Here is a 142,177-nt window from a genome sequence, read left to right on the forward strand (position 1 = left end):
CAGTGGGTGCTCAACAGTGGCTCCCCTTAGCCCTGGAAGAAGACGTGGATAGATGTCACCCCTGCCTTGGCCTCGCCCGCCATCCAGCTTGGGAGAAAAGCCCATTGCTCATTCCCCTTGAGTCTCCGTAGCTCTGCTTGGGCAATCAATTGGTCACCATGGAAACCAGCCCTCCAATCAGAGGCAGGCACTTCTTGGCTCAGCCAGGGCCACCGACCCACCCACTCAGGCCAGACTCTGTGGATCCCTGACCCAGGATAGCTCTGGAGGGAAAGAGAAGGGTGGATCTGGCATAATCTTGGGACACCTGCTGTATCTTCAAGACCCTGGAGTCCCCCAATAGGGAGCATTTTCTCTGGGAGGGGTGGCCACCCCAGCTGGCCCCTAATTTTTACAATGCCATCCCAGTAGTCAGGACAAAACCTGGGTGGTGCGGGTCTTTAACCCATTGCACAGAAGGGAAAGCTGACACCCAGCAGTGAGCAGTGCCTGCCCAAGTCCACCAGGGGAGTCAGTGTCAAAGCTGGGCAGAGGATTCCCTCTCTGAGCACCCACCTTGAACTCCTCCTCCTGGTCAGAGGAGGGGGAGGGGCAGATGAGCTCTTGGCCTGCTGCAGCCAGCACCTGCCTTCCCATTAAATCTGGCCTGACACTTCCAGTGCCCATTATCGCCAGACCCACCAGGAGTCATTAGTCAGGATCTATGCGCCTGCCCACCCACCTTCCCACCCACACTTGGCTGCAGCCTCTAGCCCTGGCCCCCGTCTTCCCAAAGTGCCCACCAGGTTGGAGCACGCCCAGGCTCTGAGTCAGAGAGCCCCAGCTTCTACAACTGGCTCCTCGCTGGTCAGCTGGCGAGCCTGGGCAAACCAGGGAACCTCTCTGAGCCTCAGTTTCTCTGTTTAGAAAAGGGGATAATCATCCCCGCCTTATGGCAGAGTGGGGAGGGGTCACAGACAAAAGGGCATAGAGCACACTGGCCTGATAGGTGCTCAGTAATATAAGACCCCTTTCTTCACGCCCTCCCCCAGTAGCACCCAAAACTGCCCCTAGGATCTGAGTCAGGAGACAGAAGGAACGTGCTACTGTTATTAATAACCCACCTGGGGAAATTAAATTACAAATGAACCCTAGAGGAGTATGGTCACTCACCCCAAGCTAGGAAGCAGCAGAATTCAAACCCAGGCCTGTCTGATTGCGACCTGAGCTCTCCCTACCCAGCAGTCCCAGCCTCTCCCTACCCAGCCCTGCTCAGCCACAGCCTGCCCCTGTGCTGCTGCTGCCAACTCTCACGGTGCACAACATGACCTGGGTTGTACACCACCACGTACAGCTCCACCGAGCTCAGTGCTACTGCAGGGGAAGTCGAGGGAATGTTGAGGTGTACAGAAGGACCTGGGCTGGTATAGGGTGATGGGGAGCCTTCTGGGAGGAAGGAGATGAGACCTAAACGATTGGGACAAAGGGGGAGGTAGGGGTGGGAAAGGAAGAGTCCAGATTTGTCTGTTCCTGGGTTCCTGGCGCCATGCAGAGTGTCTGCTGCCCACTAGTTGGGCGATTTCACCCTTTGCCTAGAAGTTCTCCAATTTTGCACCCTGTCGGCTGGTACCCAAAGGACACTGCCCAGAGAACCGTATGGCCAGGCATTCCAAGTCCAGCTAAGCAGGGGTCCATTTCCTCTGCCCCACCCTACCTGGCCTCAGCTCTCTCCACCTCCCTGCCAGCCAGACTCCAAAACCAGTGTTCTTTCCCCTGTCAGCTTTATTGAACACCTACTATATGCCAGATGCCACAGGACACACATTTACAAATGTTAGCCCAACCATCCTGCTGGGCTGTTCCCTTTCAGACAAAAGGAAATGGAGGCACAGAATAGTTAAGTGGATTTCCCAAGGTCACATAGCTGGCAGATGGCAGAATCAGGATTTGAACTCAGGACTGCGAGGTTCCAAAGGCCCCTAGATCTCAGTGTAATACCTAAAGGAAGAAACGGGGCCTCCTCTCTTGGGTCTGCTCCTCCCCTGTCCCCTCCTGGGGCCTCCTCTGTTGTGTCTGCTTCTTCCCCCTGTCTCCATCCCTGATATCTCCTGTAGGTCAGGACAGACCAACTTGATTGCAGTTATTATCATATTTCAGCTTCCCTCTTCTCTCCTCCAGAAAACAAATTGATTCATCAAATTACACCTTTAATCTGTCCTGGGGAAGGGGAGGGGGTGAGCCTCAGCCCCTCAGCAGGAAGCAGGGCCGATAATCAGCCCACTCCCCCAGGCTCCGGTAGGGTGGCCTCCCCAGCCAGGAGTGTCCCCCCATGCTCTATCTTCCCAAGATTAAACACTAATTGCCGCCACGCTCTCAAATTGAGAACTTTAATTTCCCGAAACGAAAAGTACATTTCAATCAGATCTTCTCCCAAATCATCCCTCATCAGTGGAGCCAGGGCCAGAACAGAAGCCCCTCGGGGCCACAGGGAGGCAGCCCCCTTCCTGCAGGCCCTTGTGCCTCCTCCACCCTTTCTGAGGTTGGAAGGGGGGTGGATGTGGACACTTGAAAGTGGGAAAGGACCGTCTAAGAGATTCCTACAATTGCCAAGTTCAGAAAAGTGAGGCAGGCCACCTTCCCCAAACTGCCCTGGGGTCAGAACCAGATGAGGGGGCAGGGCTGCAGAGAGGATCAACCAGAGGCAGGGAGCCACCACCCCTCCCTCCTCCCCCCCCTCCCAGGTCACAGTCTGTCCTTACTAGCTGTCCTCTCAACCAAGGAAGTGAATGCAAGACTGGGCAGGTGCCAATGAGGGCAGAGACTGGGAGGCTAAACACCTGGGCTTTAGTTCCCCGCTCTGCTGGGAAATTCCTGTGTGGCCTGGGGCAGGTAACCTCCCCTCTCTGGGTCTCAGGGTTTTCATGTGTCCCAGGAGGAGACTGGAGTGGGGGGACTCAGAGTTGGATACTAGAAGTTCCCTTGGTCTATGCTGCCTAGGCACAGGTCTGGGACTGGGCTGGGCTGACTGCAGATTCCCAGGCCCCAGTCCTGGAAGTTCTGGATGACCAGGACTGAAGAGCCACCCAGGAAATGGCATTTTCTAAAAAGATTTCCAAGTGACTCTAATTTGCTGCTGGGGGTTAGGAGCTGCCGGGCTATGGCAGCCCCTCAGTTGACAGGTGTGAATGTGGGCCCAGAGAGGGTGACTATCTAGCCCAGAGTCACACAGCATGCCAGATGACAGCTTAGAGGCCTTCCAGTTTGCACATTTCAAAGAAGGAGTTGAAGACAGAAGAGTGAAGGGGCTCAGGTGTGGCACCCACTGCTGGGGAGAGGAAGGGCTGCTGAGAGAGGGGTCAAGAGCTGAGAATTCTAGAATTCCCACTCGGGAGCCACAGTTCCTCGTCAGTGTTAGATGTAGGCTTTGAGCAAGTTACCCCTCCAACCCCGCATGTCAAGAGGGGGCTGGGGATTTGCATGACATCTCTGCTAGGTCTATTCTGGCTCCAGAGCCCCCCAGCCAGGCCAGCTGGACGCGTAATAATTAATAATAACACTGGCGGTCATTTATTGAGCATTTACGTCCAGGCCCTGAGCTAAACCAACACGACTGATTACTTTTATCCTCACAACCATGCTATGAAGGTTTTCTTATTCTCTCCCCGTTTACAGATGGGCCAAGTGAGGCTCAGGGATCTCGCAGGGAGAACTGGCTCCACGGGAACTCGAACTCTGCTCTCTCGGTGGCGCCAGCGCTCTAGGACTCCGGCCGAGCATGGAGACCCGGCGGGCGGGCGGGCGCGCACGCGGGGCCCGGAGCTCACTAGCCGGGCGCCGCGGGGGCCTTCGTTAAAGCTCAGCGACGCGGAAGCTGCCCGCGGTGGCCTCACCTGGGCGCTCGCTGCAGGGACCTGCGTAGTAGCCGAGGAACAGCTGGGGAAGCGGGCGCGCGGCGGGGGTCTGCCGGCCCCCCTACGCTCGGGAACGCCCCTTCTCCCCGTGGAGGGAACTGGAAGGAGGGGGCGCGAGTGCAGTGTGTGGGGTGTGTGTGTGTGTGTGTGATAGAGAGAGACATGGGGAGGTGGGAAGGGGGAGGATGCGTCACAAAGAGCGACCTCAAATCTCCGAGGGCGAAAGACCCTTCGTTCCCTCGCCCGCTTCCCAGCTCATCCCCTTACTCCTCTCCGCCGACGCACACACCGCACACCCATTTTACAGACGGTTTGTCCCAGGTCGCACCGCCGGGGCAGGACTAGAATCAAGTCATCTTCCGGCGCCCATATCCAAACCTGATTGAGTCTGGAAAGGGAGGGGGGCGAGGACCTGGCCAGCGCCTGCCGGAGAATTGGGGTGGGCGTGCGTCCAGGAGGGCGTCCCTCCTCTAGCCTGAGATGTGAGAAGAAATGGGAAGGCCAAGGGGGCCCTCGGGGCCGTGGGCTCGGGACGGCCGGGCGCCACTTGGCCCCTCCCCCGGCATCCGCCGCAGAGAGGGCGACAGGAGCTGGAGCCCGCCCTCCCGGCTTCGCTCCCCATCCTGGCTCGCGCCTCCGCGCTCGGTCGCCCCTCCGGGCGCCTCCTCTAGGCCGGCGCGCCTCTCCTCCCCCTGCTTGGTCCTCCAGCTTCTCTTTCTGGAATTTGACCCTCTGCCTACCACCCCACCTCACTGGTTTACCTCGGTCTCCGCCCCGACTCTGCTCTGTGGCCCTAGACCAATGCCTTAACCTCTCCGAGCCGAAATGGCCTCGGTTATAAAACAGATTTAAACGGGAAGGAAAATCAGGTCAAACCCTAGTGACTGAATGCCGCCCTTTAGTGGGTTAAAAAGGGGAAATGGACCCGTTGGTATTTGCTCATCTCTGCGCACACACCCTGGAAGGGCTGCGGAGACGCGGCAAAGCCAGCCTCCTCCAGGGCGGGAACCTGTCCCTAGAGGAAAGGAGGGAGGGACAGAGACCCGCTATTGCACACACTTATCTGTTATCGGGGGGGACCAATCCCTGGAGAAGGACATCATGCTTGGTGGAAGGTCAGCGAAAAAGAGGAAGACCCTCAGGCAGATGGACCGACTCAGTGGCTGCAACATTGGGCTCAAACATAGCAGCCGATTGTGAGGCTGGCAAAGGACCCTTCTGTTGTACATAGTAGGGTCGCTGAGTCTGGACCGACTCGATGACACCTAACAACATCTGTGAAATATTGAAATTTGTAAGTGCATTAGCAATTCCACTGAATAGATAAAAATAAAACACAAACATTAATAAAACTAAACTTTAATAATAATACAGGTACCTGGAGGTGTTATGAGGGTTAAGTGAGGTGCTGTGTGTAAAGCAGGCAGACACAGGAAGTTTCCACAAACCCTCCCTATTGTGATTGCCAGCCTTCCTTTCATGTGCTCTCTCCTCCTCCTCCCTTCTCCCAGCATCTCCCAGCCTCTCCCAGCCTCCCTGTCTTCCTCCCTTGCCGCCCACAGCCAGCCCGTCTCCTGGGCGGATGGCGGGAAGATGCCGGAGATGGAGCAGGGCTGTAGGGGAGCACGGGGAGGGGACGGGGCTGCTGCGACTCCTTCAGGCCCCCAAATTTCACTTGGCAGGAGATGCCCAGCCCTCCTTCAGGGTCTCCCCCCTTCTGGAGCTTGCAGGGTCCCAATTTAACCTCTGGTGAGGAGAGGAGGTGACAGCAGAAAGCCCCCAGCCTACCACTAGCATCCTCCCTATACCGCCCCCTCCTCCAGGAACACTCCCTCAGGGCACAGGCGTACACATACAGTCTATCACAGTGAGCACTCTGCAGAGGCCCCCCCCCCCCGCCCCGCCACCCCTTCTCTCATTAGCACACCCCCATTCCCCCAGCTGCCAGTCCTTGGCTATAGTATGCCCAGAAGAAGGGGACAAGTAAGGTGCCTGAGGGCAGGCTGAGGGTGTGGTGGGTGTGGCCAGCCCAATCAGCCTCAATACTGAAGGCAGGAACATTTTCAGAGTCCAGACAGGGCTCCAGGGCAGGGAGGGGTGTGCGGTGGCTGGGGTAAGGGAGGGGTCCCATCCAACCCATTGCCTGTCCGACTCAGGACAACCTACCTTATAGGACAGAGCAGAACTGCCCCATAGGGTTTCCAAGGCTTTTTAAGGAAGCAGACTGCCACATCTTTCTCTGGCTGAGTAGCTGATGGGTTCGAACCACTGACCTTTTGGTTAGCAGCCAAGCACTTAGCCGTTGCGCTACCAGGGCTGCTTGTGAGGGAGGTAGTAGCCATAGAATGCGTGTCCAGGAATGAAGCTGGCTGGGAACCCAGATGACTCCGGTCTGACCTTTGTTCTAGGCAGAACCCCTAGACAGACCCCCTCACTAGTGTCTCTGCCTCCAGCCTCACCCTCCAGGCCACCATCCATGATGCAGGTCTCAAAGGGGCCTGATTCTGGGCTGGAACTCAGCAGGTCTTTCCCCACGCACTTTTGCCAGTATTTCCCTCTCTCAAGAATTATCAGTGGCTCTCATAGCCTTCAGGATCAAGTCAAACTGCTCACCTTGGCATTAGAGGCCCTTTAGACCTGGCCAGGCTGAACTCCCTAGCATCATCTGTAGATTCCTACCCCTCACACAAACCAACTTATTCCTGATCCCTGGAATGTGCTGTGCGCTTCCCCTGCTTGGAGCGTCCTCCTTGGAGGTCCAGCCCCCATGCTCTCCTCTCTCCTCTACCTGCCCACCTTCCCTGAGAGCACTGTGCAGCCTGTGACTGGAGTCCAACCCCACGCTGCAAGCTCCTGTTGGATGGAGGCCTGGGTTGGACCCATCTCTGAGTTCTCAGGTCCAACTGGGGGACAAAGTGACCCCTGGAGGGGCAGAGGAATAACATCAGGTTCTACAGGTCAAGCCTCAGGCAGAAGGGGGCCAAGCAGGACCCAGGCCACGCTCAGAAGGGCTGCCAGTGCCCAGAGGAGAATCAGACCCTGTGCCTGTACCCTCAGGCTTTCCCACAGGCCTACAAGGTCAGCATAATCGACCAGCTGAAAAGATGAAGAAACTGATGCTCAGAAAGACAAAGTGACTTGTCCAAGGCCATGCAGGTTATGTTTCCCCTGGCTCCTTTATCAGTTGGCCTCTGACTGGATTTGGCCAATGGAAGACCCTGGTAGGAACCTAGAGGGTGGGAAGAAGGGAGAGGCCCGGGTATTTCTCCCTTTCTCTGCCTTGGGCATGTCTCTGGCCAACTCTGTGTCTCCTCCAAGGCTCTAGCTCCCACCAGAAATGCTTGCCCTGACTCTCTGATCCTTTGACTCAGTGATACCATCCCCGCGCTCTGTCCCCCTGACCTAGGAGACGAAGCCACTTCCTGTTGTTGTTGTTGTTAGGTGCCGTCGTCTTGGAGCCGGTTCTGACTCATAGTGACCCTATCTACAACAGAACAAAACACTGCCAGTCCTGCGCCATCCTCATTCGCTGTTAGGCTTGAGCTCATTGTTGCAGCCACTGTGTCAGTCCATTTCCTTGAGGGTCTTCCTCTTTTTCGCTGACCCTCTACTTTACCAAGCATGTCTTTCTCCAGGGACCTGTCCTCCTGACAATACGTCCAAAGTACGTGTGATGAAGTCTTGCCATCTTTGCTTCCAAGGAGCACTCTGGCTGCACTTTTTCCAAAAAAGACTGGTTTGTTCTTCTGGCAGCCCACGGTACATTCAATATTCTTTGCCAACACCATAATTGAAATGAATCAGTGCTTCTTCGGTCTTCCTTACTCATCGTCCAGCTTTTGCCTGCATACTGCATGCCGGTGCTAATCGCTGGGTACCTCATTGTCCCCTTCTAGCTCTTCTAATCACACTGTGTGACAAGTTCCCTGCTTTAGGACCCTCAGTTTCAAATACTCTTATGACTTGTTTTTTAGTTTAACCCTGAGCAATACCCCTGCTCAGGCCCTAGGCTCATTGCCCACCCCCCTCACTCACTATGGCACCCACTGACCTAACCTTTTCTTGGTTCCTCTATCTCACCACTCTCTTTTGTACCTCTGAGCCATCTCACATGCTGTTCCCTCTGCCGGGAAGAGTCTTCCAGCAGCAATCTGTATAGCTGACTTCATCCATCTCTCTGCACAACAGCCTCTTTCTCAGAGAAGCCCTTCTTCACTCCAAATCTTAATCCAGCTTGCTTGTTAATCCCCCACAAAGCCCTGGCTTCTCCCCCAAAGCCCTGGGCGCTGCCTGTGCTTCTTGACATCTAACGATCTGTTTAATATTGGGTTTTGCCACTGGGCCATGAGCTCAGGAACTCCAGAAGGGCAGGGCCCCGTTTGTCTTCCTCACAACTGTGTCTGAAACTGCCAGTGTGCACAGCCAGCCTCTGTCAATTCTTGTTGAATGAATGAATCAGGGATGTATCAACGGATGGCAGGATTTGCAGATAGACACATGGGCTGGACCAGATCACAAAAGGTCTTAAGAGTGGGACTAGGAAGGTGAATGGGGTCCTGGGAAAATCTTTCCCCTTTCCCTCCCCTCACCAAATGCCTAACTGGCATATGTCCCCAAGCCCACACTGAGAGAACAATATATGTGTTTCCTAATTCCTACAAGCTTTCAGCCACTCTGTCTGGCCTTCCCCTGTCACCTCACTCCAAGCACACACAGTGAGCCTGTGTGGCCCACAGAGAGGGGAGGCTGTCAGGCAGTGTGGGTCATCTGTAGGTCAAGAGTTCTGTATCAGACTCTTCTTTGCCCCAGGCGGCCCCTCAGGCCATGTTGCTAGCTGCAGGCCAGACCCCACTCTTACCCAGAGATCCCCAGGAGTTGTGGATGTCAGCATAGCCCGAGGCAGCCTGCAGGGCCTGGTCACCGGGTCAGCCTTGGAAAAGAGACACTGAGGCCTGCAAACAGGCATGGCGGTCCCTGGCGTGTTCCCCATCAAAACAAAATCCGCACTGGGCCTCCTAAGCAGAGCTGAGTGGTTCGTCTAAATGATGTAAGCACCAGACTTGAAGACTCTCAACCTAGAGGCTCAGAGCCCCTCAGGGCCTCTGTGTCTTCCTCGGTGAAATGGAGACATGGCAGGCATACCGTGACCCTTTAGGGATGCAGAGGAGTGGGAAGAGAAGAGCGTGGAAAGTCTGTAAGAAAGGCTGAGGTAAGTTCCCTGGTCTCTTGTGCCTCTGTTTACTCACTTGTGAAAAGAGGTTGTCCACTCCTACCCCACAGGCTGGCTGGGGATCCTACCAGGGAGTAGTGTGAGGCATGAGCACTGAGGGGCTGCGGTGTTAAGCCAGGGGCGGTGAAGCACTGCAAGGAGTATTTGCCTTCCTTCATGGGCCCGGAGCGCTGTGAGCTCAAGGCCAGGGGCAAGAGCAAGAGGAGCTGGCTGTGCTGGGCCAGGGACCCAGTGCTGAGCTAGAGGGATGCTGAGAGCCCCAGCAGCCTCCCCATCTCCCCAGCTGTCACCTCGCCTGCACCTCTGTCTGTAGCTCGGCAAAGCTCTTGCCTTCCTCAGGAAGCAAGTAATGGATCATCTGCCCAACTTCCAGGAAAGGAGACTGAGGCCCCAACAGGCTCTGAGAGTCCCCAACAGTCAAGTGGCCTGGCCCGTGGGAAGTGGAGCCTGTGACCTCTCCCCCCACCCCACGCCCACCCCAGCCCTGAGCCTCTTCCCTGCATTTCAACCTGGCCTGCACTTGGGAGCTGTTTGCCCAGTCCTGCCCAACCCATCCACCCCCTATGCATCCTTTAAGTGCCCCCCCTAGTTGGCAACCACCTCAAGAGTCTCTCCTTTTTCCCTTCCTCTTGCAGCCACCCTGAGAATACACTTGCAGAGAAAAAAGAGCCAGAGGAGACTCCTAAAAAAGCCACATATCCTGGTGAGAAGCCGCTATTAACCTCCCGGGAAGCTCAAGAGGAGAAATAGCAGGGAGTGGGGCGGTTGCCAGCTCCAAGCTCTGAGCACCTCCGCAGTGGTGAGAGCAGGAAGGCGGGGTCAGGTGCGGGTGGGTGGAGAGGCCACGGGGAGTCCAGTGATTTCTGCTACAATGCCTGTCATCCTCCTGTCCCCCATCACCCCCAATCATCATCGGGCAGCTGCTACCAAGTGAGCACCTGCTGCTGGCTTAGGGGCCTCTGCAGGCACGGTAACCTCTAGAGGCTGGTGCCACCGGTATTAACCCCATTGTACAGATGAGAAAAATGAGGCCTGGCTGAGGCATTGGACATGGCCAAGATCACACAGCAGAGAAATGCCTGGGACTTTGAAACCATACCTGTCTGACATTAAAGGCCGAGAGAGAGAAATGAACAGATGGAGAGGGGATGAACAGAAAAAGAGCAAGATGGATGCATGAGAGTGAGATGGAGAGAGAGAGAGACCATCGGGAGGGAGAGAAACCCATTGTCTTCACTAACCGCCATGGAAATGGAAATTGGGTGCAGGGTAGATCATGTGGCTTTAAGGTGAGAATGGAGGTAGGGGTCAGAGCCTTGAGTAGGCCAGGCCTGTGCTCTGGGGGCCCTGGCTGGAGCTCGGTTCCCCACACCCCACTGCAGTCCACTTGCAGCCTCTCCTGCCCAGGCTGCTGTGGCTGCTTGCCATGGCACTTGCCCTCCTCGCCACCCTGCACCCGTCCTGGGCCTTCCTGTCCAGCTACAGAGCCACAGAGGATTCAGCACAGCTGGGCAGCACTGGCCCTTCCTGCCCACTGCACCCACCTGGCCCGGACCTAGGGTGGGAGGAAAGTCTGAAGACCTAGGTCTTGGTTACTGCTCTGCCTGTCACTGGTGCACTGTGCAGCCTCAGGCAAGTTACTTTCCCTCTCTGGGCAGTGTTTCCAAGGTGGTTGAACATTCCCCAGATGTTTCTGTTGCTGGGTTCTGCAGGGGTCCAGGTCCAGGTGTGTGTGTGTTGGGAGTGGAACAGGGGGCTTGGGGCTCGTGAGGATGCTGTGATCTCCTAAGAATCTAGGAGGCCTGTATCATGGTGTCTAACAATAGCCTTAGCTCAGAGAAAGAGCTTTGGTGCCATTTTGGAGAGCACGGATTCTGAAGTCCAAAGATGGAGATTCAAACCCTGACTTCCCTCCATTCTTAAAGCACCTACTGTGTGCCATGCACCACTTTAGAAACCAGGAGCACTGGTTTCCTTGGTGACCTCTGCCAAGTACTTGACAATTCTGAATTTCAGTTTCCTCATCTGTAAAATGGGTCAGTGAGGACAGATTCCATCTCCTAGAATGAGGAAGAAGGACAAATGAGGCCATTCAGGGGATTCCACCACAGGCCTATGACTGCCGGGATCCTCCTCCTGCTGGGCCCTGAGTCAGACAGACCTGGGCTCAAAGCCAGGCTTGGCCACTTAGCTCCCGAGTGACCCTGTGGGGCGTCCCCAAGATAACCTGGCATGTGGGTATCCATCTGTCCTTGTTAGCTAAGGCCCTGCCCACAGCCTCCCTCCCTCCACCGCACCTCCTCCATGTACTACCCACTTTCCCCAAGGACAGGATGAGGACTTGGCTCCCTGGGGCCGGCTGGGCCTTCCCCTGGAGGCCTCATCCCGAAGGTGCACAAAGATTTTCTGGGCTCCCTGTTGTCCTCCGGATGATCCAAACTCCTCCTGGGTATTCCAGGCCCTTCTAATGGGGCTTCCACCCCTCTGTCCTTCTCTCCTGTTACTCTCCTTCTCTGCTCTCCCCTCTAGCCAGACCTAAGTCCCCAACATCCTCGGAGCATGCCCCTCGAGTTCCTACCACGGGTGCCTCCAGGTTCCCTCTGCCTTGAGTCCCCTCCCCACCCTACCCTCTTATGGGGGGTGGGGAGAAGAAGGGGCATCCCAGGGAGAGAGGGACTAGCCTGTGCAAGTGCTAGGAGGTGTGGTGAGAAGGGTGGGGTGGGGGTGCGATGCCAGCCCAGTCCACACACTGTTGAGTGTGGCGGTCCCTCCCCGTCTCCCTCAACCCCGGGACTACAGCTGCCCCTGGGTTTTTCCACCCTGGTCTTCCCACTCCTCCGGAAATCCACTCAGATCTCCCTGAGGGGCTAGGAGCCGCTGGGCTTCACTGTTGATTTTTCACAAGTGATTATTGGCGACAGAATTTATTACCTGCACAATGGAAGGAAAATGAACCTTTGTCAGAGCCAACCAGCTGACCCCTGTGGAGGCTGCTAGAGCTGGAGGAGCAAGGCATGGGGAGAGCAGGGAGGGGCCGGGGGAGGCGTGGGAGGGGGAGGGAAAGGGCAGGAGGGAGGGAGGAGAGGAGTGGAAGGGGAGGGGCTACTCTGTGCCCTGCCCAGCCAGGCAGGTGCTTTTCAAGCCCCATTTTAGGAGGGGGAAACTGAGGCACAGAGAGCTTGAGAGAGCTGTCCAAGGTGGCATAGCCACTGAGGAACATTCCTGGTGACTGAGCTTGGCCATGCTTGCTTGGCGCCCAATTAGTGCTGGCAGGTGGGTCTCGTGGGGTTCAGGTCACACACTGCTGAGAGGTATATGGCAGATGGCTTGCTCCAAGATCCCCTCTTGCCCCTCCATTTCAAGGACAGGAAGACCGAGGCCTACAGGGGACAGGGACTTGCCAAGGACACACAGTGAGACCGGCAGGACAGGGACTAGAGATGAGGGCTGCTGCTCCTCAGCCCAGGCTGCTTCCTCTGCCCCAGGAATCCCAGAACTGAGGACACAGTACAGTGAGCAGGGGTCCCCAGCTCGAGGTCTAGATCACACCCTTCTCCCCAAACCACGTGCTCTGTAACCCCAGCTCCTCCACTGACTGCTGGCTGCATGATAACCTGCCCTCTCCGAGCCTCAGTTTCCCCATCTGTAAAATGGGCACCTCACAAGCCCATTTCGGGGTGTGATGTGAGGATTAGCTGACCCTGTGCCTGGCACAGAGGAGGTGCCCAGTCGATGTACCCCCGCCCCAGCCCTCAGCCCCACCCTGAGGCCATCTCCAGGTCTGAGATTTCTGTCTCTCAGGCCCCATCCTGGGTTCCACTGTCTGAGTTTCACGCCTCCTCCTCCTCCTCTGCCTCCACCTCCGCCTTGGCGAGCTTCCCTCATGGCTGCAAACCCGTCTTTCTCCCTCCCCAGTGCTTCCCGCTGCTCAGCGGCTGTGAAGATGATCAAAACCCACTGTGCTGCCAGCTAGAGAGCGAGAGCCAGAGAGAGAGAGAGAAAGAGCGAGCGCGAGCAGGTCTTGCTGGCACTTTCCATCTTGGCTCAGAAATCCCCACAGCCCCACTGGTCCCACAGGCCACCTCCAGCCTTCCCCATCAGCTTCTAGCCCCACCCTCTTCAACACCCCCAGCCCTATCCAGCACTCTCTAAACCCGAAACCCAGCGCTCTCTAGCTCCCTCCAAAAACCAAACCAAACCCTCTGCCTTCTAGCCTATTCTGACTCATAGCCACCTTATAGGACAGAGTAGAAGTGCCCCTCAGGGTTTCCAAAGAGTGGCTGGTGGATTCCATCGGCCGACCTTTTGGTTAGCAGCTCAGCTATTAACCACTGTGCCACCAGCTCCCTAGCCCCTTCCAAAATCCCAGCTTTCTCCAGCCCCCAGCCATAGCAGCTTCCAAAATCCCAGCCCCTCTAGCCCTCTTTGGCTCTCCCCAGCAGCCCCTCGCCCTAGCCTTCCCCAGGCTCCTGTAGCCCTACCTCCTCCTTATCTCTGTATCGCCCAAGCCAGGGCCTGCTTCCTTAAAGTGAGGGTGACAAGCCACTATGAGAAGACGACGGCACTCACTGCCTGCCTGACAGACAGGACAGGCTCTGACATAGACACTCAGCTCCCACATTCCAGTGGCAGGGGCCACCACTCTTCCACTGTCCAGTCACCCTGGCCCACAATGCCCTCTGAGTAACATTGAGTGACGCCTTCCTGCACTGGACTGGCTGCACCCAGATCCACACCCACCACGTACTCATATACGCACGCCCCATGGATGCTGCAAACACACACAGACTCACAAAAATCTACACACACAGACACTGCAAACACACTCACACAGATGCATACAAACCTACACACACACCCCACAGACACCACAAGCGTGCTCACACAGATTCACATAAATTTACACACTCACATTTACACACACCCCACAGACACTGCAAACGCTTATATAAGCAACAATACACAAACACACTCACAACACACACCCCACTGATACCTCAAACATGCTTACACAGACTCTCATAAATCTATACATACACTTACCGCAAACATGCTCACACATAGACATCTACGCACATTCACACACATGCCCCACGGACACTGCAACACACTGTCACACTGAATACACAAACACACTCACAACACACACCCCGTAGATATTTTAAACATGCTCACAGACTCACACAAATCTCACACACACACAGACACACACCACAGACACCACAAACACACTCACACATCTACACACACATGCCAGATACCACAAACACACTCACACAAATCACACACATACCACACAGACAGTGCAAACACACTCGTCTACACACACACACACACACGCACACACACACGCACACACACACCCCACTCACTCAGGAGCCCTAACCAATCACAAAAGCCACCGGACATTTCAGCCTGGTGGACAGAGTGCTGGGAGAGACAGGGTAGGAAGGAAAGCCTCCTTGGGGGCGCCTGGTGTCGAAGCCCAGGTCTGGGCATTTCTGCCACCCCTGAAATAGGCTGCCTTCTGGGCCCTGACTGAAGTACACTATCCCTCTTGCTCTTTGTGTTGTACCTCTGCCGGTGGCAGAGAGGGGACATTGTGGCCCTGGTCACACCCATGCCTGCCTTTTCCCCCAGAAGGCTCCCCACGCCCTCCTGCCTTCAGGGGAAGCCCAAACTCCTTAGCATGGCCTTCAAGGCCCCTCATAAGCTGACTTCCATTGAACTCTTGCTTCTCTCCCAGACCCCACTATCCAGCCAGCCCCCTCAGCCAGCAGGCACCACCCTCCCACCCACCCGGCTCTCCCTCTGCTTTCTCAGGCAGTACAGCAGCAGTTAAGGGCAAGCCTGTGGGGAAGTCCCAGCTCCACCATGTCTCAGCTCTGTGTCCTAGGGCAAGCGGTTTAACCTCTTTGAGCCTCAGTTTCCTCATCTGCAAAACGGGATAACGTGTTATGGATTAAATTGTGTTCCTCAAGAATATGTGTTGTAAATCCTAACCTCTATGCCTATGGTAGAAACCCTAGTGGTGTAGTGGTTAAGTGCTACAGCTGCTAACCAAAAGGTTGGCAGTTCAAATCCACCAGGCCCTCCTTGGAAACACTATGGGGGCAGTTCTATTCTGTCCTACGGAGTGGCTGAGTGGATTTTTTGAGTGCCTATGTTTTTTTTTTATGGTTAGGAGCCCTGGTGGCACCAAAACTGGGTTATGGTTAGGAGCCCTGGTGGCACCAAAACTGGGTTATGGTTAGGAGCCCTGGTGGCACCAAAACTGGGTTACTGGGTTATGGTTAGGAGCCCTGGTGGCGCAGTAGTTAAAGCACTCAGCTGCTAACCAAAAGAAAGATGTGGCAGTCTGCGTCCATAAATATTTACAGCCTTGGAAACACTGTGGGGCAGTTCTACTCTGTCCTATAGAGTCGCTATGAGTCAGAATCAACTGGACTCAACAGCAGTGGGTTTGAGTTTTTGGTGTATGCCTGTGGTTATAATCCTGTTTTAAAATAGGTTGTCTTTGTTATGTTAACGAGACAGGATTAGTGTAGGGAGTGTTTTGAGTCAACCCTTTTGAGGTATAAAAGAGATTAAAACAAGCAAGGGAGATCTGGGGAAAGATTCACGTGGAAATCTCCAAGAAACCAGGAAACAGAAGCTGAAGAACCTTCCCCCAGAGCTGACACAGAGATAGAGCCTTCCCCGCAACCCTGCAAAACACCTTTCCTGATTTAAACCACTCAGTCTCCCCTTGTTCTGTCCGAACAACTGCCTCTTGGTCTATGCACAGGTTCCACATGAGCACAATTAAGTGTTCCGAAATGCCCATTCTTCACAATGTTATCCATAATTTATTATGATCCACACAGTCTACTGCCTTTGCATAGTCAATAAAACACAAGTAAACATCTTTCTGGTATTCTCTGCTGTCAGCCAAGATCCATATGACATCAGCGATGATATCCCTTATTCCCTGTGGATATACTGCTGGAACCATTTTTTAATTATCTTCAGCATAATTTTACTTGCATGTGATATTAACGATGTTGTTCAATAATTTCTGCATTCCATTGGATCGTCTTTCTTTGGAACGGGTATGAATATTAATCTCTTCCCATCAGTTGCCCGGGTAGCTGTCTTCCAAATTGCTTGGCATAGACAAGCGAGCACTTCTAGTGTTGCATCTGTTTGCTGAAAAATCTCAATTGGTATTCCGTCAATCCCTGGAGCCTTGATTTTCTCCAGTGCCTTCAGGGTAGCTTAGATTTCTTTCATTACCATTGGTTCCTGATCATATGCTACCTCCTGAAATGGTTGAACATCAACCAATTCTTTTTGGTACAGTGACTCTGTATTTCTTTCTTTTTTGACGCTTCCTGTGTCATTCATTTTTTGCCTGTAGAATCCTTCAATATTGCCACTCGAGGCTTGAATTTTTTTCTTCAGTTCTTTCAGCTTGAGAAATGCTGAGCATGTTCTTCGCTTTTGGTTTTCTAACTCCAGGTCTTTGCACATGTCATTATAATACTTTACTTTGTCTTCTCGAGCTACTGTTTGAAATTTTCTTTTCAGCTATTTCATTCACTTCCTCATTTCTTCTGTTCCCTTTAGCTACTCTTCTGACGTCCATTTTGGTCTTTTCTTTCTTTCCTGTCTTTTTAATGACCTTTTGCTTTCTTCATGTATGATGCCCTCGATGTCATCCTACAACTGGTCTGATCTTCAGTCATTAGTGCTCAATGGGTCAAATCTATTCTTGAGATGGTCTCCAAATCCAGGTGGGCTATATTCAAGGTCGTACTTTGGCTCTCACTGACAGTGTTTTACTTCAGGGTAGATCTTGAAAATGTTCTTTTTGATGACGAATGGGACGCCGCTCCTCTTCAGTTTCATTCCTTGCATAGTAGACCTTGTCTGATTCTAAACGGCCAGTACCAGCCCATTTCAGCTCACTAATGCCTAGGATGTCGATTTTGAAGCATTCCATCTCATTTTTGACAACTTCCAACTTTCTTAGATTCTTCGTACATTCAGCATTACGGTTATTCAGAGTTGGAACATAGTTTTTACTGCCTCTTTTTTAGGAATCTGACCTGTGCCCTTCAGAGCCATTGCTACCACTGTCCAGTGGGGTGCGACAGAGAGACAAAGAAGCGTCCTTCCCTATAGACTTCAGAGGAAGCCTGCCCCTGCCAACAGCTTGATTTCGGACTTTTGGCCTCCCAAACTGTGAGAGGATACATTTCCGTTGTTGTAAACTACTCAACTTGTGGTACTTTGATACCATCGCCCTGAGACACTTAAATGCACCCTCTCCACCATCTCCTTTTCATTACCTTCAGAAACCCCCTCCATCAGGAAGCCCTCCTGAAATTCTCTGCGCTCAGGGTCGGACCCAGGATAACTTGGGTTCTCTTGCTGTCTGTGTGACGTCAGCCAAGTTGCTTGGCCTCTCTGAGCTTTGGTTCCTTGTGCATAAAATGGGTTAATAAGTGTCAAAGTTCTTGGCATACAGTAGGTGCTCAATAAACCCTGAAACACTGCTCCCCCCTTGAAGAGCCATAGTGTCCTTTTTATCCTGGAAGACTTGGCTGTGGCTCTCCTGTCATAATCGTTCAGATCCATGTGTCCCCCTCCTTTTGCTGTAGCCTGGTGTCGTTGACACTGTGCTGTAAGGCGCTGAGCATTTCACACCCGTCTTCACCCTGAATCCTCTCCACAATCTCCTCAAGCAATGCATTAACATCTCTGGGCCGCCATTTCTTTGTCACTAAAGTGGGGCTGATAATAGCTACCCAGGGTTGATTTGGAATTAAATGAGATGGGAGCAATGTGTTTGGCCGGATGCCCAGCCCATAGGGAGGGTTCAAAAATGGCGGCTCCCATTAGTCCCCTTGTTCCCATTTCCACCCTGCAGGAGCTTGGGCCCGTGAGGGAAATGGAGGCCTCCCCAGGTCTCCCAGACCAGGCCCCAGGCGAAGGGCAGTAACTGAGGTAAAGAGAGAATCCCAGCTACGGGCAGGGGTTGGGATGAGATGGAGGTGAGGCCCCGCTGGCTGATGCTGCGGGTGAGGAACCAGTCCAGCCAGGGGTCCAGGGTTCCCGCTGGCTGCCACCTCCTGCCACCCTCCTCCTGCGACCACCCCAGGCCCCTGAGTCCCTGGCAGCTGCTCTGCCCTCCCCCCACACCCCCCTCCTACCTTCCTCCTATTTCTCTTTGGAATCGCCTCTCTGAAAGTTCATTTTGAAAGAAATCAATTTCCAAGCTGCTTGGAGATGCAATTTGGTTTTTCATTTTGAAGAAGTGATGGTTAAGGAAAAGTTTGGAGACGTAATCACTGTGGAAGGCCATGGAAATAAAGGATTCCTCTGCCCTTGGCCTGAGATGATGGGGCCTATGTTCATTCTCTTGTCGTGACAGCAGAGGAGTGCACAGAGAGGCACAGGTGAACAGCACACACATGTGCACACCACAGGCACACACACACCACACACAGAACACATGGTTGTACATGACACGCATAGGCGCAAGTACCACACACATGCACACCGTCACATGCATACACATATTAATACGTGTGCACAAATGCACATGCACACAGCCCCCACTCAGTGGGACACCCCGTACCCACCCCATGGATGCCCCTTGCTGCCTCCCTCCAACCCCCTCGGCAGTGCAGGGAAGGATGCAGCCGGACAATCTCTATCCTTGGCACTCTATGCCTTCACCCTCGAGCCCCCAACACTTCCTGCCCTTGGACCAACCTTCCCCAAGTCCACCTTCATTATTACCAAGAGAAGTTGGCCTCCATGCATATTCCAAAGGTGTGAAGCTGGAGGTGTTCATGATTGAACACCACTGCCCCGATCGAGAACCTTCGCAGGCTCCCTACTGCCCAGCGGGACAATGATTAAAGTCAAAGCCATGGACGTCATGGCCCTCACCTCCTGCTGCTGAAACACATCTGCACTTGGATCACATCTGCCCCAGCAGCCCCTGAGAGTCAGGGCAGTTTTTGAGGCTGTGCCTGGGCCTGTAGCCCCCATGTCGTTGAAGAACACACTGAGCTCAGAGAGGCTGAGGGACATACCCAAGGTTGCACATATTCACACACACACCTCACACACATGCCACACACACACACACACACCCGGTCTCTGGGTCTCTAATCCTACCATTATCAACCCATTCTTTTGCACCTGGGAGACTTCCCTCCCTAAGGGTTCCCATGAAGATGCTGACTGACTCCCCAGGGAAAAGCATAATGTCTAATACCCTAACGCAAGGAACTGCAACTTCATTGGCCCCAGTCCAACCCTCTGGTATTTGAATCCCTTTTACCACATCCCAGCCTGTGCCCACTCAGCCTGGACTTACACACCTCCAGGCTGGGGAGCTCACTCCCACCTGCCCATCTCTGACTAAAAGTTAGTCTCTTACTCTGAGCTGAACTCTGCCCCCTGGGGCTTCTTCCACCTGCATCTGGGATCTCCTTCCTGGTAGTCAGGAGACAGGGCTCAAGGTCTCCAAGCCCCTCCCTCTCTCCTGGCTCCCACCAGCCTCAGAGGATTGAGTCAATGTACCCCGTCTTAGTCATCTAGTGCTGCTATAACAGAAATACCACAAGTGGACGGCTTTAACAAAGATAAGGTTTATTCTCTCACAGACTAGTATGAGTTAAAATTCAGGAAATCAGCTCCAGGGGAAGTCTTTCTCTTCTCTGTTGCCTCTGGAGGGAGGTCCTTGTCATCAGTCTTCCCCAGTCAAGGAGCTTCTCAGCACAGGGACCCTGAGTTCAAAGGATGCGCTATGCTCCCAGGGCTTCTTCTTGGTGGTAAGGGTTCCCCATGTCTTTCTGCTCACTTCTTTTATATCTCAGAAATTGGCTTAAGACACAACCTAATCTTGTAGTTTGAGTCCTGCCTCATTAACATCACATTGTTGTTGTTGTTAGGTGTTGTTGAGTAGATTCCGACTCATAGCAACCCTATGTACAACAGAATATGAAACACTGCCCGGTCCTGCGCCATCCTCACAGTCCTTGTTATGCTTGAGCCCATTTTTGCAGCCACTGTGTCAGTCTATCTCTTTGAGCGTCTTCCTCTTTTTCTCTGATCCTCCACTTTACCAAGCATGATGTCCTTCTCCAGGGACTGATCCCTCCTGATAACATGTCCAAAGTATGTGAGACATAGTCTCGCCATCCTTGCTTCTAAGGAGTATTCTGGTTGTATTTCTTCCAAGACAGATTCGTTCGTTCTTTAGGCAGTCCATGGTATATTCAATATTTTTCTCCAACACCGCAATTCAAAGACATCAATTCTTCTTCAGTGTTCCTTATTCATTGTCCAGCTTTCCCATGCATAGAAGGCGATTGAAAACACCCTGGTTTGGGTCAGCCATGCCTTAGTCTTCAAGGTGACATCTTTGCTTTTCAACACTTTAAAGAGGTATTTTGCAGCAGATTTGCCCAATGCAATGCATCTTTTGATTTCTTGACCGCTGCTTCCATGGCCATTGATTGTGGATCCAAGTAAAATGAAATGCTTCACAACTTCAACCTTTTCTCCGTTTGTCATGATGTTGCTTACTGGTCTAGTTGTGAGGATTTTTGTTTTCTCTATGTTGAGGTGTAATCCATACAGAAGGCTGTGATCTTTGATCTTCATCAATAAGTGCTTCAAGTCCTCTTCACTTTGAGCAAGCAAGGTTGTGTCATCTTCATAACGCAGGTTGTTTGTGAGTCTTCCTTCAATCCTGGTGTGGTGTTCTCCTTCATATAGTCCAGCTTCTCAGATTATTTGCTCAGCATACAGATTGAATAGGTACGGTGGAAAGATACAACCCTGATGCACACCTTTCCTGACTTTAAACCACCCAGTGTGCCCTTGTTCTTTTCAAATGGCTGCCTCTTGCTCTATGTACAGGTTCCTCATGAGCACAATTAAGTGTTCTGAAATTCCCATTCTTTGCAATGTTATCTATAATTTATTATGATCCACACAGTCGAATGCCTTTGCATAGTCAATAAAACACAGGTAAGCATCGTTCTGGTATTCTCTGCTTTCAGCCGGGATCCATGTGACATCAGCAATGATAGCCCTGGTTCCAGGTCCTCTTCCGAACCTGGCTAGAACTTCTGGCAGCTCCCTGTTGGTGCACTGCTGCAGCTGCTTTTGAATGATCTTCAGCAAAATTTCACTTGTATGTGATATCAGTGATAGTGTTCGATAATTTCTGCAATCCATTGAATCACCTTTCTTGGGAATAGGCATAACTATGGATCTCTTCCAGTCGATTGGCCAGGTAGGTGTCTTCCAAAGTTCCTAGCATAGACGGATGAGCACTTCCAGAGCTGCGTCCACTTGTTGAAACATCTCACTTGGTATTCCGTCAATTCCTGGAGCCTTGTGTTTCACCAGTGCTTCCAGTGCAGCTGGACTTCTTCCCTCAGTACCATCAGTTCCTGATCATATGCTACCTCCTGAAATGGCTGAACTTCGACCAATTCTTTTTGGTGTAGTGACTATGTATTCTTTCCATCTTCTTTTGATGCTTCCTGCTTCGTTTAATATTTTTCTTGTAGAATCCTTCAGCATTGCAACTGGAGGCTTGAATTTTTTCTTCGGTTCTTTCAGCTTGAGAAATGCCGAGGGTGTTCTTCCCTTTTGGTTTTTTATCTCCAGGTCTTTGAGCATGTCATCATGATATTTCACTTCATCTTCTCGAGCTTCCCTTTGAAATCTTCTGCTCATCTCTTCTACTTCGTCTTTTCTTCCTTTTGCTTTAGCTACTTAGTTTCAGAGTCTCTTCAGATATCCATTTTGTCTTTTCTGTCTTTTAAATCTGTTACTTTCTTCATGTATGATGTCCTTGATGTCATTCCACAAGTCACCTGGTCTTCGGTCATTAGTGTGCAACGCATCAAATCTATTCCTGAGATGGTCTCCAAATTCAGGTGGGATATACTCAAGGTCATTTTTTGGCTCTCGTGGACTTGCTCTGATTTTCTTCAGCTTCGACTTGAACTTGCATATGAGCAGTTGATGATCTGTTCTGCAGTCGGCCCCTGGCTTTGTTCTGACCGATGATATTGAGCTTTTCCATCGTCTCTTTCCACAGATGTAGTCGATTTGATTCCTATCCGTTCCATCTGGTGAGGTCCGTGTGCATAGTCGCAGTTTATGTTGGTGAAAAAAGGTATTCGCAATGGAGAAGTCATCGGTCTTGCGAAATTCTATCACGCGGTCTCCGGCATGGTTTCCACCACCAAGGCCACATTTTCCAACTACCAATCCTCCTTGTTTCCAACTTCCCCGTTCCAATCACCAGTAATTATCAGTGCATCTTGATTGCATGTTCGATCAATTTCAGGCTGCAGAAGTCGGTAAAAATCTTTAATTTCTTCATCTTTGGCCTTAGTGGTTGGTGCGTAAATATGAATAAAAGTCATAGTAACGGGTCTTCCTAGTAGGCGTATGGATATTTTCCTATCGCTGACAGTGTTGTACTTCAGGATAGATCTTGAAATGTTCTTTTTGACAATAAATACAACACCATTCCTCTTCAAGTTGTCATCCCCAGCAGAGTAGACCATATGGTTGTCTGATTCAAAATGGCCAATACCAGTCCATTTCGGCTCACTCATGCCTAGGATATTGATGTTGGAGTGCTGTGGGAGGGACAGCTGGTGTCAGAATTGCTAAAAAGTTCGGAGAGAGGAGGTATGTCTGACTTCTGCCTCATAGGAATCAGCCTCAGGATGAGGCTGATGGTGATTCTCCTCCTCCTGTGTGCAGTTAGAGGTCTGTTGCCACCGCCATGCCATTTTTACAGCAGCCCGTGGGGGCTGGAGTGCCAGGGAAGGGGGCACTGTGCAGACACAAAGAACACAGCCTCCTTCTCTGTCCTAACTAGGGCCTTCCAAGCTCAGCTGAGACAGGTGCCTGCAAGAGAGACTGAGGCTACCCTGGGGAACATAAGGAGTGCTGAGACTGGGGGAGGGAGGTCCGATGGAAGCTTCTTGAGACAGGAGCCCTGGAAGGGCGGAGATGGGCATACGGTCCTGGATCGAGGAGGCGGCAGCCTTCTAAGCTGGCAATGCAGGGGCAAGTCCAGAGGGTTAGGCCTGGCCCTGAGCCTCGAGGCGGATGGCTGTGGGACTCAGGTTTCCCTTCCTCTGTGATCTGGGCAAGTGGGGATACTCACAGGGTTTCTCTGGGTGTTCAGCTCCCAGGGCCCACCAGCCTTTTCTGTGTGAGGATTGAGCAGCCCTCCCACCCAGGGGGCACCTGTAGGGGGAGGGGAGGATTCTCAAGTAAATTAGTCTCTCCAGGGAGGGGGCTGAGTGCAAATCCAGGTGGAACAGGGGAGGCAGAGCCTGGGGGCTCAGGAAGATTGAACTTGCTTGGTGGTAGTGGCTGGGGACAGTGAATCCAGAGAGACTTCATGGAGGAGGTGTGGTGTGAGGTGGCCTTGGTGGTCAGAGAAGAGCTCTTAAGCAGACTTCCCCGCATCTGGGAGCCACCCCGTTGCATGTCTTGTATACTTACCCACTGGTTTATTTCCATTTATTGAGCATTTACGAAATGCTGGGAGCTTTTTGCTATGAGTTGGAATCGACTTGATGACGTGTTTGCTTCTTTTTTTTTTTTGGCTTACATCATTCAGTCAGTCTACAAATATCTGTTGGGCACCTACTATGTGCCACACACTGGCCCAGGCTGAAGTCTGGCATCAGGAGACCTGGGTACAGATGCCACCCTGCCATTTGCCTGCCGTGTGGCCAGGGGTGGAATTCCCCTTACTGGGCCTCAGATCCCTCAGGATGGAGCAAGGGGCAGCGAAGGGCTGTGGGCTTCTGAGGAGCTGACAGGGGGTGGGCAGATGGCCCTGCCCTGCACAAGAGGGGCCTACGACCCCAGCTGGGCTATCTACGCCGAGTCTTGGCCTCCTGCAGCAGGCGGTAGCGAGATGCCAGCACAAGAGGCGCAGGCCCTGGGGATCAGCCAGGCCTCGGCCCAGATTCCCCACACCTGTCCCAGTTTGGGGCAGCTCCATTGACTGACCTGCCCACAGCCCGGCCTACTTCTGCTCAAGGACACTTGGAGGACCTGAGAGCCCCCCAGAGCCTTGCCTGCCCGTATCTGTAGCCTCATCTCCATCCTAGACACATATGGTGTAGGCCCTGGCATGGGGACCCCCTCCCTGCCCCCCCCCACCATGGACCCTGCCAGATGCACTTCCCCTCCCCTTTCTAGCCTGTCAGAGAATCTGCCCACATTTGGGGAGCAAGGTGTGAGGGGCTCTGCAGGGGCACACACGTCAACCCTTACTGCGTTTTTTTTTTTTTTACACCCAAGCCTCCTCTAGCCCAGAACATTCTAGAAGTTAAGGCTCAGCCTTGGAGTTTCAGAAGGAAAAGTTGAGACCTGTGGCAGAGAAAGCTCTGAGAGAAAGGAGATTCCGGCCCATCAGTGGGTGCAGAAGGACAGAGTGGCGCCAGCTTTTCCTGGCAAGAGACCCAAGCTGAGGGGAATCTTTCTGTGGCGGCGGGGGGGGACAGCTGAGAGTTAGAAGTGGGCACAGGGCTCCTTTGGTGCCTCCAAGGGTGAGGAGGAGTGCCCTCAGACCGTATCCACTGTGACTAGAACAAGCAGTCCTGGGTGTCCCTCACTCTCAGCTCCGACAGGACCAGGGGTGTGGGTGTGCCTGGGCTATCCCAGGAAGGACGCAGGCCCAGAGGGCCCACGCTGGGGAAGTGAACACAGCCCCAGCCCTGTGACATCTTCATGGCCACCTGGATGGCCCCCCACCAAAGACCAGGAGACATTGTCCAGCTGATGTCTCACAGACATAGAGCCCAACGGGAGCAGACGGCCCCTCCTTGGAAGCCCAGACAGGGCGCTGAGCCCAGGAGAGAGCAGAGCAAAGGAGACCCCAATAGGAGGAACTCCCATTCAGCGAGTTTGTCCAGAGGAGGCCAGGTGACACAAATACCGGGAAAGGGGAACAGGGGCCGGGAAAAAGGTGAAGTGTAGATTAGGATTTACTGTGGTAAGTTACAGTAAGTTACAATTCTGTCATTTGAGTCTTCAGCCTGGAGAGCGCCCTCCAGCCTCACACGAGGGACCAGGACCCAGGCATCTCCTCCTGTGCCTTGCCCTCAGTGAGGCCCTTGAGACCTAGGGGTGGGCGTGAGGGTGGACACACTGAGCGACACCCAGGGCTCCAAGGTGAGGAGGATTTCAAGACAGACCCAGGCCCTCTGAGGGGCTCCTCTCCCTGGATGGGCAGGTGGCTGAAGGGGGCTAGGCCACCCCGCGCTCTGGGCCTCCCTCCCTTCCCACTTCGGCCCCTCCCTCAGCCTGTCTGTCAGCCCCCTCCGCCGCTCAGCCCCACTGCTCAGCCCCCAGTGGGGCTGAGTGTGTGTGCTAACAGAGCCCCCAATCCTGTCATTAGCAGTAATTCCTCCCATCACCACCACAGTGGGGGTGGGGGTGGGGGAGACTCTGGTGCTCACCCCAGCCATCAACCAGCATTGTCAGAAATGCTAATTATCACCCCTGCTTGATGTGGGGGTAGGGGAGTAGAACCAGCGTTTTCTCACAACCCCAGTAGCGAAGCAGACAAACGGAGCAGGAGTGGCTTCCACCATCCCTGGGGCCTTCCCACCCTAGGGGGCTGACCCGGGAGATACATTTTTGAGAAACAAGAAGAGACAGAAGACAAAGGAACTGTAGGTCACAGCTGAGCTGGGACACCCAGGTGTGGGGATATGAGGGCCAGGGTTCAGGTCTCTGGGCAGGAGGAACCTGAGCTGACCTGGGGGCTGGGCCCTGCACCCCCCAAGACAATCTCCTCTCACCCCCACCCCCTATCCCCCCTACCCTCGCCCATTGTTCCCCGAAGCCCCTTCCCTCCCCTCTCAGGATTCTCTCTGCTCTGGTTCTCAGGATGGCTTCCCTGCTTGGGGGTCAGAACCCCCAAGTGCAGACCCTGCCTCTGCCTCCTGTCAGCTGTGTGGAGCAAGCCGCTCTTCTCTGGGCTTCAGTTTCCTCCTCTCTTACACCAGGGGTTGACGTTTCTGGAGTCCCTCCCAGCAGCATTCTCCTACAAACCCTCCTCCTTTGCAGCCACCAGAGCCCAGCCTCGGCCTGCCTGCCCCAGAGCCCACCATCAGCCCCAGCACCCACCTTTAGCCTGCCCATCCCAAGGCCTTGGCTGCTTCCTCTACCCCCTCCTCCCCACTCTCCTCCCCATTCCTCTTCCCTCCTCCTTGCTCCTCTTCCCTCTTCCTCTCCCCCTTCCCCGCCCTTACATCCTCCTCCTCTCACTCCCTGCTTCTTCCCCCTCCCATCTCCTTCCTCTCTTTTTCCCCTCCCACTGCCTCCTCTCTCCCTCTCTCCCTGTCAATTAGACAGGCTCTTGCTGCAGAAGACTCAGAGTGCAGGCCAGGGCACCCAGCTGGAAAATTGGGTGTCGGGAGCTGCCTGGAATCCTAATGGCCTGCCCTGGCCTCCTCTTCCTCCTCCTCACTCACCTCTCCTTTGTTGGCGGGGCTGGGTGTCAGAGGTGACTCCACTCAGCCTGGCCTGGGGCTCCCCTCCTCCCGTCCTCTAGTCTAGGAGAAACTGCCTCCCCCCAACGCAGACCATCCAGTCTCGTAGCTCTGGCTATCACCAGAATTCAAGGTTTGGCAGAAAGAGCACCGGGCTGGGAGTCTAGATACCTGAGTCCCCCTCTTTGCCTCAGTTTCCCCATCTGTAAAATGAGGTTCCACCTCAGACCCCTTCTGGGCCAGGGGGTCTCAGACCTTGCAGTTTGTCACCCACGGGGGTGGTCTGTCATGCATTCACTCCTTACCTTCTCTGCTGGCTGGCCCCACTTTTTGGACTGGTTTGGTTTGGTTTTCCTATGAATGGCTTGGGGCCTGTCATGGGGCTCCAGGTCCTCACAGACTCCCCTTACTTCCTTCTGTCTTTCGCTGGGGCCACCTGCACATCAGAGCTCCTGCCTGGCTCTGAGTAGGCTGAGCATTCCTGCTCCTGAGGAGGCCCCCGGGCACCCCGTCTGGGAGCTGGTAGCTGCCCAGAGTTGGCCAGACACAATGACAGGCCCAGGGAATTCTTGCGTGTTGGAGTGAAGCCCCCCAGGTTCCCAAGCCTAGGTGTCCCATCTAGAATGGGAGTATGGCTGGCAGGGGAGGACGCCAGTCCCTCTTGGCTTCTTCCCAGGCAGCCCCTGAGGGTTCCTCCTATGGAGACGGAAACATGCTCTCAGGCTGTCCTCCTCACTGCCTCTGTCAAAATCCAGCCTGTCTCAGGGATCCTGCTCGGTTTCTGTTCCTCAGGGTAGAATACATATTACGGATGTCATAAGTTGGCAAGGCTCAGGGACACTGATGGCTCACCCAGGTCAACAGTTTTCTTTGGTAATTATTATTTTGTTAGTTGTCTGCCTTCTGAGGCACAAAAAGTTCTTAGCAAGACTCAAAGTCCACTGTGATCTGGCCCCTGCCTGTCACTCCAGCATCATTTCTTGCCACACTGCCATGCACAAACTGTTTTAGCTACGCTGATGTATTTTCGGGTTCCCTGACCTCACCATGGTCTTCCTTACTTTCAAGATTTTACTTCCACCTTTTCAATCTGGGTGGAGTAGTCTCCCCAAGTCAACCTGGATAACTCCTGGTCATCTCTGCATGGCGCAGACAGTTAAGGACTGGGCTACTAACCAAAAGGCTGGTGGTTCAAGTTCACCCAGAGTTGCCTCAGAAGAAAGGCCTGGCGACCTACTACCAGAAGATCGCAGCCATTGAAAACCCTGTGGAGGGGAGTTTTACTCTGAAACACACAGGGTCGCCCTGAGTCGGAATCAGCTGGATGGCAGCTGGGCTGCTCTGTTTTTTACTGTGTGCCAGGCACGTGCCGGGGCTCTGGGGCCACAACCTGGAACCCAGTAGGCAAGCCCTCTTGCCCCACATTCTACAAACAAGTAAACAGAAAACCAAATCATTTCAGCGTGATCGGGGTTATGGAGGAAATAGGACAGAGTGAGGAGATAACGGCTCAGGTCAGGGTCAGATCAGAGAACTCAGGGAGGTGACACTGAGCTGGGCCCCGAATGACAAGAAGCCAACATGTAAAGGTTTGGGGCTGAGCATTCTAGACAGAGGAAATAGCAAGCGCAAAGGCCCTGAGGCTGGACCGTGTGTGGTTGTTTGAGGAACCGGTGGAAAGGGTGGCGGGAGCGGGCGAGTGGGAGGAGATGAGGTGGGAGCCGGATCACGTTGGCCTTGTGGATCCGGGGAGGAATCCAGTATGCTCTAAGCACAAGGCACAAGGCACAGCCACCAGAGGTTTTAAGCAAGGGAGAGCTTGCTGTCACGTGCATTTTCAATGATCTGGCTACTCTGCCTGCTGGGCTCTCCAGGGCTTGTGAAGCATGGGGAGGGGCCAGAATGGAAGCAGGGAGGCCAGTTAAAAGGAGGTTGCGGTGACGCAGGTGAGAGACGGGCAAGGGTGGCAGTGTGGAGATGGAGATGAAGTGGTTCCCCTAATCCAGAGCCCATAAGGAGGGATCTAGTCACTGTGTTCCAACCCGGAGGGCAGGAAGCAGCTTCCTGGGGCCCTTCCCCTGTTATCACTCTGCCTGCCCTCACACTCTTTTTTTTCTTTTCTCTCCACCACAATCCTGCCTCCTCTCGCCTGCAGCCTTCAGCAGGGGCTGACAGTCCTTCCTGGCTTTACCCAGTCATGTGTGTGGGATGCCAGACCCAGTGGGGGACAGGTGGGGGCTCAGGTCCTCAGGGGAGGGAAGGGCTGGAACAGAAGCCCTAAAGGGTCAAGTCCACGAGTGGAACCTATAAATGACAACAAACCTTTCACGCTGCAAAGACTAGCCTCCAAATGTTTTTTATTCTGTACCTTTCTGTGCTAAGAGTGTCAGGTTCCCTTCCCATTCTCCAGTCGCTTTTCAAGAACTCCTGTTGTGTTCCCTGGTCCTGGGCCTGACACCAGCATCCAGAATAGGGTGGAGCCTGGGCAAAGGCATGCCCCAGGGTGGAGAAAGTGATTTGCAGATAGGACTCTGAATTACAAATCAGTAAGAGAAAGAAAGATAACCTAACAAAAAAACGGACCAACGACTTGAACAGGCATTTCATAAAACAGGCTATCCAAATGGTCAATAAGCGTAAAGTGTTCAATTGCATTGTTAGATTTTAACGCAAATTAAAGTCACAGGGATTATCAATTCACACACCCAACCGCATGGCTAAAAGGTTAGCTGGGAACGGCCGCTACACACTATACCCTATTGTTCAAACGGCAGGGAGTACAGGAGCTTCATCTTAGGGCTTGCACAGGTCTTTGGCCCTAGGAGGTGGAGTTCAGGGGGCCTCTGCTCTACCTGTAAGAAAGGGTCACTTGCTGGCATTGCTTATTCTGTATTCTCCAGAAGCCCAGGGGAGATACACTGTGCTGACGCTGTGTGTCACCGTGGTGTGCGGAGTGTGCCCAGCTTTGAGGACACTGTTCACTAAGCTTCCATCTCATCCTTTACATATTCAGGGACAACCTATTGCATGTATGCCTCACCTTTACGGAACCCCGCAATGCCAGGTTGCAGAAATCCCTGGTGACCTGCCTCACCGATTGATTAGAGCTGTACCATGCTGCACCAAATTTCCTGATGAGCTTATATAAAGACCCTCGAGAGAACAACCATATTTGCCCCTCGGAGAACCTCTTCAATGCATTTAAAGCTACCATCGGTCGATCTGTTGTACATGCCTTTGGTGCTTTCATTGCAACACAACCCTAGTGCCACAGGGTCCTGCTGGACATTCTTGAGCACCAGCTTCACAGGTCCAGCTAATCAAATGGTGGTCCAGGTGGGCATGGTACCACAAGAATCCCAGATGCCAACAGTGAATGCCATTGACTCACCTTGGTCCTTATTCCCAGAGTGAGTGATGAGACTGCAAAATTGAGGAAGGCTTATGATCGACTGGTGAGAAGGCTGGGGAGTGGTCTCCGAATGCCAAGGCCATGAGGCGTCCTGAAGCTCTGAGAGTTGCTCCTACCACGCTTCCAAGCCTCAAGGCTGCTGCCCTCTCCCCGGGATAGCCACAGCCCCAGTGAGGAGGAACCACTGGGCTGGCAAGCCAATTCCAGGTGGCTTGCCAGAGACCACATCATGAAACGCACACTGGAGTCAGTTCCAAAGAGGAAGTGGGCGTGCCTTTACTCCTGAGCACATTAACTACAGCTGGCATCGCTGACAATACGTTTGATGAGGCATCAAGAAGACCGACTTGGAAGAAGAGGCACGTGGTAGAGGAATTGTATGTTGAAGAAGACTTGTCAGTCTGTTAAAAACCAAACACACCTCACCGTCCAATACATCTTAGCTCTCATTGAGGAGCCACAGCAGCCCCCGGGAGAACGCTGGGGTTATACCTACAACACGCAAAGCTGTAGTGCCCCTTTCGCCCCCAGCCTCTAAGCCACCTGGTAAATCTTCTGCATCTGCACAAGAAACACGTGGGGGGAGGGACACGCATGTGGCATATGTGCCACATCACTTTCCTAAAATCTGAAACACATCTGGCCCCACAGGAGTCAAATTCCTAGAGACAGAAACTGCTGGAGTAGAGAGACACATTGGAAAAGGTCTCAGGTATAGTTTTACAATCTTGACAGAGCTCTCTAAAATGGTCGTCAACATCATATACTTTCCCTAAGTGCATGGGAACACATCCCATCCACACCTAGGCACCTCGTAGTTCCTCCTGGCTAGGGTTGTCTCCACCACAGGGGAGAGGGCAGCAGGCACGAGCTTTGGAAAGGCAGCAGCAGCAACTCTCAGAACCGCAGGACGCCTTACGACTTACTGCATCCAAACAGTAATACTAATGGCAGCCACTTCCAGGCATGTTCCATACCAGGCACTGTTCTAAGCATTCACCCCTCACAATGACTCTGCAGGGTGGTGGTACTACTTTTTTACCCTCATTTTTTAGGTTGAGGATACCTAGGACAGAGGTCATTTTGTCCAACTTTCCACAACTGGTAAGCTCAGGGCAGGAGTCTGACCCAGATGGAACTTTAGCCCCCATGTTAATGTGCTTATGATGTTTCTAGTGATATGGTCATCTTTTTTTTATTTTTTTCCACTCTCATGGATGAAAAGTGAGAGGCCACTGTCTTATTTTGCATTTCTCTATTGTCATTTTATTAGTACTATAATAATATAATAAAGACCCAAGGCAAAAGTTTTTTTTTTCAAGTAAAATCTGGAGGTTGGCAGTCCAGAGCTGACATGGCAGCTTTCCTCCAGTGCATCATCACTCAGGATCCTTCTCTTGTTACTTTGCTGTGTATGATCTGTGTTCCCAAAGTCTCCTCATGGCCCAAAATGGATGCTGAAGCCCCAACCATCACATCTTATATTCTAGCCACAAGAAGAAGGCAGGCATTTAAAAAAAAAAAAAGGAGACAAAGTGCACCTAAAGAAAGTTCGTCTCATAAAGTAAGTTTCCGGAATCTGCTACTTCTCATTGGTCAGAACTTGGGCCTATCACCTTACCTAGATGGGAAGCCGGGGAATATCTATTCAAAGTGCCCAGCCAAAAATCAGTTCTGCTCCTACAGAAGAGTGGATGGGTGGGTATTGGAGAATAGCTTGTGATCTCTGCTACACTGAAGGTTCATCTGTGCATGTTTCCTGGCCATTTTTATTTCTTCACCTAAGAATTACCTTCTCACACTTTCCCATTTTTCTGTGGTGTTGATTATCTTTTTCTTATTTTTAGGCATGCGTCTTATGGGGAACTCACTACTTCTCCAAGCAATCTGTTCCAACAGTGCTTGACTCTAAGGATTTGCGTCACAATTAAATGGGTGACTCAGTGCTGGGCCCAGCTCAGCACCTGGCTCACCTTAGGTGACTGGCAAATGTTGGCTTCCTTCCCCAAGGTCAGGGGTTGCCAGTGTGGGCGTGCATCATAATCCCCTAGAGTGCTAAGAAAAAATTCAGAGGTCCAGGCTCGTTGAAGGATGGGGCCTGCGTCTTGGTGTTTTTATCAAGTTCCCCAGGTGAGAACACTACCCGTGTAAGCTTTGAGTTTGCCTAAGTTGTTAGCGAGCCCTTCCTCATATGGCCATCCACCTTCTCTTGGTTCTCCAGAGAAGAACAAACATGGCCAGTCTCTCCTCCATCCAGCAGCCCCACACACACTTGAAGAGACAAATTAATTTCATCCCGCCCCCCACCCCTGCCACCACGGAGCCTTCTCTTTGCCAAGCTAAAAATTCCCATTTTCCCACCTATCCCTTCTGCGACAGGGTCTCCAAATCCTTCCAAATTGTATTGTTCTCAGCAGATGGATCCTGGCGGGTCAACTTTCCTTCTGGAATAGTCACTCTGAATTGACCACAGCCCCTCCAGGAGGAGTCTGTGCAACACAGGAGAGAATCCTCATAGAATCCTCCCCTCCCCTGGCCTGGACCCTGTGGCCCACGGCTGAATCAGTCCTAGTGGCAGCCTGTGGACCTACACTGAGCCCAAATTGAGCAAAATCCCCAGGAGTAGGGATTACATGTTGATGGTGTATATCTGCATATGGCTGCAAGTAACACAAAACCCCTAAGTCAAGTGAGTCCAAGAAAAAGAGACATCATCTCACAGGAGAAGGCGTGCGTGCAGGCCCAGAGGCTCTGCAGTCCTCAGCTCCACCGTTTCTTCAACTACAGTGTGTTTTTTGTCTTTCTACTAGGCCATTCCAGCACATCCACTTTGCTCACGGAGAGGCCCCTCATGGCCACAACAAGGCTGCCGTGGTTCCAGATCTCCCACATCCAAGTTAGACACAACAATGGCATCCAGTGGAAAGCTGGAGAGTTCACCAACAGGTTTCCTCTCCTTATTCAGAACTGGGTCACATGGCCATTCCTAAACCAATCACTGGCAAGGGGGCTGGAACCACCAGGATTGGCTCAGCTCAACCCAAATGTATCCCAGAGATGGGGGTGGAGTCACATGCCCCTTGAGGTGCGTGGGTGAGGAGGGCTGTTAGGAGAGATGAAGGGAAGAAGTGGACATTCGGTGGAGACAGAACAGCAGGTAAAAAGGTGAGAGTTGTGAGAGGGCCAAAGCCCACTCAGCTGGGGGATAGATGCAGTGGGATTCTTCAAAGCGGTGTGCCCATCCAGGTCCCAGTGGCCAATGTGAGCCCAGTGACTGGGGCCCAGAAAGGAGGCAGGGAGGCCAGTTAGGAGGTTGCTGCAGTCTTCCAAGTGAAGACTGTTGGGGCTGGGACCACAGGGGGATGGCAGGAAGGGTGCACTCGTGTGCGATTCGGAACGTGTTTTCAAGGTCTGGTCACTACAAAACTAGGACGTGCTAAAAAATGGAATGTAGGGGATGTGAGAGACAGCTCAGTCAAGGACCAGCTGCAGTGCTGGCTTGGGCACCTGGCGAGTGCCATTCAGGTAGGAAGCAGGAGGTCGGGGTGAGGGGGAGTCTGGGGAGTGTCTGGGCCAGATATATAGCTGAGAGTCATCAACATATGGATGGTATTTGACGCCATGGGACTTAGGAGATAGCACTAAGTAAAAGATCAGTGAGGGGATATTTTGTTTTACGAATGTGCCTTTCTCTAGCTTATTTCAGAAGCCCAAAAGGGAGACAGAGACCTGGATGGAGGCTGGAGAGGATGGACTTCAGAAGCACTCAAGAGCCAAGTGTAGGACTCTGCAGTCTAATCAAATGTAGAGGGGAAGGAGCCAGGTAACTCCCGGGTTTGGGTCTTGGGAGAGGACTGCCTAGTGTGAGCCCCAACACTCACCCTCAGTACCCCTGGGCCGTGCCGACCCTGGGCCTGTCCTTCCTGGGATCCTCTGGCCTTCCTGGTCAGGCAGCTGCCAGCTCCCACCTCACCACATGCCTGCCGCTCCCTCTTTCCTTTTATCCCACTCAGAGGTTCACTGTGCCTCCCCTCACCCTGTTCCTAGCTGCTCCCGCCCACCCTCTACGGGGTCTCTTTCTTTTGGACAAAGCCTGTGCCTCCATTGCCATGTCGGCCGCTCTGGCACACCCTCCTCCATTCCACCAACATTCTTGGATCAGCCTCGTGGGCCAGGCCCCAGTGTGCGTGCTTCTCTGCTTTTAGGTCTTCACCACCCCGCTCTGCTTGGCAAGGTAGGTGTAGCTAGCTCCATTTCACAGAGGTGGAAACTGAGGCTCAGGGTTTCAGATGAGTCCTCCAAGGCTCAGCGACTAGCCACCACATTTCTTCCCTTTTCAAGGTCACTCTCGGTGGTCAGCCCAGCCCTTGGTTCACAATCTGACCTGAACCCCACCTTGGCCTTGGACATCTCATTTATTCAAGGGTATAGGGGGGCAGCCAGGCCTGGGGTACAGGCATGAGCTGTGGAGTCAGGGAGACCTGGGTTTGAAATCTGGCTTCACCACATGCCGGCGGTCTGGCCTTGCTTATTTGTGGAGGCTCATTTGTTGCGCCTCGGTTTCCTAGTCTGTACGCTGAGGAGAATAACTATATTTATCCCACTGGCTTACTACAAAGATTAGATCATCTAATGTCCAACTCTGGTGCTATTATGAGGATTTAGAGTGATGGGACTGTGTACAAGTTCAGTGCTGGTGCATAGTAGATGCTTGGTCCCTAAGTGAGATCCTCCAGGGCAAGGCCCTGGACCCTCACCTCTGCCTCCCCCTTAGCCCACACGGGGCCAGACACCATGACAACTCAGTGATTGAGGGGAGCCAATAGCTCCTACCAATGAGGCCTTTCTGGGGAGACTTCTACCTTCCGGTTCTAAAGCCTCTAAGACCCCTAGACCAGAAGGAGCTGGGTCACGGAGCCCAAATGGTAGGCGCAGGGATCGGGGCTGACAGCAGCAACACCAGAGAAGCAAAGGTGTGTTTGTGTGTGCCAGAACGTGGGACAAATGTCTGGGCACGAGACAAATGAGCAGCATAAAGAGGTTATGGGAAGGAATGCCTTGATTAATGAATGCAATCCACAGAGGAAAGCAGGGCTTCGAACTGGTTTGAACCGGTTCAGTCATGGTCTACAAGGAACAGTGAAGCAGGAACAGACCCGAAGGTTTACAATTTAATAAATTTGACATGGCATCTAGAACAGGAAAATTTACAGTTGGAGCCCTGGAACGGGAGACTCAGAAAAGGCGTAGTGAGCCCTTTCAGGACGCTGATGAGTGAGATTGGCTTATTGGCAGGACCGTGGGAGAGTGACACACATTCAAAGGGGCGAGGTTCACCACCATCTTTGAGTGGGACACCGTCGTCTTTGAGTGGGGCACCACCAACTTTGAGCGGAGCAGCGTTGCTTCGAACTGTGCTCAAAATCTGAGGGCAAGAGATTTGGTTGCTCTGCAATCTGTACACTGCCCTTGTTCTCTAAGAGGGAGCTTAAGTTTCCAGCAAGGCTTTGACCTGCCATTTTCCCGCTCCAGCTATCTTTCCAGTTCACTGTAACTTCAAAAATTTGGGTCTGTTCTCATGAGGCTTCCTCAGCCATGACTGAACCAAGCACAACAGGTTTGATGCAGGGAACTGAGGAGGGGCCTTCCTCTTTAATTGCTATTTGATGGCTGCACTGTACGTTTTTGAACGGTATTCCCTGCAGAGACTGAGCCACATAAAGCCCCATTACCTACTAAGGTTACATTCAGGCATTTCACCTTCATCTGAAGAATGTGAAATAAACTTTATAAATAGCTCAGGAGTGGCCAAGTCCTGGCATCTGTCCACCCAGACCCTCTACAGAGTGCTGCCTCCAAGGGGCCCTGTCTTGCCTCAGCACTGCTTGACTCCCAAGAGACTGAGGCTGTGTCCCCTTTAGGCTTCTCCAATGCAGACGTCAGCCAGAGCTGGTGTCCCAGGTAGCACACAGAGCAAGGCTTGTGGGATGACCCACAGAGTAATAAACTAGAAAAAGCAACTGATCTGGACGATTCTACTAAGCAGAAGAAGGAAGAAAGAAGAAAACGTTTTTCATTTAGTTGGGAAAAGCCAAGAGGAGATAAGCCCCAAATGCAAACGGACTTTCTGACCTCCCCTTATCCTCACTGCCTCTCTCTCCCTCAGAAACCTGTCCTGTCATTCCCTTCATCCCCTCTCCCAGGCATAAGTGCCCAAGCAATGCCCCAGGCCCAAGCAATGCCATCTCCCCTGCCCAACTCCCCCACTCCGCCTTTGCAGGACCCATGAGTATCACTCTCTCCTCTGTGACCAGCCTTCCAATCCCACCCTGCTCCTGCCCAGACACGGAAAAGCAAAACCATTTCTTCTTCCAGCATCATGCCTAGGGCCTTTTCCTCCAAACAATGAGCCCACCCCACCCCATCTGACTCCCCATTAACCCTGAACCTAGGCCCACACCCCCACCCCCACCCCCACCCCCCAGTGTTTGCAATGCTCAGGCAAGAGTACAAAGGGAAGTTCAAATACAATAGGTCTAAATATTCGCAACTTGTCAATCAAGCTAATAAACTGCTACGTAGAACACCCTCCTGCCTTGACAAATAGACCTTCATAATGACATAGGGAGGTACGAATTTCAAGTTCTTGGGCTCCTTGGATGTGGTGGCTCAGTGAAAGTAAGCCCCATTAGCCGGCCCACAGCACTCTCTTCTCTCACCCCTAGGTCTGTCCCTTGACTTAAGGGGTCTCATGCATGCTCATAGCTTCCAACCCACATGTCCAAGCTCCCCACAAGCAGCAACCTTTGGCCATTCCTCGGGCTTCAGGGTGCTCACATGGGAGGCATAGCCTACTTTGGGAGGACAGTCCCCAGAATCAGGCCTAAGGCCACCTAGGCAGAGGACCCTGGGGTCCCAGGTATCCAGAGTATAGCCTAGAAGCAGGGAGGCTTGAGTGTGTACATCCTCTTGGTCCTAAGGCTCATGGCCCCGTGCGGAGGAGCTGGGGCTACAAGAGGCTCGGAACAGGGCCTTCTAAACCACTTGGCCCAGGGCAGGTCTGAGGGCGGGGCCCTGACGCTGGTCCCCTCTGCCTCCTCCCCTTGCACCTCAGGGGCATAGTCAAATATCCCAAGGCCTGAACGCCATCCTCCCTGGGACATGCTTCTTTTCATTTCAGGAAGGCGCTCCCCACCCACCCCCATTTTCTGGGTCTTCTCATCTTTCAGTGGAGGATTTGAAGCAGATAGCTTAAAGGTAACAAGGATTTTAACTGCAAGAATCAAGACACAGGCTCTGACAGGGCTTGAGACTCTTCATGTAAGACCAAGGCCCGTGGCCTGTGACTGCCCTAGGCCTGTTTCCAGGCCGCCACCCCTAAGTCTCTGCTGACCTACAGGTTGAGATGTCCTGCGATGCCTACCTGGGAGTGAGACTTTGGACACCATCTTAAGAATGCCTGCACGCAAGAAGCTATCTAGAGGAACAAGCAAACGCGGGAGCGAAATGGGATGGGGCTCCATCCCAGTCCTAGTCTCAGTTTTGTAGACTGGAAGTTCGAATTCAGGGCATCGGCAGGGCTATGCTTAGTCTGCGCTAGGAGGAGGTCCTTCCTCATCTTAGGTTCTGGCAGCCCCAGGTGTTTCTTAGTGTTCCTTGGCTTGTAGACAGATCCTCCCATGGCGTCTTCACCTGTGTGACTCTCCTCGTCTGTCTTTAAGACGCCAAACTCAGAACAGAAGTGATTAGGTGATTAGGTTTAGGACCCACCCTACTCCAGTATGCCCCCAGTAACATAACAAAAGAAAAACCGTAACATTCAGGAGATGACCTCTTGATGAGCTGTGCCAGCTCGGGGAAACAACTGCCTGTGACCTGTTCCCAAAAACGTAAAACAGAATGAAAGCACCTACTTCATGGGGGTGCTAGTCTGTGTGATGGATGTGCGGGGTGGGCCTGCCCTCCCAAAGGGTGCTTTCTGGCACCTCGGAGGCCAGAGGGCTCGCATGACCCTGCCAAAGCCCTCTTGAAGCTGAGGTTCAGATGTGGTTTTGGTTCTGCAGGTCAGATACTCTTGCAAGAGGTTTGGAAGGACACAGTGAGGCAAAGGTGCTTCCCAAGACACCCACCTTGCCTCTGGGATCGGGCGGGCATGCTGCACGTCCCAGAGCTAGCAGCCCCAGGGCCTCCTTCGGGTCCCAGGGGCAGCAGCTTCCTTGGCTGCCCAGCTCTGCACCGAGACTTTTTACAAAAACACCACCTTGAGCTGGGTCTCCAGCTCTCCCAGCACCTCTGGGCACTGTTTAGTTCCTCTCCCGAATCTTTCCTGCTCCAACAGATGAGGGAGAATTGTTCTCTGCACCAGAACTGTAGCCCAGAGTTTATAAATTCACAGCCATCATGCCTAGCAAACAGGGCAGCCATAAACCTTGGTTGTAAAAAGAAGTGAGAAGAGGAAGGGGCAGAAGGGTGAGTTTTATCTCCAGGGCAATTACAGACCTGGGGAGATACCTAAACCATGAGGAGGGGTTTGCTGCAGGGGTAGGGCAGGACAAGTGAAGGCCAGGAAATGGAGGACAAGGCCTTAGAGAGGCTACAAACTTCCTGTGTCCCCACCTTGGCACTGTCTGTAAAGGCCCCCACGCGTGATCTCGCTTCATTTGCCTAGAACCATGAGCACCCTAAGACGTGTCAGGGTTGTGGGTGGGGCTGCATTACAGACCGCCCACAAAGGGAGGTGGGGCCGGGCTTAAAGGCTGCTACAGCTGGGTGGGAATGGTGCTGAGAGCCAGGAGCACTCCAGGAGCACACAGCAGACTGGGGCTGGGGCCTGAGAAAGCACTGAAGGACCCACCAGTGGGCAAGGCAGCCCCGGATCTCACCTGAAGGTTGGACCCTAGGATTCAAGCCACCAACCTTCCAGGCAGGAGGGGAGAGGGAGGCAGAAAAGCCACGTAAACGCTGCCAAGGGAAAAGAGAGTATAGTCTACACTCCTATAGCAATCCAGCCTAAACCCCAGGGGCCTTTCTGGAGAAGGGGTCCTGGAGGATCACACACCAGGACGGCCTGGATTCCAAGAAAGGGCTGAATGGATGGGCTTTTCTGAGCAGGTGAGGCACAAGGGATGAGACAACTTAAGAGTTCCCGGAGCGGTGAGGCAGGAGAGTAGGGCCGGGAGTCAGGGACCAGAGGGTGACCCACAGGGCTAGAGGTGGGGTAACAATGAATGTGAGACCCCAGAGCTCTCACTTCTGCCTGACACCTGGCACCAGGTCTCCTTTCTTGCAGGTAAAGGGCCTAGGAAAGGTGGCTCGTGGGGTCTAAACTATTGCCCATTTGGAGGCTGGGAAGCTACAGATTTGGACCTGTAATCCAGGGCATGGGAATAAAGTAGAGGTCAATAGAGAGTCCACACTCAGAACTGGGTCCTGCGGACCCTACCGTCTAGGTGAATGCCTGAGGAAAACACCCGAGCCACCATGAATCCGCCCTAAACACACCTTTGCCAAAGGAGAAAGGCTGAGGACAATCATGGGGGAATGGGGTTTCAGGCCCCCCACCCTCACCACGACAGCAGGGTGGAGGCGGCAGGGAGGGCAGGAGGAAGGCAGCGGGGCAGGGATGCCCTGGAGCTCTGTGTAAGGCTTGGGGACCCTGAGGGAGCCCTAGCTGTAGGGCCTCAGAAGACAGAGCTTATAAGAGTCCAGCAAGGTCTCCTCCGACTCCTCCAAAAACTCCATGTCCCCCTGTCCTCCTCCTCCCTGTGGACACTGGTTGTGAAAACCTCAGAGAACGATGACTGGGCTGCTTGGGGAAGAGCCAGTAAACAGAGGGAGTGACTGCCACCTGGGCAGCAGCCATCTTGGGAGGCAGCTCTGAGGCTATGTGAGGGCCGCTAGGAGGGACAGGAGGCCGGCAGGGCCCAGGCAGGGTAAGGGGCTAGCCTTGGGCCTTCCCAGAGGTGTGCCCGCAGTACCCACCAACCCCCAGGAGAAGAGAGCAGGAGAGCCTAATGAATCATCAGTGCCACCAGGGCTACCGAGATGGCTGACCCAGGGTGGTCACTCACAGGGACCAGCTCAGTCACAGGGATTCCACTCAAAATGCCCCTAATAGCAATCCAGGCTGAACCCAGGGGCCTTCCCAGAGCAGGGGGTTGTAGTAGTTAGAGGAAAGCAGAGGTCTAAGAAAAGGGCAGGTGGGCTGTGTTGCCTGGGCGTTCAAGGAGGCTGGGGCTGGCAGTGGTCTCCGAGACCACCTGAGCAAGTGTTCAGGCACTTCAGCCTGAGGTCACTGGGTGAAGACCTGAGCTCCATGTCCTGACCTGGAACAAGTTGCATCTCTTGTTCCTGAAAAGAAGTTGGGGTGTTCGTATCTGTGGAAAAAAGACCAGCAGACAGTGTGGGGGTATCCGCTGGGGAGAGGCAGGCAAGTGGGCCTAGTCAGGCCTGGAGGAGGCCCAGGGGGTCCCACATGCACACCTGACTCACCAAAGGCAGAGAGCAGGAGGGGGCAGGCCCATCAGACTCTGGGGAAGGGGGCCAAAGACCAGGACAATGGGGTGCCCAGGACCACGCCCTGGAGGACTTGTCCCTGAGAACCAGCTGAGATTCAGGGATGCCTCTAAATGTCCCTCAAACACAAGGGTTCATTTGAGGGTCTTCCTGGAGGAAGTGGTTTTGCTGTCACTGAAGTATGGTGGGAGGTCGACTAAGCTACTGCCTAGAAAAGATATTTCCTGGCCAAGACCACGCAGAGTCATCATAAAAAATTTAGAGCTGTGAACACCTTCAAAGCAGGCTCAGGAGAGCCCAGGCAAAAGCTTCGATGCTTGCACAAGTCAGGGCATTTATGGGAGGAATAGTCAAGAATCCGGCGAGAAGGGAGAAGATCTGTGGGCTGCAGAGTCATAGGTCGCAGGGCGCGGGTGGGGCCTGCAGGCTTCCTGCAGCAGACAGAGGACCAGGTCCGGTGTAGCTTGCCTCCACGGGGTTTGGTGTGAGAGAGCACCCCACTTAGGGGGCACTACACAGAAAAGGTAGAAATGGGTCCCCCCAGCAATTTCATTCCTATTTACAGCCCCCCGTCCTCCCTGCCCCAGAGGAAATCTCTGGGCTATGGGAGTCCCAGCCAGCAGGAAGCTTTACCCCAAAGGTGCCCACAGGAAGGCCCACATTGAGTGACGTTTCTATTGTGGCCGCATTAACACCTCTTTAGCCCAGAACTAACTGGAGGCAGGTTTAAAGTAAATCTATCAAGGTAGTGATTCATGTTTTGTGTCAAGGTATATGGGCGTATTTGGTTGTTAGTAATTTGAGATATTTGATCCATGAGACCACCGGAGCCTCCCTGAGACCCCAACTAAAGGTCTGTAATCAAAGAACTAATTCACAATTGTGATTTTCCTTAAATTCCGCTCATGTGACAAGACGATCAGGATGACAAGAACCCACCATCCCCATGGGAGTGAGTAGAGCATTGGGGTCCCAAGGTTTTGTTTGTTCATCAAATAATGGAAGTACTTAAGAAGCAAATCAGCTATATGAAACTTAGGAATAAAGTTCAGCGTAGTTAAGGCACTTAATTAGCTAATGGCTTAAACAAGACCAAAATTAACAAAAAAAAAAAACACCCTTAAGTGTGAATGCTAAATTTTGCTAGATTATAAATAGAATAGTAAGTTTGTGTGTGAAAATTAGAGCTAATATTCTTGTTTGTAAGTTTAGGGAACAAAAATTAATTTTAAAAATCTGCGTAAAAGTGGAATAAGCACTTCTCTACACGAAGGCAAAACTGTTCTTGTGGAAGCTTTCAAACCCCCACATGCCCTGGGTCCAGGCAGAATCAAGGAGGGCAGGGGCCTCAGGGCACCTTGTAGGGAAGACTTAGACACTCAGGCCACCCAGGCTTCATGTACGCCTTGGTCACATCTTTGTTTCCTTGGAAACAAATAGGAAAGCTCCAAGACAAAAGGCCCAGGTCGATACAGAGGAACCAGGTGTGAAGGAAGGTAGCTGGCCAGACACAAACATGCCCTGTCCTGACCCACCCTAAGGAGGACAACTTGGGCAGCTTGGGGAAGAGTCAGTAAACAGAGAAAGAGACTGCGGTTCCCGGCAGCAGCCATCTTGGGAGAGCAGCTCTGACGCTGCTTGAAGGTGGCTGGGAGGGACAGGAGGCCAGCTGGGACTTGGTCAGGGCCAGGGTGAGGGGCCCATCCCTTGGGCTTCCCAGAGGGGTCCCCACAGTCGTCACCAAACTCCCAGGAGAAAAGAGCAGGAAAACCTCACGTATCATCAGAGGTGTCCCCGCAGTCCTCACCAAACCCCCAGGAGAAAAGAGCAGGAAAGCTTCATGTATCATCAGAGCCACCAGGGCTACAGCGACAGCTGACCCACGGTTGGAGCTGCCGAATGCGGTGGTGTGAACGTCAGTCACAGGGACCAGCTCAGTCCCAGGGAGTCCACTCGAATGACCCCCACACCAATCGAGGCTGACCCGGGTGTCTTCCAAGGACAGGGTGTTTGCAGCAGGTTGGAGAGCAGGGGTCTCAGAAAAGGGCAGGTGGGCTGTGTTGCCTGAGCATTCAATTCAAGGTGGCTGTGGCTATTGGTGGACTCTGGGTCCACCTGAGCCAGAGTTCAGGCAGTTCAGCCTGAGGTCACTTGGATGAAGACCTGAGCTCCATGGCCTGACCTGAGAGACAAGTTGCATCTCTTATTCCTGAGGAGAAGCAGGGGTGTCCATAGCTGTGGAGAAAAGGCCAGCAGACGGGGCAAGAGTATCACCTGGGGAGGGGCAGGCAGGGCCCCAGGGCAGGGCTCTCACCAGGAGGAGGCACGATGAGTCCTACAGCCAACAGGGAGTCAGGGAGATGGGTCTGTAAGACACTGGGCCCCAAGACCACAGAGTAGGTGCCTGGCCCCTGGGCACAAGCTGAAGCCCCATGACACCCCTCTTGTCACTTCTATCCCTTAAGGGGAATCTGGGGATCTTGCTGGAGAATGTACCTACAGGATGGTGAGGCCTGAGAGGAAGATAGGGGAGTGCAGAGCAGAAAGAGGTTGGGAGAGGGGTTCGCCAGAGGGGTGTGGTCTGCCACGATGAGGAGGTATCCTGCTATCTGTGCAGTCTCCTCTCTCACCTCACCAGAGGGTGACTTCCGTACACTGCCAGGGTCTCTGTATTGGGATCCAGGGAGACCCAAATTGGGGAGAGGCCTATGGACCAAGGAGCAGAGCAGTGGGAACCCCAGTCTACCTGGTGTAGAGCCTGACAGGAACAGGTGTGAGGAGGAGAGGGGGGCACAGATGGAGGCCCTGGGGGGTAGAAGGGCAGGCACAGCATGGGGCACTGTTCAGGCATGCAAGGTGGCCTGCAGCTTTCCTTACAGTGAGGATCCCGTAGGGTTCAGACACCATACCCGCACGAAGGAGGAGACCTCTCGTGGGACCAGAGACCCCACTTAGTGGGCACCACACAGAAAAGGTAGAAATGGGTCTCCCCGGCAATTTCATTCCTATTTACAGCCCCCTGCCCCCCTCTGCCCCAGCAGAGTCCCAGCCAGCAGGAAGCTTTACCCCAAAAGTGCCCACAGGAAGACCCATATTGAGTGGCGTTTCTTTTGTGGCCGCATTAACACCTCTTTAGCCCAGAACTAACTGGAGGCACGTTTAAATTAAATATATCAAGGTAGCGATTCATGTTTTGTGTCAAGACATCTGGACGTATTTGGTTGTTAGCTATTTGAGATATCTGGTCTATGAGACCACCGGAGTCTCCCTGGGACCCCCAACTAAAGGTCTGCAATCAAGGAATTAATCCACAATTGTTATTTTCCTTAAATTCTGCTCATGTGACAAGGCAATCAGGATGACAAGAACCCACCATCCCCATGAAGTAGCAAAAATGCATTTTCTTTCATGTTTTAATATTAGAGAATGTATTTTCCAATTTGTTTTAGTATAGCTGTATAAGCTGTGATTAATCTCTAGTCCTTGAAAAATGGTGCAGGCTCTGTTCAAAATATAGCTGAGCAGCCTGTTCCACTCTTAAAACATAACAAACACGCTAACACCTTACAACCTGTTTTCTCCTGTTCACAATGGGTGATTGAGAGCTCGACATGACTAACGCTATAAGGATGCTCGAAGTAATCTCTAAACATTTTTTTACTGCACCAGCTGCACCCGTCTCTTCCAAAGGGGTGCGGAGCTCTCTCAGTCCCTGTGGCCTTGGTCTTTCTTCTTCTTTTTTTTTTTTTTGTTCTGTTGAGAAACGGCCTTCAGCCTGCAAACCGACAGGAAGGCTCTCTGGCGTTTTTAATCTGCAACTTTTTCTTGCCCCCTATCTCAGCCACAGTGGACTTGGCAGAACAGTTCCACTAGCCGAGAGATTCTTATGAGTTTTCCCACTTGTTACTAATATACTGATTAGAGTCCGGATGGCTGATATGCATATCTTTAGTTTAATAAAGAGTTTTTTTGTAGTTGTTTTGTGACGTATAAGACCATCTGTGGACTACGTGCTCAAAATATTAGGTCACCCTGATCTTCCCCATATAAAACCCTCCCAACAACCCTTTGGGGTAGACAGAATTTGGGAGAAATTTAACCCCCTCTGTCTCTTGAATGGACACCCTGGTGGCATAGTGGTTAAGTGCTACGGCTGCTAACCGAAAGGTCAGCAGTTCGAATCCGCCAGACACTCCTTGGAAACTCTATGGGGCAGTTCTACTCTGCCCTATAGGGTGGCTATGAGTCGGAATCGACTCGACATCAGTGGGTTTTGTTTGGTTTTGGTCTCTTGAATACCATAAAGGCCTCTTACTGCTTGCCTCCTCCTGTCTCAGTATTGGCTTTGCGGCAGGCAGCTCGAACCCATGATTTGCGGTAACGCCCATGGGAGTGAGTAGAGCATTGGGGTCCCAAGGTTTTGTTTGTTCATCAAATAATGGAAGTACTTAAGAAGGAAATCAGCTACATGAAACTTAGGAATAAAGTTCAGCGTAGTTAAGGCCCTTAATTAACTAATGGCTTAAACAAGACCAAAATTAACCAAAAAAAAAAACACCCTTAAGTGTGAATGCTCGATTTTGCTAGATTATAAATAGAATAGTAAGTTTGTGTGTGAAAATTAGAGCTAATATTCTTGTTTGTAAGTTTAGGGAATAAAAATTAATTTAAAAAATCTGTATAAAAGCAGAACAAGCACTTCCCTACACAAAGGTAAAACTGTTCTTGTGGAAGCTTTCAAATCCCCACGCCCCCTGGGTCCAGGCAGCAGCCATCTTGGGAGGGCAGCTCTGAGGCTGTGTGAAGGCTGCTGGCAGGGACAGGAGGCCAGCTGGGACTTGGTCAGGGCCAGGGTGAGGGGCCCATCCCTGGGCCTTCGCAGAGGAGTCCCCGCAGTCCTCACCAAACCCCCAGGAGAAAAGAGCAGGAAAGCTTCAGGTATCATCAGAGCCTTCATCAGATCCACCAGGGCTACAGTGACAGCTGACCCACGGTCGGAGCTGCTGAACGTGGTGGTGTGAACGTCAGTCACAGGGACCAGCTCAGTCCCAAGGAGTCCACTCGAAGGACCCCCACATCAGCTGAGGCTGACCCGAGCATCTTCCAAGGACAGGGTGTTTGCAGCAGGTTGGAGAGCAGGGGTCTCCGAAAAGGGCAGGTGGGCTGTGTCGCCCGGGCATTCAAGGAAGCTGGGGCTGTGCCAGTGGCCTCTGGGTCCACCTGAGCAAGGGTTCGGGCAGTTCAGCCTGAGGTCACCTGGATGAAGACCTGAGCTCCATAGCCTGACCTGAGAGACAAGTTGCCTCTCTTATTCCTGAGAAGCAGGGGTGTCTGTGGCTGTGGAGAAGAGGCCAGCAGACGGGGCAGGGGTGTCACCTGGGAAGGGACAGGCAGGGCCCCAGGGCAAGGGTTCTCACCAGGAGGCGGCACATGGATCCCACAGCCAACTGGAGCCCTTCAAGGCTTGTTCGGCCCTGGGCCCCAAAGCTATAGGGTAGGTGCCTGGTCCCTGGGCACAAGCTGAAGCCCCATGACACCCCTTGTCCCTTCTATCCCTTATGGGCAATCCGGGGGTCTTGCTGGAGAATGTACCTACGGGATGGTGGGGCCTGAGAGGAAGGTAGGGGAGTGCAGAGCAGAAAGAGGTTGGGAGAGGGGTTCGCCAGAGGGGTGTGGTCTGCCACGATGAGGAGGAACCCTGCTATCTGTGCAGTCTCCTCTCTCACCTCACCAGAGGGTGACTTCTGTACACTGCCAGCGTCTCTGTATTGGGATCCAGGGAGACCCAAATTGGGGAGAGGCCTATGGACCAAGGAGCAGAGCAGTGGGAACCCAGTCTACCTGGTGTAGAGCCTGACAGGAACAGGTGTGAGGAGGAGAGGGGGGCACAGATGGAGGCCCTGGGGGGTAGGAGGGCAGGCACAGGCATGGGGCACAGTTCAAGCACACAAGGTGGCCTGCAGCTTTCCTCACAGTGAGGATCCCGTGGGGTTCAGACACCATTCCCGCATGAAGGAGGAGACCCCTCTAGGGACCAGAGGCAGCTGTGGTCTTGTCGAAGCCCACACACCTAACCACAGGAACATAGGTTTGGGCAATTCAGCCTCAGGTCACTGGATGAAGACCTGAGCTTCATGGCCTGACCTGAGAGACAATTTGCATCTCTTGTTCCTAAGGAACAAAGGTGTTCGTAGCTGTGGAGTAAAGGCCAGCAGATAGAGCGGGGTGTCCCCTGGGGAACAGCAGTGGGACCCACATACACATGACTCACCAAGGGCAGAGAGCAGGAGGAGGCAGACCTGTCAGACTCTGGGGCCGTGGGCCAAAGACCTGGGCCAGGTGCCCAGGACCGCGCCCTGAAGGACTTGTCCCTGAGAACCAGCTGAGACCCAGGGATGCCTCCAAACGCCCCTGAGGCACAAGGGTTCATTTTAGGGTCTTTCTGGAGCAAGTGGTTTGCTGTCACTGAAGTATGGTAGGAGGTTGAGCTAAGCTACTGCCCAGAAAAGGTTTCCTGGCCACGGCCAGGAGGGGTCATCATAAGAACCTTCGAACTGTGAACACCTTCAAACCAAGCCCCGGCAGAGCTCAGGGAAATGTCATTTACACACCTATGGGAGTCAGAGAAGTCAGAGCTCTTGCTCATGAGAAGGAGAGTCAAGAATTCGGGAGGAAGGGAGCAGATCCGTGGGCTACGGAGTCACAGGTTGCAGGGCGCCGGTGGGGCCTGCAGGTTTCCTGCAGCAGACAGAGGACCATGTCCTATGTACCCTGGCTCCACGGGGTTTGGTTTGAAAGAGCACCCCACTTAGGGGGCACCACACAGAAAAAGTAGAAATGGGTCCCCCTGGCAATTCCATTCCTATTTACAGTGCCCTGTCCCCCCTGCCCCAGCGGAAATCTCTGGTCCATGGGAGTCCCAGCCAGCAGGAAGCTTTACCCCAAAAGTGCCCACAGGAAGACCCACACTGAGTGGCGTTTCTATTGTGGCCGCGTTAACACCTCTTTAGCCCAGAACTAACTGGAGGCAGGTTTAAATATATCAAGGTAGCAATTCATGTTTTGTGTCAAGATATCTGGGCATATTTGGTTGTTAGCAATTTTAGATATTTGCTCTATAAGACCACCACAGTCTCCCTGGGGTCCCAATTGAAAGGTGTGTATTCAAGGATGGTGCAGGGCTGGGCAGTGTGTCACTCTGCTGTACACTGAGTCACTCTGAGTGGGAACCAACTGGACAGCACCTAACAGTAATTGAGGAATTAATTTAGAATTACGATTTTCCTTAAAATACCACACATATGACAAGGAGATTGGGATGACAAGAACCCACAATCCCCATGGGAGTGAGTGGAGAGTTTTCGGGTCACAAGGTTTTGTTTGTTCATCAAATAACTGAAGTACTTAACAAGAAAATCAGATAGATTAAACTCATGAATTAAGTTCAGGGTGATTAAGGCATTTTACTCGTTAAGGGCATAAACAAGACCACAATTACCCAAAACCCCTGTGAAGAGCGATGCTAAAACTTGATAGATTTATGAATAGAATGATACATTCGAGTGTGGGAATTCAAGCTAATGTTCTTCGAGCTTGTAACTTTAGTGAATAAAAATTTTTAAAATGTGAGTGAAAGCTGAATAGGTACTTCACACACAAATGCAAAAGTGTTCTTGTGGAAACTGTCAAATTCCCATGCACTAGGGACATCATTTGGGAGGAACAGCTCAGTCCCAGGGAGTCCACTCAAAGGACCCCTGTAGTAATGCAGCCCGACCCTGGGCCTCCCCTGAGCAAGGGGTTTGTAGCAGTTAGAGGAGTTCAGGGGCAGGTGGGCATGTCTCCCAGCGAAGCAAAGAGGCTGGGACTGGCACTGGTCTCTGGGTCCACCTGAGCAAGGGTTTGGACAATTCAGGCTGAGGTCACCAGGAAGGCCAGATGATGGGGTAGGGGTGTCCCGGGGAGAGGGTGGGCAGGAGGCCCTGGCAAGTACGCTGGCCAGGCCTGTAGGAGGCCTAATGGGTCCCACACCCAACCCTGACACCCTAGGGCAGAGAAGCATGAGGAGGCAGGCCTGTGCCATGCTGGGGCCAGAGGATACACACTAGGGGCCTGGTCCCTGGAAACAAGCTGAGATCCAGGGGTGACCCCACATCTATGGATGCCCCCCCCCACATTTACAGTATGAATTCGAGGTTGATGGAGGCCTGGACACCAGGAAGGGATTGAGTGTGTGTGGCAAAGGGGTTCTCACAAGCTCAGTGAGGTCAAGGAGCCACAGTGACCTGTAGGTCCCCATTTGCCTGCCCTTTGTCTGGCAGACCCCCGGGTCCTTTCTTTTCTCCTGACCCTGGGGGTGACCCCCCACCCCCCAATGAGCCCAGTCAGGAGTTGTGTAAGAGACGTCACCCACTGGGTCGCCCCATGAGGGGCTCCAGGAATCAGAGGTCAGCAAAGGGGTGCCAGAACCTGCAGGGTGCTTTGTCCTCCCCACCCCACTCAGAGGACAGGTGAAAGGGGTCGACATTCAACACAAACCTTGGCCCCATTGTTTTAAATAAGAAATTTATTGCAAATATAGAAATTGATTCTCAATACAGGAATCTCCGATTCGAGGAAAACGATTTCGTGCCATTAAGTTTAAAACAGGAATTTGTGGGGAGGGAGAGGCAGAGAGAGGGACGAGAAAATAAACGAAGTTACCCGCCTAAAAGAAGAGAAGGAGAGTGTTCAAGGCCCCCAGAGGGAGGACAGGTCCACACACAGCTGGGGTTCACAGATTCGTACCCCAGGGCTCTGAGCCCAACTCTGCAGGACCCAAAGCAGGTGCCGGACCCAGTGCCCTATGGAGGACGGAGGGAGGGAGGCAAGCAGGCGCAGCCCACCCATTTCTGCTTCCTCGCCCCTGCCCCAGCCCTGTGCTTGCTTGGTGTAGGGGCAAGGGGAAGGAAGAGGAGGCCCAGACAGGCCTGCTGCACCTATTGGGCCTCCCCTCTCCAGCGCCCTACTGCTGGGCAGCTGCCATTGACCTTGTGTGGTGACTTGCAGGCAGCTGGAGTACCAGTGCTAGTTCTGCCTTAAAGGTGGGCAAATAGAAGGTCAGGAAGGGAGTGTGTCAGGGTGGGATATAAACGTGGGGGGTGGGAGAAGTTCTCTTCTCCTGGACTGAGGGTGGGTTCAAGTCCCAAAGGGAGACGTCCTGAGGTGGGGCCTCGGGGCAGAAATCTTGTCGGCGAGGAGAAGCAACCACAAGAATCAACAGCTTCAGCCCTGCTCAAGCCTGGCCCCACCCAGCCAGTCAGGAAAGGCGACCTGCCCTGCCAGGTGCTGCTGGACAGCGGGTTCACTAGCGGGAGGGGCAGATGGTGCGGGTGACTGGAGAAGGAGCTTCTTATGGCATCTTGCCACTCCTGACCCCCTCCTCTCCCCTCCAGTCTCATTTTCATCTGGCCGGCTGCCTCCACTATGGTTCAGAGCTTAGCTACCTGTCACCTCCTCCAAGAGACACCCTCCCCAACACCCAACCTCCCCAGCCTCCCACCCCCTCCTTAATCCACTGAAAAAACCAAACCCATTGCCTTTGAGTCCATTCCGACTCCTGGTGAGCCTACCTCACATAGAATTACTATGTTGATTCTCTGCAGAGTGTCCCTCACTAGGGAACATTTGGGGTCTGTCCCTTCACTATAAGCCCCTTCAGCACTGGGGCCTGACCCTATCACTGCTGTCACTTATGCCTGGCCCTTCGTCCTTGCCTCAGCCCTGCCATTAACTGGTTTCGAAACCCTGGGAAATGTTCTTTCCTTCCCTTTCCTGGGCTTCTGTTTCCTCTGTTAATTTTCGGGAGTGGGGAGCCCCCGGGAGAATGACTGCCAATTGGGGACATTGCTGATCCTTGGCCAGCCCCAGACTCTTCGCCTCCACAGGCCTCTCGTGTCATCTCCTAGGCAGGTGGCAGAGGTGTGGGCAGAGAGTGGGAAAGGAAGCCCAGGACCCCTGAGGACGTAGCCCCACCTGACTAAGCTATCGTCCCTCCAGGGGACCTTCGCCTGTAGCTTCTGAAAGGCCATTAGCTCCAACAGTGTCAGCGGAGCCCGCTACACACACCACGCCCTTGGGAGCTAGCTGATGGCCCGCACCACGTTCCAGAAAAGGCATCAAAGGACATCCTCCAACAGGGGACAGGGACAGGGAGCCCAGCCATGACCTCATTTGGCCCAGGCAGGGAGGCTTTCCCTGAAGAGGTCCAGGTCCAGCACCCACCGTTCCTCCTCACCTTCCCACTGGCCTGCTCCAGCCAGCTTCCCTCCTCCACCCCACCAGCCCCCAGACCGCCCCCTTCGGTGGCCCCAAACCCCTCCTTCCCTGAACACCCACCCACCCTCCCAGCCAGGTCCATTGTGCCCATTGCCATTACAAGCACAGGGCTCAGGCCCAGCCAAGACCCCTGGACACAACCGCCCATTTGCCTTTTGTGAATATTTTCCTCCAACCTGGGGAAAATTTATCTTGAACGGGGCACAGATGCAGGGGGGCCTTGGGGGTGGGCTCAGTGCCACAGCCCCTTCCCCAGAGCCCAGGGCTCAGCCCGCACAGCTGGAAGAGGGAGCCTGAGTGTAAGGCCCTGCTAGGCTTCAAAGAAAAATGTGCCCGGGATTGCGAAGGTTATTTCACTTCCTGGGACGGCAGGGCCCTCGGTGTTAAAATTGGGACCTATCTTTAAAGCCCTCTACAGTCAGACGGCCTGAGACTTCTATAGGTTATCTTCAACAAGTGATGATGGGAGAATGTCAAGGGCAGGGCTCCCACACCAGCTGCTGGGGTCCAACGTGAACCTCTGTGGGGGCCACATGTGGCTGCCCATCTCTAGGCCGAGGCAAACTCAGGTCTGTGCCCCCACTCAGGGTCTCACGCCTCCCATCTGAAGCCCCCATGAACCTTCCAGCTCTTGACCTCCTGTCCTCAGCAGTGACCCCTCAATCCCACCTGGCTTGCAAAGTCACCAGGTCCCTCTTTGGGGCCCCAACTTCTTCATCTGCAAAATGGGAGCAAGTAGGACAGATGACAGGATCCCCACACAGTCCCCGGAGCTCAGAGATGAGGCCTGGGGCTGCTCTTCCCTGGAACGGAGGAAGGGGAAGTGAGGAAAGGCAGGATGAAACTGGAGGTGGGGGGCGGTGGCAGAGACGGGGTGGGGGGGTTGGCACTTGTGGGCCCAACAACCAGAAAGACAGGAGGTGGGTACGGGGTGGGGCTTTTTGGTGGCACCTGATTTGGGTCTTTTGCAGAGCTGACCCCTCCCCGGGTTTCAAGAGCTGCTCATCAGATCATAACAGAAGGGACGTGGAAAAGGGGAGAGGCGGGGGGTTGGGGGGAAGGCAGGGGGTCTGGACAAACTGGCACATACACGACAGATGTTTGCTCAGAAAAATACAGTAAAATCGTCATGCAAATATCACAGGGAATCTGCTTCTCACACCAGTGGCTTCTCCGCCTGCTTGCTTTGCTCAGTTTTGCCAATCGGGTGTGGGAAGGGGTTGGAGGGCAGGTTTGGGGGCAGGGGAGGTCTGCTCTGCATATTCATGTGGACCCCTTCCCTCCTCTCCCCAGGAGAACAGTCCTTTCTTTGCATATGTCATTCCCAAAGTGAGCCCCGGGCTTGGTCTGTCCCCAAAGTGGGTGTGAGAAAGAGAAAGGCTCCCACTTGAGCCCTGTGGGCCCTTCCCTCCGCTTTCCTCCCCCAAGCCAACCCCCAGCAGGGAGGCCCTTGGAGCCCCTGGGGGTGGCACCAGCTTCCTGGTCAGACCCCTCACCCCAGCACTACAGGCCTTCGTCCCATCCCAGAGCCCACCCTCAGCCCACAACCACACTCTCCTAAATCTCAAGAAGCCCAGCTGGCTGCCAGGCCAGAGCCTGGGGTCTCTGACAGGGGTATGGGGTGAGCCAAGCAGGCTGCTCCGCCTCCTGAGGTGGCTGGGGTGGGCACAGGTGGACAAAGCCTCCCAGTACAGCTGTCCTCACCCGCCACTGGCCCACTTTCCAACCAAAGGTGAAGGGACAGAATCTGGTCCCTCCGCATCCTAACGGTTTTAGAGACCCCACAACCTCAGGACCCCATTTTGTTCCCCCAGAGCTGGCCCTCAGAAAGCCTCTGGCCCTGGAGAAAGCAGCACTGCCGAGCCCTGCCCTTCCTCACCACTGCCTGCCACCCACACTGAGAGAACCCCCACAAGCCCAACTGTAACTCTGGGCACCAACTGCCAGCCAGAGCAGTTGCCATGGCGACAGAGGCTGGCCAGAGGGGGGAGGGGCTCCAGGAACCCCGCCTGCTCGGCACCCAGGGGAGGGACGACCTCACTGTTTGTGCTTTGTTCAACGTTGGGTGGGCGTCAGAAAAAGGAGAGGGACCATTGCCACGGAAATACGGAAGTCCCTTGGGCCAAGGGTAGGGCATGTATAGGCAGCCAAGAGGGGGTGAGCGGGGAAACCCCTCCTTCCTCCAGGCAGGCTCAGATGCTGCCCCAAGACCCCATGAAGGGGGTCCGGCAGATAGGAGGGCAGGATATGGAGGGCACAGGCAGGAAGCCCCTCATTACACCCACCTCCCCGTTTCTCCCATCACAGGCTCTTCCATTAGGGGCCCTGGGGGCCAGGGCGTGGGGCCTGCCCACCCTACTGTCCTCAGACCCCACAGGCCACTCGTAAGACATGTGAAGGGGCTGGTGGAATGTTCCCTCGTCAGCTTCTTTCCTGTCAGCAGGACCTCCCTCTTCTCCTGGGTGCTGGCGAGGGTCCCCAGGATTATGAACCACAGCTACACACTCTGGGGGCATTGCCACAGGACTTTCTAGAAAGAACAAGCACTCGCCTGACTCTCAGGTCCCCCAGCCCCAGGAGACCGCAGCTTTGGAAAGGGATGGTGGGTGGATGGAGGGAGGAGGCCACGGGGGAGTCCCTGGGGATGGGGGAGACTTAGATTCTAACCTGCCGCGTGACCCCAGGGTTATCACTTCCTTTCTCTGGGCCTCAGTTTCCCCAACCATAAGTGGAAGGAGATGATTCCCAATGTCCATCTGGTGCTAAATCTCCAGGTTATCTGTCACCCAGGTGGTTTGTCACCCATGTGATCTGAGAACCCTCTCTCCGCCCCAAAGGGGCTTCGGTCCATCTCTGCCCCAGGCTTTCTTGCCCCTAAACCTGCCCTTGGTCCCAGGCCCCCAGGCCGCACACCCTCTTTTGTCGTCCTGACCTGCCCACCCACCCCCACCCCCCGCACACCCCAGCAGAGTCCCTGGGCAGCACAGTAAAGACGACTGGTTTCGGTATCAGTTTGTAAACTTTAAGGAAAATGTGTCTTTGTTTTCCTGTCCATTATTGTTGGGTGTTGGTTTGTTCACAGTCAGGTGGTGGTCAGGTGTGTGCATGGTGCGTGCGTGCGGGTGTGCGTGTGCGTCCACTCCTGCGCCTCGGCCCCCGCTCCGCCCGCCATCCCGGCCACCTGGCCCTCCCCTGCGGGCCCATCCCCTCCCCCTGACCTCACCAGGGAGGAGAGGGTCACAGCTTCTGCTGGGCCGAGACCCCCTTCCAGTAATCCAGGATGTCATGCAGGTCCTCGTCCTTGGCGAACTGGACCTTCTTGCGCAGGGCGTGGCCGGCGGCCATGTACACCTCCTCCCGGTGGTGCTTCTTGTAGGGCCGGAAGCGCTCCCAGATCTTGTGTGTGCTCTCAGACGAGTACTCAGGGCTGGAGGAGTAACCTGAGTAGTAGTGTCTAGGGGAGAGCTGCGAGTAGGTGGAGTCACGCTTGGAGCGGGTCAGCGGCTTGAGGAAGGACACACGCTGGCTCAGGCTGTCAGCACCCTCCTCGTAGTACAGGGCGGGGAAGCTGTGCCGGTGCTCACTGCAGTGATAGGCCGGCTTCACCTCCAGGTGGTGGACACTCTCGCTGCCACTCCCGCCACTACCTGCTGGCACCAGCGGAAGCCGGTCCAGCGGGCTGTTGAGGGGGCTGCCCTTCTCGATGTACTTGGAGTCACCCTTGGCCAGCCCCGAGGCAGGCGGGTGGTCTGGCACGTCCAGGCTGAAGACCTTGGCGCTCTTGATGGAGCCGCTAGAGGACACGCTGCAGGTCTTGCGGGTCACGGCAGCGTCAGCGCTCAGCTGGCGCTGCAGCGGGTGGTGAGAGCTTTCCTTGTAAGGGGGTGAGAGGAAGCTGGGCCGCTCCAGTGCCCCGGGTATGGTGGCTGAGGAGGATGCGGTGGCTGCCGCAGGGAGAGACTGGCATTCGAAGGCTAGCTCAGGGTCCCCACCACTGCTGCCACCTCCCAGGAAAGAGGCCGAGTCCAGCTTGAGGGCGTCGATGCAGTTATTAATGATCTGGTTGACCTTGTCCACCTCCTTGGCAATGGTGGAGATCTCTGTAGCCGAGCCCTGGCTGTTCTCCAGGTCCGGGAGGTCACCCTCGGGCCGGGCCTGGCCATCCCCACTAGCGCCCGTGCGCACCTCCATGTAGTTGCCTTTGGTGGTCACCTTGGGCGTGTCCAGCCCAGCCTCCAGCCCCTTGGCGGTGGGGAGCTTCTCCCCGATCATGGAGGGGAGGGAGGGCATGCAGGCCACAGGCAGCACAGGGGGCTCGCTCAGCTTCTGGGCGGCATGGATGATGGAGCCAGCGTCCACGTCAGCCCCATAGCGCATCTCCAGGATGGTCTTCTTGACATTGACTGACTTCTGCTTCTCCTCCTGCATGCGACGCTTGCGCAGACAGTAGTAGACGGCACCCAGGACGATGACCATGCCAAAGAGGCAGCCCAGGATGGTCATGATGTAGTGGGTGGTGGTGGAGGTGCTGGGCGCCAGGTCACCCGGCACAGGGTCCCTTGTGGTGAAGGTCAGGCAGGTGTGGTTGAAGCGTCGGCTGTTGCGTAGCGAGGTCACGCAGAAGGTGTACTCAGTGTGTGCCCGCAGCTTGTCGAGTGTGACAATCTCCTTCTTGTTCTTCAGGGTCATGACGTCGGAGAAATAGCTATTGTTGTACTGCACCAGCACGTACATCTTACTGTAGGGGTGGGGGATGATGACCACCAGGGTGGCCGAGGTGAAGGTGACGTGGTGCAGTTTGATGGCAGGCCCTGCAGACACATCTGTGGTGGACGAGGCCGGTGGCTCCACTGACAGGATCTCATCAGGGCTGAAGCCCGAGTTCTCGTCGGGCTCCCTCTGGGCATCGGTGGAGTAGGGCGTGGGGTGGCTGACAGGCCGGATGGGCAGCGAGCCGTTGCGGCACTTGGCCTGGAGCACGGTGATGGCATTGAGGCTGTGGTAGGGCCGAGGCACGAGCAACGGGTAGCCGGCAAACTCACGCGGCGACTCGCACTGCAGCCGGTCGTAGTTCTTGGTGACGTTGTTGAAGACCACGAGCCAGGCCAAGAAGCCAAAGAGATCGCACTCACAGTTGAAGGGGTTGCCGGCCAGCTCGCACACCATGAGGCTGGCGAGGCTGGCGAAGGTGGCGCCATCGAGGCGGCTCAGGCGGTTGGAGGACAGGTCGATGCTGATCAGGCTGGGGCATTCGGAGAAGGCAGTGGGTGTCACAACTTCAATGAGGTTGTGCTGGACAAAGAGGAACTGCAAGCGGCTCATGCCTCGAAGCATGCCCTCCGTCAGGTTGCTGAGCTTGTTGTACCCCAACTGCAGGACCTGCAGGCTCGACTGGCCCAGGAAGGCACCATCCTCGATGTAGGAGATCTCATTCTTGGTGAGGTTGAGGTCGGTGAGGTTCCCGAAGCGGTTGAGCGAGGAGTAGAGCACGGCCTTGAGCTTGTTCTCATTAAGCCGCAGGTCGTGCACAGTGCTGTTGATGTGCTGTGGGATGGTCTCGTAGGGCGGCTGGTTCTGGCTGCAGATGGCCAGCCACACATAGCCCTTGTCACCCTCGATGAGCCAGCAGTCGGCGCGCACAGCGCCCGGCCGGCACACGCACAGCAGCGCGGCTGCACACAGCCCCAGGCGCAGCATGGTGCCGGCCGCAGCCCCCTCGAGGGCCGGGCACACGGGGCGAGGGGCTGAGGGGTGGGGGGCCTAGTGGCCAGAGGCTGGGCCTGGCAGCACAGTCCTCCCGGGGGCCGCCACCATCTTGGGGGCGACCCCCTACTTAGGAGCCCCAGGTGAGGTGGGCACAGCCAGTGCCAACCACTGGTGGCCTTCTAGAGTGCTACCCACTGGGTGCTGCAGCCTGACCTGGGCCGGAGGAGCCCACAGCCTGCTCCCCAGCTTTGTTCCTCTTCTCCTGCCAGGAAGGTGCCCAGGCTCTGGAAGCTCCGAATTCTTCTCCTCCTCCTCCTCCTTTTCCTCCTCGGGTTCTGGGCTCAGAACTTCAGGCAATGCCACAGGAGACTGGAGCTGGAGGACTAGTGAGGGGGGAGCCAAGAGACGGGGGGAGGAAGGAAGAGACCCATCTGTCCCCTGGTTCCTAGAAGGAAGCACCAAGAGGGAGTGACAGATGAGTGTGAGAGCTCCAACTGGCCCCCTAAGCGCCACCATGGCCCCACCCCTATCCCACACCCCTCCCAGGTGCCTCGCACCAGGGAGCACTCTGGGGACCCTGTTACACACACAAAGGAAGGCTGGTGGGTAGCTGGCAAGACAGGGCCCGGAGGAGGGAGACAGAGAAGAAACCGGGGCGGGGGGGGGCAGAGGCCGAGGAGGTGGGCGGAGAAGGGAGACGGGACAGCACAGGTGGGTACAGGTGCCCGCACATGCTCACACACCCACGTCCATGTCCATCCACTGCCTGCACAAAGACCTACAGGCCCCCACAAGCCAGAGCTCCACAGCCTACACACAGACAGGGACACACACACACACACACACACATAGGGATAGTCTATGCATACAACAAACAGACCCATACACACCTGGCCACACACCCAAGCGGGCACCCCCAATCCAGATAAAGAATTAAGAAGCTCAGCAAAATGCCTCCTCTCCTCCATGCCCAAAGATAAATAATTCATTTGTTGTGTAACCGCTCTTGTTCCAAAAATAATTCCCTTGTTTCAGCTTCTAGGGGGGAGGGGGAGCAAAGCATCATGGCTGTGGGCCCCCCAAGCAGCGGGATACAGGGGCTAGGGTCTCCCAGAGGGAGAGGGCGTGGGGAAGGCTCATCCCAGGGGTGGGAGCAGAGCCAAGAGGGAGAGAGGGTAAGAGTCTGGAAGCCAGACACACCCCCAACCTCACCTCTGCAAATAGGCAGCTCACGGGCCCTCAGGTAGGTGAGGAAGCCAGAGGCCTGGAAAATAGTGCAGCCACAGGCGGGAGCGTCAGTGGCCAGAGAGGGGCAGGGACTTGCCCTGAGTGACACAGCACAGCCTGGGCCAGACGCCAGGATCCTGAGGCACTGTGAGCTGGAGCCAGGAGCCAGGAGGCATGGAGGCCCGTCCCACCCCACCACACCACTTCTCTCAGCCTGTTTCCACATCCATAAAGAGGGGGCAGGCCCCTGCCCAGCCTGTTTGCTTGGAGTAGGAAGGAAGGTGCCCTGTGCTGCCCTTCCCCAGGGTGCCGAGGGGCAGGGGAGGCCAGCAGTGGCCTAGCCAGCAGACAGTGGCTCTGAAAGGCCATCTGAGTCAACCCTCACAAGTGAGGAAACTGAGCCTCAGACCCAGGGCAGGGACTTGCCAGCCAGCTGTACACAGACCTCAGGGAGACCCAGCTCCGGCCCCCACCCCAGTGCTCTCTTAACCATGGACACAGCCCAGTCCTCTTGGCCCTGGGCAGTGGCCAGGGATGTGAAGATTAGGCTAGAGAAATCCGTGTTTGGAGAAAGAAAGCTGAAGACCGTTCACAAGAGCCTCCTCCGCCTCCTGTTCCTCCTCCCGGGAAACTCCAGGAAAGAATGCTTTGAAAAAAATTTTAAACCTTTGCCATTAAAGCAAAACCAATTTACAGCACTGAGCCCCTGAAGGCCGGAACAGAGGAAAGGGAAGCGGGGAGCAGGAAAATCCAAAAGGAAGACCGTGGGGGGGGGGCAGTTTTGGCTGAGGAGGCAGCAGGTACACAGGGCAGCCTAATGAGCCCCAATTAGAAGCTGGAGGCTGCAAGGGAGGTTGTGAGGACCCAGGGCCCACCCCTCCCCATCCCCTGCAGGGCCAGCATCTGCAGAGGGGCAGACAGGCAAGGGGGGCGGGGGTGCCTCGAGGTGGCTGAATAGGAGGAGGGTACTCCGGCTGCAGACAGCATTTTGTCCTCCACTGGGGTTTTCCTGGTGCCACAGAAAGGTCTCAGGCTGGAGTCAGGAGACCTGGACTCCCATCTGGCTGGGCCTCTGGCTCCTGGGGAGCCCTGGGCCAGATCAACCCTCTCTGAGCCTCAGCTTCCCATCATCCTACAGGCAGCAAGGTCGCACTGGAGGAGGCTGAGTCCCCCAACTCGCTGTGTCAGGGACTCGTGAGCCCACCTGTCAGAGAACCCTGTCTGTCGGCTCCAGCTCCAAGAACAGTCCCTCCTCTTCCTCCTCCAGCTAGGCAAGTCTGGGGATCACATTGTTATGCAGGTGAGCATGCAGGTGTAGGGCTGGCTCAGAGTGCCCATGCAGGGATGTACCAACATGTGTGCGAGGATGTGTGGGCAGGTGCTTGCCCACACGTACACTCCACAGGACAGGTGCGCACACAGACAGCTGCAGGTGTGCTTGTGTGTGGAGGGACAGGACGGCAGGATGGGAGGCATCTCTGGGGACACACAGAAATACCTGCTTGTATGTTGATATGTTTAAGTACATGTGTGTCCCACATGTATGTGTACATATGTGCGCACATGGGCAACTTTAGCCACACGGGGCCCCCACTCCCACCCCCTATTCTCAGGAGACCCCTCAGCCAGGCCCTGGGGGTGGCAGCAGAGCTGAGCTGCCTGGAGTCCTGGGAAAGCCCAGGCCATGCAGAGGCGGAGGGTAAGTGGAGAGGGGACTCAGGCTTGGGGAGGACTAGCGCTGTCTCCAGCCCTTCTCTTCCCAAACAGCCCAGGGTAGGCAGAGGCCCAAGGTGTCCCACCCCAGCCCCTCTAAGCTCTGCCCACCTGAGCCCTCAAGGTGACCCTGACCTAGGGGCCCCCTCTCCCCTCCTCCTGCACCTCCCACTCCTGAGTCAGACGGAGGGGGAGGTGGCTCCCCTTTGCCCCATCCCGTGTGCGTCAGCCACCCTGTCCCTGTCCCTGGGCTGCCTGCCTGCCACCTGGCCTGCCACCGGTTGAGGCCTGACGAGGCCGACCGAGAAGCCGCTGACAGCAGCACACTTGGCCCCCGGACCGGCAGCTCACCCACTCAAGATGTGTGGGTTGGGCGGACCAGCCGCGGCTCTCTCAGGCCTCAGCAGAGGGTCTCGGGCTCAAACGGGCAAGGTCAACCTCCCCTTCTCCCATGAAGGTGATTCCCTAACACACACACTAATGGGCAGAGCAGGGCCCTCACTTCTCACACCTGGGGAGTAAGAGAGGAAAGAAGGAGGTGAGGGAGCTGAAGGGAGAGGATGTGAGGACGAGGAGGGAAAGGCGAAAATACCAAGACAGCGGGCAGGAGGCCAGAGGAGCACGCTGAAACAGAGTTGCAGAGAGGGAGTCAATGTGGTACCTGCAGACCCCTCCCTACTCCCCCCCCTCTTCCCCAGACCACAGAGGCAGATGAACTTGGGACCTAGTCAAGCCCCGAAATGCAGCCAGGCCAGCCCACAGGGAGGAGGGAGAGAAACAGAGGTCTTTTCTGCCCAGGCTTAAGTGGTGGTAAACCCGCCATTCCTGCCCCCAGAGCCTGGAGGGACATGGCCACACTGGGAAGCATGTGACAGGCGTGGGGCTCCCACTGGCCGAGCCTGAGAGACCTGCCCCTGGAGCCACCTTGCCTGGATGTCCCTGTGCCTCCGCCATACGCCCTGGACCCACCTTGCCTGACACAGCGCTCACCCGCAGGGGCATGGTGGGAGCATGCCGGAGCAGGGGAGCCAGTAGTGCTCTAGCACCTCTTAGAAAGGTCCCTCTCTCCTCCCACCACAGAGAAAAGGAACATGTCAAAGTTGGGGGAGGGGTGGGCAGCGTGTTGTCAAAGACTCGGGGTAGGCCCCCCATCTGGGCAGCTGCACATCATATGATGTCCCCTCCCGTGGGGACATACTTGGACAGAGTAGGAGGGCAAAGAATCAACAGACCAGATGGGCAGTCAGCCGGACACGGCCATGGGTTTGCTGAGTCACTGTGGGCGACAGCCGCCCCTCGATGGCCTCGACCCCACCTGTAAAAGTCACCCGTTGATCCAGTTGGTCTCCATGCCCTTCCCACCCGTGTGCCACCATGTTCCAGGCCCCTTGGTTGGCCCAGTCCCAGCCCTTCTCAGACAGGAAACTGAGGCCAGGACAGGAAAAGAACATATTCGGGGTCCCACAGCAAGCTGGTGGTAGGTCAGGCTCAGGGCCCCAGGGTAGCACTGACAGATCCTACCTCACCAACCCAGCATTCCTTTGGGGACATTTCTGCCCCTCACGTAGGCTCCCCACACCAGCTGACTGTGGAACACTGGACGTGCTACTTCACCCTCCCTGGCCTCAGTTTCCTCACCCATGAAGTGGGCGAATAGTCCTGACCTCGAGAGGCATCGCGAGGATGCAGTGCGCTAACGTTGCCCTAGGAGCCTTCCGCCATTATTTCCTCACAACCCCTGTCACCTAAGATGAAGATTCCCAACTCCGCCTCATTGAACCCCTGGGTCCCATTCCCCCTGACACCCCCAAGCTGCCCAATCAGAGGGGAGTCTTGAACTCTCCACTTCCAGGAGAGGCTTCCCTGTACTGGGAAGAGGTATGAGGGTCAGAGGGTTGTCGGGGCTGCTCCCTCGGGTCACCTTCCCAGCCTCCCTCTCTGCTCCCATTCCCTGGGCTGAGGTGAGAGGAGGGGATGGGCAAGGTCAGCCCGAGTGTCACACTGGGTGCTGTGGCACGTCTGGTTCAGTCTGGCAGAGGGGGTACGGGAAGCAGGAATCAGGAAGCTGAGGTCAGCAGGGACAATGCCGAGCTGGCCAGCTTCGAGATCTCGGGCAAGCCTCGGGCCCACTCCAAGCCTCAGTTTCTCCATATGTAAGGCAAGGTGAGTGCCATCCATCTCCCAGGGCTCCACAGAAACCCCGGGACACAGAGGAGGCAAATGTGCTCCATACAGGACAGGAGGCCCCGCAAATGGGCCACCTCAGGCTCCTGCTCACACAGCCACACTTCTGCAGGAAGGCCGGTTGGCTCCAGGGGAGGGTCTGGTGGGGGTGGGGGGCAGGCCCTGCTCCAGCCTCCCAGGAGCAGGGGACATGAGGCTTAGCTGGGGAAATCTCATTTGCAGCAGCTGATAAGCCCTGGCACGGGCTCCTCCCTGGACCAGGCTGGCCAAGGTTCCCCGAGATGCCATTGTCACCACTGGTGTCAATGCCATTATCCAGGATTAGGAGGACCGAGGACTCCTGGAATCCAGCCAGAGCTCAAGGGGCAGGCAGCCACCTCACCTCTCAGCTGCAAGTACAGTACCAGGTGGGGGAGGGGGGCAGAGACAGACTACCGCCATTTGCCCCGGGGGCAATGCCTGCCACCCCCTCAGGACAGAGACTCAGGCCTGGGGGCTGCACACTGGGTCTTGTCAAAGGTTCTCTCTCTGGGTCTCAGTGCCTTGGCTGTAAAACTGGATCATTATACTTTTGCCACTGAACTATTTGGTAAGTTAACTGATCAGATTTTAGGTGCAATGAGCCCAGCTGCAGGGCGCAGAGGAAAAAGTATGGATCTTGGAAACAAAAAGTCCTGGGAGTGGATGCTGAGTTGTGTGGCACTGGGCATGTTAATTAACCTCTCTGGTCTCCTTGCCTGTAAGATAGTCAGATGCCCCTTGCCCGACACCTCCTTTGTGTCCGACATTTTATACTGCTTGAATCTTATATCAGTCCTGCATGGCTGGTATTGTTTGCTTCATTTTACAGATGAGAAAACACTTTACAGACAAGGCTCTCTCCTGCCCCGGCTTCCTCCAAAGAGTTGGGCCCACCACAGGCACTGGACATGCACTGGCTGACTGGAGGGTTTCCAGCCCTTGGTGTAGGCACCTACCTCCCTCCCTACCAGGAGAAAATGTGCAAGCAGACTTAAGGGGCTTCGATACCCCCATCAACAGGAAGGCCTTATTCCAGGCCAGCCGCACTCCTCAAACGCCCCGAGGCACATTCCCACCTCCGGGCCTTTGAATGTGCTATTTTCCCTGCCTAGAATGCTCTTCCCCCCATATTCACGTGGCTGGCTACCTGCTACCTGGATTCATTCAGGTCTTTGTTCACCTGCACCCCCACCCCCCACCCCCAGGCCTTCCATGATGCTGCATCTAAGATAACCCACTTGTCACTCAACCTTGGCTTCGGTCCCTCACAACACTGAACACTACCTGACATCATTAGTTCTTTATTATCTGCCCTCCATTCCAACCCAGCATGAAAGCAAAGAAGGGCATTTTCCTTGTCGAGTGCTAGAATAGGGCCAGGGGTACAGCTGGTGTCCAGCACATGGTGTACAGAACAAGTGCTCAGCCCAGGGCCAGGGATTGAGGGGAGGGGGTTGGGAGAGATCCTGGAGTTCCTGGCTCCACTGAATCAGGATGTTAGATATCAGAGGGAGGGGCCTTGCTACTGATGGGGGCCCACCGTGTGTCACGAAATGTGCCTTCCTTTCATCTTCATGACTTCCCTTATGAGTCTCATTTTACAGATGAGGAAACTGAGGCTCAGAGAGGAGTAGTGACCTGACCTACTCAAGGCCACATAGCTAGGAACCCAGGTCAGACTGAGCTCTTAGAACTACCAGACTCTCCAGGATTCCTGTACTCTTCCCCTGACTTGCATACCTCTAGCGACAGGGATCTCAGCACTTGTCTGAGGCTATTTATTCCCTTCTCCAACAGCTCTGATGGTTATAAATTTCCCCTTAGATTACAAAGCCAAACAAGGCCAATCCCTCTACGAAGGCCCTTCCAGTGTTCGCTAATCTGCTATCACGTGCCCCTGTACTCTGCTTGTCCAGGCTAAACAGCCCCATGTCCTATGCATGGTGTCAAGTCCCCCCACCCTTGAGTCCAGCTGCCCTGGCTCACACTTGCTGTCAAGGTCCCTCCTAAAATGTGTCACTGGGAGCCCAGTGTCAGTGCCAGTATGATCCGAGCAGTGACAGGCCCCAGGCCCCGCTTCCCCGGTTTGGCTCCACACTTCCATTAAGGCAGCGCAAGTGTGGACGAGGGTTGTGTCCTCACCTTGTCCCAGATGTCAACCAAGTCCCCGGGCCCCTTCACGTGCACCGCCAGGCAGCCTGACGCCCTCAGATTGTCCGTGGCCAGCTCTGGGCAGTGTCTGTCTGAGTCTCACCCGAGGTGCTGGGTTTTGTCCACCCCCATTCAATCACGTCTTATTAGTCTCAGCCCTGCGAGCCAGCTGCTTCAGATCTCGGGGGAGCTGGCTTCTGCCCCTCACTGCCTGGGCCCTCGCTGCCGCGTCACCCTGCGCTGGGTGAGCAGCCCACAGCTGCTTCCATGTTACAGGGAAACCAGGGCCAAGCTGGGGCAGAGAGCGTGCCTGCGGCTCACACCTGGGCCAGGTGGGACTGCTGTCCAGTCGGCCACACACTCACCCATACTCCTTACACGTTCCACGGGCATTTATTATGCAACTTACTGTGAGCCCGGCACTGAAGCAGACAGACACGCCCTACCTTCCCTGAACTTCCACATTACCCAAAAAATCTTGATGAGAAGAAGAGCTTAACATCAATAGCAGGAACCGCTGACAGTTATCAAGGGCTTAACTGGCTTTTCAAGGCCTGGCTGTATTGAGCATTTATTGCCAAGCCTGGTAACCTTGGCCAACAAAGGGGCTGGGGCGGGCTTGCTGTGCTGTGGGCTGTTACAGCAACGGCATCAATTCTGAGTCAGACACACTGATGTCAGCTCACTGTGTGACCTTAGGCAAGTCACTGCCTTACCTCGCTGGGCCTCAGTTTCCTTGTCTGTTCAGGGGGTGGGGGGAACAGCAGCGTGCCCGTGCCTTCCTGGGGTGCTGGGGCCACAGCAAAGCCCCCTCTAAACTGCCCACTGTGTCTTCCCCTGAACTGCCCTGGTCCTTGCGCCTTTCGCCCCTGCTCCCAGGACCACCCCCATCTGTCAGCACGACGCTGCAGCCAGGCCTCGGTGGAAGGAGATCAGAGGATGGAAGAGGCTTTACCCAAAGGCTTTGCCTCTGGAGGCCTGCCCAGCAGCTGACAGGTGAGGCTCCCCACTGATTCTGTGCGTTTGGCTCACTTGGCCACTCCCCCACCCACTTCCCAGCCCAAGCAGCCCCAGCACCCCCCACCCACTGCCATGTACTGGGGTAGTATGTGACCCTCCTACCCACAGCCAAGGGCAACCTGTATTAAAAGTCCACCTCCTAATCCCACCCCAGGGGTCATCTCCTAGCTTTCCCAGAATCCTCCAGGCTATTCAGGAGACTGCCTCCCCTTTCTGGTCCCCGCCTCCCCCATCTGACCCCCCTCCTCTGGTCCTGCCTCCCCCGCCTGACCCTCAGCTCTCCCCCTCTCCTGGGCCCCACCTCCCACATAGACTCTGCCCCTTCACCTTAATCCCACGTCTAATATCGGAGCCCTTCACCTGTACCTGGCCCCTGCCCGCCCCCACCTGGCCCCTGCTGGCCTCTCACCCCCGCTCAGCTGCAGCCCGAGCGCTACTCACCCGTCTCCACTGGACCCGCTCTTGAACCAGTGCCTGCGCACACGTGGCTGCCTCTGCCTGCACGGCCTCCATTCATTCATTCAATAAACATTTATGGAGCACCTACTATGTACCAGGCGCCGGCTAGGCCTGCCCTCCCCAGCTCTGCCTGCCCCCGCCTGTTCCTCCTCCAGGGCCCCAAAAGGTGGACATTTCCCTGCCTTCCAACACTCTCAGGGCTGTCCCAAGGCACAAGGGCAGCTCTTTTGGGGGCTCCCTAGGGAGAAGTGGAGCCTCTGGGTGCCTGAGATGACTGGCAGCCCTGCCCGAGAGGGTTAGCCACCACTCAAAGGGTGACAGAAGTCATCAGCATTACACGACCGGGGCCTCAGCACTTCTCACGCTAACCCATTCAATCCTCAGCACAACCTATCATTACGCCCATTTTACAGATGAGGAAACTGAGATCTCGCAATGGCTATGTAGTGGCTTTGACCCTCTTCTGGGCCAGGCCCTAGCTTTCTGTTCCTGTTTGTGTGGAAAGTGACTTCAGAAAAATTTGAATTAATTGCCAATATTGAAAATCTGGGAGATTTTACTTTTAAAAAAAATCCCAGTTTCTGGAATCCATGGAGAACCTGACAGATATGGCTGCCCTGCAGGGTCAGAGTGGGTGGCACTGCCCGTCCCATGGGACCAGAGCATGTGCACAGCCTCCTCCCTGCCTCTAGCATAGGTTGCCCTCTGACCCCTGGATACCGGAATCTGTGAGGCCAGCTGCAGGGGTAACCCCCAGAGTGAGGACAATTAGAATTCCAACTTTCATGGAGGGTGCCCTGAGCCTCCCAACCTGGGACCCAAGGTAGCCACGACCCTCTGCTGATGTTGTGACTCTGGGTTTGAGTCCTGGGCCACTCTCACAGCATGGGTCTGTCATTTTCAGGGAGTTTCCAATCATGAGTCTGGGGCTCAGGGGTTCCAGGATGCACCTATAGTTCTCTAGATCTGAACGTCTACTGTTCTAAGTCTCAGCTTCTGCGGGCCACCAAGTCTAGAAGACCTTAAGCTGCCTGACCTGCTTCCAAGGCCTCCCCAGAGAGGGGACCCCGAGCCAGGCCTCCCCAGTCCTGCCTGCTGCCTGTGGGGTCTGCTTCTCCTTGGCCCTCCATGGTGCTGCCTGGACCACTGGGTCAAAGCTATGTCCAGTCCTCAGTGGAAGGATACAGACTGCCAGTCGGCCTGGGCCAAGGTTGCAGCCAAGGCTGCTGTGAGCCCCAGGAGCCCTAAGGCCTCGGCAGCTGAAGCCACAGCACAAGGAGGGCTTTTAGAGCACCCCAGAATGGAACCTGAAGCAAAGGGCTCTGGGATCTCTGGAATGGCCCTGGCTCCCACCCATCCTCCCCACTGCCTCTTCCAGGCCCAGCACCCAGGGCTCTGTAGCCACAGCCCATTCACCCTCTGTCCCCTCGAAGCCCCGAACCAACACCGTCCAGGATGATCCAACGTTCCCTCTCCTGGTGATGAGACCAGGAGTCTGCAGAGTGGGAGGCCACCAGAGACAGAGGTTGACGTGCCAACTGCGGTGCCGCAGCTGTTGCACTGGAGAACAAGGAGGCTCTGTCCGCACCGAGCGGTCAGTGCAGCCCCGGAAGCACCCAGGGAGGGCCATCCCATGACTGCCAGCTGGGCACACTGTCCAGGGGCCCCACACCCAAACCATGGCCGGAGAACACGTGACTATTGTGACCCCTCCTATGTCTACCAACTCAGGGTGGCCAAACCATGGAGACAACCCTCCCTTGGTGTCCCTCCCCCACTGAGGGTGGGGGCCACATGCAGCTCAAATGCCAGCTCTGCCACTAACTGTGTGGCCCTAGGCAAGTTATTTCTTTCCTCTGAGTCTCAGTTTCCTCTTCTGTAAAATGGGACTGAGTGAAGAGCTTCAAAGAGGGTCTGGCACATAGTAAGTGCTCAATAAAATTTGCAGCCGCTAGTATTCTTATCTTGGCCTGGCTCCTGAAGCATGGCCACCTCTGTTGTAACAATGACAAGAAGGAGGGGATGAGGCCTGGCCCCTGAGAGCCATGCAACCCTCTTTTCCTCTGCCCTTGCCACCTCTCTTGGGTTCAGGCCCCCCAAATGCCTGCTGCCCCCTTCCTCAACCGCCTTCAGCCTGTTTCCCAGCCTCGGTTTCTCTCCCATTGCCAAATCACAATGGCTGTTATAATTAACGGATTATCTCAGCGAGACAGCTGTGGTCCTTTGAAAATTAGGTTGAATAACAAGATCCTGGCGTATGGTAATTTCTTTTCATCTCCAGCTCCCTTTCTCTCTCCCTCACTTCAGCCTTGCTCTGCAAGCAAATGTGTTTTTTCCCCTTTCCCTCCTTCCCAAACACCTTCCTCCTCCGCTGTCTCCTAAGACTCTGCTTTCCAGTGACAAGATGGGCAGGAACTGGCCCTCCAGGCCCCCTCCTCTGTGCTCAGTGCAGGGTGGAGCACCTGACATATGCAACTTCAGTCATCTCCAGCAGCCCTGAGTCCTGACGGCCACACCTCCCTCCTGGAAATACTCCCCCCTCGAGCCCAGGAGCCTGGACTTCTGCTCTCCTCCGACCTCCCAGGCTGCTGCTTCTCAGTACGCTTTCCAGGCACCCTTTCCTCTGTGTGCACTTTAAGCCTGCCCACCCCCAAGGTCCTGGCCCCAGCACTCTGCTCTTCTCCAGCCTGCTTGCCCCCTGGACAGCATCTCAGCCCTTCCCAAGGCTTCTGTTATCAGCTCCGTGCTGACCACTCCCAAACCACCAACTCCCAGCTGCCTCCTGGACTCCTCCTAGTGCCTGACCCAGCCAGAGGCTTCAATCCCTGCTCAGTGCCCCGCCACTTGAGGGTCTTTCTGTGCCCCGTCTTCACTGCTTCTACTCTGGCTCCTTCCCTCGCAGGGCCCTTCTCAAGCGGCATCCTCACTGGCCTCTCTGCCTCCAGTCTTACCTGCCCATCCTCCACCCGCAGACAGCGTTCGAAATCGCAGGCCTGAACATGGCACTCCCTTGCAGAAAAGCTTGCCTTGGCTCCCCACTGATTCGGGAAAATTCCGGCTATATCCAAAGCCCAGCTCCTGTGGCCTTGCGAGTTCTAGCTTCCGCTCTCCTCTCCTGCCTTCCTGCACTCCCCCGTCCACCCCAACCCATCACCTAAAACCCACCTGGCTGGGGCCCTCCTCTGGGTCCTCCATCACAGCTGGGATCCTAACCGCTGCTTTTACCCCTGGACTGAGTTCTCCCAGGAGGGGCCCTGAGTCTCGGTTAGAGCCAGCACTGGGCACACAGTTGGTACTCAATAAATATCCGTTAGTGACTGAATGAAGGAGGCCTGCGCTCTCCTCCTTAGAGATAAGGAAAGGAGGCTCAGAGTAATTAACAACTAGCCCCAGATCACACAGCTCATACAAGACAAAATCAGAGTCTGAGCCCAGGCCTGTGCCTCCAAGGTCAGTCTTTCTACTGCCTCCAGCTGCCTTGGGGTGGGGAGGTCAGCTTCTGCACACACCTCAGGGAATATGAACCCTCCAGCCTCAGCCAAATGAAGCTATCAGTTAGACAAGCCTCTGTCTGCTCATCTGGACAGGGGGAAGGTGCCCCCTTGCTCCCCACCTCAGAGGGTGGCTACTAGGGCAGAGACTCAGGTCTTGGGGAAAGCCGGTCCTGCTAACAACATCTTGGGATTTTCCTACCATGACCGTTTGCACCCAACTTCGTTATCCTTGGCAGGAGTTCCCCAGGACTGGGAAGGGACCCCCAGGTTGGGAGAGGTTACACAGGACATAGACTCCTTCAGTGAGGGGTAGATGGGGGCAGCAAGGTGGGTTTGGGGGTCAGATTGTGAGCTTGGGCTTCCCTCTCTGAGCCTCGGTTTCCTCATCTGTGAATTGGGCCCATTGATGCCCACTGGACGGGGTTGTGGTGAGGACTAACGTGTGAACTGCCCAGCACCGTGCAGGCACACTGCAGGACACCCGCTTCTTCCTCGGATACCAGGCCTACCCTGGCCACATGGCTGCCAGGTTCTCACGAAGTGCACCCGGGGGAGAAGAGAGGAGAAGGGGGGGACAAACTATCTGTTCCTGACCACTGCCCCCAGGACAAAGCTCATACCCTCACATGCGGCCCTGGGGCCCCTCTGCCTGGGTCCCTATCTCCCTCTCTAAGCTCATGCCCTGCGTGCAGTTGCGGGAGGCCCACCTGCATGTCCTCTGAGCCTTTGCTCATGCTGTCCCTGCAGCCTAGGGAACCATTTGCATGCACGTCCACCCCCCGAGGCCCAGATCTTGTGCCCCCTCTGCCCTCTCAGTGGGAAGAAGGCCCGTGCCGAGATTTCCTCTCTGTAGGGACGCGTGAGAGTGTCCCTACTCTGCCTCCCACCCTCTGATGCGTGGTCCATGGATTCCTGGAAGGGTCCTGGAGATTGTCTCACCCAACCTTGCCTCCCCCATTTTACAGATGGGGAAACTGAGGCGCAGACGAGGGAAGCAGCTCTCCAGAGGTGTGCTTGGACCCAGGTCTCTCTGCTGCTTCCAGCCCTCCAGGTGGCTTCTCTCCTGGTGCTGAGCTGTTCAGCCTCTGCCTGTCTTCTACACACCCCCAGCCCTGGGCTACCTGAGGACAGGACCCCATCTTCCTCTCTGTCCCCCCCAGTGCCTAGCCTAAGGCCTGGCACATAGTAGGCACTCAGTAAATGTCTGTTGAATTGAATTGCGCTCAGGGCGGCCAGTCGTCTCTGCTCTGTAAGAGAAGCATAGAGTTAGTGGCTCTGTTCCAATGACGACCAGGGGTGGGAACCAAGCTGGCAGGGGCCCCAAGGACCCGCAGGCCCTAGGAAGACCAGGGGGCCTGGGAAGCTGGAACATTCGGACTTCAAAGAGTCCAAATTCTGCCCCAACAGGCTGCAGGGCCCTGGGAAGTCACACCGCCCCAGGTCCTCAGGGGCCCCATCTGTCAGATGGGGGTGACATTCCAGTCCCTGTGGGCTCTGAGGGCTGCTGGCAGTGATGAGTGTGAAGAGGACTTCCAGCTCACAAGCGCTGAGGGCTTAGCACCTGACATGCAGGAGTCAGTGGGAAGTGTGCCCATTCTACAGATGAGGAGACTGAGGCTCGGAGAGGGGGGAGGCCATGGGGCCCATGCACTTGATCCCACACTGTATACAAAGCTTCCCTGCAGAGCTGGAGGAAGCAAGGCATGATAACAAACCCAGACAAAGACGCTGACCCACCAAAAGGTGGCCTGAGCCAGGCCTAGCTGACAGAGGTTCTCAGGAACAGGGCCCAGCGTGAGCCGCAGGGAGGTGAAGGGAAAGGTGAGAAGCCGCATTCTCCCCTCCCAACAGGGGTGCGCTCTGATTCCTGGGCCCCATGAGGGTTCAAAGCTGTCTCAGATCCTTCGGAGCCTGCAGAGGCCTGGGCAGGCCCCGGTGTGAATATAGATCAGTAAGACTATAAATACACAGCCAGGCCTGGCTCTGCAGGCCAAGCCTCAGAAGCAGACAAGATGGGGCTAAAACCCCAGCCTGGTTCGCACCTTCAGCATGACCCTAGCAGCCCCTCCACACTTTGGGCCTCAGTTTCCTCCTCTGCATGTCACCATAACCACAAAGTTTCTTTACCCAGCAAGCCACAGTTCTCTGACCCCAGCCAGGCCAGCAGAAGGGGAGGTCCTCCAGGGTCCAGGCCAGAGACCTGGGGAGGAGAACAGGAGGAGGCATGATGGGGAATGTCCTGGCTACCTAGCACAACCAAGGGGGAACCCAGGAGAGGGGCTAGAGGCCATCCATCCACTCGTTCACTCCCTCTTTCATTCCAACAACCATCTTGAAGTAACTTCTGCTGGGAGCTGAGAACGCACAGCCCCACTGAGGAAGACAGTAATGAACTAGCACCTCTTCCACTGGGTGGGGACTGTCCCCTGGCTCCTGTCACCAAACTCAGTTTGCATCACAGGGCACTGGTTTCACATCTGCCTTCTGCCTGGACCAGGACTGCATCAAGCACAGGGATGGGGTAGGCGGTCTCGCTCACCCTGTAAACCCAGGGCCACGCATCACCCAAGAGGCTGAAAGGATGAATATGGCACCAGGGGAGCAGACAAGAAGGCCCACGCACAGGGACGAGACGTGGGCTGGGGGAACAGACGAGCTCACCTTGCCTGGCCCCAGCCCTGTGCCAGGCCCTGCGCTCTTCATATACAACAGACATGTTGCTATTCCCGCTTGGAGGACGAGGAAAACGTGGCTGGGAGAGAGACCCGCTGCTCCCCAGTTACAAGGCATGGCTGGTGCAGCAACGCCTAGCACAGCTGTGCTGAGCCTTGAAGGGACGCCACGTGCAACATCTCAGGTTGCCCTAGGCCAGGCACGTAAGGGGTCAGCGTCCCATCTTCTCAACAAAGCCTCAAAACCACCCTGAGTAGCAGACAGACCCTCTCGCACAACAGGTCGGGAAACTGAGGCACCAAGAGGTGATCCCACCCCCCAGCTCCTGGCCAGACAAATACCTTGAAGGTGTCATTGGAAGCCTCCTGCTGACCGGCCTGATGGAGTTCTGCCTCTGCCTTCTCCAAGGTTCAAGGACAAGGGGTGTGGGCCTGGGCCCGGGCCTGACTCTGCCCCTCACTGGCTGGGAACAACCACCCTCTCTGAGCCTCAGCTTCCCCGACACCCGCCTCCTCTGTCCCACACAGCAGCTGCAAAGAGCAAATGGGTAGACCAAGGACAGACCCCCCCCACGAACCGTAAAGTGCAATCCACATTCAAGGGAATTTCACAGTTACTGCTGTCCTGTCCCCCGCTCTCCCTTAGCCACCTCTGCAACTGTTTTCACCAGATGTTCACATTGTGCCCACCCCTGTGCCAAGTAAGGGCTCTTCAAGCATTTCGTCCTCAGGATCCCAGGACCCAGTACTATTTTTATGCCCATTTTGTAGATGAGGAAACTGAGGCTTGGAGAGGTGAAGTAACTTGCTCAAGATCATGAGGTAAGAAAGCGAGAGCACTTTGTCACGATGTTACACCTGCCCCTGAGTGTTCTCAGCCCTCTGTGGCTGCTGGAGTCTTCAGTTCGTTAGTGCTCACCTGCTCGCCAGTGTATCCTACTTTCCAGATGCATGCAATATTCATACTTCCATCATCAGTGCTCACACTCCCCTCTCCGAGGCCTCCGGGAGCCCCATTAATCATTCAGACACACCTGCATATTCATTAACTGCCGAATTAATACAGGGCCCCTTATTACTCCGGCCCTGCTGCCTGCATTAAAGACACTTCGACTTCATTCATTATTAAACTCCCTTGACAAGTCATCACATCCTCCCTTCGCCCAGGCCTGAAAGCCGGCAGCCTGCTCCCAGAGCCAGCTGCTGTGTGGCCTTGAGCCAGGCCCTTGCCCTCTCTGGGCCTCCTGCACATTGATCTAGTAAAATCAGTCACAGGAGAGTCTCAAAGCCCCACCCAGTCTCGTTGAGATGGACCATCCGTCTGCAGGGTCCTTTGTCTCTTCCCTGCCCGCCTGCCTTTCTTGGATCCACACAACTGCTCTGTTCTCCAGGAAACCGGAACCTGTCAGCTCTGTAGTTTCCCTTACCCTCTTGCATACCTTAGAACAACCTCCACTTTACAGATGGGGAAACTGAGGCCAGTAAGGTTAAGGCCATCCCCCCAAGACAGGCTGGAGCTGGGCTGTGAACCAGGTCTCCCTCCTGTGGGGTCCTGAGCTCTTTACCAGCACGCACTCCACCAGCGGCCTGAGGCTCGGCTACCATGTTGCCCCAGCTCCATGGAGCCCTCCTTCCCTGGCTGGTTCCTGGATACGCAGATCCCTGCCTAATGGAGCTGTAGGCAATACAGGATGGATCCCCAGCCCCTGGAAGACACCCCGATCAATCTTCATTATGCCTGGTGCTGAGCAGAGCCCGCAGCCGCCCTCCTGGCCCTGACCCGCCTTCCACGTCCTTCCATGGGCTCCTCTGCGTGCCACACTGCTCACCTGGCAGCAGGCCCACCAACATCAGCAGGCCAAGTCCCTGCACCCTACAGACGCTGGGCCTGAGGCTTCACTCCTCAACCTACTGGCTGCGTGTCTACGGGTTCACTGCTGGACCTCCCTGTGCCTCGCTCCCATCATCAGAACCACACCCTCTGTCTCACCTCCAGCCCATCCCCGAGGTCTGCCCATGGCACACACCTGTGTGGCCACTGCCCCCCACTAGTCCAAACCACTGATGGCTCTTGGCTGGATGGCAGCAACTGCCTCCCTGGTCTCCTGATGTTCCCAACGTCCCACCCTCCCCTTGGCTCAGGAGCCAGAAAGCCAGACTCTCAAAATGCTCATACTGAAAGCCCCTCCTTTAAAGATCCCAGAAGCCCCCGTGGCTGCCAGGCTGAAGCCAGACTCCTCCTGAAGGTCAAGGCCCACCAGGCCAGGCAGGCCGGACCCTCTGTCCTGCTCTCCCCTTTTGGCACCTCCCAATGGCTGCTAACCAAAGGTTGGAGGTTCGAGTTCCTCCAGAAGTGTCTCAGAAGAAAGGCCTGGGATCTGCTTCAGAAAAACCAGCCACTGCAAACCCTCTGGAGCGCAGTCCTGCTCTGACACACAAGGGGTCGCATGAGCCAGGGTCGACGCCACGATAACTGGTTCTTGCTTCTTACTGGGCTAAAGGAGTCTCCGGGGGGTGGAAACGGTCAAGGTGCTTGGCTGCTAAACAAAAGATTGGAGGTTCGAGTCCACCCAGAGGCAACTGGGAAGAAAGCCCTGGTTTTCTGCTTCCAAAGAACCAGCCACTGCAAACCCGCTGGAGCACAGTCCTGTTCTGACACACATGGGGTCACCGTTAATCAGAATCCACTCAAGGGCACATGGTTTTTTATAGCCCTGTGTGCTTTCCTAAAATATCCATTTTAGAATACCAAGCCCCAGAGCAGTTAAGCCACTTGCCCAGTGACACACCACTAGGAAGTGGCAGACCCGGGAATCACACCAAGTCGTAGCCGCCAAGCTATTCTGCCCCTCCAGCTCTGCTTGGGCTTTCCTCCTGAATGTCTGTCCGAGACACCCTGGGGTGAGAGGCATCCCTTGCTGGCTCTGAAATGATCCCTGGCTCCATGGCAGTGAGGACTTGAGCAAGGTCCTTTCTTTCGGGGCCTCAGTTTCCCCATCTATAAGGCCGTGAATGAGATGACCCGGTGCACATTATTCACGCACCCATGAACTTGCTGTGTACCAGACCCAGGCTGGGCACCAGGGGCTGCAGAGACGCACAAAACCTGTCTCTGCCCTGCAGGGGTTCACCAAGGGGTAGGCGACCAGAGTAGGGAGGGGTCAGGGAGTCACCTGTTCAGCATTCCAGGGACTAGGAGGCCGGTGCCCCTGCCTGCTGTCAGTACAAGCCCACAAAGCCAGCGGGAGGTTGGAGGTGAGATTCCGCACGGCCAAACCCCCAGACTCCTGGAGCTGATGATTCATGGGGAAGGCTCAGTAATTCTGAGGACCTGGCCACCACCTAAGAGAGCTGGGGGTCCCCAGAAGGAGCTGCACTCTGCCAGCCAGACATCCCACCTCTAACGAGCACCCACTGTGCACGGCGCCTGGGGTTCCTGTGGGTAGTGGACAAGACAAAGACCAGCAAAGCACAGGCTGCGAGAAACCCACAGGCACGTGGGGGACTCAGGCGGACAGAAACCCACCACAAACATGCACTGGAGACTTTTGCTCTTTAAGGAAACCCTCCTGCGAATTATTTTGTAAAATAAATAATCAGCCTCTAATTTTTCTTACGGAAACCCTGGTGGAGTAGTGGTTAAGCACTATGGCTGCTAACCAAAAGGCCGGTATTTCAAATCCACCAGGCGCTCCTTGGAAACTCTATGGGGCAGTTCTACACTGTCCTATAAGGTCGCTAGGAGTCGGAATTGACTCGACAGCAATGGGTAATAACGAGTAATTTCTCTCACAAAAAATCTGGATTTTTAGAGATGAGGTTTGTTTGAAGTGAGATAGTGTTCCTGGCTCTCTGGGTGCTTCCGTGTCACAGGCCTGGTGTGGGGGAACCCTGGCCGAGACCCTGCTGTGCCCCCATCCCCCAACACAGGGGCCGGCATGCAGAAGGTGCTCAGTAATTCCAGCAGGGAAGCTGCGTAGACCACCATTAGCACACTCTTTTCCATCCTCCAGGATCAAAACTACTTCTGTGTGTGTCCGCCTCGCTTCACCTCGGCTGATGCCCACCCAGGTCTCATCCAGCTCCGGCTCTCTGGTCAGGCAGATACAGAGGAACAGGGGAAGGGAGGAGCCAGGACCTTGACAAAACTGATCTCATCCAAGCCCACGCAGGCCACTTAGCTGAACTCCCTATTTACAGATGAGAAAACTGAGGTTTCAAGGGCAAGCAGCTGACCCGAGGTCTCACGGTTAGTGCGGCCGAGCTCAGGATTAGAACCGACTCCCACCCAACCTCCCCTGTGCTGGGCTCAGGCGCTTTCTAAGGTGAGGGGGGGATGCGCATTTGGGAACATTCTGGGTCGGATGTTTTGAGTGTTCTGGAAACCCTGGTGGCGTAGTGGTTAAGTGCTATGGTTGCTAAACAAAGGGTCGGCAGTTCGAATCCGCCAGGCGCTCCTTGGAAACTCTATGCGGCAGTTCTACTCTGTCCTGTAGGGTCACTATGAGTCGGAATCAACAAGACGGCACTGGGTTTGGTTTTTTTTGTTTGTTTGTTTGGAAGGCTGCAGGCACCCAGGAAAGAGCATCATATCTGGGGCGGGGTCAGTACCACCTGGACTGAGACCTTCGCTCTGTCCCCCTCCCAGCTGTGTGGCACTGGGCAGGTGTACAACTTCTCTGAGCCGACTTCCTCATCTGTCAAAGTGATGCGGGCTGCCCAGCAGGGCTGCTGAGAGAGTTCAAAGAGACTGTAAAGACAACTGCCAAGAGCTCCCAAGCGCTCCCAGGCTGGGCTCTCAGTAGATTACCTCCTCCAGTCCTCACAATGACCCCATGAGGCAGGTTCCAACATCATACCCATTTCACAGGCCGTGAAATGAAGACCCAGGGGTCCAATGCCTTCCGAAAGCCACCTGCTCTAAGTGGTGAGCTGTGTCCTCAATGCTGGCTAGGGAACGCCCAAGTCGTCCATAAATGATACTCCTTTCTAGCGCTGACCTTTTCTTTATCTTGCAAAGGCACCCTGAGTGGGCTTGCCTCTGAGTGCCTGGCTGCTCCACCTCCCAGCTTTTGCTTGGCCCATTCCAGCCACATGCTGCATCCTTCCTTGCCACCTCCATAGCCAAACCTCTCCTGTCCTCTGCGGCCATCTCTCCTCTCCCTTTGCCATTCAACCTCTTTTTTACCCCGTTATAGTCCCCCTGGACAGGTGTAGCAGTCTCCTCCCAACTACTCTGCCCCAGCCTATTCTCAGCACCGTTGCCAGAGGAAACTTTCTGACACAACCGGGCTCATGTGGCACGTCACATCACTCCCCTGCTCAGAAGCCTCAGTGCCCTTCTGGCTCCCTAGCTCCGCACTCAAGGCCCCTCATGGCCTGGCCCTGCCTCTGCAGAGCTGCCCCCCTCCACCCCCCCAGGGACAGAAGACATGGCCAGAACAAGCCGCGGCACACACACGCATGCACGCATACACACACACACTTGCTCACGCACGCACACATGTGCAACGCACCCTACACACGCTGGCACTCACACACACCCCCCATGCACACACGTGTGCGCGCTCATGCACACCCCTTGTTTGGGGCCCCTCCCTTGACTGCTTCCCTACCCACCACCAGCCTCTCGTTCCTTCAACCCTACCCCAGACCAGCACCCCCAGGCAGCGTTGGTTCAGGAGCCCCCTCCATGCTGCATCCTGGAGCATGGCATCCTCACCCCTCATTTTTCAATGCTAGGCATGCCCCCCGCGACTAGAAGACACAAATTCCAGACTCTTCCTCCTGACCTGGGGGGAGCTCATGAGCCCTGCACTCCCCTTCCCCCGAGGCTCCTAATCTTCCATTCCTACTCCCAGGCCCTGGCACGGAAGCATCTCACCCCTCTCTGAACTTAGGAGTCTTCCCACTGCCCCCAGCCTTTCATCTTGTGAATGCAACTCATCACCAGGACTCCAAGTCGCCTCCTACAGGAAGCCCTCCAACCTAGCCAGGGCATGAGTCACCCTGTAAAGACTGGTCTCCAACTGCCTTCCCCATCAGCTGTGGGATCCCTGATGGCAGGGACTGTTCTGATTCACCTCCCAATCCTCAGCCCCTTACACAAAGCTTGGCCCCCACGCTCAAGAGCTGTCTGCTGTATAAACGCAGACCTTCCCTCCTGACCCAGGTTTGATTCTCAGCCGATGCACTTCACGCGCAGCCATCCATCACTCCTCTGTCAGTGGAGCCTTGCCTGTTGCTATGATGCTGAAGAGGTTTCGGCAGAGCTTCCAAACTAAGACACGCTAGGAAGAAAGGCCTGGCCATCTACTTCCAGAAACCAGCCAGTGAAAACCCACGGATCTCAACGGTCCAATCCACAACCAATCACGGGGGTGGCGCGGGACGGGGCAGCATTTTGTTCTGTCGTTCATGGGGTGGCTGTGAGTTGGGGGCCGACTTCACAGCAGCTGCCTTCCCCGAGCTCCTGGAGCAGAGGGTTAAGTTCCTGAGCCCACAGTGACCCACCTGAATCCACCCCCTCCCCACCCCCGCCAAGCCTCTGCAGTCTCCACCTGAACTATTACAGCCGCCGCTTCACGGCCTCCCTGCCTCCACCCTCACCGGGCGGCACAATCAACCATCCACTGACTCCCATCAGGAATGAATAACATCCAAAGCGTCTGCCAACTTCATTATCCTCCCCCCTCACCCACCACACTCTGGCCCCCCGAGCCCCCCCAACGTCCTCCTTGGGGAAAGAACAAAAGAAGGGTTCACAAACACTTGACTAAGTGCTTCACCACCCTTAGCTGACTGAATCCTCACTAAATTTCTGAGATACAGGTATTAACTAGCATCTTCCCCAATGTACAGATAAGGAAACCAAGGCACAGAGAAGGAAACAACTGCAGAGTGGGGCCTGAGTCTGTAGCTACCTTACTTCCTACCTCCTAAGGCTAAGCCTTCCGTGCCCCCAGTCCTGGGAAATAGGGTGGGTGGAAGGGGTGGGAAGGTGGAGGTCAAAGGGAAGGCAAGGCTGTGGCCTCAGCCTACCCCAGGAGAACAACCCCATTCACATGTCTACTGCATCCTGCCAGCTCCAGCCCTCAGGACCCTCCTCTTCCTTCTCCCCACCCACCCCACCCCCAGGTCAGTCTAGCTTCACCAGAGGCAGACTCCCAGTGTAGGACAAGGCCTGGGGGACAACAGTGGGGCTGTCTCTCCCTCCCTGCGCCTGAAGGGCCCCTCAGCCGGGTATGCAGCCACAGGGCAGCAGTGGACTAGGCATGGGGAAGGCAGTGCTGAGGCCTTACGAGGCCTCGTAGCAGGCGCCTGGTGACAGAGCTCCCTCACCCCCCCCAACTTTTGAGACTCACAGCCCACAGGAAGGGGAGGAGGCTATGGTCCTCTCAGCTGACACCCATGAGACTGACGGGAGACTGAGGCCTGCAGAGGTGCAATGACTGCCCAAAGCTGCCGACCCCACTGGGGGCTCTTTCCGCAGCCCCGACCCTTGACCCTTGCTGTCTGAGTGCAGGCTGTGAACGCCAGGAGGGCGGGGCCCTTGTGCTCCTCCCAAGATCCCTGGTGCTGTCACAGAGCGGGTCCTCAAAAGTGTTTTCTTCAACAAACAAATGAATAAATGAATGAGTGAGTGAGCGAGGGCTGGGTTCAAATTCATCCATCTCCTCATCTTTAATTGCAGTTCACAGTCCTTGACTTGCCTTCTTCACTGGGGCAGGGGGTGGGGAGGACACAAGGGGGGTCAAATGAGGTCACTGCCAGACAGGGCTTTGAAAACCATAAATCGCTACACCCCTGGTGGTGGCTGTTATTGAGTCCTGTCAAGTTGATTCCGACTCATAGAGACCGCATGTCTCGCGACCCCACGTAACAGTAGAATTCGTAGTGACCCCAGGTAACAGCAGAACTGCCTCATAGCGTTTTCTTGGCTATAATCTTTATGGAAGCTGATCACCGGGTCTTTCTCCTGCATAGCCGCTGGGTAGGTTCGAACTGCCAACCTTTCAGTTAGCAGCGGGCACTTAACCATTTGCACTACCTGGCTCCACCCCTGGTAACCAAAACCAAACCAAACCCATCGCCATCTAGTCGGTTCTGACTCATAGCGACCCTGCAGGACAGAGTAGAACGGCCCTATGGGGTTTCCAAGGCTGTAAATCTTCACGGAAGCAGACTGCCACATCTTTCTCCGGCAGAGCGTCTGGTGGATACCCCTGGTAAGGTCTGTTCCAAAGCAGCAGAAAGCTACACTGAGGTTAACTATTTCATTCATTCACTCAATACAATTTCTCAAGCCCCTAGTATGTGCCAAGCCCTGGGCCAGGTGCTGGGAACCCACATTGATGAGGACAGATGTGCCACTGCTCTGAGGAAACCAGTAACTGCAGGTGCAAACGTGGGAAGGCTCTGGGACTCTAGGACAACATGGACTTGGCCAGGGGTGGGGGGTGGTGGTCAGGCCTCCTAGAGGAGAAAGGTCATCTAGCTCTCAGGCCCATCAGAGGCAAAGGGCCCCCAAAGAGTCAAGTCAACTAGCAAAGAGGGGATTGTATGCCCCAAAGCCAGTGCTGCCTCAGGTGGGCAGCATCTACAGGTAAGAGGTGGAGGGCCATATAGGAACCCCAGGTCCCTGCCCAGATGTTGGAAAGGACCCAATGCCCCTACACAGTCTCTTGGCTCAAGACACCTAAGAGGCCTATGGCCAGGCAGGAATGGTGGTGGCCAGTTGAAGGCAAAGGCCAGGAGGAAAGATGTCCCAAATGGACAGGAAGGGGCTCACCCTCAACCACCAGCCTTGGGTCCCTTTGGCAGCAGTGAGCGGACGAGGGTTTGGAGGTGGTAGTTACTGAGAAAGGTGTTGTGGTTTGCAAAAAGCCTCCACACAAGAGAATCCTCCAAGATGTGCCCTTATGGCCCTTGGTCCCAAATTGGAGATGCCACCAGGGCCTAGCTACCCAGGACTGGCTTGAACCATCACAACCCCAAGTGTCCAAGGTGGCCGAGATGGTGATGACTAAATAACAAGAAAGGAGGCTAGCATTTCTTAGGCTCTGCTCCGTGGCTTTTCCCGTATTAACTCACTGAATCTTTCCACCAACGCTATGAGATATGTACTATTATCATCCCCATTTTACAGATGGAGAAACTGAGGCCCAGAGAGCTGAAGCAACATACTACAGGTCCCACAGCTCCTGGGCAGCAAAGCTGGTAGCCTTTGGGTCTCCTGAACTTGTGGAGACCCCTGAGGCTGGGAACAGTTTCTAGAACATTCAGCCTCTGAACTAAAGACCAAGCTGCTGCTGAAGCCAGCCTAGCAGGGAGGGAGGAAGCTGACGCTGCCCCAGGCCAGTGCCAGGCACATGGTGGGGTCTCAGGAAACACAGCCATTGCTGGATCTGAAAGAAGCTCCTAAAACAGTCAAAACAAACCCTCCATATCAGCAACAACTTAACGTGAGGCAAGGGGCCATGGCCCAGGGGGGTGCGGGAGGTTTCCCGGTGACTCCGCAGGCCGAGCCAGCCCGCCCTCTAATGCATGCAAATGAAGGACATAAATTTCTGCTTACTTAACTTCACAAATGTTAACAAGCTCATAAAAAATAAGTTATTCCTTCTCAGCTCTACAACACCCTGTGTTTGTTTAATTTTGTTTCTCCTCCCTCCCCTGGTCTCCCAGGTGAGAGAAGTGAAAAGCTGCAGATTTTGGCGTTCCCTTGCCAAGTGGGATCGCCCCTCCCTCCTATCAGCCTACCCCGGGGAGGCTGGGAGTGAAGCCCCCAGACGAAGACTCAAAAGGCCCAGGGGTGAGCCCTGTTCCCTCCGGAGGCAGCTAGGCGACCTTGGGCTCCTGGCTTAACCCCTCTGTGGTTTAATTGTGTCACCTACAAAGAAGAATAGAAATCGCACCCTGCCCGCCTCAGGGTTGGTGTGAGGATCAAACAAGATAATCCGGGTAAAGTGCTTAGTCCACTCCTGGCACAGAGCAAGCCCTCAATAAATGTTAGCCCTTGCTATTATGCAAAGGAGAGTTAAATACACCCCCCTCCCCCAGTTAATCCATTTGGAGAGTTTGCCTTCTCGGGCAAGCTGGCAGCTCCAACTGCAGCTTGTGGATCGGTTTTGTTGGCCAGATCAGTGACTGACAAAAATCCGAGTTTTGATGCCATTGAGCAGAGCCTGAGGTAGTGTTTGCCACAGACCTCACCGTACTCTAATGCCTTACTCTAACAGATGTGCACTTTTAAGTTACCTGGCCCCTGTGAGCATATGAGTTTGCTACCCCTAGTTTATGCCTCTCAAAAGCTTTTCCAGCTGGTGATCTCCTTGGATGCATCTCTAGGCCCAGCTGACAGGTGAGGAAACTGAGGCTCAAGAAGGTGCAGCAACTTTCCCACAGCCTCCGGGGGAGGCGCTATGGAGCCAAGGCCTGGCCCACTGGCTCTCCCAAGTCCCTGACCCTCTGTGCCAGTTTGGGAGACACCTCCCTGGCACACAGAGGAGCAAATGGCCAATTAGCCAGGTGGCAGGAGAGGCAACGCTCAGTCTCCACGGGCTCAGCGTGTTCCAGGACCAGGTGGGTGGCTGAACAACAGCCAGGGCAGTCCTGATGGGCCTGGGTGTGCCAAATCAGGGCGGCATTTCTGTGTGCCAAGCACAGTGAAGAGCACTGCAGGCTCTGAAAGATGGGGAGGGGGTCCCCTCTATATCCTCCACCTCAAGTCTGCCTCCAGGAATGGCCTGAGCCCACATCTGGCCCTTTGTGCTGGCACAAAGCACAAAAAATCACAGCCCCAACCCTCTTCAGTCAGTTACCACCAGCGACATCCTCCCCATGACCCCCCATCTCACAGAGGAAGAAAAGGAAGCTCAGGCAGGTACAGTGGATTCCCTAAGGGTACGCAGAGAGAGACTCAGGCTCTGGCCTTCAAACCAGCTTATACCATCCTCTAGCCAGAGCCATCAGCAAGATCCAGAACACAGTGTCCACACCCAGGCTAGAGAGGTCAGCCCCACCTCACCAGCTGCCCTCTCCAGGCCTTGGTTTCCCATCAGCAACAAGCTCCGACGTGGTGAGCTCTTTTTAGAGGGAAAAATCTGATGGGGAGCCCACGGGAGCCCCAACGCCCAGCACTGTGGCCATCTGTGCACGAGCCTCGACTTCCCCGGGAAGAGGGCGGGACAAACTGTTGTCCCTTCTCCTTTCCAAGGCCCCTGTCACGGGGCACCCCAGCCTGCATCCAGCAGTGATACAAGGAACAAGCGTGGCTAACAGGACTAGACACCGTGCTGGAGGCTCTCCACGGGGCACTACAAATCTATGAGGTTGGCGCCGTCATGATCATTATTCAGATGAGGAAACAGAAGCAGAGAGAAGCTGAAAATTTTGCCCAAGGATGGAAGGACACGACCCTGGTTACTGATGTCCAGGTGAGGCCTTGGTGGGGTGCTGGCTCAGGGGATAAGAGAACAAGGTAGGGATGCAGGAGAGGGAGCGAGTCCAGAGCCCGTGGCCAGGGGAGGCAGCCCCATAACTGCTGTCAACTATCAAGGCTGCCAGCCTCTAACAAGCACCCATCACCCCCAGACCTGCCAGTGTGCAGCTCCGGGTCCCCATCCACCTCAACAACACTCTTCTCCTAGGCCACTTTCAGCAGTTCTCTGGGTGGTGCAGATAGTTAAGCCCACAGCTACTAACCGAAAGGCTGGCAGTTTGAACTCTCCTAGAGGTGTCTTGGAAGAAAGGCCTGGCAATCTACTTCTGAAAGGTCACAGCCTTGAAAGCCCTATGGAGTGAAGTTCTACTCTACATACATGGGGCTCCCACAAGTTGGAATCAACTCAACTGTAACGGGGTACTAACCAAAAGACTGATGGTTCAAACCCACCCAGAGGTGCCTCAGAAGAAAGGCCTGGCAATCTGCTTCCGAAAGGTCACAGCCACGAAAGTCCTATGGAGCGAAGTTCTGCTCTGCACCACGACTGTCAGAATTGACTTGAACGGCAATGGGTCTTGTTTTCATTTTGGGGGGGTGGGGGTAGGCCACTTTCACTCTTTCCTCTCTCTCCAGTCTGGAATCCCTGCCTCCCCTGGCCCTGCAGACAGGTCCAGCCAGGGGTCTGTTCCTTCTGCTGAACAAAACATGGCTCCCAGAGGTTCAGGGACAGGCCCGAGGTCCCACAGCCCAAAAAATGCAGAGTGGGAACTCCAACCCAGGTCTCAGACATCTTTGCCCACTCACCCCTGTCCCTGGCTTTTAGAAGAGTCCCCAGGAGTATCCCCAGCTGCTGCAGGGAGAAAGGGAGAGGTCAGGGCCATGAGGGGCAGGGCCACAGGGTAAGGGCGGAGCCAGGAGGGGAGGGTGGGGCCAAGAGAGAAGGCCAGATCCCAGTCCTGGGTACCAGTTGCCCTGGCAACAAGACCAATTAATTCCGACTTGGGCTCCATCTGTGCCTTGGCTGGATGGGCGGTTGGGGCTCGCGGGTGTTTGTTTTGAAGCAAAGGGGAGAGAAGCGGGAAGAGCTGGGAGGCTGCTCCCCTGGGACTGACAAGGGACTAACACCCCCCACGTTCACACAGAGCATCCCCACCCTCCATAGGAAAAGGCATACCCACCCTCCATAGGAAAAGGCAGGCTGGGGCCCCAGAGACCACCCCAGCCTCCCCTCCCTGAGAAGAGCCCAAACACTGCCATAAACAAACAGCAGACAGCAGTGCTTGCTGTGTGCACGCGTACACACACACACACGCACACACACACATGCACACACACACACACACACGGTATGCAGCAGGCTCCAGAATGAGACAGACTTGGCTGCCGATGTCAGCCTAAGCTTTCTGAGTCCCAGCTTCCCCATCTGCAAAATGGGCAACACCCCCTCAAAGGGCCCTCAGGAGAATTAGAGGCAGGTCCCAGTGCAGGGGCACCTCATCTACTCCAGGGTCAGGGAAAGCTTCACTGAGGTAAGTCTGGCCAGGATCACATACACAGCACCCAGAAGGTGGCGCTTTTGAGGCACTGGAACCTGGCCAGGAGGACTGGATCAGGGTGTGGGAGAAGGAGAGAGAGCCCCAGAGCAGGAGCCCCAAGACCTAGCCAAGTCCGGTAGGTCTCAGCAGTGAGGGTAAGGATTCTAGATTGCAGCCCAAGGACAGAGGGAGGTCAGGAGAGCAATATGCTGCAGAGAAAGGTGCAGAGTGAAGCAGAGGGGGCGAGAGTGGCAGCAGCTGGCCTCTGAGGAGCTGCTGCGAGGGTCCAGGCTGGTGATTGGGACTCAGAGGTGGGAAGGCAACGTGCAGACAAGCAATGGGAGCGTCTGAGAACAGGGCTTGGGGGCTTACAGGACAAAGCAGAGAGGCTGAGGGCAGAGTTCAGGGATGGCCCCCAGGGCCCAGGCAGGAGTGCAGGAGGAGAAAGGAGGAGGGTTCCAATGAGGGACAAGTTGAGTTGTAGGGGCTAGAGGGACACCCCAAAGGCCGTGTCTAGTTAGCAGATGGCCACACCCAATGCCTGACAATCAGAGGCAGGTCATGGTAGAGGATAGAGACCTGGACATCCCTGCATATGACGGGTAAGGGAAGTGGAGGCACCTCCCAAGAGCACGTGGATAGAGGCCTGGGCATCCCTGCATATGATGGTAGGAGAAGTGGAGGCACCGCCCAAGAGCATGTGGGCAAGAGCAGTGGCTAAGGGCGGGCCAGGGGGACCACTGCCCGGGGACAAGTGTGGCTGGGAGTGGACACAGGAGATCAGGAGCCTGCCACACAGTGATACTTGGAGCCAGACCACCTGGGTTCAAATTCCAGCCTCAACACTTCACCAGCTGTGAGATCCTGGGCAAGTCCTCTCACCTTTCTAAGCCCCAACTTCCCATCTGTGAAATGGGAACAAAAGCAGCACCTGTTCTGTAGGTTATAATGAGCACCTTCCCCCCAAGTCCCCCAGGTTGGGTCCCAAAGATGCACAAAGCAGAGACCAGCTCTTTCAGGGAGTGGGGGCAGGTACTAAGCTTTACTGAGCACCTACTATGTGCACCTTACGTGTGTTACAGACATACCAAGTGATGATCCAGGAGGACGAGCCTAGGTCAAGTCCTCGTTCCCTACCTACTAAGTGGGACCAGGGTGAGGCCCCTCACCTCGATGAAACTCAGCTTTTTAAATTATAAAATGAGCATAACGAAGGTGCCCACTTCATGCAGTCATGTGAGGATAAAGAAAACATACAAAGCGTTTGGCGCCTGCTGGCCATACAGCAGGCACTAAATAAATCATCTTCGTTATTATCACTCTTACTGCTTCTCCCACCTTCCAGAAGGTGGGTATACTGATCCCCACGTAACAAATGAGATGGACGAAGACCTCACCCACCCTGGCGTCCAGGACCTGGACTTGCCACCATCTGACCACAGGGTCCTCCTCTCCAGCCCAAAAGCCCTCCTCAGCACCCTACATCTCCATCCCCAATTCTGCTCATCCCTCAGGCCTAGCCCTACAGCCACCTCCCCGAGAAGCCCTCCCTGACCACCTCAGCTGCCCCCTGGGAGCTCGAGGCCCAGCCCACCCAAATTCCACCCCAACTCCGGACATCGCCAGACTGCTAACACTGTCCTGTGGGAACGGCTTGGCTTTCCCCAAGAGCAGACATGCTGCCCCCCACTTCTGTAGTCCATCGTGCCCAGCAGAGGGTGGAGGGGAGGGCAGAATCAACTCATGTGTGACCAGGCCCGGGCACATGACCATCCTAGCAGAAAAAAATGCCTCCACGCTTGCCTCAAGTGCCCTTTCCTCAGGGAAGGCCTCCTGACTACCCCTCCGTGGGCACTTACTACAGAGGACTTACCAAGGGCAGGCCCTGTTCAAGGTCTTCTGCGTGGATTAACCCATTTTCACCTCCCATCAACATGGTGAGGGAGGCGCTGTTATCTCTGTTTTTACAAATGAGTCACACAGAGTGGTTAAATGCCTTGCCCAAGACCACACAGCTAGTAAATAGCAGAACTGGGATTCAAACCCAAGCAGTCTGGCCCTCGAGCCCCACCACCTCTCTGAGCGCCTCTCCTTCATGGCAATTTCACATTTGTGAGATTAAAAGACTAATCTAATCATTTAATCCCCCTACCTGACTGGAGTGGGTTTGGTTACCTGACTGGAAGAGATCCATATTTATGCCTATTCCCAAGAAAGGTGATCCAACCGAATGTGGAAATTACAGGACAATATCATTAATATCACACACAGGCAAAATTTTGCTGAAGATCATTCAAAAACGGCTGCGGCAGTATATCAACAGGGAACTTCCAGAAATTCAGGCCGGTTTCAGAACAGGACGTGGAACCAGGGATATCATTGCTGATGTCTGATGGATCCTGGCTGAAAGCAGAGAATACCAGAAGGATGTTTACCTGTGTTTTATTGACTATGCAAAGGCATTCGACTGTGTGGATCATACCAAATTATGGATAACATTGCGAAGAATGGGAATTCCAGAACACTTAATTGTGCTCATGAGGAACCTTTACATAGATCAAGAGGCAGTTGTTCAGACAGAACAAGGGGGTACTGATTGGTTTAAAGGCAGGAAAGGTGTGTGTAAGGGTTGTATTCTTTCACCATACCTATTTAATCTGTATGCTGAGCAAATAATCCGAGAATCTGGACCATACGAAGAAGAACAGGGCATCAGGATTGGAGGAAGAATCATTAATAACCTGCGTTATGCAGTTGACACAACCTTGCTTGCTGAAAGTGAAGAGGACTTGAAGCGCTTACTAACGAAGATCAAAGACCACAGCTTTCAGTATGGATTGCACCTCAACATAAAGAAAACAAAAATCCTCACAACTGGACCAATGAGCAACATCATGATAAACGGAGAAAAGATTGAAGTTGTCAAGGATTTCTTTTTACCTGGATCCACAATCAACAGCCACGGAAGCAGCAGTCAAGAAATCAAAACATGCGTTGCCTTGGGCAAATCTGCTGCAAAGGACCTCTTTAAAGCGTTGAAGAGCAAAGATGTCACCTTGAAGACTAAGGTGCGCCTGACTCAAGCCATGGTATTTTCAATCGCATCATATGCATGTGAAAGCTGGACAATGAATAAGGAAGACCGAAGAAGAACTGACGCCTTTGAATTGTGGTGTTGGTGAAGAATATTGAATATACCAAGGACTGCCAAAAGAATGAACACATCTGTCTTGGAAGAAGTACAACCAGAATGCTCCTTAGAGGCAAGGATGGAGAGACTGCGTCTTACATACTTTGGACATGTTGTCAGGAGGGATCAGTCCCTGGAGAAGGACAACATGCTCGGCAGAGTACAGGGTCAGCGGAAAAGAGGAAGACCCTCAACGAGGTGGATTGACACAGTGGCTGCAACAATGGGCTGAAGCATAGCAACGATTGTGAGGATGGCGCAGGACCAGGCAGTGTTTCGTTGTGTTGTGCATAGGGCCGCTATGAGTCAGAGCCGACTCCATGGCACCTAACAACAACAACAACAACCACCACCCATGAGGCAGTTCGAATCCAGCAGACGCTCCTTGGAAACCATATGGGGCAGTTCTACTCTGTCTCATAGGGTCACTGTGAGTTGGAATTGACTCAATAGCAGCAGGTTTGGTTTGGTTTTCTGGTTCCCACACCTGAACACTCCCTGGGGGCAGAGCCACCTCTGTTTCCGTTCACCAATGAATCCCTAACCCTGTGCCTGGTATACAGTAGGCACTCAACAGCTATTAAATGTTTGCCTGAGTCTCAGCCCTGCCCCGCCTCTGATACTTGGCCTCTTCCTGCTCCCTCCCCACCAAATGGTTCAGCACGTTCTGCTTGCACACTTCCTGTGACTGGAAGCTTACTACCCCTGCAGCAGTCTGTTCTTCAGCCTCACAGCGCTGAGCGTCGGGCAGTCTTCAGGATAGAGTGGCATCTGCCTCCTCAACACCATTCCCAGGGCTGTCCAGAATTCGGTCCACAGAAGTGCCCCCCACCCCTGCCAGACAGCTCTAGACCAAGTCCCCACCAGGCACACAGCATCCTCCCCAAGACTTCCTGCTCGAACCTGCCCTACCAGAGCCCACAGGGCAGCAGCCTTTAGGCCCTGGTGCCTGGCCTGGGTGGGATTCGAGAGGAAGGGATCAGACCCCACTCCTGGTCTGACCCCTCCTCTCCACGTGCGTGCGAAGAACCCAGCTCTCCCAGGCTCCAGGCCACTCTTTCCACTTGCAGAAGTTGCCCCCAACTTCTCAGCGGAGAGAAGTGGTCCCCAGGCAGATCCCTAGGGGGGCCTGTCATAGTCTGTGCCCAGCACCCAGAATGGGCTGCGTGAGTCAGCCCGGATCTGAACCCTGCCCTGCGCCCTGCCTGTCCTCTCCCTGCTGTGTGACCTTGGACCAGTCACCTCACCTCTCTGAGCCCTAAAAACTGAGGAAACAGATAACCACACCACCGCCCTGAGGACTGAAAAAGGCAATACATGAAAGGCACCCAACCCAGTGACTGCATACAGTAGGTGCTCAATAAATGTCAACAGTTCTGATTAGTGATTGAATGTGAAGGAACGAGTGCATACAAGCACTCACAGTGGAGTCCGAGGGTGCAGCACCCTCCATGGTGACATATGCACACTCCTGGGGTCAGCCCCCAGGGCACCATCCCCAGCGCTCCCCGACCAGGAAAAAGGCAGAGAGGACAGGCCTGGACTGTGCCCCCCACCCGTGCCTGCCTTGAAGCCCCCTGTAGCAAATGCACAGCCGTGCACCCCCCTTCCAGCCCCGTGACCAACACGGCAGCCCTCCCCCTCCCGCTCTGCATCTGCTCAATTAGGGAAACTGGGGAGCTAGGAAAACAAAGACTTAATTTCTGAGCTAATCAGCCAGCCTCGTACTAATTGCCATCCTCCCGGGCATTAGGGCAGACTTCCTGGGGGGAGGCTGTTCCCTGGGAACGATACCCCATCCCCCTAAAGCCTGAGTCAACCCAGCAATTGGGGGCGGTGGGAGAAACCAGGAGGCTTGTTGGGCAGGTGGGATTTCAGGGTGGGGCTCAGTGGGTGGGGCCAGAGCGGGACAGAGAGTTCACGGGGTACACAGCAGTGAGTGTACCTGAGGAGGGGTGTCCCCTGGGCTGGCCCCACCCTCCCGGGGTCCCCTTCCAGGACTCCTGCCCCATCCCAGGGGCAGCCACAGGGTGAGGGGAGCCCCTAGAACAGGTGCCCCAGTAGGCATCCAGCCCGCGGTCTTGGCAAAGAGATGGACAGATGGACGCTTCTAGACTAGAAAATTGAGCAACAATCAGAGGGAAGCTTTTGGGTCATGGCATTCTGTCTGTGCATTTCTGTGTGTTCCCCTGGGTGGCCCAAACAGTTTGCGCTCAACTACTAACCTAAAGGTTGGCAGTTCAAACCCACCAAGCAGGGCTGTGGAAGAAAGACCTGGCAATCTGCTTCCGTAAAGATTACAGCCAAGAAAACCCTATGGCGCAGTTCTACTCTGTAACACATGGGGTCACCGTGAGTTGGAATTGACTCAAGGGCAATGGTTTTGGCTTTTTTGGTGACTGTGCACACAAGTGTGCGTGCACGTGTATACATGCACACAGAAGACGAAAGGGCTCAGAACCAGGAGCCAGGAGGTTAGGGTTCAACACCGTGCTTGGGCACCGAGCAAGTCCCCGCCCCCTCTGAATTCAGACTTTACTATGACAGAGCTGGAGAAGATGTCTCTAAGCCACATATTCTTCAGTATATGTTTACTGAGCGCCTATTAACCAGGCATTAGGTCTGGGCTGGGCACTTCAGGGACAAGTGTGGACAAGCTCCCCGTCCTCATGGAGCCCGCATTCAGCAGAGGGGCCAGGTAAACACATAAGCCAATAAACAAGAGTGTTTGATGAAAAGACAGGCTTCACAGGGAATCGAAATGTGGGATGTGGGTCAGTGTGGCCGGGACAGAGCTACCGTAAACAGTGTTGTCAAAGCGATCAGACTTCCGATAATCTGAACTCATTGTGGGTCCCAGCGCAAATCCCCTCTCCTCTCCGGGCCTCAGTTTCCCCATTTGTAAACACAAGGGAGCTGGATGAGATGGTCTCCAAGGTTCATTCCAACTGGACATTCACAAGGGACGATTCTCATTAGCTTCTTTATCTGCATGTGTGTGTGTGAGTCTGTGTATGTGATACCCAGGACTGGGTGTGGCCACACACACACACAGAGCTAACCATGTCCCCTGTCCTGGGACCAACTGCAAGATAGGTGCACCAGTGGACAGGGGTGTGCTCAGTGATGGGGGAGCCAGGCAGGGCATCCCTTGGGCCCATCCTCCTATCACAGGCTCCCGGGGCACCTACCTGACTCGGCTGCACAGGGAGTCTCTGGAACCTGTCTCCCTCTCACTCCACCATGGAGCCGCCACAGCTGCCCCATCATGTGCTGAGTACCTACTGTGTGCCCAGTGCCCCCATGCCTCGTTACACTGAATTCTCATGACACTTCTGCCAGGAAAGTATTATTACCCTATTTTGCATATGGGGAAACTGAGGCTCAGAGTGTGTGAGGCTCGGTGAGGTCAAGTGACTTGCTCAGTAAGTGATAAGCAGGGACTCCAAGGGACAGTGTGGCCTCCCAGCATCTGCCACAGTCACCTGACTCCCTGGGCCCTCTGACCCTGGAAACCCCTCCACAGGTCCCAGAGAGCTCAGCAGAAGTAACTTCATCAGGATTGGGGCTCCCCACGAACCGCTCAGCCAACAGCTGCGAGAGGAACACAGACGTTCACATTCAACCTAAGAAGCAGACACCCACCACAAGACCACCCCACCGACCAGCCTGGGCTAGAGGTGTGTGCTTTGAAGTCGGCCACTGTCGGTGAGAGTAGAAAAACCCAGACGACAGGGCTGCCCACAACAGGCACACCGTCCTTGATGCCACCCAGGAGAGATGCCCGCGGAGCAGGGTCTGGGGCTGCGTGAAGCTCCAGAGCTGGCTGTGAGGCGAACTCACGTGGGTAAGGATAAGTGGCGTACATGTATTTGTGGGTGCCCAGAAACACGGGGAAGGACCCACAGTGAAGCCCTGGGGGGTCCTGGGGAGAAGCAGCTGCTGCTCTGTTCCACACATAGCAAGAGTATCTCAGCTCCCGAGTTAAAAGGGGGTCTATATGCTCACACACTCCTTTACATGGACACCCTGTAACACAGACGCATAAAAATCACTCCGCACATACCAGCCACAGTCCCTTCCCTCCGCCTCCCTCACGAGGCCCCGGGGGAGGGACAAGAAAGCTGTGGCAAACTAGTAGGGTAACGCCAGAGAAAGGGTGGGCAGAGGCAGAGAGGGACGAGGGACAGAGAGGCAGAGGGGGAGCTAAGAAAGCTCAGCTTGGTTCTGGGTGAGCCTGCTCAGAATTGGCCACTCAAGGCCAAGGCCCATGGTCCCGGAGGAGGAGGAGGGCTTGAAGCACACAGAACCTCCGCTCTAGCACACAGTAGACCAGGTTCGAATCTCAACTCACCCCTCCCTCGCTGTGTGGCCCTGGCTGAGTCACACAACCCCTCTGTGCCTGGTTTTCTAAAGGGCCCAAAGGGTCATAAAGGGGCGGGCCTCACAGGGTGGGCAGAGGATCCAGAAAGTGCTTTGTAGCTGTCAGGTGAGGACAGGCCACCTCCCTGGCTGATCTCCAAGGTGACGATGCCAGCCAGGGGGTCTCTGGGACTCTTAGGTAGCCTTCCCACTGGGGCTCCCACAGCACCTTCCCCGAGAGGGAGCCCCTCCCACTCTGCAGGGGAAAGGCTTGCCAGAGGGGAAGGCCACTTGATTAGCCTGCTCTATGACCTCAACAAGAGGGGCTTGGAGAAGTGAGAGGTCACGCCCAGGGTCCAGGACTGGGGAGCAGGGTGTTAGCATCCTACACCTCAGAGGCACTAGGCTGGCACCCATGGGAATTTAGAGGTCATTACTGTGGGGCAAAAAGGAGCCCTGGTGGTACAGTGGTTAAAGCACTCGGCTGCTAACCGAAAGGTCAGCAGTTCAAGCCCACCAGCTGCTCTGTGGGAGAAAGATGTTGCAGTCTGCTTCTGTAAAGATTACAGCCTTGGAAACCCTATGGGGCAGTTCTACTCTGTCCTACAGAATCGCTGAGTGGAGTCCACTCGACAGCAGTGGGGTTGGGGTTCAGTCAGGGAAGGGGCGGCTAGAGATGACACAGCCCACACGTGTCTCCTTGGGCCCAGGAACAACAGCACTCACCAGTGTTCCCCAAAGACAGAGGGGGCTTGGGCGGGGAGCTGGGACTATGCTCAGGAGACCTGGTGAGGAGCCTGTCTGACGAGCCCAAAGGCCAGGACTGCCAGGCCTTTCTTCCTGGTCTCAGTGTGGGAGCTCTGCTGAAACCTTTTCAGCATCTTAGCAAACATGCAAGCCTCTGCTGACAGACAAGTGGTTGCTGAACTCCAGGTGCAGATTCCTCCCTCAAGCATGGGAATCTGCAGGGGTGGAGGTGTGAGAGGGAGCAGCTGGTGCCGAGTCCAGAACTTCTTGGGGGAAGCCCTCATGGAGGCACCTAGGCTGGGGCAGTGACTGTTGCAGGGCCAGCTGTGCCAAGGACCCTGGGAGAGGACCACCGGCTCAGCTTGGGAGCACCGCACCCCACCTGTGCCACCTCCGGCTCCTGAGGCTTCATCTCCAGGGCTGTGGAAAGTGGCCAAACTGTGAGCCAGTAGACAATCTGGGTTCTACCCTCGGCCCAGCCACTCACTGCTGTGTGACCCCAGACCAGTGCCTTGCATCTCTGGACCTCAGCCTGCCCACAAATGCAGCGAGTTGGTGGGAGGCCTACAGCTCTGACCCTCCAGCATTCTGCTCTGGGGTCCTGGTTCCCTGTCAACCCCTCACTCCTGCCTCTCCCCAGGCCCCCCAGCAACTGCAGCCACTCTGGTGGTCCCCAAAGACGGCCACCTAGGAGTTCCCTCTAGAATCCAGGACAGAGTGTCCAGGTCAGCTGCCATCTCAGACAATCTGGGAGACAATCAGCGACTGGGAGGCAGGAAGGCACCCTTCCTTCCTCCCATTCTGGGGTGGTTGAACTGTGGAGGCAGGGGTTAGGGGTGTGGGGTTTCTCAGTGGTTCCCAGAACTCCTCAGGTCCTAAGGCTCCCCAGTCCCAAATGCCCTTACCCTCAACTCCAGCACCAGGACGGAGCGGGGGGGCCAGTGCCAGGAGAAGGAAAACCACGGTGTGCAGAACACCCAGTGAGCACTGGGGGACAGTGGGGACACATCGGACTCAGCTCCACCCTCCAAGCACCTGCAGAGAGCATGCAAACAGCAGGTGCCCAATATGTGCCTATCAAAAAAAAGTAGATTGTAAAAGCTTGTGAGCAGCCATCTAAGATACTCCACTGGTCCCACCCCATCCGAAGCAAAGGAGAATGAAGAAAACCAAAGACACAATGGAAAGATTTGTCCAAAGGATTAATGGACCACAACTACCAAGGCCTCCACCAGACTTGAGTCCAGCACAACTAGATGGTGCCCAGTTACCACCACTGACTGCTCTGATGGGAATCACAATAGAGGGTCCCAGACAGAGCTGGAGAAAAATGTAGAACAAAATTCTAACCCACAAAAAAAGACCAGATTTACTGGCCTGACAGAGATTGGAGACACCCTGAGAGTATGGCCCCCAGACACTCTAAAGTCACTCCTGAGATTCACCCTTTTGCCAAAGATGAGACAGGCCCATAAAACAAACAATAATAAATGCAGCTCAACCAAGTATGAGACTAAATGGACGTACCAGCCCGGGGGGCAAGGACAGGAAGGCAGAAAGGGCAGGAAACCCAAGTTTAAGAAGCAAAGAGTACTGACACATCTCAGGGTTGGCAACCAATGTCACAAAACAATATCAGTATTGTTTAATGAGAAACTAATTTGTTCTGTAAACATTCATCTAAAGCACAGTTTAAAAAAAAAAAGTAGATGGATGCTGTCTTCCTGTATCATTTCACATAATCCTCACAATAGCCCTTGATCCCATTTTACAGATGAAGAAACTGAGGCTCAGAGAACAATCCACCCAGAGCTATGCAGCCAGCGAGGGGTAAGCTGGGATGGAACCCACGATGCTCACTCCAAAGCTCATGATCTCTTTCCACATCTTCTTTGGCAGGCTGTGGGAGAGCCGGAGGGGCCACAGAGGTAGACATCCGATATTTCCGGATCCAGCACCCCAGGCCTTGCGATGCCATAGGCCACAGCCCGTCCCCAACAGTCCCCAAAGGCTGGAAGGGCCAGGGAAGCCACTGCCTACCTACCCCCCCCCCCACCAGGAAACCCGACAATCACAGGATTTACTGAGCATTCAATATTTACCAGGCGCCGTGCTAAGCACTTCGTAGTATCAATCCCATAAGGTAAGTGCTATTATTATCATTCCCATTTTATAGATGAGGACGCTGAAGCACATAAAAGTGAAGAACTTGCTGGTTATGAGTAGAACTGGGGGATAAACCCAAGCAGTTTGACACCAGAGCCCACTTACCAGCCACTGTGTCACCCCATCTTATAGCCCCAGGAGTTTCTCTCTTTAATCTGCCACCTGACGCCCCAGAGAGTGGCTGGCAAGGGCAGGAAAGGCCTCACTCCCAGAGGCTCTGCTTGGATCAAGAGCCCTGGAGCCACCATTGTAAGGGAGACCTCCTCTGCTCTGCCAACCCCTCCCAGGATTCCCCACCTCCGTCCTGGAGGCCAGCCCCACAGACCCCACAGACCGAGGCCCAGAGAGGGTGTGAGACTAGCCAGAGGCACACAGCGAAGGAAGGTACCCTTCCTTCCTCCCATTCTGGGGGGGTTGAACTGTGGAGGCAGGGGTTGGGGTGTGGGGTTTCTCAGTGGCTCCCAGAACTCCTCAGGCCCTAAGGCTCTTGGCAGCCAGCCATGCAGCCCCTGGCAGCATGCAGGCCTACTGTGTGGAGGCCCTCCTCCCTTCAACCCCATCTCATTCCATTCCCCCTAGGAGCCCAGCAGCGTCCCCATTTCACAGATAAGCAAACCGTTTCAGGTACATGCCCCCAGGCCCACCCAGAATCGGGATCCTAACCCACTGTGCCTCGCTTTCAGCCGCAGAGCAGACCCTCCCGCAGCCCCTGCCCCAAATCCCACCCCTTCCCAACCCTCAGGGACTGTGTCTCCCAGGAAGTCTTTCCAGAACTCGGAAAGCCTCCACTCAGTGGGGACCCGGGACGTCCCCTCCTCCTACACTCAGAAAGCAGACAGCCCAGAACACCCACAGTGCCTCTACCCTCAGACTGGGGCTTCTGGGAATCAAGGCTCCATCCCCCTCAGACAGGGGATTCCTGAAGGTAGGGCCATGTCTCCCTCAGACAGGGGCCTAGATGGCACAGTCCCTTCCCCCCCACCCACCAAGACTAGGGGCTCCCTGAGGACAGGGCCACAAGCTCCTCTCCCTCAGACTAGGAACTCCCAAGGGTAGAGCTCCCACCTCCCTCCCCCTTCACTTCCATCTGCACAGCACCCCTCTCCACAGTGCAGGGCTCTGCCCCGAGGGGACAAGAAGCCCCCACCCACCAGGACACCCAGAGTTGGGGCAGGGAGCCAGACCCCAGGCCACGCCTCAGTCTCCTCTCACTCCCTCTCTCCTTCCTGGCTCTCCATCAGGCCTGGCCTGTACCAGGCCTGCCACCCGCCTCGGCTGGCCCTGGCCGTGAATCCGAGCTCTGTTGGGCACCACAGACCCCCCTTTCTCCTCTCCAAACAAACGGGGTCTTGAGAGAGACACAGGGACGACCACACACAACGCCAGATCTATTCCCTGGACTGGTGGGGCTGCCAACAGCTGGTGGGGCAGGGGGCGCAGCCAGGCAGGGGGAGCTGTCTGCCCATTCCACAGCCCCTCCAGGCCCAGCCCCTGGAATTGGGGGTCAGGGCACCCTAAGCTTCCTCCTGTAGGCTGGGACCAACAGCCCACTCCCCAGGGGAAACCCCAAAGCAGACCCATCCCAGGCTTTCTGCACCATTCCCTCTCCTCCCTCCTATTTCCCTCCCTCTGGGGCTCCCCTCTGTCCCCTCTCCTGACACAGCGCAGGGAAGAGCCTCAGACCATCGGTCCAAGTCCCCGCTCCCAGGCCTACTAGAGAACTTCGCCAAGCCTCAGTTTGGTCATTTGTAAAATGGGCGTAACAACCCCTACTCCGCATGGCCTATTGTGACCCGGAAAGGGGGTTGTTGTCAGCTACTGTGGAGTCCAGCAGGATCTGACCATTGTGCTCCAGAGAGTTTTCATTGGCTGATTCGCAGAAGCAGAGTGCCAGGCCTTTCCTCCTACTCCATCTTAGACTGGAAACTCTCCTGAAACCTGTTCCGCATCATAGCAACACGCAAGCCTCCAACGACAGGCAAGTGGTGGCCGCACTTGAGGTGCGTCGGCTGGAAATCAAACCTGAGTTTCCTGCACAGAAGGGGAGAATTCAACTACTGAACCACCACTGCCCCCAAGAAAGGGGATGATGGGCAGGAAGGTCCCTGGCACATGGCCATGCTCAGTTAAAACCAGTCTCCTCTCATCTCTCTCCCTCTCCCTCTCTTTCCTCTCCTGACCTAGAGGAGTAAGACGTGGGATTCCAAGAATGGGGGTGAGAGAGCCCAGATGGCAAGACAGAAAATGGCCTGTCCCGAGCACTTACAAGGTCTCTAACCAGGAGTAAAAACGTCAGATCTGTCAGGGGCCAGCTGCGGGAGTGCTCCCAAACTGGGGCTGGGGGCTTCAGCAGAAACTGTTTTCCAACCTGGGGAGGAGGCCTTGGAGTCAAGCCTGCAAATCAAATCTCAAATCCCATTGCCCCCCAGAAGCCAGCCAAGATAGGCCATATGCCCATTTTACAGACAATAAACTGAGGCACAGAGGAGTTAAATAACTTGCCTAAGGTCACACAGCTAGGGAGCAGCTGAACCGATTTCTTTTGACAACTCAGGCTGCTACCAAAAGCTCCTCCTGACAACACAAGCCTTCCCTACTAGAGAACCTTCTGGATTTTGCCTCTGCGTTCAGAGTCAATTCCAAATCTCTAGCTCTAAATGTAAAGCCTCCCAGCAAAGTGGGCTAGTGCAGCAGAAAAAACACTCCAACGGGAGTCAGCCCAGCCTGGGGTTGAGTGTCAGCCCTGCCACCCACCTCCAGCTGGGTGGACACCAGGCAATTTACCAGGCCTCTTAGCCTCGCTTTCCTTGTGTATAAAATGAGAATGATGGGCCCAGCCTCCGAGGTGGCTGGTAGTGTTACCCATCCAGGCCTTCACCCCACATTTATTGAACACCGACTATGTGCCTGGCCCGCTTCAAGAGCCTGGGTAGAGCAGGGAACAAGAGAGAAAAAACCCTGCCTTCACAGAGCTGATACTTTACAGGGGCAAAGTAGGGAGTGATAATAAACAAGCAATGAACAAAATAGCATCAGGTTGTGTTACGGGCTGCTGTTGTTAGGTGCCATCGAGTTGGTTTTCGACTCATAGCGACCCCTTGTGACAGAGTAGAACTGCCCCAAAGGGATTCCAAGGCTGTAATCTTTATGGAAGCAGATTGCCAGGTATTTCTTCCACGGACCCACTGGGTAGGTTCGAACTGACAACCTTTCGGTTAGCAGCTGAGCACTTAACCTTTATGCCACCAAGGCTGTGCTAGGGGCTACAGAGAAACAGACAGCGTGAGGAGGCCGAGAGCAACAGTGTGGTCAGGGAGGGCCTCTCTGAGGAGGTGATAATTAACCAGAACAGATGACCATTAAGCAAGGAGCCCGGGCCGGGGTAGGGGGAGAACAGCAATGAACATAGAAGGAAGAGCAATTCCTGCAGAAGGAATAGCAAGGGCAAATCCCAGGAATTAAATGAGACAGGATCATGTGGAAAAATGCCCAGCACACAGCGGATGCTCGATAAGTGGCCGCCACCTGTCAAAGGCGGAAAACCTGTGAGACCCAGAAAAACAAGGCAGTCCTGTCGAGTTCCGGCTCTCACAGGTTTCACTGTATAAACCCCTGGGCACCATGCACCTCACCTTCCTCTCGCGGAAAACAGGTTGCTGTGCAGATTCAAGGGAACTCCAGGCCTCTTCTGCAATCCTAAAATCATTTATGTTCTTCCCATTTTGCAAGTGAGGAAATCAAAGCTCCCAGGAGCCCACAATCCATAAATGGCATCATTGGGACTTGAGCCAAGCAAGGTCTTGTAATTCCAAACCCCACCCTCCTTCCAGCCTTTTGTAGCCTTGCCATGCACGGAGCGCTCACTACCTTTCCCCCACCCACCCCATCTCAAGACAGTGCTGACAGAAAGTTCCTTATTCTGATGAAATGGCTGTGCCAGTTGGTTCCACTTCTGACCTTTGGGGACACCCAGGAAAGCCCTCTCCCCTCTTCCCCAGGACAATATGAAACACGAAGAAGGCTGCTGTTCTGGCGAGCACTTCTGAAGTGCCAGGCACTGGGCTTTACTCCAACTCCATTGTACAGATGAAAAAACCAAGGCCCAGAAAAAACAGAGGCCTAAGGCCACTAGCTGGGAAGTGGCAAAGCCAGAATCGAACTCAGATCTTCATCACTCGAAAGACAGTCATCCTGCCTGTCACTCTCCGGGCCCTTTGAATGTCCCTCTTTGGACATTGCTTTCACTCCCTGGCCTGGTCTGTTCCTTGGTGGTGCCAAGGAGGTGGACAGAACAGACTTCCCTGAATTGGTTATTCCCAGGGCACAGGCAAGGGCTGGCTGCAGAGGCTCAGGACCCTACCCCCCCAGGGCTGTGAAGGAAGGCAGGGAGCCAGGGCCCAGGGAACAGCCAGGGGACAAGGCTCACCTGACTTGATCACATACACAGGCCCCTGGTGTGAGCAGCGGAGGAGCACCGGAAAGAGACCCAACACACCTGGTTCTATCCCGGCTCTGCTATCAAGCTGCTAAGTGGCCATCAGGATGCCCTATGCCTCTCCAGACCTCCCTCCCTGTTACCACAAGGACAGGACAACACTCCCGCTGCTTGAGGGCTGTGGACAAGGGTACAATGAGGCAGACCTGGGTGAGAAGGCCCCGCTGTCCTCCTCACGCATGTCAGAAAATGTGATATTGTTTTTAAAAGGAATTATGATAGCGATGATGTTTACCACATACCAAGTGTCTACTGTGTGCCAGGAACCATGCCAGGGGATTCCTGGACATTATCACAAATGACAGTAGCCCTGCGTGACACGTGCATCATCTCCAGTTTACAGATGGGGAAACTGAGGCACAGGGACACAGAGCTGTAAACATCAGGGTCAGGAATCAAACCCAGAACTTGGGGCTCTTCCATGCTGCTTTCTGTTGCTATTATTTAAATGAAACGCGTGTTTCAGGAAAATGCACAGAGACTGAGGGGAAAGCCAGACAACTTTGAGCTGGGGTGGCTGGCGCTCAGCGGGTTGGAATCCTAGTTCCAGCACACGGCTGCTGTTTGACCTTGGGCAAGTCACTTCCCCAATCTGACACCCCAAAGACAGAGGTCACTGCGGGCTCCTTGGAGTGCAGCACTGGGGCAGCAGGTCCCCAGCAAACATGGAGGATGGGGAGGAAGTCACTCGGGGGCAAGGAGGGAGCATTAGTCCAGATGGGGGGCCTGCGTGATCCAAAGCCCAGAAAAGGGAGAGGGCTCCGGAGGAGGCCGAGCTGGTGAGCACCTGGTCAGAGTGGGAGGGAAGGACGGGCAGGAGAAGGCTACGGAGCCAGCTGGCCTGGGAGGAAGACACCCTGATGGTGCAGGAGGCTCTCCAGCCTGCCAGGCCCCCAGGAAGAGGGAGAGGCCTGGCACCTGGGCAGCACAGACCGGCAGGACGAGCGATGGCTGGGGGAGCACAGTGCAGACCCACCCACTGGGCCTCACCCCCTCAAAGGACCCAGTTTCAGCCTGTGACGGCAAGGCCAAGGCCACAACAGCAGCACCCCTGCCTCTCCCTGCACAAGCCTCCTCCACAGTGACCATCACCACCCCTCCCTAGAACTCCAACTCCCCCGTGGCAGACAAAGCCCCTCCACGTGGGGACCACCACACCTTAGTGACAGCATGGCCCTCCCCTTGGCAACCACCAACCTGCTGCCCAGACAGCCATAGCCTCCCGGGTCTCCTCCTCTCTCCATGGAGACACAATGCCACAGAGGCGGCTCCCTCACCATGGCAACGACTGTCACTCAGTGCCGCCCTGGACAACAGCTCTCTCCACGTGGCCACCACCAACACAGCCGCGGTGACAGTGACAGCTCGGCCTCTCCTCTCCAGGGCAGCCACCAGCCCCTCCAGTAGGGAACAGCGCCCGCCTGCCTGCCTGCCTGCCTGTCTGCCTGCCTGTCTGCGGCCTCCCAGTGTCAGACTGCTCTCCCTGCCGCCTCTAAAATTCAGGCCCTGGACTGCTTCCATCGCAGGCATTGCCCCTGCTCTCAGTTCCCTCCCAGGCCTTCAGTCCACCCCTCTGTACAACGGGAAGGCCCCCAGCCAGCCAGCCTTCCACTGGAGGCAGCTCCCACTCCTGACCTGTGCACAGATGTCCCCTGCCCTCTGGGGTGCAGCCAGGCCCGGCTCAGTCAATGCACGGGCGAAGGAGCAAGGGCTGGGGCCTCTGAGCCGTGGCGGTGGGGCTTCCTCCCCGCCCCCCACCCCGTGGCCCCCCAAAGGCCAGCCGCTCTGCCAGCCACCTCACTGGGGAGGGGCAGCTTGGGGGTGCCCGTAGCTGGGGGCAGAGACCAGCACGCAGGGAGGGACAAACAGGAGGCTGGGGCTGGGCCACATCACGGGTTTGCAAGGCCAGGTCATGTGAGCTGTGCTCACACACAGTCACACATACAGGCAGAGGGACCCTGTGCTTACCAGATGTCTGAGGGTAGAGGGGCTCCTTGGGCCCAGCAAGCCTCTGTCCCTGGCGTGGGCCCTAGGGAGGTCCTCACAGCCAGCAGCAGCAGCCAGCGGAGGCGGCAATGGGGTCTCAGGTCCTGGCCCAGCTGGGGCGGCAGCAGCTCCTCACTCAAGTCCTCTCCTTCTGTGAGGAGAAGAGGGGGAGAGGAGAGTGGAGGGAGGGAGCAGAGAGGAGGAGAGGGAGGGGGGCAGCAGGAGGGAGGGGGGAGGGAAAAATGCTGAAGTCTTGAAGGGTACACTCACTTCTTTCTTAGGTTTCCCATGGCAACCGAATATACCACAAATGAATATCAGTGTGAGAGAGAGGGAGGAGGCAGAGGGAGGGGAGGGGTGGAGGGAGATGGAGGCAGAGATGGAGCCAGATGAGAGCAGAGATAGAAGCAGAGGGATGGGGAGATGGAGGCAGAGGGATGGGGAGATGGAGGCAGGGAGATAGGGGAGATGGAGGTAGAGATGCAGAGAGATGGAAGCAGAGATGGAGAGAGATTAGGACAGAGATAGAGGCAGAGAGAAGGGGGAAATCGGGGCAGAGAGCTGGGGCACAGATAGAGGCAGAGAGATGGAGACAGCAAGATGATGGGGCAAGAGATGGAGGAAGAAGAGTCTTAAGACCCAGGTGGGCTCCCCACCCCCACTGGGCTCAGGGGTTCAGGAGTGAGGGAAGGGGCCAGGGGCCACAGGATTTTCCAAGCACTCCCTGGGCAGGAGGGGCAAGCAAAAATGGGTGGGATTCCTGGGAAGCCCCTACTTCCATCCCAGTCCCACACTCCCTGCTCTCCCCGCAGTCCAGAAGCATCCCCCAAGTTTTATTCCCAGTGTCACACCCCACTTACAACCAAAAACATACACATCATACCCCATGGGAACAGCTGTGTCCATCCCCCAATGCACCCCCCACTCACCTGACACCCAGGGCCCTCACACAGTCCTCACGCCCCTTCAATGCCAACCACGCCACCCTCTTGGTGGTCGCCCCTAACATTGACACCACCCACTCCCCTCACCACTGGGCCCCATCCCCTCTGCTGCAGGGAACAAGGACACCCCCTCCCCCAGAACAACCTCTCTGGCACACATTTCTTCCCCCAAAAGTGCCCACAGCCTGTCCCCACGCACACCCTGCCAGGTGTAATACCTCTGCCCACCTTCCCACCATGCACCCTGACAGGCATGTACCTGACCTCCACCTCAGACACTCACACACCCAGACATGCAAGCCTCAGCCACACTTTCCCTCCACCTGTGCACACACACACACTCAGGCCCTTCCCGAGGAGGCTCCTCTCCCTGTCTGGCCTGCACCCCCCACCAGCCCTGGTGATGCTCCCACCCCCACCCTCACCCCCCACCCTCACCCCCAACCCCCACCCTCACCCCCCACCCCTGCAAGCTGGGGCTTACACCTCAGGGCCCCCTGAATAGCACCATTCACCAACATATGTAGACCCACTGAATGCTGGCAGCCAGTGGCACTGAGGAACATAAACACACACAGCTCCCTGCTCTGCCTTAATTCCGTCACCCCCATCTGACGCAAGCAGTGAGGAAGCGACAAGGACTTAGCAGGCTTGCTCCAGGAAAGGACTCCCGGCCCAGGTCCTAGGGACTGGGGCGGGAAGGGGGCAGGCACAGGGGCATCTCCACCCTAGCTAGGGGGCCCACACTTGACCCTAAGCCCAGTGGCCAGCAGGGATGGCACCCCAGGCACACACTATACACACACAGCAGCACGCGCAGGGCACACACACAGACAGCAGCCAACACACCAGAACTTCACATTCCCTCATTCACGGCACAGAACCAGACACACATACCCACAGAGCCAGGAGCACAGGGTGCCCCGCACAGACACATGCCACAACATGCAGGGCCACACATGCGCCAACATGTATGGAGACGCCACACAGGCACATGTCTACACACCCACGGAAACACACACAGGCCCACCTGTACTGTGGGAGACACAGGCTTCACCATGCACACCCACACATATACCCCCAATTGCACAGGGCCACCCTCCACGGACTCTCCAGCCCACACTCACATGCCCTAGGCATGCCCACACACGGGGGCCGGGGGCACTCCCACACATGTGCCAATGCACTTGTGCCAACACACACGCCAGCACACACATGTCCACGCCTGCACCCCGCCCCAGCGCTCCCAGAGCAGCTCATGACGCCCCCCAGCCTGTCCCCACCCACCTGCCACACACACACCTTTGCCCACGACTCAGCAGCCCTGGCTCCTGCCGCCCCCCGCCTCCAGGCTTCCGATCCCGCGCGCCGCGCGGAGCCCGGAGGCCGTGAAATTGGCTGCGAGCTTCGGGGGACAGGGCTGCAAATTCTAAGCACAGGGAAGCAAGGCGGAAACCCCGAGGCCCGGAGATCGGGAGGCGGGCCAGGAGGCGCGCGCTGCTGGGGAAAGGAGAGCCAGGGGCGCCAGGGGGCTGGGACCACCGGCGGGGGCGGGGGCGGGCGGCCTCCGGGCCACCGCCTGTCCCCCACAGTCCCCGCCCAGCCGACCTCCGCCTCCTTCGGCCCCACACCCACACACAAGCAAGGCTGAGCCTGCGCCAGGCTCGTCGCGTGGACCAGCCCTGGGCGCTTACCGCCCGGACACGCCCCGCCGCCTCCCAGACCCAGACCTGCCCCAACGGCAGCGCCCACGGGAGAACAACGCGGTCCACAGCAACTCGTCGCTGAACCGCCTCCTCCGGGACGCCTTCCGGGTTCGCCGCCCTCCTCGCCAATCCTCTGCTCCCGCTTCCACCCCGGCCTCTGTCCTAGGCCACACGCACGCCGCCGGCTCAGCTCCACCCGCGCCCTATCACCAAAGGAGGGAGAGGGCAGAAGGGCGTTCGTTGTGGCCAAGACACCGGGACAGGCCTTTGCCAAAGTCTCACTGCATGCGGACACCACGGGGCCTGTGCCAGCTGCGTGGCCTTGAACTCATGACGGCAGACTCGGCCTCTATTTCCTCGTCGGTGCAGTAGGAATGAGGCAAGGTCCTTCTGAGGATGTAAGGAGGGACACCTTGCAAAGGCTTAGAGCTGTGCTGGGCACAGAGTTAGCAGTCGGTGAGCACACTGTCGGTCAGTATCGGCCCCAGCCTGCTGCTGTGTCACCCAGGGTGAGGCACCTCACCTCTCAGAGCCCAAGCCCCTCCTCTGGACAGTGAGGGTGGCTTCACTGACTCCTGGGGTGTCTGGGGGGAATCTGGAGATCACAGGTGGCACAGCAGGCATCCAACTAGCAAACAAGTTATTTAATCTTCCAGAAATGCATTCAAAATGCAGGTAACTGGGCCCCTTCTCATCCCTACCGAATCAAGACCTCAGCAGGTAGGGCATAAGGACCTGCATTTTGGCAAATGCCAGGGAGACTCTGATGCTCCAGACAAAAAGGAAAACGCTCAATTCCTTAGCCAGCGTTCGTGATCCTGGGTGGATTTTCCCCAAACTACACATCCAGACTTATCTTTCCAAAATCCACTCCAGGCTTTCCTCCATCCATTCCTCAGCTCACATGCTGGAATCACCTGGAGTGCCCCTTGCCACCATCAGAGGCCAGCTGGACATCTTTCGGGAATCCTCCAGCCAAAAGTCAACAAGATAATAGCGAGTGTCCTGCTCTCTGCCCGGCACATCGCAGGTGCGCAATTATGGGAGAGTCATACCCACCTCTCCGCCCCTGCTTGCAGCATCAGCCCCTCAAGTTCAGGTTACAGACACAAGAGAACCACCTGTCAAATGAGCCCTACTACGTACGTGCAGGCCCTGTTCTGGGTACTGGGTGGATGTGCTGTGTGTTATTATCTCTCCCCCTGGGCTCACGGAGGGGCGCAGCTCTGGGGGCTTCTGCCTACATCCTGGGCCCAGCCCCTCTCCCTGGATGGGGCATGTTTAGAAGTGTTTGTGTGTGTGTGTGTCTGTTGAATGTGAATGCATCATCCCGTACTCAGTAGCGTGCAGATGAAAGATTCATTCAGCAAGTATTTATTGAGGACCTACTAAGTGTCCACCTGTGTGGAGCTTGCATGCTAGTGGGAGAGACAGAGAGGAAATGGCTGAACAAACAGGTTCATGCCATCCCACCAGGTAAGGAAAAGGGTGAGGGAAGGAGGCAGGCTGACTCCGGTCTGTGTCTTCCAAGCTTCAGGGAGAATTGTAGGGGGAGAGAAATGATAGAAATAGGCCAAGGAGGGAAACTGAGTCAGGCCTGAGTCTTGGGGTAGGCGCAAAGCAGGCTATCAGGCATCCCTTGGAAATTGCTCCCCAGTTCCCCCAGAGAGAGGTGATCACACACACAGAGATACAAAGATAAGCCCTCTCAGCCCCTCTGCACACCTCAGCTCGGGAGTGGGCAGCTCCTAGGCTCACCTTCTCACACTTCTTCGGGCGCCCCCAGCCTGACTTCCAGAAAAGTTTCTATACATTTCAGGGGATGAAAAATAGAGGTTGAAAAAATCAAACCAGTTGCCTTCGAGTCAGTTTCAACTCATGGCAACCCCATGTGTGCAAAGTCTATAGAACTGTATTCCATAGGGTTTTCATGGCGGTGACCTTTCAGAAGCAGATCGCCAGGCCTGAGGCACTTCTGGGTGGACTCGAACTGCCAAGCTTTCGGTTAGCAGCCGAGCACATTAACTGTTTGTACCACCCAAGGTCCTCAGATGCTGGAAAGGAAGGGGAAGGACACACACACACAAACACACACACGGCCCAGGGCCCACTCCAAGGAACAAGGAATGAATAAAGGAAACAGACGGAAAAGGAAAGGGAAACAATCTGACACCTACTATGTGCTAGACACGGACACCTACTATGTGCCAGATGTGGTGCTATACCCTTAACAAACATCTTCTTAAGTGCCTGGAAGGGTTAGGAATTTGGTACCATTAGCCACCAAGGAAACGGGGCCTCGGGGAGGTGAACTTGCTTGCCCAAGGACACACACATCAGTGAGAAAAAAAGGCCAAATTTGAAACCTAAGCCTCTGCTCTTTCCACAGGCAAGAGGTAGGAGAGTGTAGCCAAGTGGTCTAGGGGCCACAGCTGAGCCACAGCACACTTAGGGCCAGGGGACGACACTGATTCTGGAGCAGCCACCCTCTCATCACCCAGGGGGGCCTTACAGAGTGCCTGCTGTATGCCTGGCACTGTCCCAAGCACTGTGGGGGGACAAGGGAGCCCTCAAGACTTCACAGGTCATGGTGGAAAGGGGCACAGGAGGAATAAGGGGAGTTGAGACCCAGAAGTGGTCCCCAAGGGATCTTCTGTCCCTGTAGCTGTCACAAAGCACTTTCCCACCTACTGCCACACATGCTGTTTCCTAGTAGCAGATCATGGCCCCCATTTACAGATGAGCAAAGTGAGGCCCGGAGAGGTCCCTCAGCGAAAGCAGCACCTACGATGGAAAGATCCCCAGGCCCACCTGGCAAAGGAGCTCAGCGGCTAACGGTGCTGACACCAGAGTGCACTGGCAGGGTCCTAGTCTTGCTTCCACCGCTGTGTGGCCTCGGGCTGGTCTGGGACCTCTCTGAGACTGCTCCTCATCTGTGAAATGAGAAGAGAAGCTCCCACTGCAGAAGGCTTTGAGGGGATTAAACGAGTGCTGCTTGTCAGATGCTTCACTGGGCCTGGCTCGGTACAGGCTCAATGACTATGAACCAATGCCATCGTTATTATTACCACCATCACTATAATTACTATTATTGCAATCTGCAGTACAGACGGAGCCGTTCTTCTGACACTCCAGGTATAAGCCTGCCCAAGGGAGCCTGCTGGTCCCCACTTCCTCTCCAGAGCCTCCCTGGGGACTGTCTGCAGAGCTGGAGGACAAGGGATAGGGGCTGTATTATTCCAACCCCCATACACGGTCCTCAGTAATAATGGCAGTGCTTCTGCCCCAGGTGCTAACTGAGCCAAGGAGAAGGTTAATTTAATCAGGGATTGGGCTGGGGCAGCAGGAGGCAGAGGATTAAGTTAACCTTCTGGACTACGAATGCTGCCCCTGACCAGGCCTGATTTAAGCTCGGCCTTCAAGGTAAACCCTGCACACCAGCACAGCAGGTGGGAGGAGGCTGGGGGGAAGATGTGGGCCCAGGGCACTATAGCTGGGTCAGGTGAGGATAACCCCGGTGGGTACCACCCCAGCCCTGAACACAGATCCCACACTCTCTCATAAAGCCTGCAAGGTGAGCACCCGCCACCCTTTTACAGACAGAGGAGGAGACTGAGGTTCAGAGAGGCTGACCCCCATGTCGCATCCAGCCAAGATATGGGGGAGGTGTCATTGGAATCCAGTTCTGCTTCCGAAGCAGACATCCTGCCAGAGCTCAGGGGACAAGAAAGCCACAGTGCGGGGTAGGCATGGAGCCCCCAGCGATCGCCCCAGGCGGACCCCACCAGAAAAATTTCAGCAGCTGGATGCGCCCACTTCTCTCACCCTGGCTATCTCGCAGTCCGGTTTCCTTCGCTCCAGCCCAGGCACCTGGAGGAAGGCAGGTGGGGGAGGAGGGCGGGAGGAACAAGTGCTGGCTTGGGAGCCCAAGCAGCCACTACTGGTCAGGGATCTCTCTCCCTGAGGGAAGGGACCTGCTGGTCAGATGTTTCTCCCTGTACCCACTGAACAGAGGCCTGGACCATTAATAGGCACTCAGGAAATTCACAGGCGAGAATGAATCAACGGAGGAGCACAAATCACTCTCCAGACCTCAGTTTGCTCATCTGTCAAATGGCCACATAATGGCAGCCGCCCCACCCACCTCACAGGACTGTTGTGAGGATCCAAGGACAGAAAAGAAAGTTCTTTACAAAGTTAGACTTAAACCAAAACGGGGGAGCCGCTGTTCTGGACTGGGGGGGAGGAGATGAGTGGGGATGGAGCACGTGTGAACTCCCAGCCTCCATGTGCAGGACTGTGCACTCCTTGAGGTCCAACACTTCCTGTAATCCCCCCTCGCCTCTCTAACCACCCCCCATGTTAGAAATGAGAAACTGAGGCTCAGAAAGGTGATGGGAATGAACACCTAAATCACAAAATACAAAAAGTGGTGAAGTGGAATAGGAACCAAAGGTCTCTGACTCCCTGGTTGTGGTTGTTTTATATGGTCACACACACGCACACACGCACACACACGCACCCCTCCAAGGGCCTGTGTGGCCTGGCCAGGAGAGAAACAGAACAGCCACTGGCTGGGACTCAGGACGGGAGCAGCAGTGCAGGCAGAGGAGACGTGCTATTCAGGGGGGCAGGCCTCAAGGAAGGGGTCCCACACCCACCCAAGATCTGGGAAATGGGGCCTCTGGAGGGGGCCGCCCACCCTAGTGCTCCATCCCCCTACCCTCCTCACCCCTCGCACACACCGGAGGCAGACCACACTCAGCCACATGCCTTCACAGCGATGTGTCCCCACTGGCATCAAACACTCTGGCCAGTGGGGGTGACCCCTCACACTGCTGTCCCAGTGACGTCACCGGAAGCCTGGGGCTGATGTCACACCCAGAGGTTCTCACTGATGTCACGCCACAGGCCCACGCTGACGTCTCACGCACACACATGCACACCTCCCTGATGTCCCGCACACTCCCCTTACTGTGGCCCCTTCAGTAACACCCCTTTCTCTCACTGCCCAGGGGCTGCCAGCCCAGAGGTTCCCCCACCACACACACACACGCACGCACCTGAACATGCGTGCACACACAGCTTCTGGAGCTCACAGCTCGCCCGGGACAAGCACTTCCCAGCAGTGCACACATGTGCACCCATCTCACAGAACACACACACACACACACACACACACACACACACGGGCAGGCCCCCATGTCCTGCTGATGGCCTAGACATGATACACGTCCTACAGGTGCCCGCAGGCCATGGCACAGGCTGGTGTAAACCAGGCACCCCCCCACAGACGCCCAGTCCTCCCCACAATTCTGCTCCGGTATTAAGTGTTCCTCAATACCTCCAGCCTCCAGCCTGGGCGGGCAGCTTCTGCCACGTTCTTCCAGGTGCTGCTGACACCCCCACCCCCACCTCCTCTCTCCTCCACAGCCTGGCCTGCTGACAGCAACAGCCGCAGCCCGGACACACACACACACTCTAGCCCAACAGCTGTGTCTCTCTGCAAAGAGACAGAGCAGTGCCCTCCAGAGGCGGAAGGAGCCTAGGGGTAGAGGGCACAGCCCAGAGTCCACAGAAAGTGCCTCCGGCCAAGGGTCAGTGCCCCTTCTGTCTCCCTTCCTCCTTAGGCACGCCTGACACAGCACCGCCAGGCTGCCTCTGCCCTGGGCGCCAGCTCCCGGAGTGCACGCACGCAAGCATACGCTCGCACGCGCGCGCGCGCACAGACACACACCAGCTGTCTCCCCTCCAAACATTCCAAGGCAACCCTGCTGAGCCAAAGACTGTGTGTGTGTGCATGTGTGCGTGGACAGAGAGTGGGTCCACGCCTGCACACAGCTCTGTGCACACGCTCAGCACACACATCCCTCCCTACGGGCACACACCACCTGCCAGCCAACACGCCCACCCCTCCGGCCCCCTCCTCTGCCAGGCACTGGAACCTACACAGGAAAACACTCACCCAAGGGGGGCCCACACACACACACAGGCAGGGGAGCACACACACACACACAGAGCCGGCAGTGGCCGGGCCCTGCCAGAGCTGCAGTCCCCGCTGATGTACTGCTTCCCTGGGCTGCCTCCCTGCTTGCCCCACACCAGCTCCACCGAGAGAAGCAGTGCCATCCCGGGGGTCCCCAGCCCCTCGGAGGCCCCACCCCCCAATCCCGGTCCTCCTACCAAACTGGTCTCTCCCCTGCGGGGAAGAGGGAAGAGCCCCACCCTAATCTCACCAAGCACCCGGCAACCCCCCGTTACCAGCGATGAAGATGAATTCCTTGGCTCGGCAGCTCCCGGTGAAAGAGGGGAGCTAAGGTCCCCAATTCACAAATATGGGGGACAGAAAGGTGCGGTGCGGCACCGGATAGCACAACGGGTCCACCATCAAGCCTCAGCACCACCCCCCAAAATCGCCGACCGTCCTTCGCGTCCTTCCACCCCGCTTCAGCCCACCTTCCCATCCCCCAGCGCCAGGTGGTCCCCCGGGGGTCTCACGGGGATTCCCAGACCCAGCAGGCTCGGAGGTGGCTCTCTGGTCTCCTATGCCCCCACTGGCGGGGAGGGTGCCCTCTGGCTCCAGCCCCCCTCCGCCGTCCCTGCCGGCCGCCCGCTCTGCGCTCCGGAGAAATCCACTCACCTCCCTCACCGCCGGATCCGGGCCGAGCCGCCACCCCGCACTGCTGCTGCGGGCCTGCCGCGTGAGTGTGAGTGCGAGCGCGGTGCGTGTGCGCGGCGCCCTGCTGGCTTGGCGCGCCCGGCCGTGGTTCTGTGCGTGTCGTGTGTCTGTGGCGTGGCCCGTGTGTGTGTGTGTCTGTGAGCGAGCGTGTGCGCGCAGACACCGCCACCCCCGCCTCCCCGCCGCCGCGCCTCTGCTTAGCACGGCCCGCCACCCGGAGGGGGCCGGGGTCAGCGGGCGCCAGGGTCCGCGGCCGACCGTCGGTCGGTCCTCCCTCGCCAGGCCTTTCCGCAGCAGGTCCCCGCCCGCTGCCTCTCGCGGCTGGCTGGTTCCACGGACGCACGCACACTCCCAGACACACACCCGCGGGCGGGGGCCGAGCCTGGCTCTCCGCTGCAGCCGCAGAGCCGGGAGAGGCGGTGGCGGCCCGGCGGCCCCGCGGCCCCGCTGAGCCCAGGCACCGGCAGGATCCAGTCCCCAGCCCTGCTCACCCTGCGACGTCCTGGTCCTGCAGCCGCTGCCAGCGCATTCAACAGCTGGAGGCAAACTTGTAGCCGGGCGAGCAACCGGGGCTACGCAGCGCCCCCCAGCGCCGGTCCGTCCGCCTGAGGATGCCCCTACCCCCTTGGACCCCGCCTCCTGGGGGCTCTTTCCCCACCGCATCTTCCGTTGCCGCGCCGGCTTGCTGGCCTGCGTGCAGCCCTTGGTGACCCGGTGAGGCATACCCATTTTACAGGTGAGACAACTGAGGCTTAGGGAGAGAAGTGACTCCTCCAAGGTCACACAGTTATTTTGGTATCAGAGAGAGTACTAGACTCCAGGGCTCTCTGCCTTTGTGCCAGGGCTCCTGGCTGCTGCTGATTACTCTTCCCTACCCCTTGTGGAGTATGAACGTGAGGATACTAGGCTCTGCTGCAGCCAGAAGGGCATCCTAAGACCCTGTCCCTGACCAGCTCCCTCCCACCCCCCACACACACTTCTGCACCGCCTCCTGCACTGGGGCACACAAGTGCCCAGTGACAAGGCTCGGCCCTGTCAGATGTGCAGGAAGAAATCGGTGCCTCTTGGCTCCTTGGGCCTGCAATCCCAGCCCCCACAGCCTGGCAGGGCAGGCCGTGTGCAACTCAATCACTTATATGGGCTCGCACGTATCAGTGTTGGGTCCCAGGTAGCACACAGCAGAATGTTAAGCCCAGGCTGCTGGACTTCCTAGCGCGCGGGGGGGGGGGGGGGGGGATTGGTCCAGGCCAGGGGTCGGGGAGACTCCTTGGAAGAAGCTACTGCCTGAGCTGACTCCTGCTGGCAACTAGGCCTCGGTCAACTGGAGAAGATGAAGGGTGTCCCAGGCTGTGGGAACAGCATGTGCAAAGGCACAGAGGTATGAAACATGGCTGGGGGTGCAGGGAACTTCACGGAGTGGGGCATTACCAGAGCCAAATGAACAGGCTGTTTGTTCAGAAATTTCTCTCCTATCAGTTGAAGGGAAACCCTGGTGGCATAGTGGTTAAGAGCTAGGCTGCTAACCAAAAGGTCAGCAGTTCGAAACCACCAGGCACTCCTAGGAAACCCTATGGGGCAGTTCTACTCTGTCCCCTAGGGTCACTATGAGTCAAATTTACTCTATGACAATGGGTATCAGCTGAGGGACAGGAAGCCCACCCAGGATGGGGCTGGGGTGGGGGGCGGGGGGCAGACAAGCGTTGGGACACAGGCCACCCTCGTCTCCGGGTGTGGGCAGTCCACTTCTGCCCTCCATGCTCGCACCCCAGGCTGCCTGGCACACTCCTACCCACTCTTTAAGGCCCCTTGCTGTAAACCCAAACAAATCATTACTGTTGTCTCTCCTCTCTAAACTGAGCCCGCCTAGAGGGCAGAGACTGTATCAGAAATACACTGCCTCCCGTGCACAGGGCTGGGCATGGAGCAGGGTCCCAGCCCCAAGGTCACGGTGAAAGAACCCTCGCCACCACCCACCCTCTTAGGCCTCCCTGACTCCGGCCCCTGCGCCCTCTGGCGGACCCAGCGTGCAACTGCAGCGAGCTCGCCAATCTACCAGCCTGGCTTGGGCGCTCAAAGTCACACGTTGTCAAAGTTGGGCACTGACATAGGTCCGCCTAATCCACTCCAGCCCCCCAAAACTGAACAGTGACCAGTGGTGTCACTAGCGTTGATGCAAGCCAGCATGGTAACTCATGGCGTCACCCCCCTATGGACCAGGAAGTAGTGACGTTTTTTGTACAAATATTACTCGTAAATTTTAATTCCCGCGTATCACTCCTTCTTTTTCTTTAATTACTACTTCATTCTCAAAAAGTTATTGATGTAGGGTCAGAAATACTAATTACCACAAAATCGTGGCTACAACACCAGAAAAGTTGTCAAAATCCGCGACTGTAAAAACACCGGCAGCAAGGAAAACAACAGCTGGCGCTTGTGTGGATGAAACCACGTGATTCGAAGCGTCCTCCTAATTGGGTAATAATGACAGCTCTGAGCAGCGCTCATTAGCATGTTCAAAAAGCAAATCAGCATAGAGTTTTCGCCTTGTAGGTAGATTGATACATGTAAGCCGGGCTTATGAAAAATGTTTTTGTTATAATTAATTACAGTGATATTTTTATAGACAGTCATTTTGGCGTCACCTAGTGTGGTCCACGCCCCCCTACCTCCCTAATGACGCCCCTGGCATGACTCCAAAGAATTTGAGACAGCAGCGGCAAAATAGCTTCTCCTGGTTCTGTTTGTGTGGTTTTCCCAGCCATCTGCCAAAGTGCAAATCACCCCCCTCTCTGAGCCTCAGCTTCCACCTCTGCAGAAGGGGAATAACTAAAGCAGCCTGGTGCCGGCGCTCTCCCATGGGCATCTCCTCTCCCTGGGCACCTCCAGGTCTGGCTGGATTAGTCCTAAGGTGGTTTTGAGCTATAAAATTTGCTAAGATTCTCTCTTTGGAGATTTTACCCTGACTAGACAGATGTAAGGAGCACTGATGGTGCTGTGATTAAGCACTCAGCTGCTAACTGAAAGGTCAGAGGTTCGAGCCCATCAGCTGCCCCGTGGAAGAAAGATGTGACAGTCTGTTTTGGTAAAGACGACAGCCTTGGAAGCCCTATGGGGCAGTTCTACTCTGTCCTACGGAGTCACTATGTGTCGTAATTGACTCGACAGCAACAGCTTTTGGACAGATACAGATGGACAAGACTCCCTCCATTGCATGGGGAGACAAAGGGCAGCTTGCTGCAGACTCGTAGCTCAGACCCCTCATCCAGACGCTTCACTGGCTTCCTCTGGACCAGCACTGTCCAATAGAACTTCCTGCGATGGTGGGAATGTCCTGTAGCTGGACTGTTCAATGCAGTAACCACTAACCACATTGGACTATTGAGCGTTTGAAATTGTGGCTAGTGAGACTGAGGAAGTGAGCTTTTAATTTTAATTAATTTAAACCTAAATAGCCACATGTGGCTAGTGGCTGCCTTATTGGATAACGCAAGTAGAGAATTAAAGCAACTTCCTCGCTCAGGTGAAGTCCAGGGCTGATACACACACACACAAGATCCAGGCACCCTGGCCGGGCCAGAGAAGACCGCATGGAATCTCTAGGTGGGCCAGTAAGACTGAGGCAAACAGGCAACACGACAATCTCTGTCCTCTGCTGGGCCTTTCCAGCTTTGCACCTGGACATTTGCAACAACCTCCCTCATCACCTACCTGCTTGAACCCCCCCCCCCCAATAGCTCCCTGGAGTCCACTCAGGGGCACAAATACCTTCCATTTCAAATGATTGGCAGCAGCTGCCTGGGTGCTCGCTCTTTCCTGAAAGAGTGTCATGATTGATTGGCGATGTCTGCCTCAGGTGCAGACGCAGAGAAGAATGGTACGTCCTCTCCGCTAGAGTGTGAAATCCACACTCCTTATGAATAAAGCTTTTTGAAGACCGGCCCATAATTCACCTCCCAGCATCACCTCGTATCACTCCACATGCGCTCTGGGTCCAAGCGACACCAGTACCTGCCCTTTCCAGAACATGTCACGGATGCCCCATCCCATGATCTCCATACCTCCAAGCTTTGGGTCTTCCTGGTCCCTTGGCCTGGGAAATCTTTCTTCCTCTCAGCACCTTTCCCCACCTATTTCCTGCCTTTCATCAAGTGCTGATCAAAGACCCCCCTTGGTGAAGTCTCCTCTGATCCACTCCCCTCAGCTGAGCTTGTCCATTTAGTTCTTCCTCTGCTGCTTCCAGAACATTCTGTGGAGACCTCAGCGACAGCACCCATTACACTGTGTTATTCATTCTCATACGTGCCCCTCACTCTGACTTATTTTCCTCTGACCGTCTCTATAAAAGCAGCTATGCGGGGGGGAGTGATGGTTCAGTAGTAGAATTCTTGCCTTCCATGAAGGAGACGTGGATTCATTTCCCAGCCAATGTCGCAGTGGTTAAGACCTCAGCTGCTAATCAAAAGGTCAGCAATTTGAATCCACCAGCTGCTACTTGAAAACCCTGTGGGGCAGTTCTACTCTGTCCTATAGGGCCGCTATGAGTCAGGATCAACTTGACAGCAATGGGTTTGGGGTTTTTTTTTTTTTTTTTTGGTACCTCTTGCGCAGCCACCACCTGTCACTCAGTGGAGGCTTGTATGTTGTTATGATGCTGAACAGGTTTCAGTGGCGCTTCCAGACTAAGACAGACTAGGAAGAAAGGCCTGGCAAACTACTTCTGAAAATCAGCCAAGGAAAACCCTATGGATCCCAACAGCTCAGTCGGAAACCAACCATGGAGATAGTGCAGGACCATGCAGCGTTTTGTTCCATTGTGCCTGGGGTCACCACGAGTCCAGGGCCGAGTCAATGGCAGCTAACAGCAATAAATAATAGTAGCTACTGTGTATCAGGGACTTGCTCTGGGCCAGGCACTGTGCAGGACTCTTTTCACACATTATTCTTATTAATAAGCCCCAAATGTGGGCATTAGGGGCTTTATTCTGGCACCCAGCAATTATCCTCCTTTCTATCAACACCCCATTTTCCTCTCTTTGCATTACTGTGTACAGCTTTGAAGAAATGGTGATCAAGGTGCTGCCCCCTACACCCAGCTGGGCTAATTGAGTGATGGATGGAGTGATGGGTGGACAGAAAGGACACCCAGAAGTGGAACCATCCCAGAATCCTCAGTGCCAGACGACATGGCAGGCATTCCTGGCTGTCTGGACCCCACCCTGCCTCCAGATCACCTTCTCCTCGGGTACCTCCCAGCCCCTGACAGCCCACTGATGGTGGCCTTTTTTTCCAGAGTTGACCAAATGTGACTCATGTTCCCATGACCCCACTACCTGAGGGTCTTTTCTGGAAGCCCTTCCTTTCTGCAGGGCTTAGGGCACAGAAGAGTGAGAGATTCACAGCAACACTGAAAGCTTCCTCCACGGTTGAAGGTGAAGAGCAAGATGTGCCCTTTGCACTTGGATGAATTTTTTCTTTCACTTAGTCTACATGGCATTTTGAGTTTGACGCTAAGAAAATGAGGTTAAGTGATTCTCTTAGCAAAACATACACACCAAGGCGTGTAGAGGGTGTCACTTTCCTGTTTTGGATTCTGACCAAAAACCAGACTTTCTGCTCTGCCTGCAGGGCTGGAACTGAGGGCCACGAGTCACTGGGGACAGGAATCAGTGATGAGACACAGAACCTAGAGGGCAAAACTAAAGATTTCCCCCAAAGCCTCTCCCGTTGCCCACCATGGAGCCCTCTCAAATGGAATATGAAAAGATAGAGGCTGAGCTGACTTCTGGGTGCGGGGCCCTCTTACTTAGGAGTCTTTGTTTTGCTGGGCACTGCAACAGGTCAGGGTATCAAAATTGAAGTTAGGGATTAGGGAACAAATTGCTGGGCCTAAGAAGGATCAAAGGAGCCCTGGTGGCTCAATGGTTAAGCACTCAGCTGCAAACTGAAAGGTTGGTGGCTCGAGCCCAACCAGCATCTTCCCAGGAGAAAGCAAGTGATCTGCTTCCATAAAGACTACTCATTGCCAAGGAGTAGATTCTGACTCACAGTGACCCTGTAGGGCAGAGTAGAGCTGCCCCATAGGGTTTCCAAGGCAGTAAATCTTTATGGAAGCAGATTACCACATATTTCTCCCACAGAGCAGCTGGCGGGTTCAAACTGCCAACCTTTTGGTTAGCAGCCGAGCACTTAAACACTGCACCACCAGGGCTCCTTTCCATAAAGATTGCAGCCTAGGAAATGCTATGGGGCAGTTCTGCTCTGTCACATGGGATCACTAGAAGTCAACTAACTAGATGCCATACAACAATAATGATGAGAGGATTTGAAGCTGGGGGCTGGGGGAGACTGGGTAGAGAAAGAAGAGACAGCAGGTCAGGAAAGAGGTGAGAAGGAGGCAAGTCCCAGAGAAGGCCTGGCTGTGAAGGGGTTTCTAAAGGATTTTTAAGTTGTTTTGCTGTGGAGTATTGGATGTAGGAGCCCTGGTGGATCAGTGGTTAAGAGCTCAGCTGCTAACCAAAAGGTTGGCGGTTTGAATCCACCGCTCCCTCCTTGGAAACCCTATGGGGCAGTTCCACTCTGTTCTGTAGGGTCACCATGAGTCAGATCTGGCTCTACAGCAACAGGTTTGGATTTTCTTTTGGGTTTATTTGGCATAAAGGCCTCTTCCTCCACTTCAGCCTTCGCTGTCTCTTTCCTCCCCTGCTTCCCTTCACCAAAATCTACATGTCCATCGTATTGGTCATCAGCGTAACAAATCAGCTCAAAATTTATTAGCTTAAAGCAGCAACAACTATTCATTATTTCGGTCTCTGAGTCTGGAATCCGGGAGCAGCTTAGCTGAGTGGTTGTGGCTGGAGATTTCACGAGATTGCAGTCAAGATGCCACCTGGGCCTTCAGTCATCTGAAGGCTGGACTGAGGCTGAAGGATCTGTTCCAAGATAGTTCATTCACATGGCTGGCAAGCTGGTGCTGGCTGTTGGCGGGAGGCCTCAGTTCCTTGCCACGTGGACCTCTCAATAGGACTGCTTGAGTGTTCTCACAACATGGCAGCTGCTTCACCCAGAACGAGAGCAAGGAGGAAGCCACGATGTCTTTTATGACCTTGCCTCAGCAGGTACATACTGTCATTTTTGCAATTTCCTGTTGGTTACACAGATCTGACCTGTTCTTTATAGGAGGGGACCACACAAGGGTGTGAATTCCAGGAAAGGAGGATCATCAAAGGCCATCTTGGAGGTCAATGAGTTTGAGATCAATCAATTATATTTGGGAAAATCAAGGAAGTTCTGAGCTCCACATCCGGGTTAGCAAAGGCAAAATCAGAACCAGGAGTGTGGATGCCAGAGCTAGAGTCTCTGTTTCATAGAACTCTGCGGTTCTCATAGTCCACAAATCCAGGGCAGCCTGAGGCTGATTGGGCATAAAGAATGTACATAAAGGGCCTGGTGAGGCTGGACAAAAGGGTGACCAAGCATGTGGCCCTGAAGAGGCTACCTATGGGAATCAGAGACCAGGGCCACATGCTGGCGTCTGATCAGGTAAATACCCTTTGACCCAGAGCTCCAGTTATAGGAGGGAGAGCCTCATTAGGGTACCTGCGATGCCCTGCATGCCTCGTTTGAGATTGAGATTATTGGGTGGGGAGGTTTGCCAGCCTGTCTCGGCAGAGAAGGCCTGGAGAGTGCCCTGGGATGGAGGGGGGGTAGAAGTTCCCCTGTTGATCCAGGTCTGTGGCCTCGGTGCCCCATCCCTCACCAGGCACAAAGGAGGAACTTGGGGAGGGCCCTGGTGAGCCGCCCCAATGGTGCAAAGGTTAGACAATGGTGGGGTCTGCAGGGCGTTGCTGCCCAGTGGCAGATGTGTCTCATCCCCACTTCCTGAGCCAGGGCTTTGCTCTGAGACAGGTAGAGCGTGAGGGGGTGAGGGGAGGCTGGGAGTCCTAGGACCACCTGACTTTAACTGCACATTAGCCAGAGGTCACTGACCCTGCGCTGCCGGGGTGTCTGCCCTTTTATGGGGCTCCAGAATTCCACCACCCTGGGATTCTGCTGGAGCCTCAGGCCTGGGCAATGCAGCCACAGCAGGGGGTGGCGGGAGTCTTAGCTAGCTCAGCGGCCATGAGGTCAGCAGGCAGCCTGCGTTATTAAACCATCCATCCACTCTGCCAGAGGGAGGCTTGGGGTGGGGGCGGACTCGCTTCTACTGCGTGGGTCCGGAACTGGGGCAGCTGGAGGCCCCTGGGAGCTGAAGGCCACCAGGCTTGTCACAGGCTGACCTGCAGCCTGCTCCGAGTTTCCAGAGGCTGCAGGGACTGGAGAGACGCTGACTAGCCATTTTCCTCATGTTTGTTCTCTGCTCAAAAACTTCCAGGCTTTGACTCCACAGGGTAAAGCGCCATCTCCTTATACGGCATCCAGAGTTTTCCACAATCTGGCCTCACTCTACCTAGAATCACACATAATAATAGCTTGGAACGGGGGCGTTTACTCTCTCTTTCAGGCTCAATGCCAAGTGCTTCTATGAATCAAAGTCTCATTAGATAATGACAACAACCCTACTAGGTATTTGTTGTTATTACTCCCATTTACTGATGAGGCTCAGAGATGGTAAGCAGCTTGACCAAGATTGAACAGCAAGGTAGAGGTAACAAACGCCAGGAGAACTCAGGTTTTCCTGTCAATAGCTGGGCTGTGGCCAGGGACTCTAACCAAAAATTAAAAACCAAACCCAGAGCTGTCGAGTTGATTCCGACTCATAGCAACCCCATAGGACAGAGTAGAACTGCCCCATAGAGTTTCCAACGAGCGCCTGGCAGATTCAAACTGCCAACCCTTTGGTTAGCAGCCATAGCACTTAACCACTACGCCGCCAGGGTTTCCCCAGGGCCTCTACGGGTATTTTATATCATTAGTCCCATGTTTGGAGCCCTGGGGGCGCAGTAGTTAAGAGCTGAGCTGCGAGCCAAAATGTTGGCAGTTCAAATCCACCAGCCGCCCCTTGGAAACACTATGGGGCAGTTCTACTCTGTCTGTAGGGTCGCTATAAGCCAGAATCGACTCAAAGTCAATGGGTTTGGTTAGTCCCATGCTTAGCTCCAATATACCTCGCCTTTTTTTTTTTTTCCCCAGTACCTGGCTTACCTCTTGTTCTCAGTCTAGAATCCAGGACCTGAGGGTCCCTGTGGGTGGGCGTATTAGCCTCCTAGGGAGCTGTAACAAAGTACCACCAATGGGGGGCTTATACGAATAGAAATACTTTCAAAGTTCTGGAGGCTGGGAGTGGTAAATCAGGGTGTCAGCAGGGCCGTGCTTTCTCCGCTCTGGGGGAAGATCCTTTCTTGTCTCTCCCAGCTCCCGGTGGACCCAGGCTTTCCTCAGCTTGCAGCTGCAGCATGAACCCGCACTCACACGGTCCTTTTCCCGCTACTTTTCTCTCTCCCCTTTTATGGACACCACTCAGATGGGATTAGGACCTACCCCTACTCCAGGATGACCTCATGGTGACTTAACTGGTAGCATCTTCAAAGACCCTATTTCCAAACAAGTTCACGTGCACAGGTACCGGGGGTGACAGAGTTTGAGGGGACACAATTCAGTCCGGAACAGCGGATGAGTATCTGTGTGTTCCCTGTGGAGAGTAGGTTTGGGTGGCTGTTACCAGTTTACTCAGGCCCCAAACCCAGGTGCTACCTTGATGCTTGTTGTACTCCCCCCTATCTGTTTCATCAAGTCCTGTCAGCGCTGGCCTCCAAAATGTGTCCTAAACCCAACCCCTTCTGGAGTTTAAAAAAAAAAAAAGTTGCCATTGAGTCAATTCCAACTCACGGCAACTCCAAGTGTGGCCCTCCAAAAATACCTATTCAATAAAATGACTAACTGCGTGCCGGAAGGAAAGAAGGAAGGAAGGAAGGGAGGGAGGGAGGGAGGGAGGGAGGGAGGGAGGGAGGGAGGGAGGGAGGGAGGGAGGGAGGGAGGGAGGGAGGGAGGGAGGAAGGAAGGAAGGAAGGAAGGAAGGAAGGAAGGAAGGAAGGAAGGAAGGAAGGAAGGAAGGAAGGAAGGAAGGAAGGAAGGAAGGAAGGAAGGAAGGAAGGAAGGAAGGAAGGAAGGAAGGAAGGAAGGAAGGAAGGAAGACGAAAGGAAATGACGAGAGACCAGAAAGGCGGCTGAATTCCATCCTGTCCCAGGGGCTAGGGCTGGGGCCCTAGGAAAAAGGAAACCATCTCACAGAGGCATTCCAGTCATCTGCCAGCCCTCCAAAAATATATGTATCAATTTGGCTAGGCCATAATTCCCAGGATTGTGTGATTGTCCACCCTTTTGTCATCTGACAGGTGGAGAGGGGCAGGCGGCAGAGGCATGGAAGGAACAAGGCTCAGAGGCAGGACACGGCAGAGCCGCCTGCTGGAGGGGCTCTGAGAGAGGCGAGGGCATGGGGGTAGGCATCGCTCCAGAGACCATGAAGCTGGAAGGGCCTCCAAGAACACGCTGTCTCCATTTTATAGATAGGGCAACTGAGATCCAGGAAGGTGACCTGGAAGTCTGCCTTGTCTCTCCTTGAGCTAGGTAAGGTCCCTTCTGGCACCAAACCCAGGTCCCTCCCCCGCAAGGTGACTGCACACCCTCCACTCGCCCCTGGATTTCCCCAGCGGCATCTCTCCCTTCCTGGCCCACAGCCCAGGCCTGAGATAAAAGACTCACTTCTGCCCTTTCTCACTCAAATCCTTCTGATCACTCTGACTGTGGTTTTCCTGAAAATCTCCCCGTTTCCTCACATCTTCTACTCCATCCTGGGACCTGGTCCCCACTTGCTCCCCCTCCCCACGGCCCCATCACATACCTTCTCAGAACCAGCACTGCTAGGAACCTTGGCTTCCCAAACACCCAGCTACTCCTGGAGTCTGCTGGGTCTGGCCAAACCAGTGTTGTGTTTTTCCCCCACTTCTGAGGAGGGAGTTTTTTTGCCATAGACCAAGTTCCGTTTCCTCCTGCCTGCTGCCTCTCCCAGAGCAGGGCCCAATCAGGGCTGCAAACTCCCAATGCCCCGAGAAGAGGCGGCAGGGAGCAGAGCCTGGGTACAGGAGGCTGTGTGAAGCCAGGTGGGCTTGTCCAAGCAGAGCCGCCCCCCGCCCCCCAGAGGCTGAGTGGGGCCAGGAGGGAAGCAAGGCATGTGTCAGGGCCACAGTCCAGCGGTCTGGAGTTCAGGGCAGGCCCCAGCTTCTTGGGAGAGGATAACAATCTCCCTTACCATTTAGAGGATAGCTACCATGTGCCAAGGAGTCCCTGGGTGGTGGAAACAGTTAAGCACTGGGCGGTTAACAGTTAAGTTGGCAGTTTGAACTCACCCAGAGGTGCCTCAGAACAGAGTCCTGGTGATCTGCTTCCAAAAGGTCACAGCCATGAAAACCCTATTATCTTAGTTATCTAGTGCTGCTGTAACAGAAATACCACAAGTGGATGGCTTTAATATACGGGAGTTTATTCTTTCACAATCTAGTAGGCTAGAAGTTCAAACTCAGGGCATCAGCTCCAGAGGAAGTCTTCCTCTGTCAGCAGGTCCTTGTCATCAATCTTTCCCTTTCGGCGCGGGAACCCGGGGTCCAAAGGACGCGCTTTGCTCCGGACACTGCTTTCTTAGTGGTTTGAGGTCCCCCGTCTCTCTGCTCGCTTCTGGCTTTTATATCTCCAAAGAGATTGCCTCAAGACACAATCCAATCTTGTAGATTGAGTCCTGCCTCACTAACACAACTGCCACCTATCCCACCTCATTAACCATCACAGAGATAGGATTTACAACACACAGGAAAATCACATCAGATGACAAAATGGTGGACAATCACACAATACTGGCAATCGTGGCCTAGCCAAATTGATACACATATTTTTGGAGGACACGATTCAATCCATGATACCTATGGGGCACAGTTCTGCTCTGAAACACATGAGTCGCAATCAGCTCGATGGCAACCAGTTTACCAAGGGCCAGTTATATATGTGTGCTATCCTATCCTCATAACAACATGAGATGAAGTTATCGGTCAGGACTAATTGGTTGTAAGTGACAGAAACCCAATTGCAGCCCAGTTTGAACTGGCTTCAAGTCAAAAGAGAATCTATTCCCTGAGATTATCTTTAAAACTTCAACCAAAAATATCCCCTGAAGTCTTCTTTAAAGCAAGCAACAGTTTAGCTTCAGTAGTAAAGAATGTCTGCCTGGAGCACTGTGCTCTGTTAACATCTATCTATATGAGATCAAATCGACAATAGCAACTCAAAAGATTAGATGGGAATCTTAGGGGGCAGCGAATTCATGTTAACGGGGGAGGAAGAATTCGGAAAAGGAGGGTGAGAACGGTGGCACAACTTGAAGCATGTCATCAATGTCACTGAACTGTACATGTAGAAACCATTGAATTGGTGTGTTCTGCTGCGTATATTCTCAACAACAATAAAAAAAGGGGGGGGAACAAAAGAGGATATTTTGCCTCCTATAACAAGGTGTCGGGGGTCTGCTCTGAAAAAGATAGGGAAGGAGGAGTAGGCTATCTTGAACGCCATCGGCATTCTTTCTTTCTTTATGGCTTAGTTCTTTCAGGTCCACTGTCCCCGCTACACTGCAATGAGGATCACCCACCACCCAGGCTCACAGCCTTATCTACTCAAGGGAAGAATAAAAACAGCTTGTCTTCCAATTTGCACAATTCTAGGGAAAGACTCTGATTGGTCCAGCTTGGGTCACATGCCCAGCCCTTGGACCAATCACTGTGGCCAGGGCAATGAGTTGCAGATTCATGGCCAGCCTAGGTAGGGTAGCCCAGCACTTGTGTGTGTGTTGGGGGTTGGGGAGGAGGACCTGTCAGCAGAGGAATGGGGAGAGACACTCGGTGGACAAAAGCAATGGCCGCTGCATAGGTGTTTTTGTTTTGTGTTGTTTTAATAAATGTTTAATTTTGGAATAATTTTAGATTTAGAGAAAAAGTACAAGGGTAGTTGAATTTCTGTGTACCCTTCACCCAGCTTCCCCCCATGTTAACATCTTACATCACCACAAGTCCATTTGTCAAAACTAAGAAATTAACATTGGAGCATCACTACCAACTCAACTCCAGACTTCATGCGAATTTCACCTGTTTTCCCATCAATGTCCTTTTTCTGTTCCAGGATCCCATCCGGGATCCCACACGTCATTTAGTCATCCTGTCTCCTTAGTCTCCTCCAGTCTGTGACAGTTTCTCAGACTTTCCTTGCTTTTCATGAAAGGTACTGGTCAGGCATTTTGTGGAATGTCCCTCCATCTGTGTGCGTCTGATGTTTTCTCATGATTAGTATGGGTCATGGGGGGGAAGAACACCACAAAGGGGTGGCACCTTTCTCACTGCTGCATGTCAGGGGGTGCATGACATCCATGTGACTTGTTGTTACCTGCCCCCTGAGCATGACGACCCACGCACAGTGGCATGAAACCTGCCTGGTCCTGCACCATCCCTATGATTGGGAGCAGATGGGACCATTGTGATCCATAGGGTTTTTATTGGCTGATTTTTGCAAGTAGATTGCCAGGCCTTTCTTCCTAGTCCACCTTCATATGCAAGCCCTGTTGAAGCCTGTTCAACATCATAGCAACATGCAAGCCTTCACCGACAGACAGGTGGTCTGGAATCGAACCCAAGTCTCCCGTACGGAAGGCAAGAAGTCTACCACTGACTTACCACTGGTGATATTAACCTTGATTACTTGCTGAAGGTGGGGTCTTCCTCTCTTCAACAGATAGGAAGACTAATGCTCAGAGAGGTTAAGCTGCTTGAGCTAGAGCGACTAGTGAGACAGAATGTGAACCAGGGCTGTCCGACTCCCATTACCTCACAGTTCTTTGGGGTGTTAGGCAGGGAAACTGAGGCAGGGTCCCAGCCCTAGGGGTGGAGAGGTGGTAAAGGCTGCACTAGGAAAGCTGCATGAGGTGTGCACCAAGAGGACTGAGACCAGGCCCCCTTCCTGGGGGGGCAAGGCCCTGTCAGTATTGGCCTGGGGGTCCAGAAGCACAGGGGAGACCAGCCAGGAGGGGCAGGGAAAGGAGACAGAGGTTGGCACAAGGACTGTGGCTCAGCCAGATGCGAAGGATGAAGGAAGGAAGGAGTGGTGGGCATGACTAGGTCGGAGCAATCCAAGAAGCTTCCCTGGAGGAGAAGGCCATGATTGTAGGAACAGTCTGTAGGGCAGCTCGGATGTGAGGTCCATCCCCAGAGATGGGCGAGCAAAGCATTTAGGACCGCAGGCCTTGGATCCAACAAGCCTGGGTTCAAACCCTTAAGTGACCACTCCCTAAGTGGGTGGTCTTGGGCAAATGACTGTTTCCCAAACTGATTTAGAGCTTTCCAGCCCCCAGCCTTTGCTGCCTGCTCACTCACTCACCTGTAATGCTTACTCCTGAGCCGGCTCCCAGCCCTCCAGGCAGGACCAGCCACATACTTTTCGGGGCCCAGTGAAAAACAAAAATCATTAAGCATTCAAGATGACAATAGCAGAGCATTAATCCCAGTGTGGGGCCAGTCTAGGGGCAATGACTGCACACACCCATGAAGCCGGCCCTGTCCCCGGTCCTGAGTGACCGCCCTGACCCCTGTGGTCCAACGGCCCATATTTCCTCTGCAGCTCCTTGGCCCTTAATCCCGACGCGCTAGGGCTGTATGGTGCGTTTGTTTCGCTCCCATGTGGTTTTTCCTTGTTTTGTCCTGGGTGGAAGGTTGGATGAGCTGAGTTCCTAGGTGCCTCCAACAGCTAGACTGTATGTCTTTAATGTTACAGCTGTAATATTTTCTCCAGGAAGCTTCTATGTGCCTGTGACCTGATGCTAAGAGTCGAGGGTGTCAGGGCTCCCCACCCCATCATCTGAGGCCTCAAAATCCTAAGGGTCCTGGGCAGTTTGGAGGTTTTAGATGAAAGAAAAAAGACTGGAACAATTTCATTTGCTTACATCTTTTTTTAAATAATTTATTTTATTTTTGTTGTTGAGAATATACACAGCAAAAAAACATATACCAATTCAACCATTTCTACACGGACAGTTCAGTGACACTGATAACATTCCTTGAGTTATGTCACCATTTTCATTTTCGCCCTCCTTTTCTGAGTTGTTCCTCCCCATTAACATAAACTCACTGCCCCCTAAGGTTCCTGTCTGTTCTTTCAAGTTGCTGTTGTCAATTTGATCCCCTATAGATAGATCTTAAAAAAGTATCATACTCAAGGCAGGCACTCTTTACTAGTTAAGCTAAACTATTGTCTAGTTTTAAGAAGACTTCAGGGGATATTTTTAGTCTAAGGTTTAAAGATTATCTCAGGGCAGTAGTTTTGGAGGTTTATCCAGCCTCCATGAATCCAGAAAGTTTGGATTCCATGAGAATTTGAAACTCCTTTCTGCATCCCCCTCCGCCCCGCTTTTGATCAGGATTCTTCTATAGAACCTTTGATCAAAACTGTCAGTCATGGTAGCCGGGCACCATCTAATTCTTCTGGTCTCATGGCAAAGGAGGCAGTTGTTCATGGAGGTGATTAGCCACACATTCCGTCATTCACTTATATTTCGCAAATGTGAAATTAATTTTGGTTTTTGCAGGTATCCTTTTAAAGTTCTTAGGAGCTGCTTGGTTCTTAAAGTCTGTGTGTGCTACAAAGTTAACCCATCCGCAATCGCCTGTCCGAAGGGATCGTTGCTATTGAGTGCCTATTGAGTGCCGTCAAGTCGATTCCAACTCGTGGACATCCCATGCAACAGAGTAAAATTGCCCCATAGGGTATTCTCGGCTGTAAACTTTATGGAAGCAGATAGCTTAGGGTTTAACCACTGTGCTGCCAGGGCTCCTTCCTGAACGGGCCAGCCTTCCTTTTACAGGTGCCGTTCACCTGGCTGGCATATTTTTACATTTTGTGCTTTACCACTTGTTTGTTAACTTTGCATTTTTCCCTCATTATTGTCCCGAGACGGAATAGTCGAATCAGACTGCTAAGCTCACATCTTTCCTGTGCTGCGTGAACGTGCGCAAGTTACTTAATTTCGCTGGGCCTCAGTTTCTTTATCTGAAAAATGGAGGATTCTGGTTACTATTGCTGTTTAAAAATATTGTTTTGTTAGTGGCCCTTGATGCGACCCCCAACTCATGGCGACCTCATGCACGATAGAACGAAACACTGCCCAGTCCTGTACCGTCCCTGTGATCAGCTGTGCATCAGACCATTGTGATCCATAGGGTTTACCCTGGTTGATTTTCAGGCCTCTCCTCCTAGTCTGTCTTAGTCTGGGAGCTTCACTGAAACCTATTCAGCATCGTGGTAACACACAGACCACCGCTGACAGACGGGTAATGGCTGCCTGTGAGGTGCATTGGTTAGAAATCGAAGCCAGGTCTCCCACATGGAAGGCAAGAATTTTACCACTGAACCATCACTGCCCCCTAAAATTTTAGTGGTGTTAAAAAAAAGACAACCATTGTGTTTTACTCACAATGTTGTGGGTCAGGAATTCTGGAAGGGCTTAACGGGGCAGTCCTTGCTTAAGTTTCTCATCCCGTTGAAGCCATCATCTGAAGCCACAGCTTGGCTGCACCGGACGTCCAAGATGGCTCACTCCCACGGCTGGCACTTGATGCCCACTGTTGGTCAGTAGCTCTGCTTCAGTGGTGACGAGCAGCTACCTATGGCCTGTCCAACGTGACAGAGTCAGGAGAGTCGGTTTCTCACATGGCAGCTGGCTTCCCCCAGAACGAGCATCCCAAGACAATCAGATGAGCTGACCGTGCGTGTCACAAAACCTCACTTCCACTGCCTTCTACTGGCTACAAGCAAGTCACTAAGTCCAGCCCAGATTTAAGGGGAAGGGACACAGGCCCCACCTCTCTACAGCAGGAGTGTCAAAAACTTGGGGGGCATGTTTTCAAACCAGCACAATAGACACAAAACACCTAGAACGGTGCTTTGTGCCTGGCACATTGTAAGTGCCCAGTGTTTGTTTGCCACCGCTGTGTCACAGCCTCAGTAACATTAATGGATCAAGAATGCATCAAAGGAGGGAAGAAAATGTTAACAAAAATTCTATAATTCAGAGAAAGGCATAATCATAAAAAGTGGACAGGATGCTGACAGGCCTGTGGAACGTGCTGGGAGCAGCAGTTTTGAAATGCATGACTTTGCACAAGCAAAGGAGAAAAGTAAAAATAGAAAGAATAACCCTAACTACCTGAAAGTGGACTTGCGTCACACCTGTGGCCAGTGTGGGGTCTTTATGTCAGTTGTCCAGTGGTGGCTGGCAGCCTTTGAAGTTGTCATCTCTTTGCCCCACGAAATAATCAAGGCAGCACTCTGGGAAACCATTGGAGTTTTTTTTTTTTCCTGGAACAAGCATAAGATAAAGCTTTCCTATCCAAAATTGATGACTTCCGTCACCGAGGGCAGAGAAGAGACCAGAAACTCGGAGGCATTATTCAAAGTTCCTCGCCTTGCAGAAAAAAAAGCCAGGCACAAGTGATTCTATTTCCGGGAAGCTTATAAAGGCAGGCCGACAGTCAGTGAGAAGTCAGAACCAGCAGGTTAAGCTATTGGCAAAATTAGCTGATCTTTTATCAAATAACACTATTGGGGGTCCAAGAAATCAATGGTCAACAGTGTGGAGGACCAGGAATTATCACCCGTGCAGGCTAGCATATACTTTACAGATGGACAAACCTGCTGGTGGACATGGCATATCTGACTTTGTCTCATATACATGACCATGTGGCAGACATACCCCCTTCCTTCTCTTAACAAAGCCCTGGCTGCATTGGATGAGGCAGTGTGCCCTACTCTAAGCCGATCTTGAGAATTCTAGTCCCGATTTTCCCAGTCTCCCTTGCAGCTAGGGGTATTCATGTGACCCAGTTCTGATCAATGAGATGTAAGTAGAAGCAGCTGGGGGATTTCTAAGAAAGCTTTTTTATTATTATTTAAAGAGGTCAGACACAACTGGCAGGCCCCACCTTTCCTCCACCTTCTCCCCAATAGGAACCTTGGCATAATGCTAGAGCCAACTGCGACCCACTGAGAGCCTTCTTGTCATGGGAAGAAAACAGCCCCTGTTAGCAGACACATACCTATTCCTCTGTCCCCAAACCTCCAGCCTCTCCTCGTCCATCTTCACCAAGCCATCTATGACCTTGTTTCCAATTTCACTGAGGAAGCAGAAGCAATGAAAAGAGGCCTCCACTGACACCCTCTTTCCACTTCCTAAGGTGGCTCCATCCCTGCCTCTCACCAAGGCCAAGACTTCCCATGCCCTGCACCCCACCCCCTCCCACCTTCCCCCAAGATGCTTCTCCAGCATCTCCCCCCGCCCCACTTCATCATCACTTTTCCTTTTTCAGGACCATTCTCACCAGCACACACATATACTGCTATTTCTCCATCTTAAAACAGCTTGTCTTCATGCGAACACCGGTGTTCATTGCAGCACGATTCACAATAGCCGAAAGATGGAAACAACCTGAATGGCCATCGACAGATGAATGGATAAACAAAATATGGAAATGTGGTGTATCCAGACAGTGGAATATTACTCAGCCATAAAGAGAAATGAAGCCCTGATGCATGCAACAACACGGGTGGACCTGGGAAACATCACGCTGAGCGAAATTAGCCAATCGCCAAAGGACAAATACTGTCTGAGCTCACTTACAGGAAATAAGCAAATATATAGAAACTAAAAATGATGCGCGGTTACCAGCGGAGGGAGGGAGGGAGGGAAAAGGGGGAGCTTATACTCCGGGAGCATTGAGTTTATGTCAACGGTGGTGGAGTGATTTGGAAAAGGATGGTGAGAACATAATCAATGTCGCTGAATTATGCGTGTAGAAATTGTGGAGTTGGTATATGTTTTGTTGTGTATGTTTTCACCACAGTAAAAACAAAGTCTGTCTAGACTTCACATCCCATTTCTCTCCTTCCCTTTATAGAAAGAAAAAAAATCCCAAAGAGCTGTCTCCATTAGCTCTCCTCAGCTCCTCTCCGTCAGGCCTCTCCAGTGGGTCTTTGCCACACCCCTCCACTGATATGACCCTTGTCAAGGTCACCAGTGACTCTCATCCCACCCTGACTTGCCCCATCAGCCACTGTAGACATAGTTGATCACCAACTCCTCCTTGGAACACTCTCCTCTTGGCTTCTAGGCCACCACGCTCTCCTCCCACTGTAATTTAAGCTCCGTATGTTTGTCGTTTTGTTCGAGGCTCAATTCTCACCGCCTAAAACAGTGCTCAGCAACAATGGAAGCTCAAAGTATTCAGCGAATTAATGAAAAGACTATTAGTTGTCCCCCCAATTACCCATGTTCCCCATCTTCTACAGTAATAGAAATTTTAGCTGAGTCAAATTGATTACCGTTGAATCAATTCCAACTCATGGTGACCCCATGTGGGTCAGAGTAAAACTGACCTCCACTGGGTTTTCAATGGCTGATTTTTCAGAAGTAGATGGCCAGACCTTTCTTCCAAGGCACCTCTGGATGAACTGTAACCTCCAACCTTTGGTTAGCAGCTGAATGTGTTAACCATTTGCACCACCCAGGGTATATAGCTGCCAGATAAAGACTACATTTCCCAAGTTACTTTGCAGATAGGGTGCAGATAGAATCCATGTGACTGGATCCTGTCCAGTGAAATGAGGTGTGCAATTTCCTGTTCAGCCCTTCAAAAGGAAAGGTGCATATATCCTCCTTTGTTTTTCTGCCATCCCATTGACTGGAGCACAGATGCAATGGCAGGAGCTGGAGCAGCCATATTAAGCCAGACTGTGGAGCCATCTGCAGGTTGGAGAAGGCAGGTAATAGAAAGCAGCAACCTCTCAGCACTGGTCACATTATGCTCAGACTATTACATGAGAGAAATAAATCCTATCTCTTTCAATCACTGTTGTTTTGACTTTGGTTACAGTAGACAGACCTCTCTTCTCACTAATGCACCTTTAGTTATTAAAGTGATTGTAGTTGGATTTCCCATCACTCGCAGCCTGACCCATGCATGTATGAAGGAAATGTGCTCCAAGATTTACGTGGGTCCTGTTCATCCCTTAACACTGATGCTGCCGGGGAGGACATTTTTTGGTTAAGCCAATGATTACCTTGTGAGCCATGACATAGACTGGAAAAGGGACATCAGGACCAGGATCAACAACAGGTCTCATGGCAAAGAAGGGCGAGGCTCCGTGGATAGAGGCACTTGCTCTGGAATGTCAGCGCTTGGGGCTCATCCACAGGGAGCAGCTGGCGGGCCACAAGGTGCCTCCCGGTCTTCATTCAGCAACCACGGAGTAGACGCCTTTTTAGCCAGCAGTCAGAAGAGATGAGCTGAACCAAAATCTGCTCTTCCACCCTGAGTAACTCTGGCTGTTGAATACAGGTGAGCGCTCAGGTGTTTGAAACGAGGGCCAGGATTAACAGCCTTTCTCTACGACATGATAATGCCAGTGAAAACCGTTTCTGGGAGTTTCAGAAACCTGGCTTGGCCATACTGGCAGCAACTTGAATAGTCTGACTCCATAGCCTTGGGGCAAAAATACAATTTTCACATTTGGTAAGAAGATACCAGGATGGTGTGAGACCAAAGCGTGGGGCAAACTTCTTGATCCCCGAGAGGCTGACTCCATTGCAGCACTTGATGATCTTCTCCGCTGCTCAGGGGACAAAATCAATGACATAGCAGTGAGCTGACTAAAAAAAAAAATTTTTTAAAGCCACCTCCAAATGCTCCTGCCAACAGGAAGGAACGCTCCCGAGTGTGAAATGTGACCAAAGCAGGGTCTGCACCCACTCGTCTTGTGGCCTGGGCTGAAACACGCAACTTTCTAGCTCTCCAGGGTGCGGGACGTGGCGTCTCCTCTCTCCAACGGCACTAGGAAGCTTCCGTAAAAAATCGCTTCTTCGTCATCTCTGGGGCTGTGTCTGGTCTCCAAAGCCCAGAACCGCCTGATCACCAACAAGCCCTTGCCATCCTTCCCAACAGTCTGCGGCTGAGGGACAGGTTGTCTGATTGGATGAAATAAAGATAAAAAGAAGAGCGGCTGCCCAGATGTGAACAAGACCTTCTGTTCAACTGTCTCAGCTTCAAACTAGACAGGGAGATCTTGGCTCAAATGTTCACTCAGCAAGTCATTACTGAGGACCTACTATGTGCCAAACACCCTGGGTGACGTGAACAGTTGCCACTCAACTACTAGCAAAAAGGTTGGCAGTTCAAACCCACCAAGAGATACCTCAGAAGACAGGCCTGGCAATTTACTTCCAAAAGGTCGCAGCCTTGAAAACTCTACGCAGCAGTTCCAGTTTGCACACGTGCAGTCACCAAGAGTGGGAATCGACTCAACAGCACCTAACAACAATAGCAACAAATCACTGTGTGCCAGGAACACAAGGGCGTGGAGGCACAATGGTGAACATAAAAAAAAATTTTTTTTTTAAGACAAAAAGATGGCCAACTGATCATCCAGTGACAAGAAGCCATTGTTTTTTATATGTAAACATTATTTTTTTTTAGATTCCAACTCATGTGTGTCAGAGTAGAACTGTGATTCATATTTTATTTAGATTTTTTAAAATTATGACAAATCTTTTTTCTTAATTTATCGAAGATTGCTGGTTCAAATGGGCCATTATGTAGTGCAGGGGTATCACAAGTTTCAGCAATGCTGCTCTGGGGTGTTTTCAATTCTAAGGTTCTCAGGCACTGGGATTCTGGGGTCCTTTCCTATCAGGACTAAGCTGTGTGACCCTCCATTCTGAGGTTGTGTGAGACAGAGGCTGGGGTGCACTTCTGGGCCACCATGGTGGCTGTGGGCTTAGTCAGCCGTGTCTTCCACAAATTGCTTCTGAGGGAGGCCAACTAGAAGTGGAACGGTTAGGGAGAGGCAGGGTTCCTGCTGAGCAGCAGGTCTGGGCTGTGGGAATGGAGAGGGAGAGGCGCGGGGCAGACAGAGGAGGAAAGAGCAAGGCCTGGGGACCCACCAAGAAGAAGCCAGTGTCCCAAGATCCTCCTCCCACCATGGATGGGGGCTGGCTGGGGCTAACACACCATTTAGGAAGGATTGAGAGTTCAGAGAAGAGGAAATTATTCATTTACTCCACAAACATCTACTGAGCACCAACCCCGACCCTGGCTGGGAGCTGGGCCTACAGAGGTGGGAAAACCCAATCCTCCCTACTCCAACATTCCTGTGTGTCTCTGCTTCCACCGAGTCTAACCGGCCTGCCCAAGGTCTCCCCAAAAGACCCACTCCCACACAATAACAGCCACCATTCATAAGTGGTTTGCCCCATGCTGGCCTGTTCTTAGCACTTTGCATGGGTTGACATGTAATCCTCGTATCAAGCCCTTGAGGAAGGTACCCTTAAAGGAGACCAGTTGCCACTGAGTGGACTCCAACTCATGACGACCCATGTGCGTCAGAGTAGAGTTGTACTCCACAGAGTTTTCAATGGCTGGGTTTTTGGAAGTAGATCACCAGGTCTTTTTTTGCGGCCCTCTAGATGGATTTGAACCTCCAACCTTTTGGTTAGTGGCCAAGCATGTTAACTGTTTGCACCACTCAGGGACTCCAGGGTACTCTTAGGACCCCCATTTTACAGGTGAGGAGGTAACTGAGGCTCAGAGAGTCTGAGTAGGTTGCCCAGAGTCACACAGCTGGGAGGTGGCAGAACCCATGCTCATCATCCCAAACTGCCTCTCCAAATATAAGAGCCTCTTCTGAAGACACAGAAGGTGAGACCAACAAGGGGTTGACATCACACATGCCACAGGACCTGAGGTTTTCCAAATTTCCCTCTCAGAAGCTGGGCTGCCACCAGGGATTTCTCCCCCCGTCCCCCCACCCCCCGCCAGGGTCCCTGAGTCCTGCTTCCTTCCCCCCAGCTCTCTGTAGTACCTACCCACCCCCAGCCTTCTGCCGTGTCCACCCACCCACAGCCCTCTGCAGTGCCCACACACCCCCAGCCTTCTGCCGTGTCCACCCACCCCCAGCCCTCTGCAGTGCCCACCCACCCCAGCCTTCTGCCGTGTCCACCCAACCCCAGCCCTCTGCCGTGCCCATCCACCGAGCCCTCTGCCGTGCCCACCCACCCCCAGCCCTCTGCCGTGCCCACCCACCCACAGCTCTCCGCAGTGCCCACGCACCCCAGCCCTCTGCCGTGTCTACCCACCCCAGCCTTCTGCCGTGCCCACCCACCCACAGCTCTCCGCAGTGCCCACGCACCCCCAGCCCTCTGCTGTGCCCCCCACCCCCAGCCCTCTGCAGTGGCAAATTCTCTTCCTTCCGTAAAGCAGTTACAGACACACCCACCCCACCATTTTGACCTCCACAGAACAACTGGCCCTCCGGCAGCAGCCCCTCTTCCCAGAGCAGGCAGGGCTGCTGAGAACAAACATTTTTTTTCCCCTTTGTCACATAGAGTAACAGACTCTTGAAAAATCACATACTCAGAGGATCACAGTAGAATCTTATCATCTGAGACTCTCCATCAAAGAATCTTAGAGCCACCGACTAATAGAATCTCGGAGGCAGTGAATCGAGAATCCCGGGATGCGACAATCTCTCCATCACCAAGGCAGTGATGGCTGGTGTCACGGTGCAGCCCAGGCCAGCCGTCTGACACAGGACAGGTCGGCAGAGTGAGGGGGCCGGGGGAGGTGAGGAAGCCTTTGGGGCCCAGAAGTCCGGGTGAGGTGAAGGAGTGAGGCTCGCTCCATTGTCACGCTAGAGGAAGCAATTGACAGGTGAAGCCTGGCTGTGTTATTGATGGTTTTAATTATGTAAATCAGTCCAGGGCCTGCGCTTGGCACAGACTTGGCATCCATCAGCTGGCAGCAGAATTAATCAATAAATAACCAGCTGGATCGGGCTTGGGAATGAGCACCCAGTCATTCTCCCCCCACCCCAGAGGGTCCTCCCAAGCTGGGCGGGGGCGGAGGGATTATATGAAAGCAGCAGCTCACAGCTGTCAGTGCAGAACACACACACACACACACACGTGCACACACACATGCGCACACGCATGAATATGCACAAGTGTGCGCACATGCACACGTGCACACGTACGCACACATGTGTACACAGTCCATGTTCTTAAACATGCACACACACGCACATACATGTACACACCACCGCCATGCACCCGTGCCCAGGCAGTGGAGCTGGATCCTGCGCCCTCCCTGCTCCCCCGACGGCCACGTCCCCACATGCTGCGCTCCTTCTGCTCTCCTGAGTTGCCCACATAAATCAGCCATCTCACCTGACCTCGGCTGTTCCTTGATCACTTGCAGCATTCAGGGTTGGGGTTTGTACCACTCCGAGCCCTGGTGGCACAGCAGTTATTAAAGTGCTCAGCTGCTAACTGGAAGGTCGGCAGTTCAAACCCACCAGCCTCTCCATGGAAGAAGGATGTGGCAGTCTGCTTCCATAAGGAGTTAAACAGTCTTGGAAACCCTATGGGGCAGTTCTACTCTGTCCTTTAGGGATGCTATAAGTTGGAATCCACTCGACAGCAACAGGCTTGGGTTTGGTAGTGGAGGAAGGGGCTGTCAGGGAGAATCATAAAATTAATGGAAAGGTCTTCTTGTTCCCCTCTTTTGCCTCTCTCTCTGCCTCTGGCTGTCTGCTGATCCTCTCTGTTTCTCTGCTTGGAGATTGCTAAATACCAAACGAGAAAACGAACCAAGAAATGAACGGATTTCTGAAACATCTAGAGCTGTAGGTCTCTCTCTTTGGATCTCTCTGTCTATCTGACGGTGCAGCTGGGGTCAGGTCTCAGGATCCACCTCCCTCAACTTCAGCGAAGGAGTTTCCCAGCAGCCCCCAGGAGGCAGGGAGAGGAAGCTGGAAGGTGCCCTGTAGAGCTGAGCAGGTCTCACGGGCCCTGGAAGGGCCTGGACAGACAGGGCCCCCTTCCCTGCTTGGGGAACTGTCAACTTTCAGAGTAGTTGAGGTGCCCATTATCAGGAATTTCAAGCAGTACAATGCAGTGGTTAGTGGTTCGGCCTCAGGAACAAGCCACCCCTGTTCCAAATCCAGGCTCTGCCACTTTGCAGCTGTGTGACCCCAGGCAAGCTGCTCCGGCTCTCCATACACTCCCTTTCCTCGTGTGCACCATGGGCAACGTGGGGTGAGTAACAGTATCTGCATCCTAGGTGAGTGGATACACACTCTTCAGGAGAGCCACAGATGAGAAGAGTTAAATACTCTAAAAATTAGCAATTTTACCATAATTTAAGGCAACTATTCTCAGGCCCTAATGTGCAAGAATCCCCTGGAGGGTTTTGTTAAAACCCAGATTACTGGCCCCACAACCGTGTTTCTGCCTCAGTAGGTCTGGGGGGATTTGCATTTCTAACAAGTTCCCAGCTAATGCTGGGGTTGCTGGGGGAGAGGAGAGGGACATACTCCATGAACTCACTAAAGCCCATCTCAGTGGCTGCTGATCCAGCTTTGGCTTCCCCATCTCACTCTATAACTCAGGGAACTGAGGCCCAGAGAAGTGAGTGACCCTGGCCCAGGCCTCAGCCTCCATTGCCAGTGTCCCACCTGATGGACCTCAAAGGAGGAAGGGACTCATAGGGAGAGTCCTGGAGGTGGAGGTCGCTCCACCACACTACCCCCACCCTAAACTGGACCAAGAGCAAAGGCAGAATTTGCCTTCCCTGCCCAAGGTAATCTTTTAATCTCTTTGGCTTTAATCTTGCAGCCCAGCATAAACCCAAATCCGCACAGGGGAAGGGAGGGGATGGAGGGACACCGATCCAGGTTCTGGGGAGGTGGGTAATCTAGGCTTTAGCTTCTCAGTTTGCCACAGATCACCCACCCCATCTCAGCCTTCCCAGGCCCCTGCTCCTGGGAGCACTGAAAAGAAAGCCAGATTTCATAGAGGGTGAAGAGGCAGAGAGCAGCCAGATGGGTAGGCCATGTATTAAAAAGATGTTGCTTTGCTAGGAAAGCTTTCTCATACAGAAGACAAAAAACATTAACCATAAAAGAAAAAAAATCATTAAAATTGAAAACTAATGTTTAGTAAAAAAAAAAAAAAAAAAAAATCATTAAAAGAAATAAAAGACAACCTGCAGACACAAAAAAGATATTTTAATGCATATATATGACGAAGGATTAGTATCCAGCATATATAAAGAACCCCTACAAATCAATAAAAAAAAAAGACAACCACATTTTTTAAATGGGCAAAAGATTCGAACAGGTGCTTCAGAAAAGAGAATATCAAAATGGCCAAATACACATGAAAAAGTGTTCCACATTAGTAACCATCAGAGATTTGCAAATTAAAACCACAAGATAAGCTACCACCCACATCCACCAGAACAGCCAAAATTAAAGGCTAAAAATATCAAATGTTGGAAAAATCAGGACCAGCTCTCGTAGGCAGCTAGTGGGAGTGTCACTTGGCTTAATCACTTTGAAGAACTCTTTGACGGTGTCTTACTAAGGTGAACACACCTATTCTATAACCCAGCCATTCCACTCTAGGTTTTTACCCAAAAGAAATAAAAGCTATGTTCACACACAGTCTTGAAAGTGAACACTCACTGCAGCTTTACTCATTATAACCTCAAATTTGAAATAACCCAAATGTCCATCAATGGATGGATGAATAAATAATTTGTGGTATACTTATGCAATGGAATACTATTCAGCAATGAAAAAGCGTGAAGAACGAGATGAATGTCACAGGTACTATGCCAAGTCCAAGAAGCCAAAGCAAGAGAACACGCTGTATGATTCTGTTTATACGAAGTGCAGAACAGGCAAAATCAATCTCTGCCCATAGAGGTCAGAACAGTGGTTGCCTTTGGCAGAGGGTGGGCACATAGGGAGCCTTCTAGGGTGCTGGAATATTCACCCTTCCTTCTGGAACATATGCTGGGCAGCTGGGAGGTGCTTGGCTCCCTTGAACCCCTTTTCCCTCTCTCCACCTAGTCTCTCCACAGTTATCCAGGAGAACTCCCTGCCTACAGGATAAAAAAAAAAAAATGATACTAAGGAAAAAAAAGGCTAAAACTGATACAGGATACTAAGGAAAAAATAAAACTCCAAAATATAAATGTCAGTGCTAGCAAGCAGCTGAAAGGCCTGGGTTCTAGTCCTCTCCTGCTGGGACTCCTTCCCCTCCCCCTACCTGCCTGTTTGGTCTTAAACGGCCACACCTGGAAAAATAGACAGGCTTCACTGTGGGGTGAATGCTACAGTTTCTCAAGTTGTTACTCTACCGTACACTGTGGCAGAGATTGCCTTTGTTATCGTTGTTCTTAAAACGTCGTCAAGTCAACTTCAATTCATAGCAACTTCATGTATAACAGAAGGAACCTTTGGCTGGTCCTGGGCCAGCCTCACAATCATTAACATGTTTGAGCCCGTTGTTGCAGCTACCGTGTCAATCCAAGAGACTGGGGCGCCCTTATAATATCTTGTCTCCCCATCTGCCTTAGTAACAAAGCAGTGGCAAAGTGCCCAGCTAAAAGATTTCATTTCCCAGCCTCTCCTGCAGCTAGGGGTGGCCATTGAGGAAAGAGTGTAAGTTGTTAGGTGGGACAGAGGTGGACAGTCAGTTGGTCTGTGCCCACTCCTCCCCTGAAAGTAGACATGATAACGGCGCTCCAGCAGCCATTTTGGATCATGAGGCAACCTTGAGGATGGCAGCCACATGCTAAGGCTAGTGGGACCAAAAGAGAGAAAGAACCTGGGTCCCTGGTGGCACCATGGAGCCCCCCACCCCCGCCCCCCGCCACCAGCCTGGACCACTACCTCCTGACGTTCTTTATGTGAGAGAAATAAGTCTCAATCTGGTTTAAACACTGTAATCTCCAGTCTCTGTTATCAGCAATGGAATGCAATCCCTAAATGATACGAATGATATACAAAAGCTCTGTGAGGTAGCTTTTACTGTGCAACCCTCAACTCCTGCACCCCCATCTTACAGATTAGAAAACTGAGACTCTGAGAGGGGAAGCAGCTTTTGAAGGTCACATAGCAGGTAGATGGAATTACCATGACACTAGGTGGCCAACTCGTCCCAGTTTGCCCAGGAGTATCCAGGTTTTAGCATGGGAAGTCTGCTTCCCTGAACCCCCTTTGGTTCTGGGCAAACCAGGTGGTTGGTCATTCTACATGACACCCCCACTCTGGCTTCTCCCCTCCTGGTCGACACATATGTCTGGGTCCTATCCCACAGAGTCTAGTCCTAGATGATGATTTTTTCTTCTCAGTTTCTGCTTTGCTTCCTGTCAATTCCTTCCCTCCACCTTGTCCGTTTCAAGGGTCTCCACCTCTAGCTGAGTTCTTTCAGGGCCCTGTCAGTTCCTCTCCCCAATCCCAGGAGAGGTCACTTGGCAGAATCCTTCACAGGGCGAACTCCAGCCCCCAGCCTCCCTGCCTCCCTGCCTCCCTCCAGATGTCCATGGTCGGCAAAAGACCCACATTTAAATCCCAGCCCCAGACACTGGGAATCAGCCTCCACGAGACTTGGGGTGGGCTCCGTGACCACAATGTCAATAACGCTTCCTGTGGATCGCTGTGGCTTATACTGTTGACACAAGTGCTGTTGAGACAGCTACGCGCTGACCTGGACAGCATGGCCTGCTGTAGAGATAAAGGGAAGCTGGAGAATATTTACAAATCGCAAACAAACACAGCGAGCATTAGTTGCTTAGGGGAAAAGTCTCATTTAAACAAACAATGTATTGCATTGGGCAAATCTGCTGCACAAGACCTCCTTAAAGTCCTAAAAACCAAAGATGTCACTTTGATGACTAAGGTGTGCCTGACCCAAGCTATGGTCTTTTCAATCACTAGACAACAAAGAAAAGAAGACAGAAGAAGAATTGATGCATTTGAATTGGGGTGTTGGAGAAGAATATTGAATATACCGTGGACTGCCAGAAGAACAGATCAGTCTTAGAAGAAATAGAACTGGAATGCTCCTTAGAAGTGAGGGTGGAGAGAGGGTAGAGAGGGTTAGAAGCTGGCAAAATGGACATGAGAAGAGAGAGTGGAGGGAGGGAGTGGGTTTTCTCATTAGGGGGAGAGCAATTGGGAGTATGTAGCAAGGTGTATGTGAGTTTTTGTGTGAGAGACTGACTTCATACGTAAACTTTCACTTAAAGCTCAATTAAAAAAATTTTTTTAAAGTGAGGATGAAGAGACTTAGTCTTTCTTCCTTTGGACACGTCACTGGGAAAGACCAATGGCTAGAAAAGGACATCATGTTTGGTAGAGGGTCAATGAAAACTAGAGAAACCCTCCCTGAGAAGGATTGACACAACAGCCTCAACGCTGAGCTCAAACATATCAAAGATCATAGAGATCCTGTTATATGTTTCATTCTGTTATACCTAAGGTCACCATGAGCCAGAGCCGACTTGATGGCAACTAACGACCACCTCTGCCTTTGCCATGCAAGATTGTATAGCCGGCAAGGATCTGGTGAGGCTACAGTGTGTAGTTCTCCTGTGTGAGAGGGCACCATTAAATCCGCTATGTGGACCACCCTGTAAGGCTTGTCCTACAACGAGTGAGTGGCACAAGGCCGGGCACTCGGCCAGGGTGTCAGACCACCTGGGTTCCAAGCACAGGTCCCTGAGCTGTGCAATCTCAGGGCAAATTACTTACCCACTTTGTGCCTTAGTTTCTTCACCTGTTAAATGAGAACCCCAGGGTGGTTGTGAGGATTACAGGAACTCATCTGGGAAGAGCTTGGAGCAGCGCCTGGCACATCCAGTCAGATGCTGTCGAATCAATTCCGGCTCCTGGAGACCCCATGTTTGCAGAGTAGAACTGCTCCATAGGGTTTTCATGGCTGTGACCTTTCCGAAGCAGAGCACCAGGTCTTTCTTCCAAGGTGCCTCTGGGTGGGTTTGAACCTTCAAACTTTCAATTAGTAGTCCAGTTCTTAACCTTTTGCACCAGCCAGGGACTCCTGCCTGGCACAGAGGAGAGGCTGTTAAGTATCAGCAGCCATTGTCAAGTTCATGGTGAGAACTTCATTTCCTTATTATATGTTCGTTATAAAACTAAAAACCAAACACGTTGCCGTCGAGTCAATTCCGACTCATCGGGACCCTATAAGACAGAGTAGAGCTGCCCCATAGGGTTTCTAAGGAGCAGCTGGCTGGTGGATTCAAACTGTCAACCTTTTAGTTAGTAGCCATAGCTCTTAACCTCTGAGCCACCAGGGCTCCATGTTCATTATAAGAAACTGAATTTATTCACCAGTTTTGCAACATTTCATTCCCTGACCTCACAATGAGGCACTTACTATAATTACCCCTGTATAGCATCTCCTGGTGCCAGGAAGGGCAACCCGAAGTTTTTGCTGTTGCTTAGGTCTATGCAAGTAAAACTAAGTGGTGATTATAAGCCATTCATTTGTCAAGCACGAGGTCAAGAATCTCAATTTTTCCATGTCATGAGGGCAGCAACCGAAAGCTCCCTACATCCCCAGCTGTCTCCCCTCCGACACGGCCTGAGGCTTCACCATCAGATCCTGAGAACCCCTAGGAGGAGAAACAATTTAGGAACACAGCATCTTGGAGTAAATGCATGTATCCGGGTCACCCAGGGGGTGAGAATCATGGCAAGAAAGGGAGGAAGCTACGGGCAAATGTTTGGACCATCTCAAGGTGGCTGAGCAGTCTGCAGCCACCGAAGTCTGTGAGCTCAGTGTCACCCACTCCACATCCCCACATCCACACACAGGCACTGGTAATCGCTTTACCCCAGCAGTAGGGGCTTAGACCACAATCTAGGCTAGCCCCACCTCTGCCCCCAGCCACACCAGCTACCTCTGTCTCAAGGCGGGGCTCCCGAGGCTCAGCAAGGAAACCAGCAGAGCTGGACACCGAGGAATTCAGCAGAGCTAGCAGCTACCGGTGCTAACACACAACTCACACACACACACACAGAACCAGAGACAACACACATAGACACACACCCAACTGTCCTCCCAAAGGCAGGACAAATCCAGACAGATGTACACAGACTCGTCCTGTCTCTGAGAAAGCCACAAAAGTGCACTCCCAGGACACAGGGAGACACACACAGAGAGAAATGCTCACACACAGACCTCCTTCCCCAATGGTCTCTCTGCCTGTGCACCCCCAATCCTGTCCCCATACGCCCATTCCTAATTCCGCACCTCATTCCTGCTCGCATGCCCGCATTCCTGTCCCTGCACCCCATTTCTGCCCCTGTGCCCCCATTTCTGCCCCATGCCCCCATTCCTAACCCTGCACCCCCATTCCTGCCCCCGGGCCCCATTCCTAACCCCACGTCCCCATTCCTGCCCCCAT

The 142,177-nt window shown here is 54.2% G+C and overlaps 2 protein-coding genes across 2 annotated transcripts; both read right to left on the reverse strand.

Moving 5' to 3' along the window:
- Positions 1-52,416: 52,416 nt before the first annotated feature.
- On the reverse strand, positions 52,417-56,729 carry ELFN2 (extracellular leucine rich repeat and fibronectin type III domain containing 2). Its single transcript, XM_049884372.1, has 2 exons — positions 54,146-56,729; positions 52,417-53,452 (listed from the first exon to the last, which is right to left on the reverse strand). Exon 1 carries the CDS (start codon positions 56,617-56,619, stop codon positions 54,160-54,162), a length of 2,460 nt encoding a protein of 819 aa, XP_049740329.1. The 5' UTR covers positions 56,620-56,729; the 3' UTR covers positions 52,417-53,452; positions 54,146-54,159.
- A 22-nt stretch (positions 56,730-56,751) lies between these two features.
- On the reverse strand, positions 56,752-111,548 carry LOC126076486 (spidroin-2-like). Its single transcript, XM_049884980.1, has 4 exons — positions 111,317-111,548; positions 110,787-111,272; positions 101,479-101,647; positions 56,752-57,073 (listed from the first exon to the last, which is right to left on the reverse strand). Exons 1-4 carry the CDS (start codon positions 111,546-111,548, stop codon positions 56,752-56,754), a joined length of 1,209 nt encoding a protein of 402 aa, XP_049740937.1.
- Between the last annotated feature and the right edge of the window lie 30,629 nt (positions 111,549-142,177).

The sequence above is a fragment of the Elephas maximus genome, chromosome 4, assembly GCF_024166365.1.
Source record: "Elephas maximus indicus isolate mEleMax1 chromosome 4, mEleMax1 primary haplotype, whole genome shotgun sequence".
Lineage (NCBI taxonomy): Eukaryota > Metazoa > Chordata > Mammalia > Proboscidea > Elephantidae > Elephas > Elephas maximus.

Coding starts and splice junctions, on each gene's coding strand:
- ELFN2 (XM_049884372.1), bottom strand. CDS start 56,619: ATGCTGCGCCTGGGGCTGTGTGCAGCCGCGCTGCTGTGCGTGTGCCGG.
- LOC126076486 (XM_049884980.1), bottom strand. CDS start 111,548: ATGCCTCACCGGGTCACCAAGGGCTGCACGCAGGCCAGCAAGCCGGCG. Junction 111,273..111,316: donor CAGGACCAGGACGTCGCAGG/GTGAGCAGGGCT, acceptor GCCTGGGCTCAG/CGGGGCCGCGGGGCCGCCGG. Junction 57,074..101,478: donor CCTCTACCCTCAGACATCTG/GTAAGCACAGGG, acceptor GCTTCCTTCTAG/GAACCAGGGGACAGATGGGT.